Source organism: Xenopus tropicalis, chromosome 4 (assembly GCF_000004195.4).
Source record: "Xenopus tropicalis strain Nigerian chromosome 4, UCB_Xtro_10.0, whole genome shotgun sequence".
Lineage (NCBI taxonomy): Eukaryota > Metazoa > Chordata > Amphibia > Anura > Pipidae > Xenopus > Xenopus tropicalis.
In genome coordinates, this window is record NC_030680.2 from 113,758,950 (window position 1) to 113,903,128 (window position 144,179).

The 144,179-nt window shown below is 39.3% G+C and overlaps 5 protein-coding genes across 6 annotated transcripts; 2 read left to right on the forward strand and 3 right to left on the reverse strand.

Moving 5' to 3' along the window:
• Positions 1 to 1,847: 1,847 nt before the first annotated feature.
• rnf2 (ring finger protein 2) lies at positions 1,848 to 9,018 on the reverse strand. The gene is given in 7 exon segments (NM_213707.2): positions 1,848 to 2,561; positions 3,300 to 3,471; positions 4,064 to 4,336; positions 4,685 to 4,900; positions 5,835 to 5,995; positions 6,080 to 6,168; positions 8,714 to 9,018. Coding segments are annotated over 6 exon segments (1,011 nt in total). The 5' UTR covers positions 6,167 to 6,168; positions 8,714 to 9,018; the 3' UTR covers positions 1,848 to 2,459.
• Positions 9,019 to 12,898: 3,880 nt separating this feature from the next.
• edem3 (ER degradation enhancer, mannosidase alpha-like 3) lies at positions 12,899 to 37,926 on the forward strand. 2 transcript variants are annotated; one of them, XM_018093640.2, is made up of 21 exons: positions 12,899 to 13,269; positions 17,888 to 17,933; positions 18,795 to 18,895; positions 20,523 to 20,562; positions 22,153 to 22,265; positions 22,557 to 22,710; positions 23,458 to 23,592; positions 23,694 to 23,799; positions 24,100 to 24,197; positions 24,642 to 24,767; positions 25,411 to 25,494; positions 26,188 to 26,271; positions 26,889 to 27,013; positions 27,720 to 27,885; positions 28,015 to 28,169; positions 28,815 to 28,968; positions 30,067 to 30,261; positions 31,271 to 31,436; positions 31,837 to 32,022; positions 33,349 to 33,363; positions 36,894 to 37,926. In XM_018093640.2, the coding sequence occupies exons 1-21, from the start codon at positions 13,154 to 13,156 to the stop codon at positions 37,283 to 37,285; spliced, it is 2,757 nt and encodes a 918-aa protein (XP_017949129.2). In that variant the 5' UTR covers positions 12,899 to 13,153; the 3' UTR covers positions 37,286 to 37,926. The 2 variants fall into 2 exon arrangements, with proteins under 2 accessions (XP_017949129.2, XP_002932190.3); XM_002932144.5 differs by lacking the exon at positions 33,349 to 33,363 and having other exon boundaries at positions 12,900 to 13,269.
• A 4,733-nt stretch (positions 37,927 to 42,659) lies between these two features.
• Positions 42,660 to 90,576, reverse strand: mei1 (meiotic double-stranded break formation protein 1). The gene is made up of 30 exons (XM_031901340.1): positions 89,243 to 90,576; positions 86,423 to 86,473; positions 84,747 to 84,820; positions 83,107 to 83,212; positions 81,355 to 81,558; positions 80,494 to 80,624; positions 80,289 to 80,403; positions 78,720 to 78,836; positions 78,497 to 78,596; positions 76,553 to 76,687; positions 74,339 to 74,447; positions 71,883 to 71,974; positions 69,963 to 70,104; positions 69,539 to 69,650; positions 68,997 to 69,057; positions 66,367 to 66,566; positions 64,918 to 65,086; positions 63,494 to 63,641; positions 61,441 to 61,731; positions 60,097 to 60,262; positions 59,581 to 59,682; positions 58,015 to 58,125; positions 55,820 to 55,986; positions 55,538 to 55,622; positions 55,272 to 55,435; positions 50,801 to 50,882; positions 45,852 to 45,958; positions 44,660 to 44,791; positions 44,470 to 44,576; positions 42,660 to 43,211 (listed from the first exon to the last, which is right to left on the reverse strand). The coding sequence occupies exons 1-30, from the start codon at positions 89,325 to 89,327 to the stop codon at positions 43,166 to 43,168; spliced, it is 3,711 nt and encodes a 1,236-aa protein (XP_031757200.1). The 5' UTR covers positions 89,328 to 90,576; the 3' UTR covers positions 42,660 to 43,165.
• Positions 90,577 to 105,308: 14,732 nt separating this feature from the next.
• On the reverse strand, positions 105,309 to 106,963 carry LOC116410443. Its single transcript, XM_031901054.1, has 3 exons — positions 106,281 to 106,963; positions 105,850 to 106,179; positions 105,309 to 105,745 (listed from the first exon to the last, which is right to left on the reverse strand). The coding sequence occupies exons 1-3, from the start codon at positions 106,660 to 106,662 to the stop codon at positions 105,507 to 105,509; spliced, it is 951 nt and encodes a 316-aa protein (XP_031756914.1). The 5' UTR covers positions 106,663 to 106,963; the 3' UTR covers positions 105,309 to 105,506.
• Positions 106,789 to 109,780, forward strand: LOC116410442. The gene is made up of 3 exons (XM_031901053.1): positions 106,789 to 106,856; positions 106,953 to 107,441; positions 108,448 to 109,780. The coding sequence occupies exons 2-3, from the start codon at positions 106,959 to 106,961 to the stop codon at positions 108,970 to 108,972; spliced, it is 1,008 nt and encodes a 335-aa protein (XP_031756913.1). The 5' UTR covers positions 106,789 to 106,856; positions 106,953 to 106,958; the 3' UTR covers positions 108,973 to 109,780.
• Positions 109,781 to 144,179: the final 34,399 nt, after the last annotated feature.

Sequence of the window (144,179 nt, forward strand, 5' to 3'; positions counted from 1 at the left end):
CTTTGAGGCCGCTGGGAGCAACATTGAAGGGGGTTGGTGAGCAACATGTTATTCTCGAGCCACTGGTTGGGGATTCATAGAACCTAGGCTACATTATATGGGCCTTCTACCCTGCAGCAGTTCCTGGGTGGAGTTTCCCTTGCTTCATTTTCTCACTATCAGTCAGTGCATGTCTCCACATCTATTCAGAATAATACATTTTAAAAGCTTTAAAAAAATTTTTAAAAACAAAACGTTTAAGGTATGACTATTCCCCTTTATTTAACCAGTGTTGATATGCATCACTTTACACTGAATGTTTCACTGCCTGTAACTCATGCCCCAGTGGAAGTGTGTATTTTTCCTGCCACAGTCACACACGTGCGCACACACTCTAGAGCCGAATAGCCTACCGACATGTGAGAGTAAACTAGAGCACCCCACAAGCACCTGGAAGTGTCAGAAGAGTGTGTTCATGCATAGGAATATGTGCCTGTTTCTCAAACTAATATTTGCCCAATTTGACTAATCACGTGGTTGGAAAAAACATGTCAGGCTTATTTTATTGTTAAGCCCTCTCAGCTTTTGCAGAGTTTTATGTATTTGGGCAATCTACCAATAGATGTCTCAGTCTGCCCAACTGATAATCAGAATCAATCTCTTATTGATCAGAGCATCATTATAGACTGAGTGGCCAAACCAGTGTCTGCCCATGTATAGGGCAAACTTTTGCAAATACATCTAAAGTGCTCCATATAGGATTTTTTTTGAATAACAAGAACTTAAACAAAAACCAGTCACAAAGCGTAGATTTGTAAACCGAAAATAGTTTATTTACAACAAAGAAGTCTCCCGTAGCATAAGGATTATTCACGCAGGTCAACTAGTTTGCCTTTGCTGCCAACTAGAAGCAGAAATATAGACACAAACATTTACATGCCTACAGGAAATTGAAGTATAAATACATGTTGCACTGTACAGATTTTAATGTAGCAAGCTTACACTCCCTGTTTCAACCAGATTCAACAACATTCAATATTCTTGGTTAATTCTAATGACTCTTGCATGGAAGCGAGAGTGGTCTATCAAAGAATGAATAAAAGACAGCAGTGTTAGCCATCAGAACCTGGGCTCCAGGCCACCCACCCGATCACCCACAGTGGATGCATTTCAGTTTATAATTATACAACTAGTAGGAGTATATAATGTAGTTACTAAAATTACTTCAAATGAAAATAACAAAAACATAACACTGAATTGGCAATGAGCTAAAAATGTTACTTTGTACACAATTCCTTTCATAAACCTGAAGATTTCTGAAATAACATGGAATGGAATCTTTCAAGGATGCGCACACACTAGGGTAAAGGTCCCAAAAGATTAAAGGAGAGCTAAACTTTAAAAATACCATACTGTACTTTCTGCACCAGCCTAAAGGTTCAGCATCTTTATAGCAGCAATGATCCAGGTCTTTACAGTTGTCACAGGAGCTCCCCCGTCTTGGAAAGTGTCTGTGACACTGACATGCTCAGTGAGCTCTGGGCAGCTGTTGAGAAGCTAAGCTTAGGGGTGGCCACAAATCACAAAGCAGAAAAGAGCTTTAACTGTCATATAAGCTGATGCTACATGTGTGATTATTACATTCTGATGCTAATTGCATTGGTTTCCGAGCTGCCATGTAGTAGATATATGTATTAATTACTAATCAGCCTTATATTGTGACATTTATATTCTGTATATACAGAATATTGTGTGTTGGTCCCTAAGCTCAGTAAGTGACAGCAGCACAGAGCATGTGCAGGGAATGGGGAGCTACTGGGGCATCCTTGGGGGCACAGATCTTTCCTGCTAAGGGGCTGTGGTTGCCTTGGGCTGGTACAGAAGCACATACAACATTTCTACCCTACTTCTTTAGTAAGGATTTAGTTCTCCTGTAACATGGGACACAGTGAATCCTGCATTCGACAACTGGTAATTTGTTGAATGCACCATGTTTATTAATATATATATAATTATATCATATACACACAGAATAATGTGTGGTGTGCACTTTCCCAGGTTTCGCCTTCTGCTTGGGGTCTTTTACAAGGATGAACCATGGAAAATCAAGGATAGTAACATGCACACTGCATTAATTATAGGTATTTATTGTTTTAGTGCAGCTTCCAGGTAATATATATCTAGATATATATGTACCTTGATTGGGTCAGTTTGCTACTAATCACCATTCTTTCTTTAAACCACACAACATTCCCTTTATTACAGATTTGACACACCTCTAATTCGTACTGGTTGCTGCTGAAAGCTTACCTTAAAGCACTGTTTAAAGGAAAACTGCAAAAAAGAGTGTGTACGCAGTGGTAGAAATCTCGAGTAATATCCAAGGGTCAAACTGGTTACACTTGGTTTTAAAAAGTGCGTTATTTGCAAGTGAGTTCTGAATATAACAAAACTGCTTATAAAAAGAAAGGTCCAACTCGTTATTTGTGCTCCTTGGTGGGTGCATAGTATAATTCCATTGGTTTGTTTACTTTCCAGTATTTCTCACTGACCAGTTCCAAGGAGAATGAACCATTCAGCACCTGAAGAAGAAAATATACAGGATCTGTTAACAGAACACTAGTGCTATTTCACGTCAATGTTATATCTTTGCTTTCCTGGTCTGCTTCTCAGGTTACTAGCACATACTGCACAAGTGATTTATATACAGGTTATACCTACCTGTATAAACCCCAATCTAAAAGTGCAGAGCAGAACAGCTGCGCACCTGGCCGACAAATTCCCTTCAAGCGAACATTCTTCAGGTCTCACCGCCGACACGGACCCTGCTTGCGCATGCGCAGTTCAAGCTGATTTCCTGCTAGCCCCAACTGCACAAGTGCAAGCAGGGTCCGTGTCGGCGGCGAGACCTGAAAAATGTTCGCTTGAAGGGATGATGTCAGCCAGGTAAGCATAAGAAACCTTATAACAACTCTCTTTCCTAACCAGAAGAACATTAGAACAACCCTCTTTCTTTCTCCTGACAATTTCCTTGACTACATCACGGCTGAAAATAAACTGTTGTAATAAAAAATTCATTCATATTGGCAGTACACAATCCCCTAATATCTTGGAATCGTGAAAAAAAATAATGAATGTAAATTGCAAAAGTGCATTCTCAATTGTATATTCACTTGCTTCAAAATGTTTACTTATCCTTTAAAGTCTTTATACTTATAAAGATATATTCCCCTCTTCAGTCACCTAAAAATGTAGCCAGACTTTCATTCCCACATTTAGTTATGGCAGTAGGGTTTAACTGGGGACAGTTAAATACTTACAGTAAATTGTCCATTTGCTGTAGCAATGTATATAGTATACTGTTTCTCACTCGCAGCATTGAGGCTCATCTGATTGTTCTCTCCTTTGCTTCGAAATTCTTCTAGGGCCAACCTCACAGCCAAATATTTTGATAAGTGATCCACTGTGGCATTGCCTGAAGTCTTTATGTATCTGTAAAGTTATAAATTATGTTTTACTAAACATATTCAAAGTAGCCATGCATCTATATCAAATCTTAACTGATCACAAGAGATGGTCGTTACAATTCCTTTTATTTTTATGTAGTACTTGTCTAACTCAATTTATACTTGCATTATTTTGCTTTATTTCTCTGGCTTGCATATGGGAACTCTGCTACCAATTTCAGCCTTGCATATAACTTCATTGTGCTCTATCCTACAGCAAACTCAACCCCTACCATAATTCAACCCTCCCATAATAATGTAATTCTTTCAGAAAAACCCACAGGGGGCCTTGGGCTGGCAATCAGATCTAAAATAATGGGAGGTCTGAAGGCTAGATCCAGAAAGATATATCCAGTAAGACTAAAAATTCAATGAGCAACTGCAAAATCCAAATGCCTGTGTACTACATTTCTTATTTAAGGAAGCCCATTTGGCAGTTAGCATAGATAGCAGATTGTAAATTGGATTTTCATAAACATTCAATTGCTGGTCAATACTTAGAGGCCTGTTTATAAATAGTGGAAATTCTTGACATTTGACAAATCATTTTGGCTTTTAGATTAACACAAAGCACTTACCGAGTCTGTGCACTGTCATCTTTTTCCATTAGTGTTGGGTGAGGTCTGAAGACCAACTCAATCTCGCTGGCTCCATCCAAAACAGAATCCATTGATGCAGTCTCATTGTTTGTGTCCAGCTCTAGCCCTGAATCATCTGATGTTTTGGTCCTCTTGTTACTGGGCCCTGCTTCCTGGTTACTATGAACAGACGCATTACTGCAATGGGAACTGTCCGCGTTATCTTCGGCTCCACTCCCGTTTTCTACCTGTGGTTTCTTACCTCTTGGTAACCTGTGGGAAAAAAATTATTAACAGGGCCCTAGGTGGTGCTTCTCAGTGAGGTTACAAATTATCTGATTATTGGAATGAAGAATGAATTGTTACTGACCACTGAAAACTCACAGTTGCCTGGAAAGTTTCCCTTTAAAAACTATCTTACCTATGTTGGGCACTAACATGCAGGGGAACTTTAGAGGGATTTAATGTGTTTTCCCGTACTACTAAAGTTGGGTGGGTGGTTAAGAAAAGACCCAAAATTAGGACATTTAATGGTGCTCCAATCTATTGAACCTTTATTCTACTCCAGCAGTGTACTGTTATGGGCTGCACATAGTCCATATCAGCCCACAGGCTTTGTACCTGTTCAAGGCTTGTATCTTCAATCCTTCCTCAATACTGTGACTAAGTGCCTGCTGGTTGTTATGCTTATTAATCCGGGCTAATACTCTCTCCTGGTGAGCTTCATACTCATCACGACTTGGGTAGATTTTGCTTATCAGAGCATCGAAGTTGGGATCTGGCCGTAGTGATCTTTTGGAAACAAGCTTCTTCCTACAGGTAGGGCACTCTTTGTTTCTGTGAAAAAAAATAATGGAACACTACATTTTAATGTAACATGTAGGGGCTTATTTATTCAGTGATGCTAAACAAGCCCAGTGTGGCAACCAGGGGATTCGGGCAAATGCCAAAGGAGCTGCTGTAAGGTGCCATGAACAGACACTATCTAGGGTCTCTATGTAGCTGTATTGCCAGGCCTATTTTGAATTCCAAATGCTAAATGACAGGAGACAGGTATAATGGTATCTTTATTTACATAATAACACAGAAACGTAAGTATAGGATCACTGAACCAGATATCTGAAAACTTGTTATCCAGAAAGCTCAGAATTATGGGAAGACTCCATTTTAAGCAAATAATTCAACAGTTCAAACATTATTCCCTTTTTCTCTAATAGTGCTTTGTATTTGATCCTTATTGAAAGCAAAACAATAAGATTTAAGGTATGAAGATCTAAAAAAGATCTACAGAAAGGTCCCTTATATGAAAACCCTTAGCATATGGACCTGAGCATTCTAAAAATTATATATATAGAAAAATAATGTTAAGGCTGCAGTGCCTTAAAGCAGGGTGCCCAGAATCAGAAAATATCACCCCCTCCCCACCACAACAAAAAAAAAAGAAACCAAAATGTACATGTACAGAAGAAAAAATATGCATTGCCATTTTTCTTCTGTACATGCTTTTCCTGCAATTAGCACCCAGGCAATTTAACCTGTAATGAGAATGCAACTATCATTATATAATATATATAACGTATTATTCCATTAGGCTGGATTAGTTAGCAATAATGCTGTCCTGTCTATGGCTGCCTTGACTACATGGCCACCTTGTGAAATTGATTGCCAGACTATGTAATGTCACACGCTGTAGCAGTGAGCAAGTTGCAGGTGGATAAGACTTTACGGATTCATCTGCTTCACATCACTCATTGTCTTATCATTTACTCACCCACTCCTGAGGGCTGTTATGATGCAGTCGGCACAAAATCGGTGCAAGCACTCCTTGGTTGTCATGGTGTTCTTCAGCATGTCCAGGCAAATGGGACACATCAGCTCACTGTGCAGACTTCGGGGGGACACCACAATTTCTAGCCCATCAGTTATTGCTTCCTAGTTATAATGGCAAACAATAGATTTTAATTACAGCTAACAGACCTTAAACAGAACAGCAGAACACAATCTGTGCGGATTTACCTGTGGCGTCCTCTGCAGTTCGTACAGACTTAGCTCCCATGTCTTGCTCAGGGGCTGGGCACCGTTGGTTTGCACTGCCTGCGACATTTCTAAAAGAATTTATAGAAATTTGAAGACAAAATAAGCTTCTGTTTGCAATTAAATGACCCAGTCTAATGCCTCTGCTGATGAATGGTGCACAACTGCACTTATTGATTCAGAGGATCCCCAGGCCTGGTGGTTGCACCAAGGTTCCCACAGCAGGTTGAGCCAGTAGGGCACTAGTCTTGCACCCAGTAAATAGCATTCTGGAAGTGAAACAAACACCACTCTGATAATGCTAGACATACCTTGCACCTGATTTGTGTCAAGGCACAAGTGCAGTTGTGTCTGTTTTGATGCATCAGGTGCAGTCTAGGCAAATGCAACTCAGAATCGCCACAGTTATAATGGAAAAAAAAACTGCATTTGTAGAGAAAAAACAGTCCACAGGTGCACTTTGCATATAGCATTTGTAAATGTGCCCAATAACGCACTATGGAGAATGTAATGTTTGCTCGATTTCTAGCAGCCCCTAACAACCAATCAGCAGCTGTCATCCCCTTGTGAGCTTTTTGAAAGCAAACTTAAAGGAACAGTAACACTAAAAAATAAAAATGTTTTAAAATAATTAAAATATAATGTACTGTTGCCCTGCACTGGTAAAAGTTGTGTGTTTGCTTCAGAAAGACTACTGTAGTTAACAGAAATAGCTGTTGTGTTGCCATGGGGGCAGCCATTTAAATTGAAAAAAGGAGAAGAAGAAGATAACAGATAACTGTGTAGAATACAATGGGAATCTATGTTACTTATCTGTTATCTGCTTAGTAACCTGTGCCTTTTCTCCTTTTTTCAATTTAAATGGCTGCCCCCATGGCTACACAGCTGGGTATTTATATAAACTGTAGTAGTGTTTATGAAGCAAACTCACAACTTTTACCAGTGCAGAGCAATAGTACATTATATATTAATTATTTTTATACACTTTCATTTTTTGGTGTTACTGTTCCTTTAAAATTGTTATTTATGGGAGCAAATTTTTCACCTGTTTTAACAGTGTCCTATATTGATCATGGAGTTGAGCCTTTGGCTCTGTAGCTGGTACCCAACACCAATATCACAAGCATGTGTGGCAAGCAACAATGACAAACCACTGACTGACTGTCACCTCCCAGGTGGCAGTAGAGGTAGCTCCAGGGCTCCCACTGCCATCAGTCAAAAAGTCCAGTTAAAAAGCACCTTAAGAATAGGGTTCAGATGGTATTTTGACACCATGTGAGAAAAATCAATGCATCTGAAAATTTTTCACCACAATTGCAACCAATTTTTCTCAAAGTGCAAGCACAAAGCACACTTGTGAGCGTTTGAATGTGTCAGACCCTACTGAGCCTTGCAACACCCCCAGGCTTTTGCAATTACACTGGAATTAAGAGCAAAAACTCTGCATTGTAGGTAAAAAAAAATGTGCAGGTAACAGACTGCACTTGGGTAAGTAAACAAGCCCCCCAGGAGCACAGCCCAACCGTGATTATTTTTGTAGGGGTACGGTATTATTTGTGCAGGGGTACGGGATTATTTGTGCAGGGGTACGGGATTATTTGTGCAGGGGTAAGGGATTATGTGTGCAGGGGTAAGGGATTATTTGTGTAGGGGTACGGGATTATTTGTGTAGGGGTACGGGATTATTTGTGCAGGGGTACGGGATTATTTGTGCAGGGGTAAGGGATTATTTGTGTAGGGGTACGGGATTATTTGTGCAGGGGTACGGGATTATTTGTGCAGGGGTACGGGATTATTTGTGCAGGGGTACGGGATTATTTGTGCAGGGGTAAGGGATTATTTGTGTAGGGGTACGGGATTATTTGTGTAGGGGTAAGGGATTATTTGTGTAGGGGTACGGGATTATTTGTGTAGGGGTAAGGGATTATTTGTGTAGGGGTAAGGGATTATTTGTGTAGGGGTAAGGGATTATTTGTGTAGGGGTACAGGATTATTTGTGCAGGGGTACGGGATTATTTGTGTAGGGGTACGGGATTATTTGTGTAGGGGTAAGGGATTATTTGTGTAGGGGTAAGGGATTATTTGTGTAGGGGTACGGGATTATTTGTGTAGGGGTACGGGATTATTTGTGTAGGGGTACGGGATTATTTGTGTAGAGGTAAGGGATTATTTGTGTAGGGGTACAGACCAAGGGGGCTGTCAAGTGACATTATTCAGATAATGCCTTTGCATCTCGGACTGCCACAAATCTCCAGATCTGACCCCAATACGATGTGGCTGCTGTGTATTTCCCAATGACTACAGTAATGGCCCCTGTGTCCCCCCCCCAGGGCCCCGGCTGGTGTAGCTGAATGCACAGCTGGAGCCCCGCAGCCCCGCAGCCCACACTGAATGCAATTGTTCCGTTTTATTGTTTCACCTGGTTCTTTTCGGTGTCAGTGTAACGGAAGCCTTTCCGGCAGGTTAAAGGGCAGTAACAGTGAGAGAGAGAATTACAGCGAGTGTGGCTGTGCGCGTCCCCCATTGTGCTCCTGCCTGTGTGGGGAAGGTGTAGCACTAGCGGAGAGCAGGTATCCCCTACCCACTCCCCCATACCGGCCCCGCAGCTGCACTTACCGTCTCGCCGTACCCTGTGCCCGGCCTGCTCCGACCGCCCGATGCTTGCAATAAAGAGCCTCTATTTTCTACTCTTCTGCTCGGGCTGCCCAATATGGCGCAGGCCCAACAACCTCCGCAATGGAGCTCGGGAAGGTACTGCGCCGTGTGAGGGAGGGGAGAGGGAAGGTACTGCGCCGTGAGAGGGATGGGGTGCGAGGGAAGGGGGGTGGCGGGGAGAAGGAGGGGGCAGCGGAAAGGGAAAGTGAAACGGTACGAGGGTGAGAAGCACCAGAGAGAGGAAGGATAAACACTGCACATTCAAGTGATTCTGGGGAGAGAAATGGAGGAGGAAATGATGGAGAGACAAGACGGGTTAGGAGGGGGCAGGAATTGGGGGAGCAGGGAAGATAGGAGTTAAAGGGGAGGCTTCGTCATTGCTAAAGAGGTGGATTCAAACCACCATTATTATTATTATTAGTTAGTGACACTTATGTTTACTAGCAGACTGAAGCATCTCCACATAAGAGGCAGCATTACTGTAAAGCTCCATGTAATGCTTAAAGGGGTGGTTCACCATAAACTTATAGAACTGCCTATTCTAAGCAACCATTTCGTTTTCATTATTTATGTCTTATAGTTTTTTTTATCTACTTGCCTTTTTGCAGCTTTCAAACAGGGGTCACTGACCCCAGCTTTATGAGGCTACAGTTTTATTTGTATTGTTACATTGTAGAACTTTTCTGTTCAGGTCCTCTCATTCAAACTGCTCCCTGGTTGCTAAGGTAATTTGGACCCTAGCAACCAGATAGGTGCCAAAACTCCAAACTGCAGAGCTGCTGAACAAAAATAAAATAACTAAAAAAAAACGACAAATAAACAATGAAGATATGCTGAAGATTATTTGAGAATATTAAGCCCGCCATACATGCACCGATAATATTGTACGAAACCTCGTTTCTGCCATATTCGGTACGTGTATGGCAGCTCGACGCCTCACCCATCTGTTCCACTTCCTGCTGGCTCATTTCCCAGGCTGTGCAGCGGGGCCACCGGCACTCAGCACACTGCACTGCAGGATAGGAACCAATCAGCAGCTAGGCTTACCTGATAGGGAACTGATCTGTTCAGATCTATAGGGAGTTCCAATAAAGGGGATAATTTTACAGATAGTATTAATTTTTATACCAAAGTGAAACCAGCACCATATATTATTCATGCCGACAAGATTAGAGGTTTTTTTTTTGTTTATCCCATATGTCTCCTTTAATACAAATAAAGAAAGAATGAAAAGGAGATGCAGAATGTGTCCATTTCCATTCCAACTTTAGACATGATGCATGCATAAATTATATTAGTTGGGAGTGTGAGCAGGGAACTGGCCTGGGATGTAATTGGGTATGGCCAAAATGCTCCCAAAAAAGGGTCTGCTGAGTTGATAGATAGCTGAGATACAGTCAAGGGATATCCAACCAGTTGACCAATGTATAAGTGCAGTTTGACCAAATTGCACTGACCTGACTGAGGGAAAATTGGTTATGTTATTCAGTGACAATGCATATCTATGCCAAGGGCTTAGCACATGTAGCCTATCATGTTGTCACATGTGCCAATAACTCATATTGGCCAACCATCTTGAGGTTGATCAGAAAAATCAATAATTTTGTGGGTTGTCATCTGCACACAATCAATCGGTTCTGTCAAAGATTGAGTTAACTGCAAAACTACTCAGTAGTGCCAATTTAGTAGGAGAGGGAAATCCTCCCATTCATGCTCCTTGCTGGATTTTGTTGCTATGTCCAGCACTGGGCTCCGATTTTTTTATTGGAATTTTGGCTTTTCTACTGCAGAGAGCGCTATTGCACTCTCTGCATTAGCAATGTGCCCCCTTCTGACATGAAAAAGCTAAGCATGAGGGGAGCAAAGGGGGTGGCATCAACTTGGCTAGGACCCCTGAGGTGGCACTGCCTGGGTAGAAGATCTCCCCGTGGGACATTAACCTAAAAAGAAAGACTTATTTCTACATAGGCAACTGTGGTTTGCCCCCATGAAACTGCCCTTGGATGCCTGGTAAACAATATAGCAATGTGAATGGGTTGTGTTGACAGGCTTGGTAAAATGGGAGTGGAAGTATTCTACATTAGCACAAAGCAGGGCTGGAACTAAGGGAAGGCAGGGTAGGCCTAGCGTGCAACAGGATGGGGTCACAGATTGGAGGCGGTAGTAAGTTAGTCTTGGGCACAGAGGGGACATAATCAAGTTATAAGATGCCATTGCCAAAGGAAGAGCAGTGGATTGCGAGCATATAGCTGTACTGGTGGGGCTTGCAAGCAACTGGCAGAGAGGGGGTGGCAGAATTGTAGAGCACTAGACCTTGGGCACTAATAAAGCTTGGCGTGGCACTGCCACAAAGCCCTGTCCAACCTCAACCAAACAGAACATGGGATGTACTGGAGTGTTGATTGCAAGCAGGGGCGAATAAATACTGGTATCAGCCAAGGGCTGTCCCACCTCAGCCCTCCCCCCACCTGTCTTTTTTCCACTATGTTGGGTCCTTTGGGAATAATAGGCCAGGTTCACCCTTATGGTAACCTGCAAATCAGAGGCATTTTGACATAAGGTGACCTAGTCAATTTAAAAATTGGAATTTACAGGAGTAGCTTTTTGCTGGCCCTTTTACCTCAAGGGGCACTGCCACCTAAGGCAAGTTTCTTAACTCACCTCATAGCAGCAGCTCCCCTGCTTCCAATGACTGTGAACCAGGCCTTATCATTAATGCCCTGTTTCACTAATGCTCTTTTGGCTGGATTGTAGCAAATGTTCCAACATCTAGTTCTTTGTCAGCTTAGTTCAAGCCACTTTTGTGCAGTAGGTCCAGTCTTTGTTTGGGGGCCCTGTGGGTTATACATAAAAGATCATTATTGAATTGGCATTAGTGGCTAAACATCTAGGTAAGCAAATTGTTCACCCCCAAGTACACCCTAAATTACATTCTAGCTTGGCGTTTGGGTATGTATTAGAGCAGGGGTCTCAAACTCGCGGCCCATTTGCGGCCCTCGGTACAGTATTTTGTGGCCCGCACCAACGCCTTCTCAAAAGCAATGCGATTCAAGGGATAATGCAAGGCACGGCGGGCGGGAGCTGCTTATTGCGGAAATGACGTTATGCCATCATAACAGTTATTATGGGAAGACGTTCTGTGTGCACAATTAGCTGCTAAGGAGCTAATTGTGCACACAGAATGTCTTCCCATAATAACTGTTATGATGGCATAACGTCATTTCCGCAATCAGCAGCTCCCGCCCGCCGTGCCTTGCATTATCCCTTGAAAACCAATTTTTTGTGAAATCCCTTATGCGGCCCAGCCTCATCCTGACTTTGCCTCCTGCGGCCCCCAGGTAAATTGAGTTTGAGCCCCCTGTATTAGAGCAAATAGACACCTTCCCCACATCCCACCCTAACTGTTCCAGAGACATCAACTCTTTCAGATGCTCCTTTGCTACACCTTGGTGACTCCCCTGATCATGCTCCAAACTCTGTTCAATGCAACCTGTTTCCCGAACTAATTCGGTTGTATTACAGTGGTTATGTGGAATGTGAGTGCAAATTACAAGGAGAAGGTGACTGGGCTGCTGACCATGTGGGAGCAAAACAGGGTGACTCCTATAGAACTGTGTGAGCTGAACTGTCTGTTGGCACCAGGGCCCTCAGTTCCATCCCTATAGCCTGCCAACCCCTAACCAAGTACCGTGCCACCCAGAAGCGCACAGGCTATGAGAGCGGCAGAGGGAACACTAGTATATGAATTCCCTGGGTTTTACTGAGAAATATTGCACTGGCACCTCTGTAGTTCTGTGCAGCCTATCCAGTAGCACTGCATTGAGTCATAGAAAATTGTAACTACACCGAGGATTTCTGGTGGGAACATAACGGGGAAACACAAAAACATAGCAGATAGATTGTAAGCTCTTTTGGGCAGGGTTCTCTCTTCACCTCTTGTATTGGTTATTGATTGCTTTATATGTTACTCTGTATGTCCAATGTATGTAACCCACTTATTGTACAGCGCTGCGGAATATGTTGGCACTTTATAAATAAATGTTAATGTAATGTAATGTAAATGAAAGCCAGCTGCTATGCCCTGCTAGAGTTCCCAGCCTATTGCCTAGCCCTGCCCCCCGGATCTCCGGTACACGTCACTTGTTTGACATCACGCCCGGAGTGCAGCAGTGATTGGTTAATGCGTGTCCATGCCAGCGCGTCATCCTGTAGCAGAAAGCCGGAACAAGCTTAGTGCCAGCTGAGGTCTCTGCCTACGGAGCAGTCCCGGGGGTTATCCGCTGCCGGCGCAGTAAAGGAGTTGGCAGGCCTTGGCATCGCTTTCGTATTGTGGCTTTCTAGGATGTATTTACCCAGGGCCTAGCGTCTGTAGGAGGCTTCTTTAGTCCTCCCGGGCTTGGTATGGGCTGCCCAGTAATAGAGCCCCGCCGCTGGGGTGACATGTGGCTAGTGCTGGCCTTCTGTCTGCTGGGACAGGGACGCGCTGCTGTGACCAAGGAGGAGAAGGCTCAGTTAAGGTAATATACCCTCACACCCCGGATATATATTTATATATAGATACATGTCATTTGTCACCCCATCTGCTGCCCAGCTGTTACTCCTATCAAACCACTCCCACCTGGTAAAGTTGTGGAGATGATGTTGGGAGTTGTAGTTGTGCGAGTGCTGGGGTGCTGTATATTGCATTCTATAGTGGGATTTATTTGTGTGGAGCAGAAAGCTACTGCTTGCAGCTGTTGCAGTGATACAGTCCCTTCAGCTGAGAGTAGTAGAACAATAGATGCAGTGACAAAGCCCCGTCTGTCTTATGCTCATGATAGCTCCTGCTGTCAGTATGCATCAAGCTACTTGTCGCTGCATGTGTGTGCTTCTCTCCTGACAACATGGAACTTTACTCTGAGCCACATACACACCAGTTACCAGGGTTATGTCCCTTGTGGCTGAATTATTTTACAGTATTAGTCCCTACAACATCTATTGGGAGGCTGTTCCATGTATTTATCATCTTTTCATCTATGTATTCTTGGGTGACACTTCAGTTTTTCTCTTTCTTCTTCTCCAAATTCTATCTGATTCGATCTCTGACTGCCATAAGGTTCTTTCAGCTAGGATTCCTTCTCTCTATGTATCTGGATGTTTCTATCATGTGATTTCTCTATTTTTTGCTATTTAACTGTGGAAGGTATTCTCCAAAACAATGATCTAACCCCAGTAATTTGTATGTATATTTTTTATATAACAGCACTTAGGCACACAGCACTGTACAGCAGAACAATACGTTAATAGAACAAACAGGTGCCATTACATATAATAATACAAATTGTATTGCATGTTCTTTAACTAGAACCTCTGTGGCCCTTGCTTTCTTTCTTCCTTTTTTTCTCACAAGACTTTTGTCACCACTCGATCCTTGTCACCAATTTCCATAAATCATTAAACATTTGACCTGTAGGTGCAGGCAGTATAAACAGGTCTTGTGTAAGACGTGTAACTGCCTGCACTGTTTCCTGCCAAGCATGCAGCACTTCTTGTTGGTCTGTTTCTGATATTTATTGATTAGTTTGTGCCAGTTTGGGAGAAATGATACATAAGATATATGTATGAAAGCTGAATAGAGGAGGAGATCATGAGTGAGAAAAAATAACTGTTGCTATTACTTTCAATTTACAAAGCCACATTTTCTTGCAAATTTCTGCTTTCTGCCTATCAAAGTGAACCCAGACACTATCTTTTTAATAAATAAGGCACAGTGCAGTGACATAGGCAATTAAGGGCATTTTGACCACTGATGTTCTTCAGCAGTCTGGTCCAATGCCACACATGCTGTTCGCTGCTACATTGTTTGAGTGGAACATGTAGGACCAGCAATGCAGAGCATAGACTGGGATGTGTAACTGTGTCTTGAGTGGCAGAAATTATTTTAATACATTCTATAACACTTATTTAACTGTGACTGACAAGTCTGCTGAGGCCCTAATATGATCGATTGTTGGCATAGGGGCCGATTGAACAGTTCATCCCTATTTGGCAAAGGAATATTATTCCACAATACATTTCATTCTCTTTAACTGAAGCCTTGCTTCTGGTTCTTTTTTTCCCCAAATATCTCTTAATTTTAAGGGCAAGATTACATGATTTGGTTTGATGGCTCAGTTTCTTTCTAAACACACAGAATGAAATCACCCCAGAATAGTTTCATACATGTTTTCTGTTATCCAACAAAATCCAGTAGCCTTCTATACAGTATTTTCTGTGTACTAGAGATACCAAAATTCATCATGTCTAGCCATGGAACAAGCCCAGCCCTTTAAAGGTAAATATTACCCCTCCCCACACTCACGTATTTAAATGTACAGTACAGTAGACCACTGGAGTTGTGCTTGGGTATATAACTATTTTTCAGCATTGGCTGGGTGCAAGGTAAAGGTTTTCTTTGACTTCACATGTAGGTTCTGTATGTTTAAGTGTTTTTGGGGGGATAAATAACATTGGTAAGAGTGCTTACTCTCCTGCTGCCACATGACTTTAATGTTCTTACTGTTTTGGTAAGCATTGCAAAGGGTGCAGTAGTAAGGTTTCACTTAATTAAGTTTTATGTTTGAACCTAATCATGATCTTCACTGGCTGCTGCATATCTAGGCCTAAACCTTACACTCGTGCAGTAACGCTTTGTATCGGATACTTGTACACAACTGCCCATTGTCCCTTATAAATAAGCCCCCATGTTGTGTACTTTATACTTGATTCTAAGTTGAACATATTTTAGCCAAAACACACAAAACCACATGCATATTCATGTTTGTATAAATGGTGTGTTATTGGGCAAAACTAGAAAAGCAAATGATTGTAACTGAGAACCCATGGGTTAATTAGACATGCTTTGTGCAGGATATTTATTCAGGCAAAGATGAAATTAAACAAGTAATGTTAGTTATAGGATGGCATTGCAAATACTGTAAAATGATGTACAAATTATTCTCTTAAGCAGAGATTTTTAATTTGGGCCGTAAATTACTTAGTCCTGGCAGGCGCCAGGTGTTTTTTAAACATTACATTTTGTGGAAAGACATGAAAGCAAACATTAATTTTAGTGGTTAATGGTGCCTGCCTGCTTTTCGAAGCAGCTTTTTGCTGCCTCCTGTTGACGAGTTAGTTGCAATGGCTCTTGAGTAGTTGCAATGGCTCATTTGAGTCCCATATTGGCTCTTTGTGATTAGCTTTTAGAAATATGAGTAGCAAGCAGATAATGTCTGGATTCTTAGTGAGTATCTCTGGCACTACTTTACTGGTAACTCATTCACTAAGGGGCCTGTTGAGCAAGTGTGGTGCAATTTTCTCAGTCATTCATATAGATTGTACATGGCCTGTTTCTATTCAAAAGGGTTGCTTCTAACATAGAGGTTGGAGGCCTCCAGAACCTGGAATTTTTGCTATCATAATACAAGAATATGTGGTTTTAAGAAATGATCATCCATGAAGGGGGACTTGCAGCACTGCCCATTCAAAAACAAACTACAGCTGATATTAGAAGTGTAATTGCCCCAACGGAAATGTCTGTGTCCCAGAGACCTTAAAGATAAACTAAGGTGGAAATGAAATCTAACATAAGCTTCATCTCATGGAAAAAAAAAAAAGTTTAACATTCTGTACCATTTCTGAAATAATTTTCTTCAGTGCCCCTCTCTTAGCAGTCTGTCTCTCTGTTCATGCAGCATTATGTCACAGTCACTTATTCCAATAGACTGAGTCTGGGAAATGGGAAGACATGCTGGTGTATTTGGCCTTGCTCTCAGTCAAAATCTGACTCCGACTCCAGCAAGAAGAGAGGCAGACTGCTGGAAGAGGGATAGTAAAGAGTAACTTGATTAATACAGGTATGGGATCTCTTATCCAGAATACTCGGGCTCTGGGGTCTTCCGGATAAGGAATCTTTCCGTAGTTTGGATCTCCATGCTTTAAGTTTACTAAAAAAATCATTTAAACATTAAATAAACCCAATAGGATTGTTTTGCATCCAATAAGGATTAATTATATCTTAGTTGGGATCAAGTACAAGGTACTGTTTTATTATTACAGAGAAAAAGGAAATCATTTCTAAAAATTAGAATTATTTGTTTAAAATGGAGTTTATGGGAGATGGCCTTTCCGTAATTCAGAACTTTCTGGATAATGGGTTTCCGGATAACAGATCCTATACCTGTATACAAACAGTACAGACATTATATTTAAAAAATGTCTCCACAATATGAAGGTTATGTTACATTTTCATAGTAATTCCATGACAGGTCTAAACTAATAAAGTCCTTGTACACAACTCAGAATACTGAACTAACATCTGAAGGCATACCTGTAAGTTTCCTACAGCAATATTTCGATTTCTGATATGCCTAATTTGCATTTTATTTACACTTCCTTTTACTTTTACTTAAACTCTTCCCTTTACACAGTTGTTGAGCTGTCGGACAAGTTTTCTCCCTTTCAGCAACAGATGACTTTCATTTGCATACTGCTTACTTCATTATATTAGTAGCTGTGTCACTGCATCCAGGGCTCCTTTCCGGCCTATGTAATAATGAGTTTGTGCTGCTAGCTGTGTTAGGGCCGTGGTAGGGGTGAGATTAGTCGCCCGAGACAAATCTCCCTTGTTGTGGGCGACTAATCTCCCCGATATGCCATCCCACTGGCTTGAATGTAAATCGCCGGTGGGATGGCATACGCGGTGCCGCGATTTCCTGAAATGGCGGAAGTTGCCTTGACAGAAATCTGCTTTGTGTGCCTGCACAAAAAAAAAAATACATAAATTCAAACCATTTGTCGAAAGCATGATATTTGTTTTAGAAAACACTCGTAGTTTACCTGCTAAGGCTTCTGGTTACAGTTTATGAATATGTAATGCGAAACACAGACCTGGAAGAGAACTGACTTCTGCTAAATAGTTTCAACATTTCATTTTAATATTTAAAAACGTATTTTGTTTTGGGTGGAGTTGCCTTTAAGCACCAGTATTTACTTTTCTTTTTTTCCATGATTCCAATAATCAGCAGCAGCAGGTTGGGGCTACCTGTTTTAATGGGGTGTAATTCTTGATGTTAATAAAATGTGTTTTTTGATAAATATACCACTTTCTTTTTGTAGGAGTCAAGTTCTGGAGATGTTTGATCATGCATATGGAAGTTATATGGTATGTTAATGTACTGTCTGTTTGTGGGGTAGGAATATTTGCACGTGTTTATTTTTAATACCTAATACCCCCTTGCAGCTACTTCAGGTTGAATTACCCCAAATATCTCCCTCTGTAAGAGTTCTCCTATATCTTTCCTTCCCTTCCATTGCTGTATCACAAGTGTTGTTTCTTATAACCCTGCAGTGTTTAAAGGAGAAAGAAAGGTAAAGACTAAGTAAGCTTTATCAGAAAGGTCTTCTCTGTCAAAAGATTAGTTGTGTCTGTAATTCCTGTGCCAGAGACACACAGCTCTCTGCTCTCTCCTGCTCCCCTCTCCCTCAAGAATGCTAAGCACTCACTCCACCCCCCCCCCCTTAGGAATGTGGATCTGAGCTAATCAGCAGGAAGCTGACTCAGTCTAACTAACTGAGCATGTACACCGGTCTTGCTTTTGGTGCAGGAGTGGGGCATTGTGGGAACTTTCTTTACAGCTCAGCATTTTTTTCTTCCTGTTTGGCTTCTGATCATCTGAACAGGAGAAATATGGGGAGACTTAAGGGCACTATTGAGACAACTGAAGGCATGCCTGCAGCTTGAGATTAACTCTTTACTAGCCTTTCCTTCTCATTTAATAAGCCTGAATATGAATGTGCATGCTTGTCTGCCCTACATTTTCTACCCACATAGGCATTTGAGCAAATACAAATTTTTGGTGGTCCAGGTAAAGTAACCTTGTAGCTGCATAAAGTAACCTTTTGATGGATGTGTAACCATGGGGCTCTTTACCATTGCTTGCTGTATGGGTTATACTGCTTTGTGTAGCTTGCTAACCTACACAGGGGGCATATTGTCATGTAACATGCTATGTCTCCCAATTAGCAACATGCTTATCCAGCTGATGAACTCATGCCCTTAACCTGCCGTGGAAGAATACGTGGCCAAGAACCAAGCAGAGGGGATGTTGATGATGCTTTGGGAAAGTAAGCTGTTAAATCTGTTTGTAGAGTTTCATCATATGTTTACAGAAGTAAAAGATCTTCTCTTTATCCTTTCTGGTCTTTTGATATAATGGAAAGTTCAGCACTGGCTGTGTCTTCCACATAATTCTGTATACATTTCCACTGCTCTGTAATTGTTGAGCTTTAACTCCTTTTTCTGTGCTGGAGGTGCACAGAAAGATTGCTTTATTATTAAAAGTATACATGTTCCTGTTATAGGAACAGTAAAACCATAAAATTCAATTGTATCAAAGTAATTAAAATTATAATGTATTTTTGCCCTGCACTTGTAAAATAGCACAGGTTACTTACCCGAAAACAAATAAGTTCTGTAAAACACCATTGTATTCTGCAGAGCCTATCTATTATCTGCTATGTAACCTGTTCCTTTTCTCTACCTTGGCTGCACAACAGCTTATTTATATAAACTATAGTAGTGTTTCTGTAGCAAACACACAACTTTGGCCACTGAGAGCAACACTACATTATATTTTACTTACTTTAAAACACTAAGAAGCTTTTGCACAAATTACAATGAGCCAGTTTTTAGATTGCATCATCCCTGAGTACAATGCTAATACTTGTTTTGATTCCTTTTCTGTGTAGTAAGGATGTATCCACAATTACAGTTTCCTCAATAGAGAAAAGCACTTATTTAGTGTAAAAAAAATCATGTTGAAATAAAATGTAACTTTAAGAAACTTTCTAATACATGTTTTCAGTGGTTTTAAAGTTGTAGGTGAATGTATTGAAAGCAGTAGTTAGCCAAGACTCTCATTCCCATAATGCCTTTCAAGTTAAACCCAGTGGAGTAGAAGAAACATAGAAATGTGCAAGGCATTGTGGAAACCGCCTGTAAAACATGAAGCAAGCATTTTTGGGTGGACCTGCACTCTGCTCCACTCTGTGTGCCTGCACTGAGGCGGATACTGTAGTTTTCAGTGCAGAAACACTGGCAGTGTAGGGAAGACCGCAGGGCATTACAGTTTACATTACATGTGTTTTAATGTACATTGAAAAGTAACTTAAAGGAACAGTAACATCAAAAAATGAAAGTGTTTTAAAGTAATTAAAATATAATGTGCTGTTGCTCTGCAAAAGAATTGTATTTTTGCTACAGAAAAGCTACTATATAAATAAGCTACTGTGTAGCCATGGGGGCAGCCATTCAAGCTGGAAAAAAGGAGAAAAGGCACAGGTTACATAGCAGATAACTAGTAAATAAGCCCCATATAATGGGGGTTTATCTGTTATCTGTTAAGTAACCTGTGCCTTTTCTCCCATTTTCCAGCTTGAATGGCTGCCCCCGGGGCTACACAGCAGATTACTTATATAAACTATAGTAGTCTTTCTGAGGCAAACACACCAGTTGTAGCAATGCAGGGCAACAGTACATTATATTGTAATTACTTTTATACACCTTCATTTTTTGGTGTTACTGTTCCTTTAAAATGTTGTAGGCTGAACTGTGCTTTGAAGTGTTACATAGTGCTGACTGTAATATAATATAAGACAATGGGTAACCTTCAGGCTGCTAAACGCTATAACCATATTTGTGTTCCTTGGCTTAGGTTACAGTCTGAGTTCTCTGAATGTTTCTATTTTCCAGATTTTCACTAACATTAATCGACACACTGGACACACTTGTGGTACGTATGTTTGCATTCCGTCATAGGAATCTCTTAAACTGCAATGCCATGATATCATTATGATATTAAATTCTTACTTTATTTCCCCTTTGTCCACAAGCCGGCCTGCTGTGCTGTGTCAGTCATGACAAGCCTATCCATTTCTTAGGCCGAGGTATCCTATTCATTCATATGGATCTATACAAATATCAGTGCAGCCCACTAGTGTGTGGTAGAAGATAAGGAAAGTCTTGAGCTTTTACAGCTTTAGGGCTGTGGCACACAGGGGAGAGTAGCTGCCGGCAACAAATCTCCCTTGTTGTGGGCGACTAATCTCCCCGAAATACCATCCCACCAGCGAGAATGTAAATCGCCAGTGGGATACCATAGGTGGCGCCGCGATTTTCCGAAATCGCAGAAGTTGCCTCGATTTCGGCGCCACGTATGTCATCCCACCGGTGATTTACATTCTCGCCAATAGGATGGTATTTCGGCTTTTGCAGCTCGTCAGTTTGGAATTTTACATGCTAACTGGTTGATCTCTATTTTGGGTAAGGGCCGTGGCAGATGGGGAGATAAGTCGCCCGGCGACAAATCTCCCTTGTCGCGGGCGACTTATCTCCCCGTCTGCCACGGCCCTTACCCAAAATAGAGATCAACCAGTTAGCATGTAAAATTCCAAACTGACGAGCTGCAGATAACCGAAAACAAACACAGATATATAAAGATAGAATGTGCTGTCAGCTGCAAATAGGCAATGCTATGCCAACTTGTAACTGGATTTCAAGGTAAATTTCCTTTTAATGCCCATTGTTTGTGTCTTTACAGCAGACTCCTAGCTATATATTTTTGTTGATTCATGTGAATCAACAAGAATATGTATCTAGGGCACTCACTATGCAACAAGGGAGAAATAATCTATTTTCCTCCGATGGGGCCTCCTCTAGTAACTGGCCATATACATTAAGGCAGGGATCCCCAACCAGTGGCTCGGGGGCAACATGTTGCTCCCCAACCCCTTGGATGTTGCTTTCAGTGCCCCCAAACCAGGGAGTTATTTTTGAATTCCTGACTTGGGGGCAAGTTTTGGTTGAATAAAAACAAGATTTGCTACCAAATAAAGCCCTGTAAGATGATAGTGTGCATAGAGGCTGCCTAATAGCCAATCACAGCCCTTATTTGGCACCTCCATGAACTTTTATGGTGCTTGTGTTGCTCCCCAAGTCTTTTTACATTTGATTGTGGCTCGTTAGTAAGAAAGGTTGGGGACCCCTGCATTAAGGTCTCAAAATAAATGCTGCAGGGTTTAGAACTTAAGGTATAAGATTCATCAACCAGAATTAGACAGCCTCATTCATTTAAATAATCAGTTATTGTTGTTCTTATTGCTTATTTACAACCTCTACTGTTTATCTTCCTTCTTAAAGTGTGCATCCTGGTTGTTAATGTGATGGACTCACATCTCAATGTGCTAGCTTCAGAACAAAAATGTAAATAATTGGTACAAGATAGGCGAAGTATTCAAAATGTTCCAATATATGGCCAGCTTAAAAATCTTAACAGTTTGAGCAAATGCAAATTTAAGTAATAAAAATGTAAATTTTTTTTTAGGTGTTAAACAAAACCAATGAGTTTGAAGATGCAGTCCGAAAAGTGATTACTGATGTCAATTTAGACAATGATATAGTGGTGTCTGTCTTTGAGACAAATATCAGAGTCTTGGGGTAAGTTGTTAGATACAAACATTTTTAAACTCAAAATTCTGAATTAGGGAGTGTAGAGTAATTAATCCCAGTTCTAGTTTTTGAGCAGCCATATGGGTATAAACTGGATGCAGTAATGCAGTCTGCTTAAACAGTTTAAGACAAGTTTGCTTCTATTAAATTTTTTTATATACATTTTGAACAAATATTAAATACAAGTAGGGTTTTATCTATTGTTATTTATATTTGAAGTGTTTGCTTTATGCTTTACTATTTCTAGTAAAAAAACAATTTTACTGTGCTTGATTGCAGTGGCCTCCTAGGCGGACACTCACTTGCCATCATGCTGAAAGAAAACAGCGATCGAATGCAGTGGTACAATGATGAACTCTTGCACATGGCTAAGGAGCTTGGCTATAAGCTCCTTCCTGCGTTTAACACCACCAGTGGCCTTCCCTACCCCAGAGTATGTCAGAGAATATCCTATTCTTTTGTTGCCTGCTACACACATGATATTCTGACATTTGATTGCCTGGTACACTCATGTTATTTCCTACTTTTCCAACATCTTGCGGGGCTAGAATGCTCAAAAAGAAGTTTTCTTTGCTATTATGCATTGAAAAATAGACAAGTTCTATAAGCTTCTTTAAGAAATGCTAACATTTTGACAAATGGGATACCCTTTAAAGAACAAGGTTACATCATTTTTGACCATATATTAATTTCAACTTTCTCAAAGGACCAGTTACACTATACAGTGAAAAAAAAAAATATTTATATACTGTGTATATATATATATATATATATATATTTTTTTTTTTTTTTCCCTGTTTATCGAACACAAGGTTAACTTGAAAGAAATGTCCTATTTTTTATGAGTTAGCTTTTTATCTTATAGTTCTGTAAAGATCCACAAATGGCATTTGAAACCGTTATTTTATTTGACATAACAGGAAGAGAGCAGGAGGGGTGGCCGATGTAGGGCCATGGGTGGGGGATCTTGTTTGTTTGTGTGTATGTGTGTGTAGTGGGGGGGGGGGGGCGGTATAATCATTCTCATTGCTCCCCTTATTTATGCTACTATTTTGCATACTTGGCCAAACATGAATGCTTGAATGAATGACCCAGCCTAGAGTGTTCCTAGTATGTGCCTGTTATTCCAAAGGTTGGTGCATGACTTTTATACTGATTACTTACATATTGTTTCTTTAAGATTAATTTGAAATTTGGCATCAGAAGTCCAGAGGCTCGGACGGGGACAGAGACCGATACATGCACAGCTTGTGCAGGGACAATGATCTTGGAATTCGCTGCACTGAGCCGCTTTACTGGAATAGCCGTATTTGAGGTCAGTTTGCAGCACAGTTGGTGTACGTGGGGATGCACAATAAGCTTTCAGGCAAATGACTTCAGTTTCCCTGTAACTAAAATATTATTGTCTCTCAACAGGAACATGCCAGGAAAGCCCTCGATTTTCTCTGGGAGAAAAGGCAGCGCAGTAGCAACTTGGTCGGTGTGACCATTAATATCCATACAGGGGACTGGGTACGCAAAGGTAAGCATGGCTTTATTTCATTTCAGTGCAGATCTGTGAAGGACTGGTTTATTACTAACTCCTTGGCTCACCTGCCGCAATCCTTACATTTATTTAGTATTTAAAAGCAACTTATACAACATCTCTCTTCTGTGACATATGGAAAGCTGACTGGCCCTGTGCTCCAGTGTATAAAGCAAATCCCTGCAGCTCCTCATACGTGTTGGATTCAGAATATGAATATGCATTGCTTTTTTTCTACTGGAGAGTTATCTTGCACAGTTGCCTCCTGTGTGTAATTGTTTTTTTTCCCTCTTAAAGACAGTGGTGTGGGAGCTGGAATAGATTCTTACTATGAATATTTACTGAAGGCCTACGTTCTCCTGGGTGATGACAGCTATCTTGAAAGATTTAATACAGTAGGTGGATGGCAAACTTTATTCGTAATGGTTCACAACAGTTTCCAAAAAGTTGGTGTCTGATATTATAAATAAATATAAATATTTATTTTTTTTGCTTGATGTGAACTTTGCCCAATAGTTACTTTATATAATATTCTCCTGTGTTACATCTTGAGTGAAATAAGTAAATCTATTAAGATTTTCTATTGAGTTTTTCATCTGCTGACAGTTTTTCATCTGCTTGGATTATTCAAAAAATGCAGCTCCAAAACACCAAAAACCGTCCCAATAGACTTTCATGTGAATTGCCTGCAATCGTTTATACCTAATACTTGTAGACATTTTACAAGCTAGTCAAAGGGAGCAGATCTAGGTGCTTTCCCTGACTGTAGATCACTTGCTGCCTTTAAATTAAATAATCTTTTGTCCAACATTAAACAAGCAATTGTGTAAATTTTGTAGCACTATGATGCCATTATGCGATATATAAGCCAGCCTCCGCTTCTGCTTGATGTACATATCCACAAACCAATGCTGACAGCACGAACATGGATGGATTCACTGCTTGCATTTTTTCCTGGTCTCCAGGTAAGGCCCTTATAGTAATGAACATTCCATAACAGATTAGCTAAACTGCAGTGATTTATTATATATTGCCAAAAATTAAGACCAACATTTTTATCACAATATGGATCTTCTGCAAGTAAAGTTCAGTTTAGTAAACTAATATAGAAAAATAAACTTCCTTGTTGAGTACACATCACATTAATGATTAATTTTAGGATTGATGATTTAGGTTTGAAAACATTTTCCTTTTTCTTGATGGGTTTATGAGAAATCCATACCACTTGAAAATAGAAATTATTTCCAGCCCAGTTTAGTTTTGATTGGTATACTGTGTGTTCCTGGTTATGCGGAGGTTATCAGCTGAAGACACTCATTGCATTGGTTTTGCCAAGTTTTTCATATTTTTTTTCCTCAGATCTATGATCAGAAGTAGGTTAGTTTGGGTTTTATTGGGTAACATTTTCTCTCAATATTGCCTACCTAAGAACTAGAAGCTATGTGTCTCACCTTTCTGAGGTTTTCCTGGATGCAGACATATTTTATCTGACTTTCCCATGGGATACTTTTTGTTTGGTGTATACGCCCATCTATTGTGCTACTTAATTGGTGCTTTATAGATATGTGCTAATAATAATGACTGTGGACATATTGCTGCTTATACTAGGTTTTGAAGGGGGACATCAGACCTGCAATTGAGACTCATGAAATGCTTTACCAGGTGATAAAAAAGCACAATTTCCTGCCAGAGGTAAGTTATTTCATTAATGCGTACTCTGTACATGGAAAGAAGTTGTCTTTTTACTACCAAGTGTTTCCATACTTAGCCCTGTCCTCATATCGGTCAGGGGTTGTTTTGGCCACACATAATAAGCTGCCAACCGACAGCATTGAATCTGTCGGAAGGTTTGCGAATGCTTTACTGCAGTCATGTCAATTTGATAAAATGACACAATTTTGGTCATCGTTATCCCCACACCAAACATTATCTGTGAAGATAGCAAGAGCCAAGTAAAGTATTGACTGTGCTTGTTTTTTTTATATAACATGCATTTCTGTGTATTGTTGAGGGTATGTTTGTTTGTATTGTATCATCATCTGTGGCTTCATCTATACAATGGTGTTTTGTGTCTTAAAAAAATTACATAACTTTGGAAGATGAAAAATTGAACCATACAGTAACGTCTATCAGAGTTATTGGGTATCTATTAGAGTTATTGTGTCCTCTCTCTTTTTACATCAGAAGAGAGGATGTTATCCTACTGTCGCGTATGTCTATGTAATTTGATATCAGGCCAGAGGCAGCAAGTAATTATTAGAGTAACCCGAATTTTTGTAAAATGCCTAAATGTGTATATACATATAATGAGTGGTCTTTTACAATATAGCATGTAACCGTATACATATTATATTCATTTTGACTGTCTGATTTTATTTTTTTTAGGCCTTTACAACGGATTTCAGGGTTCACTGGGCACAGCACCCTTTAAGACCAGAATTTGCTGAAAGTACTTATTTCCTTTATAAAGTAAGAACAATATTAGTTGCAGCTTACCGTAATATAAATTTAAAGATGTGTCTCGCACATAGCTTTAGTTGTAATAACTAGACATATTTTATGTATTTGTTAGCCATTCCGAAAGTTGCGCAAAATCTGGCGATTTTTTCGTAGCGTTAAAACTTGTGCGAAAAGTCGCAATTTTTTCGTAGAGTTAAAACTTGCGCGAAACGTTGCACCTTTTAAGTTTTAACGCTACGGAAAAGGCGCGACTTTTCGCGCAAGTTTTACCGCTACGAAAAAATCGCCAGATTTTGCGCAACTTTCGGAATGGCTACGAAAAACTCGTGTTTTTTCGCGCAAGTCGTAATGGCTACGAAAAACTCGCGTTTTTTCGCGCAAATTGTATTGGTAACGAAAAAGTCGCGATAATTTCTGTAAAGTCGTAAAGGCGCCGAAAAAGCAAAATGTTCGTTTTCCAATCGGAATTTTTCCAATTCGGATTCGAATTCGTGTCTTAGTAAAGACACGAATTTAGAGTATGTTTCTGTGCCATACTGCAGCTTTGCAATTCATGACATAAATATATCAGGCTCTGGGTTTCTGTACTAAAAATGTATTATTAAGCATATGTACCTTTGTTTCAGGCCACTGGTGATCCTTACTACCTCGAAGTGGGAAGAACTCTAATAGATAATCTGAATAAATATGCACGGGTGCCATGTGGATTTGCTGCTGTTAAAGATGTGAGAACTGGTAGCCATGAAGACCGGTATGTCTGACTATAATTTTTTTTTACATTTACCTTTAAAATGTACATTTTTGTTACACTATAGTAAATGCAGAAATATTGCAACAAAAATAAAGTGAGGTTCCACTATATAATGTATTTGCTTTCTTGAGTTGATAAGACTAGACCATTATGCATGCATGTTCGTAAATTAGCCACTGTGTGGCAAGAGGCAAAAAGACCAATAGTATTAAAAGGTAAAATTATTATCCTTGTTTTAAAAAATGAAATAGTTTCTTCCTTTTATTTATGAACGTACCTTCCTATACATACTAGGGGTTATGTAATAAAAGACATTAAGTTCATCCAGGAGCAGTAACCCATAGCAGCCAATGATTTGGAAGCATTTACTGGTCACCTGTTTAAAAGCAAACATCTTATTGGTTGCTCTTGGTTACTGTTTCTGGGCAAACGTAATATCTTTTATTACATATGGAGACTAGAATTATATTCTGTTATACAAGTAAACTGACCTAGACCATCAGGATTTAAGACATTTAAAAGTGATTGCTAGTTATATTAATATAATATGTGTAATTTAAACTAATAGGGCCATTCCTGCTTCATAAAGCAGCCTGGGCACATTGCTCTGGTTTTTATGTTAATATAGCGCTAGAATTTTATAGCTTTAATTTGGCTTCTTAAAACATTAACCTCACTGACTTTTTCCCTTTCTCTCCTCTTTTAGAATGGACTCCTTTTTCCTGGCAGAAATGTTTAAGTACCTCTATTTGCTCTTCTCAGAAAGGGAAGACCTTATATTTGATATAGAAAGTTATATATTTACTACAGAAGCCCATCTCCTACCTCTCTCTCTTTCCACTGCAAGTCAGACCAGCACAAAAAAAAACACAGTAAGTCCTTTCTCTTCCTTCATTAACACTATAAAGTTTTCACTTATTTAGATGAGTTGTGTTGTAAATTTAGGTTTACAGATCTTTTGTTTAGCATGGCCATAACCTTACTTCATTTGTGTGTTGCAGACTTCTCAATACACCGAACTAGATGATAGTAACTTTGATTGGTCTTGCCCAAACACCCAGATCCTCTTCCGAAATGACCCAATGTATGCACAGAATATTCGGGAACCTGTAAAAAATGTTGTTGATAAGAATTGCCCCCGGAGTCCTTCTCGTCTGTAAGATGTGTTTTTTCTACATGACACTTTCCTTACGTGGTTTACTAGTTTTGCGGCCCTTTACTTAAAGGAAGTTTAGGACATTCTGTGTACATACATAGATAATTGTCATAATTCCAATTACGAAGAAGATATAGGAAGGGTAACAGATGGTCACAGAACTGCCACAGGACATCTAGCTTCACAACACTGCATTTATATTGTATCTGTGGGGGAAAAAAAGGGTTCATTATATTTATATAAATTCTTAGTTACCCTTAATAATTAAGGCAAGTATTCAGCATTTTACCACCATTGGTGTAACTATTTGAATTATTCTCAGTGTTAATTACTTCAATCTTCCCACTCTTGTATACAACAAAGTTTTGTACATGGAAGAATTATGTAAAGCCAGTGTCCTCTCATTGCTGAGTATGTGACTTAAATCCCGAGAATAATTATTGTTGATAGCAAGTACGGGCATGCTTTTGCTAACGTTTATAGTTATAATAGGAAATAAACTTCATTGCGATGTTTAAAAGTCTGATTAATTCTCCTTTTGCTTTTTTCTTATCAACAGAAAAAAGTGAAACCTGACTGTTACTGATTATGCTAGCAAACTGCACAACTTAATTTTGCTGTTTTTTTTTATTGCACCCCTTGCAGAGATGAGGTTTCTGGCAGTGGAAATAAGCCACCGCTGCGGGCTCGAGATTTCATGGCCACTAATTCAGAACATTTAGAGATTCTGAAGAAGATGGGCGTGAGTCTGATTCACCTCAAGGATGGCCGTGTTCAGTTGGTCCAGCATGCCAACCAAGTAAGAATGATAATCCACTTTGTTTTACACTTTTCTTTCTCCTTTTACATATAATGGTTACTCTCAGTACCTGGCCAAATAGTATTTGTACCTTAGGCAATGCTATTTGGTCCCGGCGCCCTCTCACTCATCTGCACCCCCAGGCAGGTCTCCTTCTCCTCCTTGAAAATTGCACCCCCTCTTCTTATGAAATTTAGGCAGCTGCCTCTGCTTCCAGCCCTGGTTACTCTCCAGGGGTTAATAAGTTTTAACATTACCATTAGCAAGTCTAAATCAAGCAGCTTATTTTCTCATATATCTCTATACCCTCAGAAAAGGGTGTGCTGGATAAAGAGTATCCAGATACTTTAACTGCACAAGAAGCCCGACAAGCCAAAATAACAGCAGCAAAATTAAAAACTCTGATAGACAAAGAGACTTGTAATTTACTTGGTGGTCTTACTGTGATTTCTGTAGGTCAGACATAATAACAGTGAACTGGAAGCTTTGGACTCCTGAACTACTCAAGGAGTATTGCATTATACCAGCTGCACCACTCAGCTCACATTTAAAACTGCATTTTATCTTATCTGAGGCTTTTAAAGCTGCCTATAAACTATATTGGACTCCTTTACAAGTAATATAATATCATTACATCTCAGTACCTGTATTACCAATAGATATTTCAGCCCCCAGATGATTTCTTTAAATTGTTGAGCAACATATTTCCTCTAATTATTTAAATATTAAAAACTGTGCACCTGCCATTATACTAACCCTTTAGAAAGATTGCTATGGTTGCCATGGATTCCTGCTAGTGCTTTAAACTTCTGGCTCGGTAGAGTAATGCGGTTTCTGTAGGCAGAGCTGGAGCCACCTGTAATAGAGACAAGGCAAAGCCCTGCATTTAGAATATATCATTTTATATTTATTGCTTTTCTTTCTCTCCCACTTGTACCTTTTTCTTGTTTGGCAGTAAGTCATTGTTATTGTACTATATGCCAAAAGCTGATTCCCCAACATGGCCTAAAGATGTGGAGTATATTAAGCAGAATGCACCCATCATGGGTGCAGAAGATTCTTTGAACAAATAAATGAAATGAAACTATCCCTTTGCAGGCTGCAAGCTCAATTGATGCTGAGGATGGGCTTCGATTTATGCAAGAAATGATTGAGCTTTCTAGCCAGCAGCAGAAAGAGCAGCAGCTGCCTCCCCGTGCCGTACAGATTGTGTCGCACCCATTTTATGGGAGAGTTGTACTAACTGCGGGACCAGCTCAGTTTGGAATGGACCTTTCTAAACATTTAGCAGGGGTATGTAGCCGTTTCTTGTCTTGACAAAAGAACATTTGCTTTAACTAGGATTTTTTTGCAGTATATTATATCATAAATTAAAGTGACGGTTTTATCCTCCTGTTGTACTATTTTGCAGCTGCTTTGTGCTGTTTCTCAAAATACGGCTAAAGAGTAATAGCACACAGGGCAGTTATGGATAAAGTGGGTTCCTCTTTTTGATAAATATAAGGATTCCCATTCTGTTTCTATCCTGGACTGTAGATATTTAACCCTTTTAGTTCTGCCAGCTTTAAAATCTACAGTATTAGCATAAAAGTACCATGGTGACAACCAGAGCTGGTCTTATAAATGGCAGGGCCCAGTTGGGACCATTTTGCAGGGGTCCCCTACACAAGGTGTTGCCAGCTGGCACAGGGTTCCAGGGTTGGGTGGGCAAATATTCCCTGTCTCTCACTCTCCCCATGTGACTGATGATGTAACCCTGTCTTATCACCTCTTTTTCTCTTGTTCCATTGGCCCCCAACATTTCATGGCACAATGTTGCCCCCCAAGCACTGGGCACTGACACCAAGCATACTGTATACAGCGTGAGACAGTGATTATTGGCCCTCTTAAGCACACTAGAAACAGTGAAAGACTGTGCATACGCTGGGATAGCAGTATGAATGTAGTGCCCATTTTGTGGGCATAGAAGTATTATCAGGTAGTCATTGTTGGGGGAGGGCTGGACAGCTTTATGTGCTTATTCCTGCTGGTGGGTGTGGGGCCCTATTGGATCCAATTAGCCTAACACCGGCCCTGTAAAACAGTTCTGGGATTCTCAGGGTCTGTGGCATACTATTTGTTTACTGGCAAGGCTTGATGAGACCAGAGTTCAGTATTAGTAAAAGTGCAGTTGTTTGTGTGCAGATTGTGTGTGTTTGTTATTGTGACTAAGTTGGAGATCTTAGCTCTGTGGTGCAAGTAGTGTTTTCTCATGAAATTGCAGTGGGGGTGAGTGTGATGTTTTGGTTTCTACTTATCGCAGGCACGAGGCTTGGTAGCAAGAGCTGAGCCATACAGCGGGTGCTCTGATATCACCAATGGAGCAGCAATACAAGGCAAGATTGCACTGATGCAGAGAGGACAATGTATGTTTGCTGAGAAGGCTCGCAATGTTCAGAAAGCTGGGGCCATTGGAGGTATTGTTATAGGTAAGTACATGCAGGGTTCTAATTGGGGTAGTTAATGCCTGAAAAGTCAGTGATGCTAAGAAAGTTTAAGGGCACTGCCAGATGGGGCGGATTGTCAGCCTGCTGATAAATACAGGCCAAGAATCTGCCCCTACTCTTTACAAATCTTCTGATGTGCCTGAGCCCTGGTGTTGGTCCGGTGCTGGCACATGGAGTGGATTTCAGTGCGTAACTGCATACTCTAGCACTTTTGAGTGGCCATCTACTCCAGGTACATTAATAAGAATTTTAGAACACATGCATGCAGGCTGTGGCCTAAAGGAGAACTTTGACTCAGTTGTGCACCCAGCTCAAGCTTTCATTATCTCCACTGCCAGATTCTTGTGTTTTTTCTCTTTAAGTGTGCCCTATGTTTTTGTAGATGACAACGAAGGTAGTAGCAGTGACACTGCACCTCTCTTCCAAATGGCTGGAGATGGGAAGAATACGGATGACATTACCATCCCCATGTTATTTCTCTTCAGCAAGGAAGGAAATATCATTCTTGATGCAATTCGTGAATACCAGCAGGTGGAGGTTCTACTCTCCGATAAAGCCAAAGACCGAGGTAAGTAATTGCTTTTAATGGGCTTCCTCCTTTACCATAAGTAAGTGAGTCTATGAAGTCTTCCATCAACTTGGAGCATCCTCCATTAAAGGAAGTGCTAGCACCTTCTAAGCAACCGTATCTTCAGCTTAGCCCAGCTAATAGCCATGACCAACTAAGGTATGGTTTCATAAGCTTTTGAACTACAGTGAAGGCAGTTTCTACAGCTCTTTATGACTCTCAAGGGTTTCAAGCATTTGTTGTTATTAGCAGACAAGCAGACATGCAGATAAATAAAATAAGCTGGGAATTATAGGTTTAAAGCCAAAACGTTTGGGATTTATCTGGCTCTGTTTTAGCAGTCCACTCTGTCAGGCAAATGATAAGTTATTATGGAAATTACCCTTCATACTGCAGTTATTGGGAAATCATACGTGGCCTTTGCTGAATATAATATAATTTGCTTAAGATAACATCATTTTTGGCTAAGAGGCAGCTTTTATACATGCTGCCCCCATATCCACCTCTATAGAAATGCATATAGTGAATAATGTGCCTTGGGCTTCCCCGACCACATGAAGGCATGAGGCCTCCTTTTTTTACAGGGCATGAAACTTTGAGGTGACTTCTTATACCCTCATATTTTACAGCAGGTGGCACTTTATTTATAATACTCAAGTGCAGTGAGTCATGTGACATTGATGTAATTTCTGAGCACCGATTATAACAAGCACCATTTATAAGGATATGATTTACAGGATATCCAAGGCTCTTGTGTATCTTATATCTGACACATATATAGACCATGACCACAGAAAGCTGCTAATTGAGAGCTGAGAGGAGAACAGTAATACGCCTACTGCAGCTGACTGGAAGCAGAATGTGTAGTACAGCAATGCTTGCCCAGGCCTACTTGCAGTGCCTCTCGTTGGTGTTAAAGTAGCCACCTGACATGGTGATAATGCTTTGCAGGCAGTGCCATGGGTTGTTATCCATGCCTCTCTGCAGTTATCACAGTGACTTTCCTCTTTCAAAGTTTCAGGAGAAGCACCAATCAGTTGTGCATCATTCCCTTTGCCTATCTCTTATGCCTCTTGGCTGCCTTTGTCCAGTAGCTGAGGTTTGTGGTGCTGCCCATGCAAGGCAAGATGTAACTAGTAGACTCGTGCTACCTTTTATACATTGCAGTGTAACCCCGAATTCTAACTGATTCTTTAATATTTACTTTTATGTTCTTGTTCCATAAGAGTATTTCAAGTAAATGAAACTATAAGTGACTGGTGTAAATGTTATTATATACTCACGCTTTATTTTCCTTTTTCATTTGTGCTTTCTGTGGAATTTCAGCAACCATTTTTAAAGGTAAAATAGTCCCAAACTACATTTTTGATAGCAGTAAGTATTTTCTCCAAGCAAAATAAAGTTGGCTGCACAGCCAAGAGTAAACAGCCAGTTATCTGTGTTAGCTTTGGATAGAAAGTCTCATCCTTTTTCTACTGATTTAATTCTGCCTTTATGTGCCGTAAATTGTATGTATGGTACAGCCATTCAAGTTACAGAGCTCCAGCGCTGCAGATTCTTCTTTTTCAGCTTTCTGTTTATTCATTGCCAAACAACCAAAGGATTAAACACTAAAATATATGTCCAGATACTGCAATGTATATATGTATGTATGTGTGTGTGTGTGTATATATATATATATATATATATATATATATATATATAATTTAATTTATATACATACCTATAGAAAGGACCAGCACACCAAGTCACATCAATATCTTCTTTTTATTCACCATGCGATCCAACATTTCGTTCCCTCCTGGAAACATTGGATCACATGGTGAATAAAAAGAAGATATTAATGTGACTTGCTGTGCTGGTCCTTTCTATAGGTGTTTACATGTTTTGACCTAGCACCTACTTATTGCACCAGTTTAGAGTGCAGGCACACAATTTGACAATTTACACTAACTGCTATAATGCCTATGGTGTACAGCAGTGCTGTCCAACTTCTGTGGTACCAAGGGCTGGAATTTTTTTGGCCTACATGGTGGAGAGCCGATAATGGAAGCCAGTTTTGACCGCACCCACTTCAAACCACACCCATGTTATCACATACCCACATTAATGGTTGTAGCACAGCAAAAACCCAAATGGTCCGGTGTAGGGATATCACCCTTCATTCATATGTGAAAGAATTATATTATGTCATATTAAGACACACCCTTAACTCCATATGCCTCATCCTCCCCTGTGGATAGCACAGCAACCCCCAGCACATAATGACACCTTAGGGGCCATATAATCTCCAAATGCTAACAAACTTCCAGAACAAATCCCTGCCAGGTTCACTTCCCACAGGCAGCATAGGGCAGGCAGAGTATGGCACACACAGGCAGCATAGGGCAGGCAGAGTATGGCACACACAGGCAGCATAGGGCAGGCAGAGTATGGCACACACAGGCAGCATAGGGCAGGCAGAGTATGGCACACACAGGCAGCATAGGTCAGGCAGAGTATGGCACACACAGGCAGCATAGGTCAGGCAGAGTATGGCACACACAGGCAGCATAGGGCAGGCAGAGTATGGCACACACAGGCAGCATAGGGCAGGCAGAGTATGGCACACACAGGCAGCACAGGTCAGGCAGAGTATGGCACACACAGGCAGCATAGGGCAGGCAGAGTATGGCACACACAGGCAGCATAGGTCAGGCAGAGTATGGCACACACAGGCAGCATAGGGCAGGCAGAGTATGGCACACAGAGGCAGCATAGGTCAGGCAGAGTATGGCACACAGAGGCAGCATAGGTCAGGCAGAGTATGGCACACACAGGCAGCATAGGTCAGACAGAGTATGGCACACACAGGCAGCATAGGTCAGGCAGAGTATGGCACACACAGGCAGCATACAGTGACACAATGCTGGCACTGCTTCTACAGTCTGTCTGAGGTGGGAACAGGAGAACAGTTGCAGTTGGTTTTTGTCTCCTTTCATCGCCGATTAGTTCTTTCTACACAACATTAATACAGTTCCTTAAAGGCAAGGGCATGTGGAGCATAGATCTGCTTCTCTCAGCCCTGCATTTTTCTGTCAGGCTGAGAGAAACAGATCCGTTTCCCTACGCTGCTCTGTGTGCCTGAACTGAAACCTACAGTATTTGCCTCAGTGCAGGGACACTCAGTGGACTGGAGCATAGGTCCACCCAGAAATTGAAAAGCAGGCGTTTTTGGGCACACCTACGCTCTGCCGCGCGTGGCTGCACTGAGGTGGATACAGTAGATTTCACTGCAGGTATATGGAGCATTGAAGGGAAGCTGGTCTGTTTCTCTCAGCTTGATGGAAAACACAGGGCTGAGAGAAGCAGTTGGGCAGCATTGCAGATCTTAGGGCAATGGCACACTCGTTAGTTTCATTGCCTCTACAGATTGCTTTTCATTGACTTGCAGGTACAGGAAACTGACCAGTTTAGGGGGATTGGCAGCCATGCTTTTCAGGAGGGGGCACTGTATTATTAACAGCCATTTGTTTTAAAGGAGAAGGAAAGTCTAAGTCACAGCCCAGTGACTTTAATCGCTTACCTTTTACCCAGGGCTGTTGCCCCTGTTAGAAGAAAACCGCACCAGCCGGGAGTACCTGCAGCGTGTGTCTCCTCTTCCTTCTGCCGTCTTTGCGCAGTAGAGTGAAAAGCTAAACTTTAACAAAAAAGTCACTGTACTGGGCATGTGCTGGCCCAGGGATTCCAAGACAGAAGAAATAAGGAAGAGGAAACACTCGCTACAGGTACCCCGGGCTGGTGCTGTTTTCTCCTAACAGGGGCTCCAGCCTGGGGTACAAGGTAAGCGATTAAAGTCACTGGGAGGTACCTAACATTTTGGCACCCCCAAGTGACTTCCTTCTCCTTTAACCAAAGTGAGTCTTTGCTTGCCTGGTGTTTCACTCACATGCTGTTTCCTGCATTACTTTGCCTGGATTGGAACCCTGATGTGATGACGACAACCATGTAGATTTATGTAGGATTTTCCACATGGTCTTTAAATTTTAATTTTTAAGCCACAGGATGCAGGGGGATAAAACCCCAAGCAGCTGGAAGCGCACTGCTGCCCCTTAGAACAGTATCTTCCATTAGCTCTTAATTATATATTCTTCAAATCTGGACACAGATTTTTTTCTGGAAATAAGATCTTGAAAATTAAGATTTTTTTGTTTATCATATGGAAAATCATTTACAATTATTTCTGAAACAATAAGAGAGCAGATCTTCCATTCAGCAATTTAACAATCATTTTTGAGTGGAGATTCTGATAAAAGGTTGGAAAGCCACAAATTCTTCTGCAGGCTGTTATGGTCTACTCCACCCGAGAGTTTTAGGCAAAAATGCTTTATAATTAGAATATCAGCCCAAACTCAGCTTTTTCCAAAATAGTTAAACTGTGTACTCTGCATATGTGTATAAGTGAAGAGTGCTTTTTTTGTTTTTTTGTGGGGTTTCTTGATGATGAAATAGGGTTTTACCCAGCAGTGTAGCAGTTCTCTCCCTCTCCTCAGAGCTATATGTAATAACAGCAAATCATGTTCTTGCCTTTTGGCTCTGGTTGTTTGTTTCCAAGCCCTGGCGATAAGGTCCTACTGTATAAAGCAGGGATCCACAACTGTTTTTGCTTGTGAGCCACACTCAAATGTTAAATATGTTGAGGAGCCACACAAGCATAAAAACGTTCTTTGGGGGATGCCAAATAGGAACTGTGATTGGCTATTTGGTAGCAGGGGGCTCTGCTTGGAGTAAAACTGTGTATCTATGCTATTTTATTGCTAGAAATCCAAATGTACCATGATGATAGGGCCAGAAGAGCATGTATTGAGCTGTGTGTTCTTTCCTTCATACAGATTTAGAAAACGAAGGTGGAGAACAGAAGCCAGTAGAAAATGATTCCCAGAAACAGGCTTTAGACGATATGTTTATGACCCCAGAAGAAATTGAAGAGCTTTCTCTAGTGCCTCTGGAAGAATCGCCTGTTTCTCAGCTAGAGGTGCCAAGTTCTGACTCTCCATCTGGTGGGGGCAGCACTTTAGAAAGTGACATTACAGCAGAAAGTAAAGACCATAAGACTGAAGAAACTGCACACAGCTCTAAAGACAATTTCCAGACCCCACCAGAAACCTCTGAAGACTCCACAGAGGAAAAATGGGACAACAAAGTTCGGCCAATGGAGTCAATATTGGCAGACTGGAAAGAGGACATTGAGGCCTTTGAAATGATGGAGAAGGATGAACTATGACCAAACGTATTTTTGTTTAAAGACTCCATCTGTTCTTCGCTACCATGTAAAGGCATCTGGCCCTTTACGAAAGGTTTACACACTTCATGAACAGCATTTGTGAAGGAAAATATTTAACAACGTTTGCTGTACATTTTCAGCGGGTCCACAATACCCAAGGCATGTCTGTTTCCTGATGTTTTGTTGGATCCTGTGTCAAATGTTAGTAGAAAATAGGAGCAAATACCAATTCTATTTTTATGAGCCTCTATGAAGAACTTCTTAAGGTTAGGAAGGTGAATGGCCTATACATTCTCCATATTTATCACATTAAAACTCTAAAAAATAGGGAAACTAGTTTATTTATTGAATCAGTTTAAAATGATTTTTAGTTAAAAGAAGATCTTTATAGATCATCCTCAAACTTCTTGGTCATGGTCCAAAAAATGTTTGTTTCATTCTTTAGTCAGTGTTTCCACATTTCCAATTTTTTTTTTAACTCTGTCCGGAATGTATAGAAATGTATATTTTGGCCAAATCTATTTCTTTTACAAAACTTAGTGCAAGCCTTTGCAACAAACAGCCAGATTACTGCCGAGCGTATCCTAATGGCAAATGCAGGATCAATCTCTCACTGCCATTCACAGTTCTTCTTCCTTTGCTTTGCCAAGCCATATTTCCTATGCTCGAGTACCTGAGCTGACGATGTGTAACCTAAACCAGGGACTTTGCAAGTTTTTATATCAGGGCTGACTTTATGGAATGTTCTATTTTGCCTCGAGGATGGGAGGAAGAAGCAAATTTTCAGGTTTTATCGTCATTAATCAAGATGATGTTTCAAGTAACCCACATAAAAGAGTATTGTTTTTTTGTATTCTAGGCCGTGGCACTCAAACACTTGGATTAGCAGCCTTTGGGGATGTATAAATGTATGGTTGTAACAAGACTCCCTCCTAAAAGGCAAAGCAGCAACTTGTTGAATTTGATTATTACAATTTGCCAGTGTCAGTGGTATTTACATTACCTTGCTTTGTTTTAATCATATTTATTTTCCCTGCACCCCCCAAGCCCAGCTCCTTCTGAAGCTTCTAGGATTTGCAGCAGAAAGGATACCGGGCACTGACTGCTGTAGATTTGCTTCAGACAAACACTGCCTGGTCCTGCCAGCTGCTAGCAAAATGCTTTGGCAAAGGGTTGTTCAGCTTAAAATTAACTTTTAGTATGATGTAGAGAGTGCTTTTCTGTGACAATTAGTATTTAGTCTTCATTTTTTATTATTTGTGTTTTTTTAAATTATTTAGCTTCTTGGTCAACTTTCTAGTTTGCAATTTCAGCACCTATTTGGTTGCTAGGGTCTAAATTCCCTTAGCAACCAGGGAGTGGTTTGTATGAGATAATGGAATATAAAAGGGAGAGGGGCTGAACTGAAAGATAAATAATAAAAAGTAACAATAACAATAGTTTCTGGCTGCAGGGTCAGTGGCCCCTGTTGAAAGAGTCAGAAGAACAAGGCAAATAATTTTAAAAAATGAAATAAAAAATGAATTGAAAGGTTGTTAGGAATTGCCCTTTCTATAACATACTAAACGTTAACCTGCAAGTCAACCACCCCTAACGTTGAAAAGAATTTTACTTATGATTATTTTTTATTCTTTTTTTTTTTTTTTATCATAATGACCTTGAGCGGAGAGGTGTATAGTGAACTCTTATTCATTATTCTGTTTTATATTCTCAATTCACTTTAACTTACTCGCTGCACTAAATGATCTTTAGAGCAATCTCCTACAGAAGCGCTAATTGTGTAGAAGAGATTACCCCAAACTGTCAAAAAAAGGGGAATATTAGAGATGTAATGGGGATTTTTATTTGAATTACAGGAAATACTTTGTCACTGCTGTTTCATTTTTGATGGGACAAAACATTTGTATTTGATTGATTTAACAGCCAAGTTCAGAGAAAGATGATTACAGACTAGAGGTTTATTTCTATACGCTCATGTACATCAGCCTGGAACTGTACAATACTTGTGTGACCAATCAGCTGCTGCCGAACCATTTGTTCCTTTCTCCCTGGTTATTCTCACATCTCTCATGCAGTGGGACCGGCTGAAAGACAAAATGACATTGAAGCTAGGATTGTGCAAGTCTCCCAATGTCGATTTAATGAAATCCCTACAGTGGCTGTGGGGGTAGTGGGTGCTACAGGTTGGTACCTGGTTAAACCCAGAGCAGCACCCTATATGCAGAAAGGTCCCCTGACAACTTGCACGCTGTGTATTATTGTCACTAGAAGCATATTGTTTTATTTACTAGGGTCTATTACTGTGAATTGAAGTTTATTGCTGGTCTCAATACTACCTCTATAACTTGTAATGTGTTTTTATAAAACAAGTCAGGCTGTGAGTGGGAATCTTGGCAAATGCACATTTTTTGCTTGTCCTAAAATTGTCCCATATTTGGTTTCAAAGGAAAATAAACAATAAGTCTGATATTTTAACCCTTCTGCCATTCTTTGTATACAGTCCTGGGACATGCCATGTTTTAGATCACACAACTTCTTCTACCCAGTAAGCCTAATTTAAAAACACTTGGTTTTTGCACTTCACTGTGTAATGGTACCGTTGGGTTTTATTGTGGAAAGATACATTATGTCTAAGCATTGCCATGTCACATTTTTGCCAGCAAGGTATGGCATAAAGTACTTCCTGCTGATCAAACCAAGGGGAAGAAAAACAACAATACAGACTGCTTTGTCGCGTTTTTACCTCTCACTTCTAAGACAAAAGTCAGATACTGGTATTGAAGCATACACCAGAAATATTAGATTTCTCATTATCATTGGTTTTGAAAATATGGTATTCTAAGGGTGAAGAGAGTTACTTGTCAAAGCTACAAAAATAGACAATTTACTGATAACAGTCTCTACGTGTGTTTTAGCAGAGGCAGTTATCAGCATTGTGTAGAGCAGGGTGTTTTCTGACGTTTTGTAGCCTTGACAAGTAGCTGCTACTAAGTATCTTTGTTTGTCTTCACCCTAACTGGGAAACTAAGGCTACTCCATGTTTGGTCCTTGCAAGGTAAATAAGTAGATTACAAGCGTACAACCCCCTCCCTTCTAGCTTTTTTGTGTTTTGTTTTTTTTTTTTTTTTGCAGTGTCCATTATGCAAGATTTTCTGTGCTCTGGTAATTAAATTATCTACCTCTAAATGACCAAACATGGAGTAGCTTCAGTTTTTCTGTTCAAGAAATAATAAAAATGCTCCAGTGATTAAAACAATGGGCTAAAGGTACGTTCTGCACAAGTCCTATTCTTTGCCCTCATACTAAACAAGGGATGTATACTGCCTGCTCAATTCCCCTTTAGGTTGTAATGCTAACGCTTGCAATATAATTATTAAGCATTGTTCATTAAACCTATGCCCATATAAATGCAGCATATAGGTAATTATATACAAATGAAACTGTTTTGTGTGCTATTTTAGCTTTTTATTTGCCTGGTGCTAGTATTGATTGCTTGGTTCTAGTTTTCAAAAGTTTCTTTCCCCAGACGGTCACATTTTCAGCTTGCATAGTTTTCTCTCCGTTGCTGTACTAGTAGTGCTTCTATGGTGCAGTTATCCCATGTTATACACTCAGACGTACCAATGCATTAGTCCCAGCACAGGATAAAAGTTCTCTAATATAGTGGTGTTTGTTATCATTCTCTCCATGTTTTTGAAACATTGTTGGAAATTTATTTCCATGGAATTGAGGCACAACTCACATCTGGCTAACTCATTGGCAGGCTGTTTTAGCTATGTTGGTAGAATGTGATAGGATTGGCCTTTGATCTGTAATAGGCCAATCTCTCTTTCCATATTACTATGTGTATGGCCAGCCCTCACTGAATTCTATAGAATAATTGATCTTTACTGACCCACTGGAATGGCCCATCCCACATCAGATCACAGACAAGGCACAGTGGCACCTACTCTTTCATAATCAACTTGGTAACAAAACATAAACTTGTCCCAAAGTATACTGTATGAGATTTGTGGTAATTAAGACAAGAATGTTAAAAAATGAGTGGAGCAGTAAGTGGCCTGAAACCTTGTGCTTCACTCACATACCAAGTGTCAGATAATCATTATTAAGCACTAGGGATGGGGGCAGTTTTCTCTCAATTATTGGTGACCTTTATTTTGAAAAAGTCGAAGGCTGCTTGCATGTAAATAACTGAACAATGTGTTTCTGTTAAACCATAAATTGCCATTGTGTCCCTCTTATCAGTTACTATGCTTTATATCACAGAGCCTATGGTTGTAGTTATTAGTGACTAGCACCATATGAAAGAAAGTAGCCCAAGCAGGTGCATTGGTTTTCATTGACTCCACTCAATTCCACGCACAGCGTTGCTCATTGCCATCCTTGGTCCTGGCAGGGTTTATTTTTTATTGTTTGGTACAAACTCGCCACACAATATCATGTACTGTAATGGCCTGGGTGTGTATATAACATTTGTGTATATATAATTGTGTATTTGACATGATTGTAAAGATTTAATAAAGGTCTGTAAATATTTTTTGACTGATTTGGATTCTCCTAAACTCATTTACAGTTGCAGCACTGTTCCAGATTAAAAGATGAACAGATATTCAGTTTCAGAACTATGCTATAGCAGACACGTTGCAGAAGCAAATCTATTTGCAGAGCTCTAACTCTTTACAGTAAAGTGTTTTATAAAGGTGATACAAAAAATAGAGGCAAAGGCCACAGAACATGAATCAGCGTGAATCTAAATCTCAGCTGTGTATCCTGGCAAAGCATTTATATGGTATAAGATAAGAGCACTAGGGAAACAGCCAGATATATTATTTGTAAGGGATATAGCTACAAACATACATTTGTCCTACTGTATGCACATATAATACCTTTTGACTGGTTATACATTGAAAGATCTGCTCATTTGGCAAGTTTGTTAACCAAGCGCATCTTTCCTCAGTATGCCCACCTTGATGCTCATTGGGTTGATTTGCTTGTGATTCTTTGGCACTAGCAATACTTGTTTTGTGCAATTAGGAACAAGTTAACCTGAGACTTAGTTAGAATCAGTACTAGAACCCCAGCTGTACAGCATTGCTTGTGTTAATGTACTACATAGATATTTGCCCCGCTGTAAAGCCACTTGAGCTTTGGCGTGAACTTTTTTTTCTGTCCTAATACTCTTGCAACTAAAGCACAATGTAACCTTTGGTAAAAGTTTCTGACCAAATGTTTGTCCAAAAGGGGGTCTTGAACCCCTGGTGCTTTAAAACCAAACATTTATTGGCTTTGGGAACATCATTTTTGATAGTTTCAGCGCAAATATATTGCAAAGACACATGGTTATATGTATAACAAAAAAACCCCCCACAAATTTTACTCTAGCAGTCACCACAGTGCCATTTATTAACCAGAAAGATAAAGAGCAGATAATGAGGCTGAAATAATGATGCAAAACAATAAGGGGTGTCCAACAACTCCCACACAGGAGGAGAGGCTCAGGTGCAGGAGCCTTAAGCTAGGGGAGCGGATATCACAAAACAGCCACTCAATGCGTTTTGTGCTCAGAGACACTTAATCATAGGTGTATGGTTAAATGTCTCTAAACATGAAAGGGCGTAAGGGGATTATGGTACTTTAATCAAACCATTTTTAATAGAAGAATTCAGTCTGGAGAATTTTCTCAGAGAATACAATAACGTAGAACAATGCCTCAGCAAAGCTAATTGTGTTATAGGTGAGGCTGGCACAGACTTCCAGACTTGACAGCAAGTTGTGTATCTATATCGTCTCTCTGAAACACAATCAGTTTATAACATTTTGAGTCAAATATTTCAGCCCAGCACTGAACAGAAGGTCTTGCCAGGTTTCCGCTGCTTTTCAGCCTGTCACATGGGACAGTGACACTACTATTCCACTGACACATCTACCATGGCAATGCTAAGGAAATTAAGAGAAGCAGTTGTACAAGATCTATATGCAAGTGTTGGACAATAATTGTAGTTAAGTTTTGTATCAATTACGTTTTAAAGACAGAGAAGCCACATTATGTAAGGAAACCACTTTAGATTTTTGTCTAAAAAAAATCTCTGGAATGTCTTGAAAGTTACCAGTAGTTTTCATTCTCTCCTAATATTTTGCCTGGGTGAATTGTTTTACTGGTGTATATTTCCAGAAATATATTTATATGAAAATATGCATTGTTTTACTGATATTACCAATTTGTATTGAGCAAAAACTCAACAATGAAATTAGTTGCCTGGGGATGGCAATAAGGATAACCCTCATGAAAGACGAGGACAACACAAGAAAATCATGTAATGAGAAGAGCAGATGGAGGGAAAAGATGAAAATAACTATAGAGGAGAGATGGAGTAAACATAGTGGAGATAAGAGACAGAAGAGGGAGGGGGATAATACAAAATGCTCAATAGAGAGAAGAACAAGGAGATGAAGAATAGGTGGAAAGTGTGAGAAGTTCATAATGGCAGCAGAAAAGAAAAGAATAAATTAGAATGTTGATGGAAAGCCAACACAACATCCACACCAGCCAGTGAAAAGGAGAAACTACTTAAGAGCATTTACAGTTTCGTCTATGACTTTCAATGCAGACACATGAATGAAGGCAGATTGTGAATGAAATTCTCATGGAAAGGAGGTTTACCCCAGCTCTACAATATAAAAACCAGAAGCCACATATATAAATGTACACATCACACCACTCTAAAAGATATTATTTTTTTTATACCCCAGTCAATCATGTGAATCTAGTGGCATTGCCCCCACACTGGGAATAACTGCTTGCATTATTTAGAGTTGCAGGTATGGGATACATTATCCGGAAACCCGTTATTCAGAAAGTTCCAGATTACAGAAAGGCCATCTCCCATAGACTCCATTACAAGCAAATTATTCTAATTTTTAAAAATGATTCCTGTTTTCTCTGTAATAATAAAACAGAACCCTGTACTTGATCCCAACTAAGATATAATTAATCCTTATTGGAGGCAAAACAATCCTATTGGGTTCATATAATATTTAAATTATTTTTAGCAGACTTCAGTTAAGGAGATCTAAATTACGGAAAGATCCCTTATCCAGAAAACCCCAGGTCCCGAGCATTCTGGATAACAGATCTGGTACTTGTACTAGAATACGCAGTAATGAATATGTATAAAGGATACAACAAGTCTTCTGTGACAGGTGGCTCCTGAATGCAGTCGACTTTTTCAAGAAGTTCATTTATGGTTTCTCGTTGTGCATCTCCGATGGCGCCGTTTGTTTCCTGTAGCTACAGAATACAGAATGTGACAGCGACATGATACACATTGTGCAGCAGCTTTAGCACAGCAGGGATATAAGTCGAGTGCTTACCTGCAGCAAGAAGTTCTTTAATTCTACAGCCACAGGAAAGGGAATGTCTGGAATCTGAATTTTTGCTGCATTCTCAAGCACTTGCTTCATCTCCGAGAGAGTATGAGTATCGGTGCAGCCGTACTTAAGAAGCTTTATAGAAAGCAACACATTCAGATTAGTGGCACTTGTGTGAATAAGACAAACATGGGCTGTATATATCTGCGTAAACTATAATAATTATAGCTAAGGATCAACAAGTAGAGGCATATTTTATATTGTTTATGTGAAAATACAGATGGAGCATGAGCTACTGCAATCTCTCTAAACCAAAATTCCCTTTGTTAGTCCCTTTCTTACCAGAAAAAACGTAAACCACCGAATGAACTTTATCGAGATGCTCTTGAGTCTGCCCAGCTGCACAAAGCAAATGTCCTTAACATAAACATCACCACCACTCAGACACTCTCCTTTAAACGCTTCTTTGTGCAAAAAACTTACATCATTTTATTTCTTAAATAGAGATCCAGCAGATGTTCCGGGGACACAGCCCCTTTATCAAGTGATCATAACAACCAAGCACACCAATAGCAGACATGTGTCATACAGGAAGGGGTCAATTATCCATAAACCCATTATCCAGAAAGCTCCAAATTAAAGGGAGGCCATCTCCAATAGACTCCATTTTAATTAAATGATTCACATTTTTAAGGATGAATTCTTTTTTCTCTGTAATAATAAAACAGTATGAAAACTTGTACTTAATCCCAACTAAGATATAATTAATAACTATTAGAGGCAAAACAATCCTATCCTGTACATCAGCTCAACAGCAAGCCTCTGCCTGGACCCCACATTTGGTTGTTGGAGATTTAAAAACCTGTGCTGGGCTAAATGGAAGCAGCAAAAATCCAAAGGGGAAACCAAACTGTATCGCAAACTGCATATTCTGTTGGCAGTTCTGAAGCACATCTGCCTGCTGAAACCTAGATATTAGCAGTATAAAACTGCAATGAAAGTGAATCATAGAAAGACACTCTGAGCAAGTTTTATTTTGGGAGGGAACTTTAGATTCCCTTTAATTTGGACATAAGATGGAACCAATCAAAATTCAGAGTGATTGCAAATGACCTGCCTCATTACAGTGTGCAGTACCCTGCTAAATTATCTTTTATACATTTACATATCCATTAGTAAATCTCTTCCTCCTCACCATACTCATAAAGCGAAGAATGCCACGCTGAAGGAAAACACTCTGTGCACCGTTTAGACAGGTTAACAATACAAAATGATTTGAAGGTTGTGAAGCCATATGGAATACTAAAGAGAAAGAAACATAAGAGTAAACATTAGTACATGCTGGAACACATGCAGGAAAATTGGTTCTTTATTGGTTTTTATGGCTGAAAACAGTCTTTTTTTCCCTATAATTTTAAATATAATGGAATTTGATTCTATTGTGATTTTTATTAGGTTTTCAAAAATCCAACAAAAGTTGCAGTTGCCAGTTTAATTGGTAAGAAAAACAAATGAGCATAGCCCAGTCTGTAACATATTATTCACCTATAAGCAATGGGGAAAAAGAAACTAAACAAATACAATAAACAGCCTCTGTGTGATTGTGTTGAGGTTTTAATATATTTTGATAACATTTGGAAGTAGAAAAAACCTGAAAATTATAAATTACCTTTGGTGAAGGTACAATGGAAAATATTTCATTAAATTGTTCTCTGTGCCAAATACAAAAAGTTGTATGAACAGTGACTCACTTATTATGTCTGTATGAAAAAACCCCATCTGAAGCCTCTCAAATTTGCCTTTGAAAAAATTCCTTCCTGACTCCAAGATGGCAATCGGACCAGTCCCTGGATCGACTTGTACTAAGAGCTATCTCCCATACCCCTGTATTCCCTCACTTGTACTGAGAGCTATCCCCTACCCCTGTATTCCCTCACTTGTACTGAGAGCTATCTCCCATACCCCTGTATTCCCTCACTTGTACTGAGAGCTATCCCCCATACCCCTGTATTCCCTCACTTGTACTGAGAGCTATCTCCCATACCCCTGTATTCCCTCACTTGTACTGAGAGCTATCCCCCATACCCCTGTATTCCCTCACTTGTACTGAGAGCTATCCCCCATACCCCTGTATTCCCTCACTTGTACTGAGAGCTATCTCCCATACCCCTGTATTCCCTCACTTGTACTGAGAGCTATCTCCCATACCCCTGTATTCCCTCACTTGTACTGAGAGCTATCTCCCATACCCCTGTATTCCCTCACTTGAACTGAGAGCTATCTCCCCTACCCCTGTATTCCCTCACTTGTACTAAGAGCTATCTCCCCTACCCCTGTATTCCCTCACTTGTACTGAGAGCTATCTCCCCTACCCCTGTATTCCCTCACTTGTACTGAGAGCTATCTCCCATACCCCTGTATTCCCTCACTTGTACTAAGAGCTATCTCCCCATCCCCTGTATTCCCTCACTTGTACTGAGAGCTATCTCCCATACCCCTGTATTCCCTCACTTGTACTGAGAGCTATCTCCCATAACCCTGTATTCCCTCACTTGTACTGAGAGCTATCCCCCCTACCCCTGTATTCCCTCACTTGTACTGAGAGCTATCTCCCATAACCATGTATTCCCTCACTTGTACTGAGAGCTATCTCCCATACCCCTGTATTCCCTCACTTGTACCGAGAGCTATCTCCCATAACCCTGTATTCCCTCACTTGTACCGAGAGCTATCCCCCCTACCCCTGTATTCCCTCACTTGTACTGAGAGCTATCCCCCGTACCCCTGTATTCCCTCACTTGTACTGAGAGCTATCCCCCATAACCCTGTATTCCCTCACTTGTACTAAGAGCTATCTCCCATACCCCTGTATTCCCTCACTTGTACTGAGAGCTATCTCCCCTACCCCTGTATTCCCTCACTTGTACTGAGAGCTATCCCCCCTACCCCTGTATTCCCTCACTTGTACTAAGAGCTATCTCCCAAACCCCTGTGTTCCCTCACTTGTACTGAGAGCTATCCCCCATACCCCTGTATTCCCTCACTTGTACTGAGAGCTATCCCCCCTACCCCTGTATTCCCTCACTTGTACTGAGAGCTATCTCCCATACCCCTGTATTCCCTCACTTGTACTGAGAGCTATCTCCCATACCCCTGTATTCCCTCACTTGTACTGAGAGCTATCTCCCATACCCCTGTATTGCCTCACTTGTACTGAGAGCTATCTCCCATAACCCTGTATTCCCTCACTTGTACTGAGAGCTATCTCCCATAACCCTGTATTCCCTCACTTGTACTGAGAGCTATCTCCCATAACCATGTATTCCCTCACTTGACTGAGAGCTATCTCCCATACCCCTGTATTCCCTCACTTGTACTGAGAGCTATCCCCCATAACCCTGTATTCCCTCACTTGTACTGAGAGCTATCCCCCCTACCCCTGTATTCCCTCACTTGTACTGAGAGCTATCCCCCATACCCCTGTATTCCCTCACTAGTACTGAGAGCTATCCCCCGTACCCCTGTATTCCCTCACTTGTACTGAGAGCTATCCCCCATAACCCTGTATTCCCTCACTTGTACTGAGAGCTATCTCCCATACCCCTGTATTCCCTCACTTGTACTGAGAGCTATCTCCCCTACCCCTGTATTCCCTGACTTGTACTGAGGGCTATCTCCCCTACCCCTGTATTTCCTCACTTGTACTGAGAGCTATCTCCCATAACCCTGTATTCCCTCACTTGTACCGAGAGCTATCCCCCCTACCCCTGTATTCCCTCACTTGTACTGAGAGCTATCCACCGTACCCCTGTATTCCCTCACTTGTACTGAGAGCTATCCCCCATAACCCTGTATTCCCTCACTTGTACTAAGAGCTATCTCCCATACCCCTGTATTCCCCCACTTGTACTGAGAGCTATCTCCCATACCCCTGTATTCCCTCACTTGTACTGAGAGCTATCCCCCATAACCCTGTATTCCCTCACTTGTACTAAGAGCTATCTCCCATACCCCTGTATTCCCCCACTTGTACTGAGAGCTATCTCCCCTACCCCTGTATTCCCTCACTTGTACTGAGAGCTATCTCCCATACCCCTGTATTGCCCCACTTGTACTGAGAGCTATCTCCCATAACCCTGTATTCCCTCACTTGTACTGAGAGCTATCTCCCATAACCCTGTATTCCCTCACTTGTACTGAGAGCTATCTCCCATAACCCTGTATTCCCTCACTTGTACTGAGAGCTATCTCCCCTACCCCTGTATTCCCTCACTTGTACTGAGAGCTATCTCCCATACCCCTGTATTCCCTCACTTGTACTAAGAGCTATCTCCCATACCCCTGTATTCCCTCACTTGTACTAAGAGCTATCTCCCATAATCCTGTATTCCCTCACTTGTACTGAGAGCTATCTCCCATAATCCTGTATTCCCTCACTTGTACTAAGAGCTATCTCCCATAACCCTGTATTCCCTCACTTGTACTGAGAGCTATCTCCCATAACCATGTATTCCCTCACTTGTACTGAGAGCTATCTCCCATACCCCTGTATTCCCTCACTTGTACTGAGAGCTATCCCCCATAACCCTGTATTCCCTCACTTGTACTGAGAGCTATCCCCCCTACCCCTGTATTCCCTCACTTGTACTGAGAGCTATCCCCCATACCCCTGTATTCCCTCACTGGTACTGAGAGCTATCCCCCGTACCCCTGTATTCCCTCACTTGTACTGAGAGCTATCCCCCATAACCCTGTATTCCCTCACTTGTACTGAGAGCTATCTCCCATACCCCTGTATTCCCTCACTTGTACTGAGAGCTATCTCCCCTACCCCTGTATTCCCTCACTTGTACTGAGGGCTATCTCCCCTACCCCTGTATTTCCTCACTTGTACTGAGAGCTATCTCCCATAACCCTGTATTCCCTCACTTGTACCGAGAGCTATCCCCCCTACCCCTGTATTCCCTCACTTGTACTAAGAGCTATCCCCCCTACCCCTGTATTCCCTCACTTGTACTGAGAGCTATCCCCCGTACCCCTGTATTCCCTCACTTGTATTGAGAGCTATCCCCCATAACCCTGTATTCCCTCACTTGTACTAAGAGCTATCTCCCATACCCCTGTATTCCCCCACTTGTACTGAGAGCTATCTCCCATACCCCTGTATTCCCTCACTTGTACTGAGAGCTATCCCCCATAACCCTGTATTCCCTCACTTGTACTAAGAGCTATCTCCCATACCCCTGTATTCCCTCACTTGTACTGAGAGCTATCTCCCATACCCCTGTATTCCCCCACTTGTACTGAGAGCTATCTCCCCTACCCCTGTATTCCCTCACTTGTACTAAGAGCTATCTCCCATACCCCTGTATTCCCTCACTTGTACTAAGAGCTATCTCCCATAACCCTGTATTCCCTCACTTGTACTGAGAGCTATCTCCCATAACCCTGTATTCCCTCACTTGTACTGAGAGCTATCTCCCATAACCCTGTATTCCCTCACTTGTACTGAGAGCTATCTCCCCTACCCCTGTATTCCCTCACTTGTACTAAGAGCTATCTCCCATACCCCTGTATTCCCTCACTTGTACTAAGAGCTATCTCCCATAACCCTATATTCCCTCACTTGTACTGAGAGCTATCTCCCATACCCCTGTATTCCCTCACTTGTACTAAGAGCTATCTCCCATACCCCTGTATTCCCTCACTTGTACTAAGAGCTATCTCCCATAATCCTGTATTCCCTCAATTGTACTGAGAGCTATCTCCCATAATCCTGTATTCCCTCACTTGTACTAAGAGCTATCTCCCATAACCCTGTATTCCCTCACTTGTACTGAGAGCTATCTCCCATACCCCTGTATTCCCTCACTTGTACTAAGAGCTATCTCCCATACCCCTGTATTCCCTCACTTGTACTAAGAGCTATCTCCCATAATCCTGTATTCCCTCAATTGTACTGAGAGCTATCTCCCATAATCCTGTATTCCCTCACTTGTACTAAGAGCTATCTCCCATAACCCTGTATTCCCTCACTTGATAGCCATCTAACTCCTTTTTGAATCTATCCAATTGACATACATATACATAAATATATAACACCCATTAACAGTTGTAGATATATGTAGAATAATAAAGCTTTACCAACATCCTTGTTTTTGATAAACAGAAAATCTAAAAGAGATTCGAGGCAGCCAATGGATGCTTGCACAAGCAGAAGGTGCTTCTGTAGAAGAGCAAAATGGAATAAAATTAAAACTTAAATAGGTTCTACTTTCTTACAAATGTAAACATAACAAGTCACTTCTAGTGTCTCATATTTTGTAACATAAAGCCCCTTTAACACATAGGGGCAGATTTATCAAAATGTGAGATTAGGATGATACCACACAAGGCTGATTCTCTTTCCGCAGGCCAACAATCAGCCCCTCCCACTGTCATCAGTCTCCTACCTTGCCTGCACCTGGAACCAATGTGTCGGCCAGGTACATGTGCGGATATCAGCTCAAAATGTAAACTCTCGTGAATTTTGTGTCGATTTCTGCTGGCAGATAGGCATGGTAGGAGGCTGATGCCAGTGGAGGGGCTGATCAGCCCTGTGTGGCATTAGACTTAGAGCTTACCACAGAAAAATTCACCCACTTGCTATGAATTCCTAGGGGATTTTTTGAAAGTTCACCATTTGATAAATACACTACCAGAAATCACATAGGAATAAATAGAACACGATTTTTTTATTTGGTGAGCTTTTATCACACATAATAATCTGCCCCATATTGTTTCTCTGTCAGCATTTTTCCGTCAGTAGAGAACATGCTGATTTTATGCAGATTTTACATAAGTGAGATCCGTTTGTTACTATGCACGCAAGGAGGATTACTTACAGAAAATGAACACCCTATGGGGCACATTCATTAAAGTACGAATCCGAATCACGAAATCCGATAATGTCTGATGATTGCAAAAGTCACGAAAATTCGGTTCGTTTGAATACGAAGATTTCGTACTAACGATCTGAAAGGTCCGAAATTTTTGTATTGAAACGATAATTTACGAAAGGCAATCCGATTTTTGTATCCGAACAATCGTAAACCTTCAGTGCATGATTTTGGAAGCCTCCCATAGGACTCAATGGCACTCTGCAGCTCCAACCTGGCCCAAGGAAAGTCTCCCATAGGGCTCAATGGCACTCTGCAGCTCCAACCTGGCCCAAGGAAAGTCTCCCATAGGGCTCAATGGCGCTCTGCAGCTCCAACCCGGCCCAAGGAAAGTCTCCCATAGGGCTCAATGGCATTCTGCAGCTCCAACCTGGCCCAAGGAAAGTCTCCCATAGGGCTCAATGGCACTCTGCAGCTCCAACCTGGCCCAAGGAAAGTCTCCCATAGGGCTCAATGGCACTCTGCAGCTCCAACCCGGCCCAAGGAAAGTCTCCCATAGGGCTCAATGGCACTCTGCAGCTCCAACCCGACCCAAGGAAAGTCTCCCATAGGGCTCAATGGCACTCTGCAGCTCCAACCCGGCCCAAGGAAAGTCTCCCATAGGGCTCAATGGCACTCTGCAGCTCCAACCCGGCCCAAGGAAAGTCTCCCATAGGGCTCAATGGCACTCTGCAGCTCCAACCTGGCCCAAGGAAAGTCTCCCATAGGGCTCAATGGCACTCTGCAGCTCCAACCCGGCCCAAGGAAAGTCTCCCATAGGACTCAATGGCACTCTGCAGCTCCAACCTGGCCCAAGGAAAGCCACCCATAGGGCTCAATGGCACTCTGCAGCTCCAACCCGGCCCAAGGAAAGTCTCCCATAGGACTCAATGGCACTCTGCAGCTCCAACCCGGCCCAAGGAAAGTCTCCCATAGGACTCAATGGCACTCTGCAGCTCCAACCTGGCCCAAGGAAAGTCTCCCATAGGGCTCAATGGCACTCTGCAGCTCCAACCTGGCCCAAGGAAAGTCTCCCATAGGACTCAATGGCACTCTGCAGCTCCAACCTGGCCCAAGGAAAGTCTTCCATAGGGCTCAATGGTACTCTGCAGCTCCAACCTGGCCCAAGGAAAGTCTCCCATAGGGCTCAATGGCACTCTGCAGCTCCAACCTGGCCCAAGGAAAGTCACGATACCGAAGCTTGAATGAATTCCAAAACTTTTGTACTTGTTGCGACAAATATGATTTTGTCGCACAAATTGTCACCCAAACTGTTGCAAAGTACGAAAAAGTTGTGCAAATTAGCGAAAATATTGCAGAAAATACGCAAAAGTTGTAAACTTTAGAAAAATTATCAATTTTTTGTAATCAGACGTGTCGTACTTTAATGAATGTGCCCCTAAGGGGCTGATTTACTAAGACACGATTTCGAATCCGAATTGGAAAAATTCCGATTGGAAACGAACATTTTGCGACTTTTTCGTATTTTTTGCGATTTTTTCGGCGTCTTTACGATTTTTGCGTAAAAACGCGAGTTTTTCGGCGTCTTTACGATTTTTGGGTAAAAACGCGAGTTTTTCGGCGTCTTTACAATTTTTGCGTAAAAACTCGAGTTTTTCGTAGCCATTACGAAAGTTGCGCAAAGCCGCGATTTTTTCGTAGCGTTAACACTTAAAAGGCGCGACGTTTCGTGCAAGTTTTTTACGCAAAAATCGTAAATACGCCGAAAAACTCGCGTTTTTACGCAAAAATCGTAAAGACGCCGAAAAAAATCGCAAAATTAACGATCATTACGAAAAAAACGCAATCGGACGCATTCGGCCCATTCGTGGGTTAGTAAATGTGCCCCTAAGTGTAGCAAGCAACAGATGGATTCCTCCCCTGTCAATATGCAAAAAAAAATCCGACAATGGCGAAAAGCGGAAATTCGCAGCAAATCCATGCCTTACTAGTAGCAAGCAGTAGTTAGCCAGATCAGTGTTTTCTTAACTGGTGTTATTCAATCAGTGGAGAAAACAGCCGCTGTGACACTTGAAACATTACTATAGGCATACAAAGGGTTACTGTCATCAAAACATTATATTTGTTTTTCTGAATTTGGTCATTAAAGAGAAACATTGCACAAACACCCCTGCCAAATTTTATTGGCTGAGTTCAGATTTTTTGGAATAAGATGTAGAAATACATATTAAAATATATCCTACAGGGAAAAGAATCCAATCAGTCCTATTTGCAGAAAGAGAAGTCAGTAAGTAGAAAAATGGCAATTTATTCCATTTAACTATTTATTTTTTTACATGGAGCAAACAGCACCATAAGGCAATCAAATGGATTACAAATTCCTATTCCTAGAAGCATGTAGCTTTCACAGGTGTTCAGATTTAAAAGCCTGTAACACTGTTCCCGGTAGGCGAGTTCAACCCTGTTTATCTATTTCATTAGCACCATGTTCCTGCCCTGCAGCCTTCAAAATGCTAAATGTGATCTGAGCAGCTGTGGAAAAGCTAACATAAGGTACATTCAACGCACAGGATCGTGATCTAAAACCTGTTAAATACGTCTAACTTTTAACCCAAAGAAGCAAGAATCCACAGCACAACTATTCAGAAGCAAAAACAGCAGACCTCCAGTATAAAAGTCTTATAGGGCAGCAGTGATTCCTTTCCATGCAACACTTCTGCTGAATAGATTCTCTTTTAAGATTTATTCATTAAAACAATTCTGTAATATGCCACTTTTCAAGCTATTTATCTTGTGTTCTTTTCTGCCCGTTCAGATTCTGCTCTGCATTTCTAGCACTTTGTCCCACTTTCCAGCGTGCCATTTACACCTTCTAATCTTCAGCCTTTTCTTTCTTCCTTGTCCATTTGCTTCTTCTTTCTCCTTTTAGTCACTACAAGTCACTTAAAGGAGAAGGAAAGGCAAAGTCACTTGGGGGTGCCAAAATGTTAGGTACCCCCAAGTGACTTTAATCGCTTACCTTGTACCCCGGGCTGGTGCCCCTGTTAGGAGGAAACAGCACCAGCCCGGGGTACCTGGGGCGATCGCTTCCTCCTTCCTGCTTTGTTTAGCTGTGACTATGCGGTAGGCGCATGCGCAGTAGAGTGAAAAGCCGACTTCTCTGTTAAAGTTCAGCTTTTTCACTCTACTGAGCATGCGCGCGACTGAAGGAGGAAGCGCTGGCAGCTACCCCGGGCTGGTGCTGTTCTCTCTGTAAAAGGTAAGCGATTAAAGTCACTTGGGGGTGCCTAACATTTTGGCACCCCCAAGTGACTTTGCCTTTCCATGTCCTTTAAGCTGTACAAAAAAAAATGATTTGGGGGTGCAAATATGTTAAGCACCTCTGCGTAAATCCAATCATGAACAAAAAAATAAAGTTTTTTCCCTGAGCCAATCTATTTTAAGATGCAAAAACCATAATCCACAGGAAAAAAGTAGCACAGCATCACATGCCATTTTTACCCCTCTCAGGCGCCCCTAGTGCAAAAAAAAAATCCAAAAACCCCTAGTCTAAGCTTAGTAAGATGGCAATGTGGCACTGAAATATTTCCCCCCCCCCAAGGGTCAGTGCATTTTTTCCAAAAAGGAAAAATACTTGACAACTGGATTCACTGGGGGTCCTAACATATTGTTACTCTCCATTGAATTGGCATTTGTTGTCCTATATGAAACAAATGCTAACATCACAACTAAGATACCTGTATAAGAAAGTTCTGCAAAGCTGAAAAAAGATAGAGAGCACTTTCTGTATTCAGAGGCTGGATACTTGATTCTTCCACAGGCTGAGTTGACAGCTTTGTTCTGAGAAGAGCTGAGGAAAATATTTGCTTCAGTAGTGTTTTTAGTAGCTGAATAATGCTAACTGGAAGAAACAATGGAGGAATGTAAGGGTGGTTACAAAGATACTACAAAACAGACAGGAAATTGCAGATATTTAAACAGAATCCCCCAGTCCAAACTCTACCTAACAGCAAGGGTGATTTTCCTTTACTTCTGAAAGAAATAAGCTGTAGAAGCGTATCCAAATCCACATGCAGGGTTCTGTGGACCTGTCACAACAGATGTTTTTATTAATATAATAAAATATAATGAAATCACAGACCATTTAGCAAGAAATTAAGAGATTTGTGGTATTATATACACTTTCTTCTTTCCAAAATTATTTGTACATTTCAATTCATGCCATATAAAAAAAAAAAAAAACGATACTTATGCACTTAAAAAAAAAAGCATTGCAACTGCTAACCTCCAAATTGTAACAGTGCTGGAAATACACCAAAGACGATGCAATCAACCACGAAGAGCAACACAGAGCCTGGCATGATTCACTAGAAGAGGAGGAAGCCCATGTAAGTGCTAAAAGTTGCTCCATCAGTTCAATCAGGCTGCAGTTGGACAGCAACATAGCGGCCCCTGAAATCAAAAGTGAAATACATTGATTATCATATAATTGGAAGTTTTTATTTTTTTCATGCAAGATAATAAAAATACAGTTCAAAGTAATTCAAGTATTGCAGATCTGAGAAGAATCCATCCAGACATGAAAGACAAGATCGGATTGATTTTCCTATAAATATCAACATGTGCACAGATATGGGATCTGTTATCTAAAAATCCTGTTATTCAGAAAGCTTAGAATTATGGGAATTATTTCCCATAGACTCCATTTCAATCAAATAATTCATTTTTTTCTCTCTAACAATAAAACAGTGCCTTGTATTTGATAGTAACTACGCTGCACTAATCCATATTGATGGAAAAACAACCCTATTGGGTTAATTTAATGTTTTTAATTAAATTATTTTTAGCAGACAAAGTGATCCAAATTACAGGAAGACCCCATTAAAACCCCAGGTCCCAGTCATTCTAGATAACATGTCCCATACACGCCCTAATATGCCTCTTTGGGCAAGAGAGCAGTGTTTTGTGAGTGAGGCTACATGCTCCTGAACACCCACACTGATGCAACTTGGACAGTGAGACAGTTCTGCACCAGGATAGACACACCAGGCACAGGTCGTTGTGCAAGCAGATTTTGTGGCGAGTTCAATTATTCTAGAATTCTGAGGAAGAATGTTGTAGTGGGTAAAAAAATATGATAAATTGTGCAGATATTTCCAGAGGGGAAGTGATTGTTGAACAATGCTAATCATGGAGAACTTTTTTTTTTAATTGATTATATATAGCTCTCAAAACATAAATTTTATGGTATAGCTAAAATATGAAAGAACAAACGTATTAACTACATAATAATATTTTATATAATTTACCTTTACAAAAAAACAAATTCAGTGCCCATACAGATCTTCACGATACCTTTGTGCCAATGAGTGTGTTCTGGGGCCCTCAAAAAAGGAAGAGTTCAAATGTTTCATTTACACACATTTCCCTGAATCTCAGTTATGTATGTATGGGCCAGTTGTCAAAGACCTAGAGGAAAGGATTCCTGCTCCCATACATTTAGGGCTTTGTAGATATGCTTTGTGCACATTTTCCAGAGACATTTCCCAAAACTATCTTGATGAGTGGTGTTATTAATCTGAGGTGCAATTTAAACCTATCTTCCAGAAAGAAGGACATCTAGCAATTTGCCCATTTACTTAAGGAATTCCACACTTGTAAGTGGCTGTAGCCTCAGAAAGTAATCGTTTTTTGGCCGATGGGGTCATTGAGCCCCAAATAAAAGAGGAAGGCAAATAAAGAAAAAACTATAAAAAATGAAGATCAATTGAAAAGTTAAAAGAAATGGCTAATCTATAACATACTAAAAGTTAACTTAAAGGTGAACCACCCCTTTAATTCTTATTAGAGGCAAACCATCTTTTTGGATTCATTTAATGTTTAAATGGTATTTTAGCAGAAAAAGTATAGTGATCCAAATTACAGAAAGATCCTTTATGTATGTATGTAAATCTTTATTTATAAAGTGCTACTTATGTACGCAGCGATGTACAGTAGAATACATTAATACAAACAGGGGGTTAAAGATAATAATAGATAAATACAAAGTATAACAATAAATACAAGATAAATTTCCTTTATCTGGAAAACCCCAGTTCTCAAGCATTCTGGGTAACATGTCCCATACCAATATTGCCTTCCTCGTCACAGACACAGAAGTGGGGCAGGCAGTTTCTTTCTTTTTTTTATTTTGCACATTCTAGATGCCACTGTACTCCTCTCATTCCCCTTCCTTCCTTCTTGTCTAGAATTGTATGTCCTATGCATGGGCAGTCCCCCATTCTGGCACATAAACATTTTAGGATTGCAGCTTGTAATAGCAGTATCCAAAATGCTGCCTGCCTACTGTGATTGTGAAGTTTAAAATTTATATAGTGTACAGGTAAGTAAAGTTTATTTTGCCTGACTGTCACAATAGAAAAGAATTTGGAATTATTTCTTAGGGTCATAGTAAGGTAATAGTTGTTGAGATACCTTTACCTCTTATTGTACAGCTGGTACTTGACTGGTGTAGGATGCAGTAAATGAAGTTGAAGCAAGGCTGCAAGATGTTCGTATTGTTGACATTACATTTCTTAGATAAACTGCTTACTGCAATTCAGAAAGAAAGTGGGCCTTGATCAAGTTCAGTAGTAACAAACTACATGTTGTTGTAGTTATCAGTACCTCACAAAATAAACAGATGAACCCAAGCACCAGGAGCTAGTTTGCATGACAAAAAGTAAGATTAATAGACAAACAGAAAACAGACCCCAAACAGAAATATAATCAACAAAAGATTTGGATTTACTACATGATTTCCCAGCAATGTATAATAAATTCCAGCAGCCACATAACCAATTCTGGTGCAATCGATCCTTATTAGACTACAGTTTATATAAACCTTGCCCACTTTGTTGAGTATTGTGCTTTGGCCTTAGAGCCGAGTTCCTGTTCCTAATATTTTGTTTCTTGTAATCCCATATAAGCAAACCCAACTGCAATCTGTCAGGCTTTCAGATAAATAGGAACTCATTAAACAAAGGGACTGGTAAGATGATTAACTACATTCTTCCGCTAACTGGAAGAACCTCAGGAAGATAGAAAGTGAATCTGCTTTTAATTTCCAACTTTGGCCTGTTCAGTGCAAAAAAATAACACAAAAAACATAATGAGCAATAAGTATGTTCAACACATTCCTTGTTCACTGAACAGGAGTTCAACTAGGGTGAATACTGCCCATGTAAAAACTCATTTTTTACTCCAGCCATGAGGTAACCCCTGATGGGCAGTAAGATCTGTCTGACAGGCCTGGACGGAGATTTAAAGGAACAGTAACACCAAAAAATGAAAGTGTATAAAAGTAACTAAAATATAATGTGCTGCTGCCCTGCACTGGTAAAAGTTTTGTGTTTGCTTCAGAAAGTCTACTATAATTTATATAAATAAGCTGCTATGTAGCCATGGGGGCAGCCATTCAAAGGAGAAAAGGCACAGGCACATAGCAGATAACAGATAAAACACTATTGTATTCTACAGAGCTTATCCATTATCTGCTATGTAACCTGTGCCTTTTCTCCTCTTTTCCAGCTTGAATGGCTGCCCCCGTGGCTACACAGCAGCTTATTATATAAATTATAGTAGTGTTACTGTAGCAAACACCCCAGTTTTACCAGTGCAGGGCAACAGTGCATTATATTTTTATTACTTTAAAGCTCTTTCATTTTTTGGTGTTACTGTTCCTTTAAAATAGGCCCGAATATTCCAAGTACACAGAGGCCCAAACAGCCCCACTCCAGCCCAATAAATATTGTATATGGCATCTTACAGCAGCCCCTCTGGCATTTGCCAGAATCCACAGATTACCAGTCTGGGCTTGTGCCTGAGTTACTGTTTGGTTCAGGCGACTGTTTGGTTCAGGCAGGTTTACAAGAAACTTTCATTTTTCTTCTTCCAGCCGCCTTTCCATTTAAGAAGAATGGATAGCTGGAACTGCTTTTACTCCAAATAATGTTCTTAATTATTTCAGACCAATAAAGCAAATATTCCATAATCCCTTCTACTAACCGTGATGAAGAAGTTTAAAGTCAGTGCTGTCCATCGTTCTGTCTGAGTGGCTTTTTAGCTTCACAAGATAAAGCAGCCTAAGGATCAAAGGCAAGTTTTTTTCTGCAAGGAATTGAAACAAGTCACTGACAGACTTTGTGTTTTCTATCTAACAAAGTGTAGCACAACATATGAACATGAAGGAGAGAGTGACATTAGAAAACCAGTTGATTTAGTAAAGTTCAAAGAGTAAAACATAAAATGCCATCAGAAAATTAAGTGATAACGTACAAGTAAACAAACATCACTGTGTGAAGAAACAAATATACAGTGAAATTATTATACGTTTTGTACTTTTTTTTTAAAAAAATTATTGTACAATCAATTAACATCTGGTTAACATTTTAATGAAAACAAATCTACATCCAAGTTTTTTTTATCAGAATATTTAGTTTCCCTGATTTAAAGGTAAAGGCATAATAAAGCTACTTTTTCACATTTATCAGTAATGTAACATGGCACAGCTATGCAATATACCTTTTAATCCTGCAGAAGTATACTCTATTAGGATTTTCTGTAACACTTGCAAGATCCTGCTACACAGCACTGCAGATATATGACCACTGTCATTTCCATTTAAGAAAACTGTTAATATGATAAGCACTTTGTTAGCCAATTCTTCTGAGCCGCTGACAATTATATCCTGGGAAAGAAGGGCAATACTGTATTGTGTTGTGTTCATAAAGCTTGGGTTTGGCATACAAAAAAAAATTCCTACTGTTAAACACACACTTCATGCTCGCTTTATCATATCTATATACGTGTGAAGTTTCAGCACATGTCCACAGTTAGAACATTTCCACTGCAGTTGAGAAGTTAATTTCATAATACAGAGCATGTTGGGCCAAGTTGGTGTATTCTATATGCATATATTAATGACAAGTAATGCCCCAACAAAAAATTGTTTCATTTTTAGGATTAAGGCATAGAATTGTTTAACAGACACTGGGGTACTCTCAGAATCTTGATGGAATTATGAATCAGGTAAGTGCTATTTCTTATCACTACACTGTGAAGGCATGCTTCCCAACATCCCAAAATGTAAATATGGACAAAAAGAAATGCAGCAGCAAAAATTTTGTGACCACACCCCCTAAATACCATTCCCATTTAACAAAACTTGGCAAGTTATTCAATGTTTGAACCTGTTTAGCTTATTAGTTACAATTGTATCTAACTGCAGGGGTTGAGTATTCTTGCCTCTCTGCCAAAAGCCTGTTTATCTAATTAAGTTTGAGAAACTTTGTACAGGTATCGGACCCCTTATCTGGAAACCCATTATCCAGAAAGTTTCGAATTACGTAAAGGCCATCTCCCATAGACTCCATTTTAATGAAATAATTCACATTTGTAAAAATGGTTTCCTTTTTCTCTGCAACAATAAAACTACCTCGTACTTGATCCCAACTAAGATATAATTAATCCTTATTGGAGCCAAAACAATCCTAGTTGGTTTAATTACTGTTTAAATAATTTTTTAGCAAACTTAAGGTAGGAGATCCGAATTACGGAAAAACCCCTTATCCAGAAAACCCCAGGTCCCGAGCATTCTGGATAATGGGTCCCATACCTGTATCTTTTTTAGCATTCAGTGCAGGAGATCAAAGGGAAATGAGGGACTTTTCAATAAGAATTTGGGACTGCGGGCTGAGCTGTTAAAATCAGGACTGTCCTGCAAAAATTGGGACATTTGGGAGGTATGGGGAAGGGTTGGCAGGTGTAAAATTAACATATCAGTATGTAGTTCTGATCAAGTTTGGTTCCATACAGCTTTTCAGAATTTTCCTCAAATTAGATCCACTGCAGCCTATCAATACATACCATAAATATGATCAATGCTTCAGGATTGCTTCCAAGGATTTTAATCAGTGGCAACAAACTACATACGTTACAGGCCTTGTTGTTGGTGCTACTGCAAACTTGATGGTTGTTTAGCTCACTGATCTGACTGCAGTCTTGCATAGAAATATAGAGTTCTGCTATTCTTTGGCCAAGCATTTCCATCAGTTGAGGATAGCAGAAGAAAAATTTGAAAAACAGGGGATGGTGGAAGTACATGAGCTGCAGGTTACCAACTCTCTCAAGCATTCTACAAATGCCATTTACTGATGCCTGTGAAGGGAATAAACCAGTTTAGACTTTGACATTTCCAAAACATTAACATCTGATAATAAATACTGTGACAGCAAACTTTTTACTACTATTTAGACTCTTGTTGTGTTCACATTTAACAATAAAACCACACTCAACCATATTAGAACATATTTAGTGGACATCCAGATGTCCATTTAATGGACATCTGTGCAGGCCCAGACTGGCAATCTGTGGATTCTGGCAAATACCAGAGGGGCTGCTGTAAGATGCCACTATTTATTGGGCTGCTGTGGGACTGTTTGGGCTTCTGTGTACTTGAAATTCCAGGGCCTATTTTGAATTCCAGTCCGAGCCTGCATCTGTGGTAATCTAATTATCTACATTGCAAGATCCAAACAAGATGGCTGGGGCTTGGTGCCAATATGTTAGGTAACCCCCCAGATAATTCAAATCACCTGGAGTAAAAGATGGTAACACATTCTTATACTACAAAAGGAGTCCCTGAGTACACTTGGATTTATGTACAGCAAACATTTTTTGATTTAACTTCATATGCCCTAGTTTAAAGGAATACTGTTATGGGTAAACATGTTTTTTTTTCAAAATGCATCAGTTAATTGAGCTTCCCCAGCAGAATCCTGCATTGACATCTGTGTTTCAGATTTTTTTATGTTTAATTTTAACATTTCACGTGGGGCTAGCCATATTCTTCATTTCCCAGGGCACCACAACCATGTGACCTGTGCTCTGAAAAACTTCAGTCACACTTTACTGCTGCTCTGCAAGTTGAAGTGATATCACCCCCCTTCCAGCAGCCGATCAGCAGAACAATGGGAAGGGAGTAAGATAACAGCTCCCAATAGGTATCAGAATAGCACTCAATAGTAAAAATCCAAGTCCGGCTTGGGACTCCTCCAGTTACATGGGAGTAGGAGAAACAATAGGTTACCTGAAAGCAGTTCTAATGTGTAGCACTGGCTCCTTCTGAAAGCTCAGACTCAGGCACAATGCACTGAGATGGCGCCTACACACCAATTTTACAACTAAAAAAAATAAATTAGTTGGTTCAAGAATAAAATGTTAAATGGTAGAGTGAATGATTTGCTATGTAAACAGTGTAATTTAGAAATAGATTAGATGTATACCATAAAAATCATGATAGTATCCCTTTAAGGCTGTACTAGGCATACCATACAAAGGCATGTAAGATGGGGGCATGACACTTTTTCAATATACAGTCCCTCTGAAACCTGTCAGGCTTTCTACCTACCCTGTTGCCTTGTCCATACCATCCTGCAAAACCTTACAGCTATTCTCCAGTTAGGGCACCTAGCATACAGGGCATCTCTGTCCACCCTGTTACCAATCCTTATACTAACAGATTACAATAGCAAGCACATGGAGCAGTGCCAACCTGAACTTGAAGAAGAAACACATCTTCCATTTTCCCAAAAACTAGTCTCACTTTTTATACAACAACTCCTATTAGACTTTGTAGCCAAGTGTTCTGCTTCTGCCAGTTTAGGTTTTAATGTTTTTCACTGTCTACCTTTATCTACCTACAGCTTTATAGCATTCACTTTAACATGTAACTTTTATGTTACACTGGGTCTAATGTAACAAGTCTGTTGCTCCGATTCTCCTTTATTACTACATGAGGCTTGCCCAGTTGACTAATTTACAAAAAGCTTACAAACAATGTTTTTTATTGGATTTATAATTTTGTTGTTAATGCAATACCATTAAAAAAACACAAAGAATAAATGTTGGATATGTTTACCTCACTCATTGCTTGACCCTTTTCTTGACAAACTGCCAGAAGGTAAATAACAGCTTTCATAACATATGGAGAAGGTATGTCCCCTAGGCTTTGCATGGAATTCAGAAATCCTAAAACGGCCCAGAATAAATCAGTCTCTGGTACCAGCCTATTAAAAATACAAATGAGTCTTAAGATACTGATACATATCAAGGTGTCCTAGATATACCATCTAACAAACAGAAACTTGACTTGAGTATGTCATATATACAGTATAAGACCAAACCCAGGACACAAAAAATAGCAGATAACGAAAAGATGTGGGTCAAAGTACATTATCTGTGCTATGGTATTTCACTAACAGCAAGCACAACATTGCCCCATTTACAACCTCAAGTAGCATCCAAAGTTGTTACATTCCGTGTTTGTCCACGCAAAAATCCCACATAATTGTAAACGTAAGATTCATGAAAAGGGTCAGATTTCCATATCAACAGGAGGTTGTCTATGTACAGTACCATACTATATGGTCACGATAGGGGTTCCCCTAACCAAAGACACTGGATGAAAGGTTGCCCAAGGTGGTGTCACACCTTTATAGGTAGAAACCTCCATCAAAGAAAATAATTGTGTGTTAACATAAAGTCCAAACAAACCACCAAGAAAATGTTGTTGATCTCTAAAATAACATGAAAAATGTGTGATGAAATATCTTACTGACTCCAGTGATATCCATCCAAATAAAGTCATCCCTCTGCACATTATTCTTAAATCTATTTAAAAATTGTGTTTCCTAAGACAGGAATCCAATCTTAATACAATTGGTTGAAGACATTTACCCATCCCTCAATGGTAAAAAACTAGAATATTGCTACCCAGTATGTGTATTACAGACATGGAATTGTAATAAGAATTAGAATAATATTTGGCTGTCCAATTAAATGTACTTTGCACAAAATATGTGAAGGATAAACTAGCGGGATATGAGCAGAAACCGCGAAATAAGTAAGAACATAAAAAACTGTAACTTTCCCTTTTTTTTTTACATTCAGTTAATGTGTTCTCAGTCCACTGCAACACAGGTGGTCTTCATATATAACAATAATATGTAAGTAGCATGATTCAAACCTTAAGCCTTAATGCTCAACAAGTTATTGAAACTCACAAAAAACTTTATTTGACTCAAATTCTTTTGTTCACTGATTTTTGTTGAGCTGCCGACTCTGTGGGCTGAGGCAATATATATAAAAAATGTTATTCACACAACAGTCACAGCAGCTTGTAATAGTACAAGAAGGCCTAAAAATGTCCTTGGGTAGTTCCCCGTAAGGGTGGCACCTTTATTACAGAAATATAATTATTGTTATTACAGCAATGTTAACAGTGGACTGCAATGCATCAAAAAATAATATTGAATGTTTTAGCACACACCATTTTCAAATTACCTGTCTTCCCAAATATATGAAATGAAAAAAATAATGATCAGTGTATACTGTTGACTCCTTAATGATTTGTTTGTAGTGCAGCAGTCTGGCGATTCCAGCAGTATATGAAGATATTCCGATATAGTGCCATTTAGGTGAATGATGTGCCTTTGCAAAAGGTCTGCTACCTCTGTTAAACATAAAATACATACATTTCCTGTGAATTACCTGTTCCTTAATGATTACATATTATTGATACCTATTAATTCAAAATCAGTGTTAATTTAAACAAACTGCAAATAAAAAAATCTGCAGTTCAAAATACAGATGTGCACGCCATAAAAATGATTTCAGCAAACTTAAGAGATTCTCTCATGGTTTTTATGGCATATTTTATATTTCTAAATTACACTGTTTAAATAGTGATGAATTCACTCTACCATTTAAAATTTTATTCTTGAACCAACAAATGTATTTTTTTTTTTCGATATAATATTGGTGCGTAGGCGCCATCTTAGTGCATTGTGCCTGATTCTGAGCTTTCAGAAGGAGCCAGCGCTACACATTAGAACTGCTTTCAGGCAACCTATTGTTTCTCCTACTCCCATGTAACTGGAGGAGTCCCAATCTGGACTTAACTTACTATTGAGTGCTATTCTGATATCTACTGGGAGCTGCTATCTTGCTCCCTTCCCATTGTTCTGCTGATCATCTGCTGGGAGGGGGGTGATATCATTTCAACTTGCAGCTCAGCAGTAAAGTGTGACTTAAGTTTAGCAGGGCACAGGTCACATGGCTGTGGCACCCTGGGAAATGAAGATTATGGCTAGCCCCATCTGATATTTCAAAATTAAATATAAAAAAATCTGTTGCCTGTCAATGCAGCTACACATAGGAGCATATAGTAGCAAATCTGCTTTTCTCTACCTGCCTACAAAACACAGCTAGAGAGAAGGGGACTGTACTCCCAGTGTGTCCTCACCCTTACATTTACCTGGCTATAGTGAGAACACAATAATGTTGAGTGGGGTTATGATGCCTGGCAGGTCTGGATGGGGATTCAAAAAAAGCCCTGGCATGTCAAGTAAACAGAGGCCCAAACAGCCCCCCCACTGGCCCAATAAATAGTGACTGTCTATGGCATCTTACCGCAGCCCCTCTGGTATTTGCCAGAATCCACACCTGCCAGTCTGGGCCTGTCGCCAGGGTGGGAGATGGCCTTTCTGTACCTCATAGCTTTCAGGATATTGGGTTTCCAGATAAAACATCCCAGGCCAGTAATAAAGTAAGTGATCACTTCTGTTAGTTCCCAATGCAAACCATATGAGGGGATTAATAATTCGGAGAAAAATTTCCACACTGGAATAAATTGTTCCATTTTGGAAAACAAGATGTTAAATAAGTATGCTTCATTATTTTTTGTACATGTGGTACACAAGGCAGATAATTGTAAATAAGCCCATTAATTTATTCCTTCTGTACTGCTGTCTCCTATATTTGCTGTATTAAAAAAAAAAATCACAATGTCATGATGAATAAAATGTAAAGCACACCTATATTTGCTAAAGATCTTACCATTTAGAGAACTATGACCCCCAGCTTTCAGTGTCCACAGTATGCAGCACAAATTATACAGAAAGTCTGAACAAGCTTGGTTTAAATTAGGATACCTTGAACAAAGAAAAAAATGTGTAACTAAAGAATACTAAAGTGAAAATTCAGAAATTATGTTATGCATTCACTAAGGACATAATAAATAAATGCCTTTTCTGTGGGACTAATTTTTGTTTCCAGTGGTGCTTCATCTTTGCTAGAATGGGCTATACTGGGAGATCTTTCAGCTTGCCGTTTTCCTTTTAGAGTTTTAAAATCCTGTAATGTAGGGTTTGAATTTGCTCCACTAAACACTAAGGATGCCCATGTGGGGATATGGTTGTATACTTGTGCGTATGTGAGCCTTAGGGGCTGATTTACTAACCCACGAATCCGACCCGAATTGGAAAAGTTCCGCCTTGAAAACGAACATTTTGCGACTTTTTCGTATGTTTTGCGATTTTTTCGGATTCTGTACGAATTTTTCGTTACCAATACGATTTTTGCGTAAAAACGCGAGTTTTTCGTATCCATTACGAAAGTTGCGTAAAAAGTTGCGCATTTTTCGTAGCGTTAAAACTTCCGCGAAAAATGCGCAACTTTTCGCGTAAGTTTTAACGCTACGCAAAATGCGCAACTTTTTACGCAACTTTCGTAATGGATAGGAAAACTCGCGTTTTTACGCAAAAATCGTATTGGATCCGAAAAATTCGTAAAGAATCCGAAAAAATCGCAAAACATACGAAAAAATCGCAAAGTATCGATCATTACGAAAAAAACGCAATCGGACTCCATTCGACCCGTTCGTGGGTAAGTAAATCAGCCCCTTAGTGTTGCCAACTTTTCCGCTGGCTAAATTCAAACACAGGGGGCAGGGTAGCATTAGGAGTGTGGCACTGAAGTTAGGGGTGGGCATGAAGACTTCAGCGGCAGGCACGAAGATGTTGTGTGGGGTTATGGCACTAGGCAAAGTTATTGCATCACTTAGACCAAATTGGCTGAATTTCTGTTTTTTTAATGTTTTAAAGTTTTGAACTGAACAGTCCTAGGATGTTGAGTTTAAAATCGGATGAATGGAAACCCTAGTTCTCTCTATATTCTGCTTGAGAAGCAAGTCCAATTCTTTTAATAAAAGTATGAGATATGATACAGAAACCAGTTAGCCAGAAAGTTCAGAAATTTGCTTTTTTTCCAGTATTAATAAGAAATTAACTGTACTTGATGAAAACTATCAACCATGTTATTAGAAAAAAGCCACAGTGAATATTTTAATATTTAAAGGTTTTTATTTATTGGCTATATATTTGTGGGGTTTTACATGGCTAAAAACCGAACAGACAGTTAAGGCCTGAACCAAACTGTTTGGGTCAAAACCAAACAAGGGTCAAATCTAGTTACCCTGTGTGTGGTAGTCAGGTGTAACCTATTGATTTAGTAGCAAGTTGGCTCTGGGGCATTGGCAGAAAGAAACTACAGTCATTGTGAGGTATTTGTAGCGTGTTACAGTATAGTAGCCAAGATTCAGGCTGACTACCTGGTCAGAACACTATGGTGTGCTCTTTTTTCTGTGCAAAAGCAGGCAAATCCTACAGAGATATTTACCCATTTTAAACAGAAAAGCTGTCTCGGATTTATTCTTTAAACCAGTAACAGGTGTGGTAAATTATTTCAGCATAGTTTTATATATGTATTTTACTTTTTACTTCCTCTGAACTTCTCAGTATCTGCAGATGGCAATTTCCAACTTGCTTCATTATTTATGTTTAGCACCAGTTTTCTAAACATGGCACCCAGAGGCCGTCCCTGTCCCAGCCTCCTCCCTCCCCAGGATCACATCCTTTTAGCTCACACATGGAGGACTGGAGATAGGATGAGCAGAAAACCTCAGCGTGCCTGACACATACATGTCTTCCGTATTTGAACAAAGTCCAGGTGCGGCTGGGTGGCATGCCTCCCCTACATTGAACGCCCACCCTGCTTTAATGAATAATGTACAAGCTCTAATGAGCTTTTTACAAGGCTTTTAGGGCCGTGACAGGCGGGGAGATTAGTCGCCCACGACAAATCTCCCTTGTCGAGGGCGACTAATTTCCCCAAAATGCCATCCCACCGGTGAGAATGTAAATCGCTGGTGGGATCCCATACACGGTACCAAAATCGCAGAAGTTTCCTCTCAAGGCAACTTCGGCGGTCGGGGCGCCACGTATACCATCCCACCGCAGATTTACATTCTCGCTGGTGGGATGGCATATCGGGGAGATTACTCGCCCACGACAAGGGAGATTTGTCGCGGGCAACTAAACTCCCCGTGTGCCACAGCCCTTATGCTACAATTCTGGGAAAAACAGCTGCAACTGTTTGCCTCTAAAATTTGCAATTTAAGTGGGATTCACTTGAGTAAATAAGCCTTCAGGTACCAAACACACCAGTTAAGGAATGTCATACATGCAGTACTTCAGACTTTGTTGACACACCTTTTCCCTTATAAGAAAAATGATATAACTCACCTCTGCTCAAAATGATAAGTTGTCTTCATTTTAAAAGCTAGTCTAATAAATGAAACAGAAGCTGTAAAGAGAGATGGGATAACAGTAATTCAATCAATGGGTGAACACTAACTTTCATCCAGTGATAAATACATTTCTAAAAATCCCATAGGAATGAATAGAACATGGGTGAGTTTTTCTGTAGTGAGCTCTAATGTCACATTTTGATAAATCTGCCCCTTGGACTGATTTATTAATGTTTAGCATTTTTGCTTGGGGTCTTTTTCTGCAATAGCGTTTTTTTCACACTTTTTTTTAACAAAATAATAACATTACAATGTAAAACCTGCTTAAATTTTCTGCTAAATGCTAAATTCCCAACTCTAAAAATGAATCTGCCTCATACCCCCAAAATGTAATAAAATGCATTAAGTTTTCAAATATACAAATTTTTGCAGAAATACATGGGTATTCATTTGGTTTGACATAATGTACTGTTATATCTTAAATCTCAAATATACAAACAAGAAAGAATCTAGATGGGGACAGCTCACTGTACATACCTAGTTTCTCAGAAAATGCTTCCTTCATGGTAGGTGCAATTACAAATAAATCACTAAGTATACGGAAAAATGTCTCCATAGATTCTGAAATAAAAGCTCTTTCATAATACTTCTGCAAATGAACAGACAGAAAATAAAGTTTAGATTTGAATTACAGATGCAAACATAGTTAAAAATGATCAACTGGAAATGTTTTTCCTTATTTTGAGCAATAGCAGCTTTTTCTGTCACTTTTGCATTTTATTCCCATTGCATCAAAGACACAAGCACTTATTTCTAAATCACTGCTGTGTCCACTATGTAGAATACTGGGTGTAAGTCTGGTAAACATGACATAACTCCTGTGGTACATAATATAACATTTAGCATGCCAGCACTGTTGCAACTAATATAAGGTAAAATACTAACAATGAGTGTCACATACCAAGACAGTTGGGATGCACAGCTGATCACAAATCTTTAAAAGAAAGCAGGAAAATGTATCTAAAGTCTCTTCACTCTGAGAAGTTGGTGCTGTGAATGCATTTTCCTGAGTCAGTGGGTCACTTTGACAATCAAAAGCCAACCTTGGAAAAACAATGCATGCAGTTGTATATTTTTTACCTAGCAGCATATATAAAAGTTAGCAGCATGTCATAAAACAAGGTACAATACATTTTTGAAATCTATGGTGTAAAGAGCTGCTATGAAAAGAGGAACAAGTTTACCAGTACTGGATGATTATATGAAAAGCCATCCTTTCTTAACACCATCTTTTTTTCTTAGATTTGTTACACATTTTTTCTTAGTTTTGGTACACAAAGGGCTTATTTTACCAAGAGCAGACAAGGTGTTAATCCTTTTCAAACAATGCACCTGTTTGTAAATCTCATGCAAGTTGCATTAAAAGGTTGTGGGTATTTCCTACTAACAATATACATTGCAGTACAAATTGAGGGTGTGTAGACATCCAGTGCAAAGGGAGCCCTGAACATTATAGGATTCCCATTCATCCATAGCACTGCACAGCTTACACCTACACCACAAATAATAAGCACAAAAACTTATACAGGTAATTATACAGGTATGGGATCCATTATCCAGAAACCCGTTATCCAGATAGTTCTGAATTACAGAAAGGCCATATCCCATAGACTCCATTATAAGCAAATATTCCTAATTTTTTAAAATTATTTCCCTTTTCTCTGTACTTGTAAAACAGTGCATTGTACCTGATCCTAACTAGGATATAATAAATCCTTATTAGAGGCAAAAAAATCCTATTGGCTTTATTCAATATTTACAAGATTTTTTTAGCCGACAAAGTATGGGTCTAAATTACAGAAAGATCCCTTATCCAGAAAACCACATGTCCTGAGTATTCTGGATAACAGGTCCCATACCTGTATATGGAGTTTTTTCTTAATGCTAGCTCTACATTCACCCTTTGTAAATGAGACCAAAAATCTATTTTCAACTGCTTATAAAAATGTCAATTAAAAAGAAAGTAAACTCATCTATGATCCATGTGGGAATATGAAATGGCATTTTGTAATACTATGGGGACAACATATTTAGAAACACTCGGGTGTCTAGTTCACAAGGCTCAATGTGAACTACACCCACACAATCAGCTGTTAGTTAGAAGAAGAAATTATCACAGAAACAAATATTTTCAAGCCATTTATTTTTCAAAAATATGTCAAAATGCTAGAAAAAAATCTTGCAAACATTTTGCATTACCCAGACAACATAGTTCTGTATTAATATAGATAAAAATGGTGAAAAGATATAATGAGGTAACTTTATTTCTCTCAGCCATTAGTAGCAAAGTTTAAGCTCTACTGAACTGTAGCAGTACAAGGGTTAGGGCAAGGGCACACAAGGAAGATTGTTAGCCTGCAGATATGAGCAGACTGACAATCTGCCTGTACACTTATAAAATCTTTGTTGGCATGCAGAGAAATCTGAAATTTAATTAAGAGATATGTTTTTCTCCTCACTGAATTTAATTTGTCCCAAGTTGCCCAATATGAAACCAGCTTCAGTCTATTTTAAGTGATAATTGGTGCTTTTACAAGCAGAAGATTTCTGGCTGTACCTACAACTGCACTTATTTTATTGCACCTGATTTTAAAACTATACAAAATCACTCTGCATCCGAACTTAGCAAAAATAACCACACAGAATTGTGAAAAGCATGTGCTGGATTGGTTCCTGGGGTTACAAACTGACCTCTGGACTATCCACTGAGCTCAAAAAAAGGAAATGGTTTCTCATGCCAAAGCAGTACCTGGAAGTATCTGTGTGGACAGGGATAACTAAGTGCTATATTAAAAATTACAATTTCTTTAGTGTTTCTTACCTACAAGCATTGTGAAAACTCTGCAAACCAGTAGTCAGAAGGCGCCCGTGCTGTGTATTGATTCTAGTCTGATCCCTATTAGTTGGTTGACCCTAAATATAAAACAGAAAGATAAGGAAACTGTCAATCAGTCACAGTAACATTTCAAAACAGAGGATTTATTATGTTAGCCAGTAAAACTGTAGGAATGGTTTGTATCAGAAAAATATAAATTGGTATAAAACAGTAATCATGTTTATATTGTAAATGGAATGTGAGCAACTGTGGGTATCTTATGCAGAAAACTTACTGAAGGGGAACCTAAATCTAAAAGTCCATTTTGCACATTTAATTTTAAGAGTTAATGTTAATATCTCCATGTACCTAGAGGCCCAGTTTCATAGCACATCTAAATTACTGTCAGGCTAGAATGGCAGGGAACAGACCTAGTGGGACCCTAAGGTAAGCATGAGGCAGCATAACATAGTTATATAGGGCTGTAGCAAGTGGGTAACTGCATATAAAATAAATAGGCAAACTAAGATGATGTCCATGGCTTTAGTTATGTTAAAGGATAATACTATAAAATAATTCATGTGTATTAACTCAAACATTTTTACACCTCCTGCAAACATTTTGAAGAGGCAGATATAAAAATTTGAAAAGTAGTGATTTCAGGTTTTCTCAGAAAATCGCCAGAAGACACACAAACCAAGCCAACACAGCCAAGAAGTGCCACACTTTTTCTGTAATTTCAGTTTTGTAGTGGAGAAAAACTATAATTACTAGCACTGACTTCACTGAATGCTTTCATGGAAAGCTGTAAAGTTGTGGTCTGTGTTGAGATCCTAGCATGCAAATAATTTTGCCACAAGAATTTTTCTTCCGTAAATGTATACATGTCTGGGTCAAGATGGGAAGGCAGAAAAAATATTTCATTTGCAATTCAGATTGTAACATGTAATATGTTATTTTTAAGCACAGTGCTTTATTTTGATGCACCAATTTATTAAGGAATATTTATTTTGTTCTTGGAAAAATGTTGCTGCTGAAACACTTTTCCTTGGTAATCCTTATCTCTGTGATTGATTGAATGCAGTTTGTCTGGTGATCTTATTATTGCACTATTAACACCTAAAATGTTTATGTATAAATGTAAAATTTATGAACTGAAGAAAATACAGGTTGTTTGGCCATTTTTCAAAACCATGCAAAAACCAATTATTACGGGGCAGGTTTATAAAAATGTGAGTTTATAACTTAATACATAAAAACTCACCCACTTTCTATTCATTCATATGGGATTTTTAGAAGTGTATTTATCAAGGGGTGAAAGTTAGAACTCACCATTTAATAAATACACTTCTAAAAATACCATACGAATGAACAGAAAGTGGGTGAGTTTTTATGTATTAAGCTCTAAACTCACATTTTGATAAATTTGTCCCTAAGTGTTCTAATTTTGTTTTCAGCATGTTGGTCAGTAAAGAAGTGAAAGGAAAGGTGTATCATGCTGTACTCTTTGTGCTTTGCCTGTTTTGCTGATGGGGACATCTTTAGTTACTTCTGAGATGGTCATATTAATTTCCTTAACATGCATTGGAGCAGGCAGTTAAAAGACAGAGTGGGAAGGCAGGCTAAGCATCAATGTTACTGTCATAATAAAAATTTAAGCAAACACCAGTTTCCAAAATAATCCACATGCTGGTTTCTAGAACATAACATAGATCAAAAATTATGACAAGTTCTATTACATTGTTTCCTTATATATGCGGTATAACTTTAGATAATTCCTTTTAAAATGCTGCCCATTCAGCCTCCATTTCCCTGTGTGCTAGTTGCTGCATAATTTGGAGAACTATGGCTTATGTTGCCATGGAAACCAAAATCTTAGGTGTATATCACGCTGTGTAAAAAGCAGAGTAAAACATTACTGGTGATTTTGCTCATAGCTACTTGCTGATTGGTTGCCCTGAGCAACATCACTGGTAATGCTTCACTCCACTTTTTACACAGCATGATCGATATACCCCTAAGTCTCCATTGGTTAGTTTGATTAGGAAGGGGAAAGGAGCTAGCAAAATGTGAGAATCAGCATACATCTGCTTGGTTTTATAGCAAAAAAGGGAGTGGTTGCATGAAAACTGTGAAGCAGAGAAAAGCTCTATGACACAGAAACTATTTGTAACATAGGACCCTATATGCAATGCAATGGCCAAAATGCTGTTTTTTTTTTCTTGACTTTCCTTGTCCTTTAATCAACATGAGATTGCAACTTTATATTTTTAATTTTGTGGTCTTTTTTGTCATGACTCTATTAATATGCATGCTGTAGCAAAAAGTGGACTCCTTAAAATGGCCTGTTTGGGTCTGGCTCTTTAGACCATCTATATGCCATTTACTCAGTAAAAATAGTAAGTTTGACAGCTCTGCTCAAATGTATACACTTTTTCAGTCAACATTAAAACTCCACTTACTAATTTCTTCTTAACCATAGGAAGAGGCAGATCAGCACAACGGTGAAGGATCTTACTGACCAAGTTTTGCAATTCCCCATACTGCACTGGGATGCTTAAGTGATCCTTTCTTTAGATGTAAAGACGAAAAACAATTAACTATTTAGGCATTTTCTTGTCTTAGGTATACTGTACTATACTGAAATTTAAGTTGAGTGTAGACATTTGTTCTTACCCATTGGCCAATTGTTGTTTATAACTGTCCCCGATTTTAGTATGTAGAATATATGTGTGCAAATAACACATGTCTTTCCCTATATTCCCTTACATATTACATTTGCAAATAATCTAAAATAATCTATAATGGTAATGGTTAATGGTATGAATATGTTTACCAGCACCCAGGCAAAATGGCATGTTTGATCAGTGATATGCAATGGTGCTTGAACATTTTTGAACCCTTTATTTTTAAAATTTTCTATATTTTTATCATCTAATTATCAAACAAGTCCTAAAAGTAGATGATGATAACCTAGCAAAATGAATAAACAAAAATTATTATATTGGTCATATATTTATGAAAAAATATGGTCCACTAACATATCTGTGTGTGGCAAAAGCAAGTGAATCATATTATTATCATAGTATTTGGTGACCCGCTTGTGCAGCAATAACTGCAACTTAATGTTTGTGGTAACTGTTGATCAGTCTTGCACATCAACTAGCAGGAAATTTAGCCCATACCTCTAGACAGACCGGCAGCAGCTCAGCTCTTGGATGTTGGTGGGTTTTCTCACATGAACTGCTTTAGGTCTTTTCACAACATTTTAATTGGACCTTGTATTGGACATTCCAGAACAGTCATCTAATTCTTCTTAGCAGATTCTTTGGTAGAACGGTTGAATGACTTGTGGGTTTAGGTCTTGCTGCAAGACCACTGTCTCTTGAGATCCAGTTCATGGACAGATGTCTTGACATTTTTCTTTAAAATTATTGTTCCATCAGTGATGGCAACCATCCAGGCTCAGATGCAGCAAAAAAGGCCCAAACCAGAAGAATCTCACCACATTTCACAGATGGGATAAGGTTTTTTTTTTTAGTGTTTTTCTTTCTCCAAATGTTATTTAAGATTTCATCCATCCACAAAACCCTCTTCCAATATCCTTCTGGTTTGTCCACATGATCTTTAGCAAACGGTCAGCAATATTTTTGGGGGAGAGCAGTGGCTTTCTCCTTGCATCACTGCTGTTCAGTGTTCTCCTGATAGAGGACTCCTGAATATCAACATTTGCTAAATTGAGACTGGCTGTCAGTCTGAAGTTACCCTGGGTTCATTTGCAACCTCTCACAGTCTTTAATTTCCTCCATTTCTACACAATCTCTCTGAATGTTGATTGATGGAGTCAAAACTCTTTAGATATACCTTTTCCAGCTTTATGGGCATCGACCACACTTTTTCTGAGGTCTATAGACACCTCCTTTGTTTGAGCCACAATACACATCCACAAATGTGTTGTATGTGTGATGGGGCTTTGCTGGATCCCCCTTCTTTAAGGGAGAAAGAAAAGCATTTTGGCATATTACTGCGAATAGATTAGCCACATTAGTGCCACCTAGAATGCTATATTTACCATACCAGAGTAGACAGCCCTAAAAACTCCCTCTGTTTTTTTAAGATAGCAGCTGCCATTTTGGCTTGGTCTCCTTAGCATCCTGCTGCAGTTCAAGCCGTTGGTAACTCAGATCACACATTCTGATGGGATAGGGGGGAGCAGGAGAAGGAGGGTGAAGAGGAAGGGAGGAGAGAGCTGCGCAGACTTGTGCCCCAAACCTGAAGAAGTCCTAAAAAAGAGGAAGTCTGATACTGAAGAACATTTACATAAAAGAAGGCAAGAAATCCTGTGTTTCTCTTGATAGTGCTGCATTTCTGTGAGAGCTTATGGCTGTATTTACATAGACCTTTCTGATAAAATTTACTTAGTTTTAACCTTCACTTGTCCTTTAAATAAAACAGGGTTTCTCACTCACACCTGATTGTCACCTTCAAATTATATGATAATCCTAAGGATTCACTTACTTTTGCGACACACATATGTTATTGGATGATATTTTTTCAATAAATACATGACCAAATATAATCATTCTTGTTTATGTGTTTAACTAGGTCTTACTAGTACTTTTGAGAACCACTGTATCTGTATGTATATTTGTTTGTATCTGTTGTACACCATTAACCTGAGAAACGCAGATGCTGATCTGTTGGCTTTTATTGCAACCTCAAGAACGGGGCAATTCACTGCCTCTTGGAGCACATCTGTGGTTAATCTGAAAATCCCTGGATTAGTAAAAAGGTTGATTTGCACTGGCTGCCTGTAATAGATGCAAAGGAATATTTTTTTTTTACCTTTACTGTTTTAAGTTGCTGAATGATTCTTCTGTGCTGTAATGTCCTATGAACAATTACTCAGAAATGCTGCTAATATGCCCATACTGTATTGTGTATGTATGTATAACTTTATTTATAAAGCGCCACTTATGTACACAGCGCTGTACAGTAGAATACATTAATATAAACAGGGGTATTAAAATAGATAAATACAGGTATAGGACCTGTTATCCAGAATGCTCGGGACCAAGGGTATTCCGGATAAGGGGTCTTTCTGTAATTTGGATCTCCATACCTTAAGTCTACTAAAAAATCAATAAAACATTAATTAAACCCAATAGGATTGTTTTGCATCCAATAAGGATCATTTATATATTTGTTTGGATCAATTACAAGATACTGTTTTATTATTACAGAGAAAAAGGAAATCAGTTTTAAAATTCTGAATTATTTGGTTAAAATGGAGTCTATGGGAGACGGCCTTTCCGTAATTCGGAGCTTTCTGGATAACAGGTTTCCGGATAAGGGGTCCGATACCTGTACAAAGTATTACAATAAGCACAAATAAATACAAGATACAGTTGCAATAAGTTAAGAGTCAAAGACACAAGAGGATGGAGGTCCCTGCCCCGTAGAGCTTACAATCTATATGGGAGGGTAACTTACAGACACAAATAGGCAAATATAAGTGCTGTAGGTCACAGTGGGTGACATTACAATATTAGTGTTAGTTCCCTGGTCAGGTGCTGGGCGAGTGTTCCAAAAGGTAGTCTTTTAGTTTAGTTTTAAAAAGACTGAGGGAGGATTCTCTCCAGAGGAAATCAGGGAGGGCATTCCAAATGTAAGGGGCAGCAAGGCCATACTGCCATTTATTCTGTACATTTCCCAGGCAGAACAAAGGTACACATTTTAATATTTAGCTGGAGATTTACAGAAGCCACCTTTCCATTGTCCAGCCTGAATCCTTAAGCTGACCATATACAGGCTGATACAAGTTCCATACCAAGTCAGCAGCTTATTAGCCTGTGTATGGGCCCATCAACCATTTGCTCAATATATAAAAGTAGGGAATTTTAGAAAATCCCACTGGGGCTAAGACCATAGCTGTTGTTGATGCAGCCCTCTTCCAACATGCCTACTTTAGCCCATATTGTAATCAAATATTTGGCCTGAAGAACAAATAATCTGATTCACCCAGTTTGGCCCTGCACGTGAGTGGCAAAGATCAGCTTGTGTGGCAAAGATCAGCTTGTGTGGCAATCTCACTACTCAGCAGGCCTGGACTGGGATTCAAAATAGGCCCTGGCATTTCACATACAGAGGCCCAAACAGCCCCCCACCAGATAAATAAATATTGACGGTCTATAGTACCTTGCAGCAGCCCCTCTGGCATTTGTCAGAATCCACAGATTACCAATCTAACCCACTACTCTGCATTCTTAACATGTACAAATAGAATAGATAAAAAATGGCAAAATTAATTAGAGAGTGGCTGTACTTCATGGACTCCTATTACTTCTGCAGTTTCAAAGAACTTCCCATAGTGCTCCATTCAAACTACACTAGATGTGCAGAGAGGTGCTCATAAAATCAATCATTTATATAAAATCTGAAGTACCGCACATACACAGGCATGAGCAGTAACCCTCAAGGGCAGATAGATCAGATATAGTAAGTTGATATATACTAGATATGTATATTATTATCTGAAATAAAGCAAGGTTAACACAGTGTAATTAGACAAATAACAATATAGTGTTTCCTCATAAGTCAATATAAAAAGTTTATCATACCTAGAAAGTATTTCTGTAAGCAATAACAATCCCTGTTTCTGTAGTTCAATATTGTTAGTCTGAAGAATGTTTTTTAAACTTCTCACTACAGATTCGATACCTAAAGAAACATGTATTTTAAAATATATGATTTGTCAAAAATCAGCAACAGCTGACCATGATACATTTACACAAGCAGTAATAACTTGAATGAAGATTATGTAATCAGGCATGTTATACTTACCATAAACTGAGTAACATTTAGAGAAGAATATCCTTTCTTCTGTCATTAGCAATAGGCAGCTATATAGTGACCAGATTAAGACCTCATTTGTGCTTAAAAGATTCTCAAACAAAAACTCTGAAACAAAATTAATCATACTTTATAATGTCTACCTTCACATAAGGAAAGATTCCAGTTTCTAATATTCACTAGGAATATAATAAATTAAAACAATATTATCACAAAGGAATTGCTTTAGTACATGTAGTGGATCCAGACATTTTTGGAAAAAAAATATTTTTTATGCTTCATAGAAAATAATTCTTCTCTATATAACCAACCCTGCCTGTTTACAGATTACTACTAAACTAGTCACAGTTTTGTCAGTTTTATAATCCCTTCATATTAATATTCCACACATAGTACAAGGAGTACAAGCTATGGACAGCCAACATCCATTATGAATGTTATATTGACACAGTTACATGTATGTGTAAATACATTATACATGGAAATTACTTTTGAGAATGGTTTCTGTTTTCAGATGCAAGATAATATGACAGATTCACATTTGTATAGAACATTATAAATAAGCAAAATAGTAGATATATTTTCTATATTATTAAATTTGTTCTCTTCATTGATTCTTGCAGAGACCTGAAGACACATTCATTTACTAAATAATTTCAAGAGTATTATAATGTTTATAGCATTATGGAGCAACAAATCTACCTTCAGTAAAATTACCTTCATATTTTTCATCTGAACATGAGTGACTCAGTTGTTAAACAGATGGAAAGAGGAATCCCTTTTGCGGAGGACTCCTCAGTTTGCAACGGACAGAATTTCACATACTCTATGATGATTTAATCATTGAGCCATAGGCCTAAGCACTCATTTATGAGAGCAAATGCAGTGTGAAAAATACAATTTGGGGTGTAAGTCAAGGTGCTTTTTTACCCAAAAAGGACATTTTTTTCAACGATTCCAACATAATTGTGGGCATAAGGCATTGATGCAGCTGGCACAATCTGAGGAATTTAACTTAGCTTAAATGCATGTGCTTTTCAACACAGATCGCATTAAATTGTGCTAAACACATTCAGTGTTAGGATGTTGTTAATATCAGCACTTAGTGTCAAAATGACCTCTGCGCACAAAAATACACTACATCTATTGATGATGGTCACTGTGCGCACCCTGGTGACAGTAGCTCTAGAGTTCCTCTGCATCAATAGTTGCACTTAATGCCTGGCAGGGCTTGCCAAAATGCACAACGACAAGGAGCGCTATTTGACTTCAGCAAAAGTTATGTCATTGCAACTGCAGTTGCCCTTAATAAATTAGTCCTCTAATGTTCATTTCACCCCAAATTGTCTTACCACCTAGGTTCCATATCTGGTAATTATATGACCAGTTTTATAAAACAATTAATTGTGAAACCTGGCCAGTGACAGGTGTAATACCACACAACATATACAGGAAGAATCATTTTATATTGCAAATCCATGTATAATAAAATAATCCTTTGCAGTTTCCTGTAACCACAATTTGTATGTTGTTGCTTTGTTTTTAATAATGAAGAATTACCTGGGATATCAGCATAAATAAATGCTGGTGCATATTTTGTCGGTGAATGCACAAGGATGGCAGCAATGCATTGTGTACTAGCTATCTGTAATAGTTCTTCTCCAGACAAAAGAACCTAGAAAATGAAGCATGTTTGTAGGTAAATTAAATTCTCCAATTTCTATGTTGAATTATGTTAGCTACAGTTTGTACTCGGCATAATTACTTTTTTTAAAACTATAGGAAGTGGGTTTTGAGCCTCCAGTGTAGATGTGCTTTCTGAATCACCAGGACATTCAGATTCATTCATAATCATTAATACAAAATGGTCATACTTTAACAACTGCTTAAGTAATCCTGCAAATTAATAACAGAAGTAGTTTAATAATAATTATTTATAGTTGTACGAAAGTTCCTAAATATTTAAACCTTTTATCTGACAATGAAGCAAAAAAGAAGCAAAGAAGTAAAGTAATGCATGAAAAAGAACAAAGATGTTTTAACTGTTCACCTTCACAAAGAATATCTTTTTGAGTAGTACATGACAATAACTTTCTAAGTTGATTGTTATTTACTATTTTTTATTTTTCCAGTTGTTTAAATACAGTTGTTCAAATTTTATCACAATTATGAACTATTTTTAATTGTTTTAATAAAGCAAAAGAACATTCTGCTATGATCATTGTGTCATTTTAGCAGTTGAAATCCATTCTGTGCTATGGGGCTTTGCAGCAGTGCTGAGCCCCAGGCGGGTGTGGGTTTATAAATACCAAGACTAGCCAGGTTTGGGTTGGGTGAGGATAGGACACTGGCAGGTAAGGGTTGGGTGTGTGTCAATTTTTTTTATTGGCCTGCACATCACTATTGTACAGCAACTGCAGCTACAGTCCCTTCTAAGCATGTTGCCTGAGCTAGTCTATCAAGGAGCAACGGTTACTTAAATGTTACAAGAGGTGCTGCCATTTCTCTGATACTGCTAAGAAATGTGTTAGCTGCAGGCCACAAAATGTGGAATCAATAATCTTTTGACTTGACTCAAACTCTATGTATCAAGTAGGTATAAATAAAATGTATATAAGCGGCTTACCCATACAATTTATTTGTAGCTCCTTTGTTTGTGCATTTTCTAAGGTGCCCAGAAAAAGGTCACAGAGTTTGTCAGTAAAGTGATTAGTGAGTTTCTCTGCAGCACTGGGTAAGGAATAAAGTTGCCCATACAAGTAGCATATGGCAGCCTTCACAAATTCATTAGGATACAGCATTCCCTGTGACAAGTATTCCACAAGTTCATCTCGGAAAAGGAAATAGAGGAATGATGAAAACATGTTATGTGAACTGAATTAATAAATGTTATGTGACTTATTGTTATAGGTACTTATGCCCATGGTATGCATAGTTGCTCTATATGCCAATGCACCTGCTCAGCTTACTCAATTGAAAAGTGCACAATATTGCTCACTGATGCTATGAATTTCTGCTAACCTGGAATTCAAGAAAAAGCTGAAGAAACCTGTGGGGAAAAACATGGTTGAGTCTGAAAACTACACTTTGCCGTGTTGGTAAATGTGCCTTTAAGGCTCTGTTACTTTAGGATAGTATTTTCTTCCTCACAAGGGCCAACATAAATGCATGTAACCTCCTGATTGACTCTTTTCTGTTAGCCTCATCCTAGTGGCTCAGAGAACTGGGAGCAGATATGGGTGCAAGTACAATGTCATAGGACAGTATAGAATGGCTGGGATATTCCACCAGGTGACAGAAAGACCCTGTAAAAGTCAAAATATTTAAACTGCTCATTTATGATCACAAGTGGATGGATATTTGCTTGGATTTTCCAGGCAATAATTTTAAAAAAGAATTAATCAAGACATGACAGTACCGAAGCTTCAGGAAAGTATTTTGGGACATGGGCCATTAGAAAACAAATATGTTTCAGGCCTGTTTTGCCCTTTATTTTTTTAGTTCATAAAAATGTTGATGTACAAAATGTTAAAGGGCTCAGCTGAGTCAGATCTGGCATACCAAAATCAAAATTCTTTTTAACAAAAAAGACTTAAAGGAACAGTACCACCAAAAAATAAAAGTGTATAAAAAAAATGAATATATTATGTATTATTGCCTCGCAATCACAATAGTTGTGTGTTTGTTTTAGAAACCCTATCATATAAACAAAGCTGCTGTGTAGCCATGGGGGGTAGCTATTCAAACTGAAAAATGGAGAAAATGCACAAATACAGCCATAAACACTCACAGAAAAGCTGCACTGAGTCCTCTATCAAAAGAAACACAGGATTTCTTGTTTTCTTTTTTGTGAACATGTACTTCGGTATCAGACTTCCTCTCTTTTAGGGCTCCTCCAGGTTTGGGGCTCGAGTCTTCTCAGTTCTCCCCCTCCCATAAAAAAGCATAAGAACTCACTTCCCCATCCCTTAGGAATGTGTGATCTGAGCTTCCAACGGCTATAACTGCAGCAGGAAGCTACCAAGACCAAGCTAAAATGGCAGCTGCTATCACAGGGAGCTTCTACGGCTCTTTACTCAGGTATAGTAAAGCTTTCTGCTGAATAAATATAGTATTCTAGGTGGCACTAATGTGGCGAATCTATTGGCAGTAAAATCCCACAAATGACGTTCCTTCTCCTTTAATTTTTTGGTGTTAATGTTCTTTTATGTTAAAAAAAAAGTGTTAACGTTTCATATTTTGATCTAAATATTTGTATTAACTTCTAAGATTAAAAACTGCACATTTACAGTGCACAATTTAAAATCAATTTTAAGCTAGAAACAGTTGACAAACATTCTGATATAATGAATGTATTGGCTGTTAGGGAAAAACTCACAATGAGTAGCTGCAATAAAATCAGCAAGATCTGGAATGGCATCTACCAACTTTCCCATGAAGCTCAAAAGTGGCAAGCTCAAGGTCATATTGCTAACTTCACATAACTAGAATGAGGAAATATTTATCAGGGACACAAGAAAAAAATCAAATATGAAAAGATGCCAGTATTTTATGAACTAAATGCCCTTACAATATATTTATAAAATATTTTATAAATATATTTTTCAAATATAGTTTTAAATGCTTCTCACAAGTAACTATTATTTGTATTACGTATGTAGCTATTTATATATTGAATTGAGGCACATCATATTTCAGAATAAAGTCAACAATAAATGTAAAATCTTGACATGGAGTTCCCAACAAACTGATAATTCTGTGGCAAATTACATTTCAGTTCACAAGGAAGACCTTCCTAATACATTTGCTTTCCATGCAATTTTGCTTATACTAAGAAATAATGTATGCTGAAAATCAATAGCTTGTGTGTTTGAGGGCCCAGGAGAAATGAAAACTCTTGCTCTGTGAGTTTCAGTGTAAAACTCTTGCTCTGTGAGTTTCAGCAGAAATGAAAACACTTGTGGTCTTAACTGTAATACAAACAATAATGTACTTTATTCTAAAATTTAAGGATATTATATGTCACCAAGGAGTTCCATGACAATAAAAAAGAACGAGGCCACATGTCATGGAACTCCAAAGTTCTTTACAAAAGGACTCCCGATGGGCGCAATTTTTATGGCGTTTGTGAGTTTAAACTTTTAATATGTTTTAGAATATAGTTTTAGGATTTTACACATGTCCGTTGTATATTTGTCCAGCAGCAGGAGAAAGTGGAAAAAGAGAAGCTGGGAGTTATAGTTCAACCACGAGGGAATTTTTTACAAGCTCCAAGACCACAGTGTTGGTCTGTAAGTATATGCACAATTGGCTAAGGATAAAAAGAAGTCAGAAGAGTGTGAAATACGGAAATTCACTTATTTAAATAGACACAAACTTTAAACATTTTGCGGTGGATTGTATTTATGTGTTTTCACCGAAAAGTGAAGTAAATTTAGTAGCGGTGTTCACTAGATTTGTTTTAGATATAAACACGTTTTAGAGGGGTGATTATTAATATCTCATTACTGTATTACACTATTTTTTTATTTATTTATTTTATTTTACCCCATAAGACCTCATCTGAGAAGTCTGGACAGAGGAGGGCGCTCCAGAGTTAAGTATTTTTTTTTTGTTTAAACCGAAGCACAAGGTATCTGGAGTGGGTTATACATTTCATTCACACTGAAAAATTGTTTTGTTTCATGGAACTCCAAAGTGACTTATAATATTCTTATATTTTACAACACAGGTACTTTATTTATTATATGTAGCTTTTCAGTGAATCATGTAATACAAATTGCATTTCGAAGCACCGATTTTAAGACATGATATCTGTAAGCACCATTTGAAAGGATGCAGTTTACAAAATATTCATAGCTGTTGTTTGTTACAGTTTAATAATGACATAGTTAGGAGGTGGAGAATATAACAACTGAAGGTAAAATAACTTCTACTTATTATCTTTACTGGCAAAAAAAACAAGGTGAAGGCAGAGGCAAGACTAGAGATTCCTCTAAAAAGCAAGAAAAAAATTACCCCTTTCTGACACCCATCCAGCACACAGTGTAAAACCTGCTTTAGGCGAAGTTCAGTTATTAGCTGTACCAAACCTAAATGGTAAAAAAAGAAATGTATACATAATAGTGAACATTTTATTAAACAAATATATAGAACAAATATTTTGATACTGACGTTCTTGTTCCTGTGGGCTTACACTGCTAGTAAAGCCATAAAGTGGCTTTTTTATATAGGTGAGAATTTACACAGGAGAAAAAAAATGTATAAAAATATTGCATATTTAATTTTCCCATTGTTTAATTGACAATATGTAAAAACAAAACAATAAAATACATGATTTTCCTCCTAACCAGCTTTTCTATACCTAAAATTCATGCTGCCTCAAGTTAGCCTAGATGTATTCTTTTCAGTGGGAAATATGTGTGTTTTTCTCTCCTTGGTTCTGCCCTAGATCCTCTTTACCCGTGGAATGCCATCTCTGGAGAAAATCTTCCTTCAGTCTCTTCAAACTAAACTCAAAGACCCCTATATTACTTATTCTTTTATTAGCCTCCTTACATTAGAAGCTCTATGTGGCAGAGACCTCTTTAACAGCTATTATTCTCACGTCACCTTAACAAACACACTTTTTACTTGGATGATAACACATAATGCATCTGGTCTATTTCACTGGGGGGTGCCTAACATTTTGGCACCCCTAGTGAAACAGACCTTACATGTACATTAATACCTTTCAAACAACATCCTTTATGATAAAGAGGCTGTTACATTAAATTAACTTTTAGTATAATAAAGACATTGATATTCTGAAATAATTTGCAGTTGAAGAGAACAAGTCAAAACTCTTAAAAATGAATAATGAAGTAGCAAAGTTGCTAGGAATAGGACATGCTATAACATAATAAGGTTGGCCTTTACTGAAAATACTTATTACTGTATGCCAGATCTGTTTGGAATTTGGTGCTTTGTGCTGTGTAATAGATAAACCTTATTAAAAAAAAAATCTATAGCGTGAAAAAGCCTTGATTCACATGGATGCAAAAAAAAAAAAAAAGACTTGCTTTATAAAGTGCTATATAAAATGCTTCCATAAAGAATATTTTCATTTGAGACATATTAAAGGCGACATATTGGATAAATGGGAAAAACCCTACTTTTGTAGGCAATTCTGAATAATATGCGGTGCTGGTTTCACTTTGTGCTAAAAATTAATCCTATCTGTAACAATGGCCCTTTATTGGAGCTCCCTATAAATCCTCTCACTTCTCTGTCAAGAGTTTGAAATGAAGAGTGGGTGTGTCCTAGTGGTCCCTGCCAGACGCACACTAGGAGGGGGAGAGCCAATCACAGCCCTGCAGTCACACAAGCACAGACAGGCTTCAGTTCCCTATCAGGTCAGCCTAGCTGCTGATTGGTTCCTATCCTACAGTGCAGTGTACTGAGAGCCGCCGGCTCCCCAGCTCATCCAGAGAATTCAGCCAGCAGAAAGTGAAATGGATGGGCGGGGCAAGTGGGGTTTTGGGCGAATTTCTCAATAAATCAGTCCGAAACACAACTTTTTTAGCACAATCCTTCTATATCTAGAGGAGTACAATTCCCTTGTACATTGTTAATTTTTATAGGATATATCTCCTTTAATCTTAGTAATACCACAACATAAAAATATTCACTTGAGACTTAAAACTTTATCTTACTTTCAGTAACTAGGTCTAAAACAGCTGAATCTTCAACATTCTGTAGCATACCTTTAAAAACAAAAAATATAATTTAATAATAACACTTAATAGACAAAATAAAAAGTATAAAAACGAGATAACCTATTAAAGGAGGCAAATACATCTTTCCAAACCAATAACACAATCAGGTTACCTAGAGCTTGCCAAAAGCAAAGCTTCAGGGACCCTGTTGGACAGCAATTAACATTTTCCCTGATTGGTGTTTGCTTTCTAAGAATGAAACAATTTGGGACATTTTTCCAAACAGGTAGAGGATGAGTTAGTTTAAAAAACAATTAAACATTAAAAAGAGAATTCTTTATAAAACAATATATATATATATATATATATATATATATATATACACACCAACAGAAGAAAGCACATTAGGTGGTACCTGTTAAGGTTACAACATACCTATTGCAAGAAAGGTCAGGTGCCAGTTAAAGGAGAAGGAAAAGCATTTTGGCATTTTACCTCCAAAGGATTAGCCACATTAGTGCTAGCTACAATGTTATATTTATTCTACAAAAATTTTCAACATACCTGAGTAAAACCTCCCTGTTTGTTTAAGATAGCAGCTGCCATTTTAGATTGGTCTCAGTATCTTCTAGCTGCTGGTAGCTCAGATTACACAGAGTTGGGAGGGGGAACAGAACAAGGAAGGGGGAGAGGGAGAGAGGGGCAAACTGAGCAGACTTAAGCCTGTGCCCTCAAGAATTTTTCTGAGAGAAAGTCTGACACTGAAGACCATCAGTACACAATAGGAAGAAATCCTGTGTTTCTTTTGATAGATGACTCGGTGCAGCATTTCTGCGAGTGCTGTATTTACATAGAATTTTCTGATAAAGCTTAAAGTTTTTACCTTTCCTTTTCCATTAACTTTTTATTTCCCACCTGGGGTGTGTGTTTGCTTCCATTGGTATCTATCAAGCAGCACAGGGAGTCAGATTGAATATAGCTAAAAGCAACTGCCTGTCCATATGAAGTTAATTCTTTAACAACCACAACCTTTCTGTGAAGGCTTTCCAATAAATAAAGACATGTTGTTGAAATTTGCTTCCATTCAGCAACAAGAGGATTAGTGAGGTTGGCCAAAGGCATTGTAAATCAGACCTGGCTTGCTGTCACAGCATTCCAATTCACTTCCATCTAAGCATTCAAACTCTGTACAGAATTCTCTATGTGCATGGGTGCATTATTGCATGGAAAGAGCCTGCCCAAAACTGTTAAATCAAAGTAGGCAGTGGGAACTGTGAAGAATGTTGTACACTGCATTCTTAAAATTTGTTTTCAATAGAAGACATTAGGCTGATGCCACACTTAGGGGTAGATTTATCAAAATGTGAGTTTACCGCTTAATACATAAAAACTCACTAATGTTCTATTCATTCCTATGGGATTTTTAGAATTGTATTTATCAAATGGCGAGTTCTAACTTACGCCCAATGATAAATACACCTTTAAAAATCCCATAGGAATGAATAGAACATGGGTGAGTGTTTATGTATTAAGCTCTAAACCCATATTTTGATAAATCTGCCCCTTAGTGTATGGCGTATATTTTCGGCAAGCCGAAAATCGCACCATACGCTCCTACGTGTGCCTGCATCTGAATGAATGAGATACGCTCGGGTGCAGGCACATGTAGCCGATATCCGTTTTTTGTGTATTTCATTCATTCTGGTGCAGGCACAAGGTAGGGTAAATCTACAGTAGGGGTGCATATTCTCGGTAAGCGTTTTTTGGCTTGCTGAGAATATGCCCATGTGGCATCAGCCTTATGCATTCAGGGTGCCAGAATTGTGATTATTAACCCACTCACTCCAGCTGATGGCCCTCTGATCACCAATTAAAAACCCCATGCTTCCTACAAACAGTTCTTGTGCTAATAGTGCTTCAAGGTATAGTTTGAATCTGTGAAGTGAATGTTCCAACTGAACACGTCATTTAAAACAATACATTTGGCCATATTGTAAATGTGTGTTAAATGTAAGTTGACTCTCTGAACTCTAATTAAAAAAGACAATTGCATAACATTAGGCTTATAGCACACATACACAAATACCTGTGATTCAATGACATCCACCTGCAACTGCACACAATGGATTTTGGGCAAAAAAACCAAAATATATAAAATCACTGGTGGAAAGCTTTTCACATTGCTTCGTTTTTGACTGAACTGCTCTGTGGGTTCTTAACCTTAGGGCTAAACTACAGGGGAGATTTTGATCACATTTTGTGGGACAGACTTTAGGGACCCCCAACATTTTTTTCATACAACAGAGCAGAGATCTATCATGGGCGACTGAACTGCTCCGTGGGCTCTTGCCCTAAAGAGCCATATAGTAAACAATTGCTTTCCTTTATCTGACTGACCAGCCCAAAAAAATTCTTGATCCACACAGGTTGTAACTCCTGTTCACATCTGCATCTGCCCGATGCACTGGCTGACACTGTACATCAGCAGATGAAATTAGCCAACTTGCCTAATAAACAAAACATCTAATACCCATGGTACATAAAAACCATTCAGGATTCATTTTATTGGTATGTGTACTGCCTGTTTTAGAAAAGGGGTAAGTAAGGGGCCTTTTTTAACCTGGGAATTATTACAGGAGCCCTATACCTTAAACCTAAATATTATCCTAGACGTAGGAAATTTATAATCTAACTGCTACACTAGCGAAATATTACCTTCAAATCTATGTTACAGTACCCAAATGCATTCTGATGAAACATATCAAGAGCTGGTATGTTATTAGATATTCATTATCAAACAAGTAACAGATTATTTACCCAGAAATGTTCCTATAAACTGAGTACAAACTCTGTCATCACTGGTCAGTAATTCAATGATGCTAGATGCATTATTTTGCAGCATAGTCTGAAAACTGGACAGTACATGCTTCTTACGTATAATCTAAATAAAAAGCAAAAACAGGTGTAAATTATTTCCACAGTGATTTTTATTTTTGGAATTGCAGTTGTAGTGACAGTGACAATTATCATACACTGGAAATACATTAAATACTTACACCTGGGAGAATTTAGTACAGAATTCTAGTACAACCCATTAGCAAGCAACTGGGATCAATCCCATGAATGAAACCAGCGAATCAACCAAGGACCGCAGACCTTGATTGGTTGTCAATAGTTACTGCACTGACTCAGTGTTGCTCCTACTTTATTTTGTGTGTCCGTCTAATAATAATATTAAGAATAATGATAACGACATTTTGTATTAAAGGCGTTACATAGAAAAGAGAAATAACAACTGCAGTTCTGGTGACATTAACAGATACTGCAACTATAACTCTTTTCCATTTAATAAATGGGGAAAAGGGGTATTTGCCTAAAGCTCAGCAGGACAGGGGGTCCCACCATCAATCATGTTATCTGAAATAGGTTTTTGATAGAAACATCATTGGAGAATGGAAATTGGGATTTGGAAAGTTGTTCAGCATTTGGCCATATTTTTTTGTTAAACAAATGTACTTTTTAATTTGGCATTGATTATTGGAACTCTTTCTACTTTGCTTCACGTTGTTTTAAAAAACTCACACATCAAACTGCTAAGTGGAAAACGGTACAAACTCAAACTATAATCCTTTTTCCCACTGCTCAGGGGTTTTAGGTTTGTGCACTTTACACCAAATTATGCAACCTTTTGCCTTGACTCAAAAAGTTCTGTATGTAAGTACTGCCATAGTTATTTTGTCTATCCACTGTGGGTTTATAAAGAACTGTATAGGCGCAGAGATAAGGCTCTTTCACCTGTTTGGTTTGTTCCTACTTACTAGAATTGCATTAGGGGTGTGTGTGTGCAACAGGCTATGGGTACTGTAAAAGTAACACAAGGCAATCTTAGACACAGCCTAATGTGTCATCAGCCTCACGTTCATACATCAGCCTTAAACACAGCACAAGCTGCTGATATTTTACACAAAAAAAACTGAGGAAAACAGATTTTCGTGTGATAAAATATTTGTTATTCTTCCTAAATTTCTCACCGAAACTGTCCCGTCCGCCATCATTTCTATTAGGCCCGGGAGCCAAGTAACCCCATCCCCATCCCCAGCTTCCTCACAGGCCGAAACCAGCCTGAAATCTAAACCCCACTCCGCCATTAGCGCACCGCCCCACAAGCCAGCTATCCCCCACACAGTGCCGCAGCGTCTCATCTCGCGATACTATGACGTCACGCGAAAGCATATAAGCGCCCCAGGTTCCCGCACATACAGAATAGACGGGATGTGGGGTTGGTGGGATGAGGGAATGTTATACTGGGGAGAGCTGGAAGAAGTTAAGGGGAAGCTGGGGAGGATGCTGGGGGGAGCTGGGGAAAGCTGGAAGAAGTTAATGGGGATGCTGGGATGGAGCTGGAAGAAGTTAAGGGGGAGCTGGAGGGTACTGGGGAGGGAGGTGGAGGATGCTGTAGTGGGGAGCAGTGCATAGTATGGGGACATTGGGGGAGGACAAGCAGTGTTTTAGGGGGCCCTTGGCTGGCACCAATTCAAAATGTAACACCTGGTTACCAAGGTTTTAGGGGGCTTTAGAGATGCTGAGGGTCAATATGTAGCATGGGATGCTTGTGATACACTGAGTCTGTCATGATATACAGGTGCCACAGTGCGTCATGAAATCTTTAGGGCCACAAAATGTCATAAAATGATTGGGGCCACTGTGTCCGTCTTCTGGTGCACGTTGTGCATGTTATGCTTTTCAGGTGTGGTTTTGTTAAATGGGCCTGTTTTTGAGGTGTGGGCATGGCCTGAAAAATTTCTGAGATATTCTTGTCCCTCCTACTTTTGAAATGTTGGGAGGTATGGCGAAAGGGGCTCCCCTAGCCTTGCGGCGAAGGGAGTCTGAAGACCCTTGCCTCTTCTGTGCAGTTAGGCCAGTGAGGTCGGGGATAAAGGGGCTCACCCTAGCTCTGGGGCGAAGGGGAGTCCGAAGACTTCATTTCTGTGCCTTTTGGCTGGTGTTCCGAGGTTTTATTTTTGGGGACTTTTTAAGACTAAGTCTAACTCACCGTCCTACACTTGTGTGTGACACTTTGCGCTGGGTGAACTGAAGCACGCTCCGGCTTCAATAAAAGTATGTGTACATGGGTAAATGGAGCCCACTCCATTTTCAGTTACATTTTAAAAAAACATACAGCATTAGAGCACCCTCATATTACAGCATATACTACCTAAAAACGTAACACTGCGCTACTGTTTATGTACAGTGCTTCCCCTGGATTTTTTCTCTCAGGTGCCATCTTTCAAAGTCTCAGAAAGGAGTTGCAGTCCCCACCCACTGCTAGACGTCATCTAGGAAGCAGGGGTGTAGAGCTTTACCCTCAGTTCAGGCACACAAAGCAGTGTAGGCAAGCGGATGCTGCAGTGGGGAGCGGCCCATAGTATGGGGACATTGGGTGAGGACCAGCAATGTTTTAGGGGGCCCTGGGCTGACACCAATGCAAAACATAACACCTGGCTACCAATGTTTTAGGGGGCCTTGCCCTGGCACCAATGCGAAACGTAACACCTGGCTACGAATGTCTGTGTGTCCTTTGTACTGATGGGACTTCATACAGTTTTGGTGATTTTCTGAGTTTTGAATTGTATAGGAATGGGTATTAGAGATGCTAAGGGTCAATATGTAGCATGGAATGCTTGTGCTACACTGAGTCTGTCATGATATACAGGTGCCACAGTGCGTCATGAAATCCTTAGGGCCACAATATGTCATAAAATGATTGGGGCCACCTTGTCTGTCTTCTGGTGCACTTTGTGCATGTTATGCTTTTCAGGTGTGGTTTTGTAAAATGGGCCTGTTTTTGAAGTGTGGCCATAAAGTGGGCATGGCATAAAAAAATTCAGAGATATTCTTGTCCCTCCTTCTACTTTTCCAATGTTGGGAGGTATGGAGAAAGGGGCTCCCCTAGCCTTGCGGCGAAGGGAGTCTGAATACCCTTGCCTCCTCTGTGCCATTAGGTTGAGGATAAAGGGGCTCACCCTAGCTCTAGGGCGAAGGGGAGTCCAAAGACTTAGTTTCTATGCCTTTTGGCTGGTGTTCCAGGGTTTTATTTTTGGGGACTTTTTTAAGACTAAGTCCAAATCACCATCCTACACTTGTGACACTGCGCTGGGTGAACTGAAGCACGCTCCGGCTTCAATAAAAGTATGGGTAAATGGAGCCCACTCAATTTACAGTTACATTTAAAAAAAAACCTATACAGAATTAGAGCACCCTCGTATTACAGTACATACTAGCTAAAAACGTAACGGTGCTACTGTTTATGTACAGTGCTTCCCCTGGATTTTTTCTCTCACAGGTGCCATCTTTCAAAGTTTCCAGAAGGAGCTGCAGTCCCCACCCACTGCTAGACGTCATCTAGGAAGCAGGGGTGTAGAGCTTTACCCTCAGTTCAGGCACACAAAGCAGTGTAGGCAAGCAGATGCTGCAGTGGGGAGCGGCCCATAGTATGGGGACACCGGGGGAGGCAGGGCTGAGAGAAACTGACAAACCACTCCGTGTGCCTATGCTCTTGGCTCATAACAAAGTTGTATGCATATTACAGACGTTGACATTTTAGTATATGTAACCTGTTTTTGGCTGTAATTCCAGACAAGACCAGCTAGATCTAGGTTAGAGCATGGGATACACTGGACTAACAAACAGGATGGGCCTTCGCTATGTGGAAGAAATTTTATGGAGGGTGTTGATAAACTACATCTTCCACTGGCAGATGTAATAAAGTAAAATAAGGGTGCCAGAAGCTCTTTATGCAGCAAAACAGAACTGAACGGAGTTTATTGTCCCAAGACATTGATCCACATCCACAATACAGGTGTCATGGATTAGGCAGGTTCAGTGCAGAGCAAGCAGAAAGGTATAGTGTCCAATGGTTTATCCCAACTCAGCAGAGTATGGGCAGGATAAAGACAGCTAGACAGCAAGGCAACACCGTGGAGAGTAGTCTGGATAGGATCCTTAGGATTTTTACCTTAATGGACCGGATCCCAAATAGCAGACATGGATCAGGGAGAAGACTATGCCTGCTACCCTTGTCAGTACTGCGGTCCTTTATTAAGGCAGCAGAGCCTGTAAAGGAGAATACTCCCAGCTATCTCCTGGTTGGTGCCAGAAAGCTGCTGCTTCTACCTAAAGCTGACTCTTTCACTTTCCTAGAAAGTTCTATACAATATCTATCCTGCACTAATCCTCATTCATAGGTACCTGCTTTTGACACTAGAGTTAGATGGCATCTCTAGGGCAGATTGCTTTACTGGGGCCTTGTTGATCCCAGGCTCATTTGAACTTCCACCTGATTCAACAGATGCAGGCCAAAGAGGAAGATACACCCATTTGCTAACACTATGTCAGAGTGTGAAAGGGATTGCTCCAACTATGGGCCAATAATGCACAACATGCTAATAGCAAAATTGATACATGGGCCTATTCCCACTAACAAGGAATATGGAAATAGTAGGGTTTAAAGGTCCTTTTAGGGTTTAAAGGACTAAAGGTAACAGGAAGTATGATTACAACCCCAGGACTGCCCCAAATATCTTTGTACCCCATCCAAAACTACACTGATACTGACTGAAAAAGCACTAATTAAAGGACAACTATACCCTCAAACAAATGTAGCTTTCTATAAAAATGTACTGCATAAACCATCTCATATGTTGTAAAAATATTCTTTATTTAAATAAGTATTTTAATTTCGCAGAAACTTGCGCAAAACAGCGTATAGGTGTTTTACGGTCTTTGCCCATGGATACCCAGAAGCTGGCATTAAAAGACCGCTACCTGCACGTGCAGTAAATGCAATCTGACAGTTGTATCCTGAACCACCAAGGCTTTAACCGCTGTTACTGTACACACATCTATACACACTACACCCATTCAACGAAACTTATTTTAGTAACTATTCACAACAGTATATGACAAATAAGGAGACAAAAAAAGATGTTGGTTTTTTCAATTCATTTTTGGACTGTACAGAATTGGATTGAATACCAGATATATGCAGGAAACTTTTCAGTTATGTTACTTGTTAAATCTTAACAAGTGCTTTTTCATATATTGGTTTGGCAACCCATGTCTTCTTCCATTTTGGGCACACATACGAAAACCTTTTTTGTCCAAAATCAAGTGTTGACCTTCTCCTGTCTTTGATGGTTGCCTGTTTTCGATTGACATTTCTATTGTAGGACAAAGCTGCAAATTTTGTTCCTGCCTCCATGGTATCCATTTTAAAATGTAACCTTGTTGGATGAAATTTAGCTTTGCTGTGGAACACCTCTATCGCCACAGTATGAAAAAAATGTTGCAGGTGTCCCATATTGTTGTCAAAGTGAGGGCCATTGAATATTGTGAGCTGGCTCTCATAAGCTGGATCTGATTTGTTAATCCACTGGATTTCATTTTTGGCTTCCTCTGTTAAAGGGTTGTGTGCCCAGCCACACAGTCCATCTTCCCATTCACGAATACCTTGGATGTAGTGGTGAACAGAATTCCATTTTTCTTTCAGGACATCAATGTCACCACCACATGTCTGCGCAGACCACCAAAAGGATTCATAAGTGGATGTATCCAGTCTGACAGTGGTTTGCTTAGTCTTCTTTTGCTAGTAGCAAGTTTTTTTCTGAGACTTTTTGTTAAGTGCCGGGTAGTACTGATGAATTATAGTATTAACGTCATCTTCCATTGCTTTTTTTAATGCCGCTGTGCCTGTCTGTTGCCACTATCTGCACATCAAATCCATCCTTCGGGAGTTTTGTCAGACAAATGGCCTCTTTTTCCGGTTTGCCTGATGTTTTGCTTTTAAAAATTTTTTGAAGAATTTTTTCAGAAAGGACATCCATCATCAAAATAAATGCAATATTTAGCACAGTGTCTAGGCTGTCAGATTGACCATCATCAGCAACACAAAGTGCCTTGTCAGACAGTTGGGTGTGCAAAAACTTCTGTTCTAATTGCCATTGTAGCTGGAAACAAACTTTCACATTGAAATTTGTAGTAGGTTGTTTTTGCAATTTGTAGTAATCCTAAAATATTCAACATGTTGTCCACTTTAAGAAATGTAGATTCACTACATAGTATTGCACAACATAAGAGGACATTTTCAGCAGAAACATTTCTAACTCTTGGTTGGCTCTGCCACAGCTGAAACTCATGCCCACTAATGCAGGTCACTGTAACTGTGAGGGAAGATCCGATTTTTTTTTTTTTTTTTTTAAGTTCTATAGGTGAGGTACATTCAATACGGAAGCCACATCTTACTTTGAATAAGAGATTGTCCATCCAAGATTTGAAGACCAAAAATGTGTTCCTTTATCAAATCTTTTACTTCTTCTCTAATTGCTTCACATTGCTGTAGGCTGCCAGCACCATATCTCAGAGAAGCAAGCAGGGATCTGGGAATTTAGATATGCAGTAAGTACTTAAAAAGAATGCCATTAGACTTACTTTTAATTTATGTTAACCTTTCATTGTCCTTTAAAATTAGAAAGGATGGTTACAAATTAACATTGTATAAAGAATTAAAGGGATACTGGCATGAGTTTGGCTCTCTTTTTTTTTTTTTTTTTGGCAGTAATATGGGTGTGCAGGCGCCATCTCAGTGCATTGTGCCTGAGCTTTCAGAAGGAGCCGGGGCTACACACTAGAACTGCTTTTTTTTTTGGGGGGGGGGCAGTAATGTGGGTGTACAGGCTACACATTAGAACTGCTTTCAGCTAACCTATGGTTTCTCCTAACTCCCATGTAACGGGAGGAGTCCCAAGCCGGACTTGGATTTCATACTATTGAGTGCTATTGTGATACCTACTGGGAGCTGCTATCTTGCGCTCCCACCCCATTGTTCTGCTGATCGGCTGCTGGGGGTGAGGGGGGGGATATCACTCCAACTTGCAGCGCAGCAGGAAAGTGTGACTGAAGTTTATCATAGCACATGGCTGTGGCACCCTGGGAAAAGAAGAATCTGGCTAACTTGGAAGATTTTAAAATATAGTTCTCAGTATGAATGTGCATTGTTTTATACACAAGTAAAAAAAATGAAGGGGGGGGAACAGCTCCTTCTTTTGCAGTTTGAGGAGGGGGGCATTTAGCTGTTTTTATTACTTTGTTTAAAAACTGGGTATTACATATACAGCTATTATTGTGTTTTCTTTAATACTAAAAACTTGCTTGATGGAAGTTATTCTGTGATGAATGCTGCTGGTTTTAACTTAGAATACTGACAAAGAAAACTGACAAGAAACGATATTTTTAAAGAAACAAATTTTCTACAACACGACTGTTATGTTACGAAATTTCTACATGGTTAAAATAAATCTTCGTTAAGCGAACGACTTTGTGAGGAAATCTTTACCACGACATTTTGAACAATATGTCGTTTTAAACGAACGACTTTAAAAGTGTTTTTCTAAAACACTATAATAAGCATCTAGGTTAATACGAAAAAACTACAGAGCTAAAAATTCTTTACACAACTTTTTCTACAATATGTCGTATGAAACGAACGACTTAACAATTGAATTTCAAAAACACTTTAATAATCATCTAAGTTAAAAACATGAACTACAAAGAGCTGCTTTTCAAATGCTAATTGTGATTAATGTGTTCCATTTTAAAAGTTGACCGTACCAACCTTGCACAATGTTAATACTAAAAGATTAAGCTAACATTATTTGTGCAGGATTAAAAAACATAACTTTTTTTTTGAGCTTGGTTAAGCATGCCTTGCCCTTTTTAAAAGAAAAACAAGAAATATCAGTTTAAAATAACCGCGTATGGATATTAATTTTAGGTTTAAAAAAATCCTTTGCTTATTTCCTTTCTGATTTCTCACACGTAGGCAATTCTTTTCATTATTCTTCTTTTATAAAAGGGTGGCATTTTTTCTAAATATTCTTTATCATCATAATGGTATCTTTCTATAAGCCTCACCATCACTATCATCTCTTCTCTTGTCATGGCAGAAGCTCTGGTTTTGGTGGTGTTGCTTTCATCAATAGACTGATGGGATCTTTTGGCCCTCTTTTTTGCTGGAGCTTGTTCCTCTGGAGCAATCTGGTCAGAATCTGCAGAAAGCTGTTCCTAGGACTGCGGATTGCTGGCAGCCTCCCCTGTGTTCTCCTCAACCTCCAAACTGCCTGGCTCCCCTGTGTTCTCCTCAACCTCCAACATAACCGCCACACCTCCGTTCTCATCAAGCTCTAAAATGATCTGCGCACTTCCCTCCAGCTCCATCCTCTTTAACGCGCTCGTATGACCGGAAGTGACGTCTAGCTTTTGGCGCGCAGTTAACGATCGCTCTTGTCGTTGGTGCGAATTTAAAGTGCGTTGTGACGACTTTATTTGTACCGCTTGTCGTGACTATATTCATTTAAACGACTTTCATAAATTAAACAGGTAATATAGGTATTAAAATCTAAAATTACTTTTCATAGACAACCTAACCATAGTTATTTGTACATTTCAATTAATTTCAAAAACACATTACACAAATATGGTTATATGGTCAGGTGTACATATTGACAATAATACTAAAAAGTGAGAAATCTCATATGGCTTTGCTTGTTTGTGTAATTGAACCTTTTTGAAATAAATTAGTGTTTTTTTAGACAGCCACATATGAAAAAAAGAGTGAACATTGTGGTAAAATCGGCATGGACTCCAGAATACTCACAAACTTCTATCGATGCATCACCTGGTATGGCAGCTGTAATGCCTTGGACCGCAAAGCTCTGCAGAGGGTGGTGAGATCAGCAGAGCGCATCACCAGGACTGAACTGCCGGCCATGCAGGACCTGTACAGACAGCGCTGTAGGAGGAAGATGCAGCGGATCCTCTCTGACCCCGGCCACCCCAGCCACAGACTTTTCACGCTACTACCATCAGGCAGGCGGTACAGGAGCATCCAGACCCGCACCAGCAGATACAGAGACAGTTTCTACCCACAAGCCATCAGGCTTCTGAACTGCTGACATTCTACCCAAACCAACACACACTCCCCATAACTACTGGACTCTTCCCAGTGTCACTTTAAGCAAAGCCACTTTAAATCCTCACTGCACAATTTCAAATATTGCATTTTATTATTGTAAATACTTGTACCTTTATTGTACACTTTTATTATATTTAATATTTGTTTTTTTTTTTTTGTTTGTCTATGTAAAGTTGGGAGGAACACGGGTCAAAAAAATTTCATTACAGTAATGATGCTTCATTGTTATTTGTATATGACAATAAACTTGAACTTTAAATGCAATTTTGCATGCTAAGGGGTTCTGTTAGGTAAGGTGTCTAGGGTGTCAGTGGCCCAAAATACAGCATAAATGGGGTTTGTAAGAGAATGGTGTTTATGTGTTAACATCACACAAAATGACTTCATTGCTAAGAATCTGTATACATTATCTTTATTATGAAAAATAATTTAAATGCATTACCATAGTAATAGATGAACACTAACCTTTATCATCATTAATAAAGCTATTTAGCTACAATTGACAATGTTTAACGCTTTATATAGCAAACCCTGATTAAATTTTTTTTCAATAGTACAGAATGCAGATTAATATAGAGGAGGGAGAATTAGAAATGTGGAAACAATTTCGCCAACAGCAAAGGCAAAATACTACACATTCTGCAAAACGGTAGCAAAAAGTATTCTGGTTCGGAAAACATATTTTCAAAATATGGGGAGGATTTAGTCACACTAAATATGGATGATCTAACACCATGGCAAAGTGGAGATTCACAAAGTAAAAGTAATGACACCCCATTAGAAAAAAAGAAAAACCATGGCTCAACATCCAAATCAACAACCAGACCTACTGAAACAAGTGTGGATGGTAACTTATGTGATAAAAATGACTGTACTTTTCATGAAGAGCAAGCAACTACATCCCAACAACAAACAAACAAGGATATCAATATAGCGTCTAGTAAAAGCAAACAGAAGCAATTTGCTTTTGAAGAACTTGTTATTCTTACAGAAGAGGTAAACAATACTTTTATATTTTTACAATTACACTAAACTTTTGGAAACACTCTCAAACATCCAGTTAGACCATGACTGTACACAGAGTTGGCAATAGATAGCACATAAGCCTCCCCTTCATGCAACAACCCAAATGCAATATTTTTTGCCTTTTGGTAAGAGCGATACACACTTTAATTTTATATAATTGAAACAGTGTTTTTATTATAACTTGCATAATTTGCACACTTGAGTGTGTTTGTTTTTGGTGTCCTTCTACTGTTTTGTAAAAATCAGGGCACATTTACTAAGCCTTTACTAAGCCATTATGAGATAAGGTTGTCTTTTTTAAAAAAACATAACTTAACAGGTTTGATCAGTTGAGTACCATTCGCTTAGAATAGCAGCGAAATAAAATAGTCACGGCCTGCCTGTCCTTAAAGGACAAGTTAATCCTCACATTGTTTTCTGTTAGACCCATTTTCAACTAGAATTTTAACACATTATTGTTTTACAAGAATGAGTGCCAATGCTCCTTAAATGGCTGCTGGAGCAATTTCTTGATAGGAAAAATGAAAAGGATTCCTGGAAACAAATGTCAGCTTAAAATACAATTGTTTCCAGTGTCAACTCTTAAAACCCACTTAAAACCACACCGGTGTTATCACATGAGCATACCCATATTAATGGTGGTAGTACAGTAAAAACCTGCCATTTTCTGCCCTACCTATGCTGCCTGAGTATGCCATACTCTGCCTGTCCAGATGGTAATGCTCATACAGTCAGCACAATAACTATATATTTTTAAAATTTTGTAATGCAGTACCATCTCAGTATATTCTTAAATATGTTTTTTTTTTATAGTGTGCAGGGTTTATTAGTGGGTTTCTACTGCTCCTACACTCTTTTGGTGAACAATGTGGGTGATTACAGCCTGAGGTGTGTGAACAATGCAGTGGATGAACAATGCAGAGATTATAAAGTGTTAACAACACAGGGGAATTTATGTTTAAACAATACAGGGGGTTTTAAACCTTAAATCTGAGGTGTGAAACATGCAGGGGGCCAGTTATTTTCTGTTATTATACCATTTTCAGTTTTCACAAAGGTAAACCATCAAAGCAGCCAGACAGGTGGGGGCCAAACAGAGGGGGGTCACACACCACATGTGGCCTGCGGGCCGCCAGTTGGACAGCACTGTTTTAACAGGGTTTTTTTTGTTATTTTTTTAAATACAGTGTTCAAAGCCCCCTAAAAATCCAATTCTAGTAAATGTGGCCTATAGGTTTCCAGGAAATAATTCAAGTCTGCAAGATAATTGCCCATTTCTACAAGTAATATCCTTGTTTATTGTAAAATAATAGGGAAAATGTTTTTTTTTTTTATTCATGCTAATGTAAACATGGTTTCCAGCTTTATGAATTAAGGTATTCTATTTCATTTTGTTTTAATATTAGGTGAAAAAAAATTACAAACAGCTTTTTGGCCCAAGCTCCAAAAAAACATCGCTGAGTGTTAAAACTAATATCTGGCGAAACATTAAAAAAAAAGTAAATGCAGTAGGAATTGCACAACGCACTTTAAAAGAACTTAAAAAGCGTTGGTACGATGTAAGAAGAAATACAAAGTCCAAACTTGACACAATTCCAGATGTAAATAAAGAGAACGAAAAACAACAAAACAAAGAACTAAACAGATATGAACAAGTGGTCCGTGATCCATTTCACCCACACATGATTAGTGTGATTGTTGCCATTGATAGCAGCAAGCCAAAATCGAAAGGTAAGTGTATTGGTATTAAAAACTAACAATGTTAAAATGTTTAAGAGAATTAATTAAAAAATGTATTACAATAAGTTGAAATAAGTTACCAACTTGACCATGACCATTTATAAAAGCTTAAGTGCTGATTCACAAAAGGCGACAAAAAGTGATTCATGGCATGCTTTTAAATTATTATCATTGCTTACATTTAAAAAAATAACGATCGATTCTCAAAAAGCCCACTTGTCTGTTGTAAGAAGCGATTATATTGTCGTTAGTTCACGTGGGCTGCCACATTTTAAGCAAAATTATATATATGTTTATGCATTAGTTTACACAGGTAACCATAACTTACTGGAAAATGCAGTTTGGAAAAAGACAGTCTCACTAAAAACTCAAGGATGCATCACTCTTGGACAATCATATACTTGATTCTTTTGTACACATTCAAGATCAAATCATACTGCAAACTTCACCTTATCAACACAATCACAAACTGCAATGTTGTTAAGTAACGCCCACTCCTAGGAGAGCAGCATAACTTTAGAGGTGGCATGCCGCCCAGCCGCACAGAGGTTTTAATCCAATACAGAGCAATGAGGACCTCTCCCCACTGCTCCGTATGAGTTACAATCGTAGTCTATGCAAAAGCACTTGCATGCGCTCTTGGGGGGGGAGTGATTCATACACGCACATGTGCGGGGGGGGAGTGAAGTGGGTTGGCCTAGGGACCCATGGATCTGAAATATGGCAATGAAGGCCATGGTAGATGTAAGCAAGACTAGCTTAGAAACAAACTTCATCAAAATTAGGTGGGGCCTGTGGGTGAATGTGCACATAGAAATTTTAGTCTTTATCAATGTTAAAAAATTAAATGATAATTATATTATTTGCTTTTCAGCTACTTGTAAAATAAATATGTCACATTCATAATTGGATGAGAATTTGCTGGATGCAAATCTCCCCTCACCTGACTTAAATGACTGCAGCAATCTCCCACCCACTGTCCAGCTCTGAGAGTGAGGATGAAGAAGAGGACACTACTAACATGCAAGCTGAAGGTGGATATCTAGCTGAAGCAGAGCAGGATTATTTAAAGTTCATCCGAGATTTTCAAAAAACATATTTCCCATTTACAATGAATTTAAGTAACAATTTAGTTAGCACAGTCTCTAATTTATCAAATTCCGTTTTGTTATTAAACAAAACCATTGACACAAGGCTGGGCAATTTAGAGCAAATTTTTCAAAAAATGGTAGAAAAAGACCAACATTGTACATGCTGTGCTAAAAGGCAGCTAGATACAAGCACAAACCCCAATATTTCACCAGATTTAGTTGACTTGACCATTGAGAGCAGCAGTACTAATACTAGTACTACTGCACTGAGTCAAAAGTCAAAATTTCAACCACCATCTAAAATTTTGCGTACTTCTACTAATCCTCATGAAAATCTTCAATCACAACCAATTGAGCAAGTAGAAACACAATCCAAAAGAATAAAGTTAACAACACACAACAGTGCTGACTTAAATATGCACAGTATGAAGCCCATGGCATTCTTTCCAAAACAACTTTTGGACATTAAAAAATAATTTTTAGTGGACATATAAAGGAGAAAGAGAGTTATTTTGGCTTTTTACTGCCAATAGATATTAACTAAGTTTTTACTTGAATAGTTAAATATGCTGTAGTATTGTGGAAATGTGTTTTTTTGTTTTTTTTTTTGCAGTTAAATTTGCTAAAATACGTTATTTTCAAACATAATTAAAGTAAATGTTAATCCATTACCAGTTATGCATAGGTGTTGTTTCTTTGACTGTATCTGTGTTACTAATTTAACCTATCTAAAATACTCAAACTGAGTTTGTGACTGCAGATTTCACTTGGCATAATAAAAAAAAAAACAATTTTATTGCATTTCTCATTGTTGTTTGTTTCTTGTCTTTGCCCATAGACATTTTGTCTGCAATATATTAATTTGGGTGCCCCTGTACACCACATATTTTGGTGAATTGATGCATGTTGGCCATCAAACTGTTTAGTGGACCCCTGTCTTTCATGTTTTTTTCTAGGAAAATAATGTTATGTGGGAGATCTGGTGCTTGAAAGTGTTTTTTAAGAGGAATTATTAGATTATTAATATATATTCTGTTAAATTCAAGAAAACAATGCTGTTTGGTACTTAGGAGAAGAAAGTTATGCTTACCCATTTCTGACTCAGCAGAATGAGTCCCTTTCAAACATATATGGTTTCCTTGGGTAAACCTATTGTTCCAGGATTCTTGCCTTTAGAAACTAAAGTATGCCGTATTCTACTGTAATGCTTTTGTAACTTTGGTAATTAAAATCAGGGAGTGACCTTTGTGACCTTTCTGGTAAAGCTTACCTAGTTCTTACGTTTTTAGTTAAGCTAAAGCAGAAATCCACATACTACTATACATATTGGGTATTAGCACGTTTGGAAGACCTGAAGCTTTTCCAATCTGTTTTATTTTTTGGGGTTCAATAAATTTTTTTGGCCAATATAAATCACTATATCATGTACATTAAAAATGTGTTGTTTTAATTTACAAACTCAAAATCTATTCAAGAACTGGAAATACAGCAAAATTCATCCAGATTTGGTAAGCTCACATTATCCAGATTAAAAAAAATGTTGTTCTACTTATACCAAACCTCCATCCAGTAAAAGTAAGTAAGAGAGCAAAATATAAGAGAGCACAGAATGTTTACAAAATGTCTGGCACTAGGGGGAACTGAAGTCTGAAAATCTACTGTCGTTGAAAAGGGCTAAGGGCTGTGACAGACTGGGAGATTAGTTGCCCGTGACAAAACTCCCTATTTGCAGACAGCAAATCTCCCCGAAATGCCATCCCACTAGCGAACATGTAAATTGCCGTTCGGATGGCATACGCAGCGCTGTGATTTTGCCAAAATTGTGGAAGTTTCCTTTCAAGGCAACTTCCGCAATTTCGGGGAAATCACGGCGCTGCATATGCTAACCTAACGGCGATTTACATTCTCACCGGTGGGATGGCATTTCGGGGAGATTACTCGCCTGCAAATAGGGAGATTTGTCACAGGCGACTAATATCCCTGTGCACCAGAGCCTAAAAAATGAGTAAAAAACATGTGATAACAAGTGTAAATAATGCAAGGACTTAAGGTGGCCATACACGGACCGATTTTTTACTTACAAACGACCGATTCCCGAACGATCCGATGCTATCGTTAAGTTATCGTATAGTTGGTGGTGTACGAACGATCGTCGTCCCACTAAACGAGCCGACATTATCGTCCCCAAAATCGATCGGCCAGGTTTAAAAATTTTGGTCGTTTAACGATAAAATCTGCCAGTTGGTGTGAGTGTCAGACATTTGTCTTTCAACGATTGTTCTCTGCGCATGTCACGATTGCCAGCAGCGGAAGTCAACGAAACGAAGATAAACGTCACAACACGAACGTCCAAGAACGTTCGTTCTTTGCAGAACCTAATCGCTCGTATACGAAAACTTTATGATTTTTTTTTTATATTGAAATAAAACATAAATAAAAATAAAACAGCATTGTATTCCAAAACATGCTGCCAACACTGGTAGAGTATGGTGTGACACAGATAGAGCCTACAGCAGACAATGGTGTGGCTACAGGCTGCTTTATGTGGATGCTGCAATGTAGGGGGATCACAGGGACTTTAGGTGTGAATATTGCAGGGGCTCCAGCCAAAACCTGTTGTGTGGACAATACAGGCACCATTAATCTCATAATCTCTTCACTGAAACTGAATATAATAGTGAATATGAAACACTTATAATCTCTTTACTACAATACTTTACTGATGGTATTTGTAATATGGTAATTAAAGTAGACAGGCTGTATAGACAATACAGGTGAGGGGTAAAACACCTGTGAGGGCCGCTAGTTGTGGAGCAGTGTAGACATGTAGACATATGTTCATGATGTTATTATGTGGTGATTAGAAATGAAAATAAATGACAAGAAGACCAATTTGTTTTGAAATATATATATTTCAAATATTTATTTGAGATAGTATTGTATTTAAGAAAAACATAAAATTGGAATAGAACGCAATCGCGTTTTGAAAACATCTGAAAATACTAGCAACACTTGTCTTTGAAGAAGAGGCACAAGAAGAACAATACTATTCACCAGTATTGCAAACCTATTGGCATATCTATCAGATAGTAACTGCAATTTGAGTGTTGTATTTAAGAAAAACATTTAAAATTGGAAAACATCTGAAAATACTAGCAACGCTTGTCTTTGAAGAAGAGGCACAAGAAGAACAATACTATTCACCAGTATTGCAAACCTTTTGGCATATGCTTTCAAGTGTTGTTTCTATTACTTTGACAGATTGTTTTATGGTTGCCAACAGTATTTTGCATTTTTGTATATCTTCCACAACATTGGGATTGTTCGGATCTGGCCCTTGGTTGATTTCTGTATTGGAAATCTCCTTTGGAGTCTCAAGGTCTGGCTGTTCCGCAATACAAAGGTACAACACATTTTGCGCTGCCATACTTTCTTCTGTGAAATAATGTGACAAATAGTATTATAATGTGAAAAATAGTATTGGTTATTTTTGGCTAGCCTGCTTGGTAGTAATCAAATGCAAAGTATGGTCAACCTACCTGTACTGCTAACTAGGATGCACGGGCTGCTAGGTGCAGTGTCACAGAATGTTTCCTCATGGATTTCTTTAACGTCTGAGGTATCGCTGGATTGTGGCTCGATATCTGGCTCATTGCTTTCTATTTCCTGCCTTTCTATTCCCGTGCTTTCTATTTCCTGGCTCTTATGACCATGCTCATCAGACTCATTATGGTCCGTCTCTACATCATCATCCTTCTCACTGGCACCAGGCACCGGAATCTGAGGCTTCCGCATAGAAGAAGATGCAGAAGAAGAGGCACACCGTCTATGATTGCGATGGGTTTGCAGCAATTTTTTACGCTTGTCTTCTGCAAAAACAAATTGATTTGAACATCACCATAATTCAACATACTGTTGTGGTACATGTTGCAGAGAAAATAATAATGTATAATACTAATGTATTACTCACTTTTTTTAATGATCCGCCTAATGGTTTCCAGTTGGTCTCTTTCTCTCAGTTTTAAATCTGACCACCTTTTGCGGAGCTGATCTTTCGATCTGCTAACGCCAAACTTCCTCTCAAGCCCGTGGATTACTATATCCAGGATATGATTTTTCCTTGTATTGGGCCTGGAATACTCTCCACTTTTACAATCGTAATCTTTTTTTTCCATAATGGATACCATGTGCACCATCTCCTGTTTGGACATAGCTGTAGCCTTTCTCCTGCCACCGTCATCCTCAGCAGTAGGCCTTCTGTCCCCCCCATCTTTCACACCTGCATCTCTCCTTTCATCAGTATTTTGCATTCTCTTAGCTGTTGACTTGCTTTTCTCACCTCGCACCTTCATGTCTCCACAATACTGTGCCCGTCTGTCTGACGTCGCAAACGGAAGTAGGCGGAGCCTGTTAGAAAAAACTACGATAAATACGACCGTTCGTTCCAGTGTTCCCTAGCAACGAACGGACGTGTAACAGTCGTGGAAACCTGGAAGAATCTATTCGTTTCATCACGAATTTTCGGCCACAAAGTACTCATCACTTGGTAAGCAGTACTACTTTACTACAACCAAATGCAATATTTATGTTGGTATTTATTGCTTATTTGTTTTTTGACTCATGCTCCCCCTGTTTCCCACAGGTAACAATGGAAAAATTTTCAAACCCCGAGTTCCTGAGGGAATTTATTGAGTTGTACCAGTCTTTTCCATGTTTGTGGAAAGTAAAATCGGGGGACTACATGAACAGGATCAAACGTGACAAGGCATATGCAGAATTGATAAGCCTCTGCAAATCTGTTTGCTCGTCGGCCGATCTTCAATATGTAAAGACGAAGATAGCAAATTTAAGGACTGTTTTTAAAAAAGAAATGAACAAAGTACAGGCCTCAAAAAAATCAGGTGCCTCTGCGGATGACATCTATGTGCCAAGATTGTGGTACTATGATCTGCTAGTGTTCACAGTGGATCAAGAGGTGGCAAGGGACTCCAGGTCCAACTTTTCAAATCAGGGCCTTGAAAAACAACAATCGACTGAGGCTAGCCCAGCAGAGGATGTGACAGATGTGACAGCACAGAGTAGCAGAGCTGCAGATATAGAAGTTGAGGACCAAACAGAACATCTGGCCCAGGTAAGCAACCATAAAATACACACTGAATACATATTAAAAGTTCAAACCGTTTATTTTCAAATTATTTAAAATGCTCATACAATCAGTTGCACATTGACTGCGAAAGCATTGACAGGCCATACATTACTACATGTTTTACACCATGGCTGATTGCCAGTCTACTGCACCAGAGCCATTGAAGTACGCTACATAATTATCTCTGTTGACCTTGGCCTCTGCAGTAGCGTTGCGTGATACAGCACCTTGCAGTCCCAGCAGTGCAGTTGGCTCACCTCGCCACTCAGCTGCGACCATAGTGTGTTGTTCAATGTCCTCTCTATCCACCATATTAACTGGCATATAAGAAGCACTGCTTGTGCGGCGTAAAAAGTTATGTAGCACACAGCAGGCCAAAACAACACAATCGATTTTATTTGGTGATAATTGTATGGCAGTATGGAAAATCCTAAATCGGTTAGCGAGTATGCCGAAGGCGTTTTCTACAACCCTTCTAGCACGGGAGAGTCTATAATTGAAAATCCTTCTTTCCATTGTCAGATGTTTTTGTGGGAAGGGTTTTAAAATATGTTTATGTAATGCAAATGCTTCATCTGCCACAAAAGCGTAATTCAATCCTTCCCTTGAGTCAGAATTTGAAGGTACGTGTAACTGGTCATTTTGTAGCTGCTGGTAAAAAAAAGTTTGTTCCATGGCTCCACCATCCGATACTCTTCCATTTTTCCCCACATCTACCATCAAAAATTCATATTTGGCATTAACTATTGCCAAAAGCACAATGCTGAAATAGCCCTTGTAGTTAAAATAATAGGAACCGGAACGTGTGGGTGGCTGGATCCTCACATGCTTTCCATCGATTGCTCCAAGACAGTTTGGGAAATTCCAGTAATCTTCAAACTGTTTCGCTACAGATTTCCACTCCACTTCAGTTGAGGGGAACTGCAATAAAAGAAAGAAAATATGAGAACCATTGTAAGTAACAGTAATTTATGTTTTCCTTGTTTTACAGATTCCACAGAGCAGTACTTTGATAGAAGAAGGTAGTCAACATGAAATGGCAGGTGCAAAGGGTTCACAGGGTAGAAACAGAAAAAGAAAAAACAATCCCTCCACACAACAGCTGTTACACGATGCAGAAACCTTACTGAACACAAAGTCTGATGAGTTTGACGCCATTGGTTTTACAGTTGCGTCCAAACTCAGGAGGATGGACGAAGAGCAGCGGCAATTTGCCGAATATATCATTAATGAAGCGCTGCATAGAGGGTTTAGGAAAACACTTCGTGAAAGCACAAGACTCACAGACTACACCACTACTGATTACAGGAATTACAACAGTTTTCCGCAAGCACCATTACAACAGTATCCCCCAAATGCAAACATGCACCAGATATGTACACCGCCTTCCGCTTCTCCATACGAGCAGCAAACTACATGGACATCCATGCTGTCACCTATACCCCCAAACAATGGACACAACAACATGTCTAGCTGCGAGACGGAGAAGCAACATTTGCATTATTCACATCTGTGAACCAGCTATTGTGGACCTGGACTTATTATTGTGGACCTGGGCTTTGTGCACTTTCTCATTTTGGTTTTTTGTATAATAGCTCTTATATTGTAAAACTGTTGCGTTATAGTTGTTTTTGAATTCCCAATAAATGTTTTTTTACTACTCACTCATTCAATGGTATGGTAATATTATTGTTAATGAAAAAAAAAAACATTTACCTTTAAATATTCCGCTTTCAGTGATTCAATGATGGCATGACACGTTTCTGGAATTATGCGCCCCAAAGCCTGTGCAGAAATTCCTGTTGTGAACTTTAAATCTTCAAATGACCTCCCTGTTGCTAGATATCGAAGTGTTGCAATTAGTCTCTGCTCTGCAGGTATTGATTGCCTCATACATGTGTCTTGTTTGGAAATCATTGGTGCCACTGCTTGTAATAGAGACGTAAAACTGCTCTCTGACATCCGTAGGTAATTGTGGAAATCATCAGGGTTTCTTTCTCGCAGCTCTTTCAAAAGACCCATGTGGGAAAGCTTCTCACGGTTTAAAAGCCACCGTTTACTCCACAATGATCGCTTCTTTTTTTTCTTTTCTGCTGCTGCGTTTAATAAGATGATTGCTAGCGCAGCTCTCTGCTTGTGATCCATAAACGAAGCCATTGCACACATCGTTTGTTGTTCGTCTCACACGAACGAACTTTCGGAAACAAATGCCCAGCGACGAAGAATGTCACGTCACTTCCTGTTTCCTGTAAATACCGCTTCCGTCACGACCACGACATTCGATCGTACGTAGATGTACGATCGTACATATTTTACGATAATGATGCGACAAAATCTTTCCCGAATTATCGTTGCTCGTGGATGGCATATCGTATGGGAACTCGATCGCCATACGATCGTTTGTCGATATAATCGTTCATCGCACAACGTGTGTATGGCCACCTTTACAGTCTCAAACAAAGGAGTGAACAAAGCATGGGGCCAGCTAATCTAGGATCACAGAACTGTATTTATACAATTAAAATAATGAAACAACACAGCAGCCAAACAGGTGGGAGGCCACGAAGGTGAAAGGGCCGTTAGTCTAAATGCAGCCCTAGGCTGCCAATGGTACATTTTTTTTTTTTATTTCAGTTTACTTAAAAAAAGCCAAAACAACATGGAACTTAATGCAATGGTGTCTGTCAGTACCTAAACCCATGAAGAAAGACACGAAACAATCTGTTTATTGAATCAATAAATTTAATACATTCAATAGTATAATTTATGACAATATGTACAGAATACAAAGTCATGCAAGAGTAAATCAATATAGAAAACTAAAGCAGCAAAAACAGTACCAGTAAACATAAACAAACTTTTTAATCACAAAGTAAATGCAATTACTTTACCACCCCTCAAGAAAAAGACAAGAAATTAAACTTTTAGAAATAATTAGTAATAATTGATTGGCGACGTGCGCGTTTCCTCCAGCATTGTCAGGTTCATGAACATACTCAGGTTCCTGCTCATTAGAATTTATACCTTCAAAAGATTCATTCTGGCAGCGCTTTATTATTATGTTGTGAAGCACAACGCAAGCAACAACTATTTTACAAACATTTTCAGGAGAATACAATAATGAGCCACCAGTTATATCTAAGCATCTAAATTTGCTTTTAAGAATACCAAAAGCACGCTCAATAATTGATCATGTAGCTGAATGAGCCCTGTTGAATTTCTTCTCTTGTGAAGTTTTAGGATTCCATACTGGTGTCATTAGCCATGATTTCAGGGGGTAACCACAATCACCTAAAGTTAAAAGCAAACATTACAAGTTAGTTAACGAACATATTTTAAAAATGTAAATAAATTGCAACTGCTCAATACAGTGCACAAGCTCAGTGGGCTCTGGCTCGGTGTTGATAATCTAAACTTTGTGGTTGTAGCAAATTATTAAAAAGTAATTGAGGTTTGTTTGTCATATAAAGTTATTTAAAAGGGATGATTATTGCATTTTGATGCTAATTACACTTCCATTTACTACAATTATTTTGTAAGCAGCCTTATATTGTTACATATATATTTTATATATATATATAAAGTATATTGTGCATCTTTGCCTAAGCTCAAGTAAGTTACAGCAGGCCAGAGCATGTGGCCATGTTTTTGAGAAAACATCTTCCCTACTAAAGGCCTGTGGTTGCCTTGGCCTGGTACAGAAGTCCTTAAAATAATGTACAATATTACTAGCCTATTAATTTAGTTAAACTTTAATTCTCCTTTAACATCTACCATTTTGCCCTATGTTTTAAAGTTTTTTTGGTAAATTATACCGTTTACTAAAATATTAATACTTTAATTGCATTATTTAATCAATGTATAACTGGTTTTCTCCAACCAAACATTCCATCTTTTATTGCTAGTCAGTGTAACAAATTATATTCTAGATCAGACACCTATGCTAAAAAAAAATTTATGAACAAAACTAACAGAATTAAAAGGAATTGTGAAAATACTATGAAAATATTAGACCTGATTAAGGATTGCCTCCAAGCTCATGCAATCACTTACCAAAAGCACACAGGAGTTTGCTCACTACTTTAGGGTTTTATTATCCCATAACCACAGGGATAATATATAAATAAAAAAAAATTTTCACTAACAGGGTTTGTAAAAACTGATGTGAAGGTGAAATGCACTGATCATCATATTAATGAGAACCCAAAAAACCCACTCCTGTAAAATGGTTTGTGAAACTATCGTTATTTTTGTAAACAATTAATCAAGGCCACAGACTCAACCATAATTCGTCCCCATGACACCTCTAAAACCTTACATCAATTAAAAAAATTATTAACAAAACTGTTAAAGCATGTGTTTAAAAAAGATTTTTAAAACAATATCTAATACATATTATTCATTTAACTGCCAATAATGTATGGGAAACGTCGTGGCCCAAAAAGGGTTTAACTGCCAACGATGAGTCTCATACGCTGTTGTCAGATAAAGGATTTGTAGCGATGACAGCCTAGGCATCGCGTCTGCTTCTTTTTCCTGCTTCCTCCTTTCCCCGCCAGCGCGGGCCCACTGACTTCCTGGTCCAGGATTGCAGCATGGAGGACAGAACAGTGATATGATCTTCAGGACAGGTAAGGCATTTTTTTTCCCACTTACACACTTTCATACACAATTACATACATTTACACACACTTACAACACACAATTTAGCAGTTTTAACTTTTTGTTTTTTTTCTTTTTTTAAGACTTATATACACTCATATATACACTTACACACTGTCACACAACCTTAACACATGTATACACAAACAATTTGGGTTTTTTGTTTTTTTTTTCAATTTTGTTTATAGTATCTTTTACTTAAAAACTTTTTATTTTGATAACGTGACTATTGGATCAGATATTCTGACCAATAATTACACTCTCATGTTTTTTTTTTTGTGTTTTTAAAGCCTAATTAATCCCAGTATTAGTGATCCTGATCTGTTTTTAGCATAGCTTTGCCATGTGCAACTTTGGTGTTGAAAAATTACTTCACTATCTTGAATTTATCAGAATGTGTACTTTACTAAACTATATGGTTTTCTGTGGGTCTCTGTAGAGTGTGTGGGTGTTACGGCACATAATACACTGACAAGGGGGCTCTGTATGCAAAAGATGAGATGGCAGGTGAGAAATCCTTATGCGCTATTTTCATTTTGGGGTTAGTACATACCACAGACTTTGGTATATCTATGCATATTGGCCATCAAACTGTTCAATAGACCTCTGGTGTTCCTATTTGGGTTGATTTGCATTTTACGCAAGAAATTGAGTGAGATAAATGCGGCAAATTGCAACATTTTTAGGCAAATTACTAAAATGTCATAAAAACCAATACCTTTAGGAAAGCTTTGCTACTTGATAGTTTTGATTAGGCAGACAATTGTGCCTATTCTGGATTCCCCTGAATCTGTTCTTCTTAAAAATGTACAATTTACTCTGAAAAACCTTGTATTAGTGGAATTTTTGCCCTTGAAATCTAAAGTATGCAGCTATCAGAAGCAGTGATTTGGTAATTTGCTAGGGTACTGCTGGTGAGATTTTGAACTGTACAAGTGAGAATTCTAAATAAAATAAATATATATAGTATTGGCACATTCTGGAGACATGGGACTTTCCAAATCAGTTGTATTTTTGTGCATAAAATAATTTTTTTTTCTAGTATGTGTGTTTATATTATTGTAAATTTGTATAACTTCCATTTTTACACAGTTAAAAGCCTATATCTTGTAAAACAATTTGAATAACACATTAATTCTACCTTATTTTGTAAGCTTAGGTTGTCCCCCTGAGGAAAGGCCCCTAAAGTGAAACAGTGCAAAATGTTTAAAAACTGTCTGGCAATACAAGTTCCACTTTGACCAAAACAGCTGCCAGTGAAAGGGTTAAAGAAAAACCCAACATGTCACTTACCTAAATGACAAGATTCTCCAAATTCGCCTGACTCAAAACGTTGATTTAGGCCAGATTTAAACAGAATGAATGAATCATGTGATGATCATAACTACACACAAGCTGTACATTTATACTGTGCGAGTTCTTCCGGTTTCTATAAATATGCTCTGTTTTCGAAGGAGGGCATAAGCAAACATGACTACAGTCTATAATGCCAATGATATTAGGAATTCCAGCTAGGTCATAAAATTGCTCCTTCACATTCTGCAAATAACTTATATCTGATGGGAAAAAAATGTATTTTTCAAAATTAGCAGAAAAAAAATTCAGCACTATATGCAGAGCTCTACTGCACGAACTTTGGGAAATACCACCCATAATTGCAACACAGCCTTGGAAATCCCCCTTGGCAAAAAAATTCAAAGTAACCAAAAGTTTGACGATCCCTGGTATTGCATTTGCTCGCTTGGTTGGTGTTACCAACCAGTCCTTCATCTCACTGTACAGCTGAACTATCTCTCTAGAATTTAAGCGGTATCGATCTTTCAGCTCCTCTTCGCTTAAATCACTCAGAGTGACTCTTTGGCGAAAACATTTTGCCTTCCTCTGTCTGGTTTTTCTTTGAGGTTTTCCTTGTTGCCTCTTACTTAATTCGAATTTTTTAAGCCTCAAAAAACGTGTAAAAAGCAGTGTTGGAAAAACAATTTCCATCCTCTAAAAAAGAAGAAAATTATTTGATTATATTACTGGATTTATTAAAAAAAAACAATTTAACACTAATTTGCAGTGTATTACACACTAGCCAGGGCCCCCCCAAAACAATTGGCAGCCAGAGGTTACATTTTGCATTTGTAGCAGAGCAGGGACCCCTCTAAAACATTGCTGGTCCTCATAGCCCGCTCCCCCCTACGTTCTCCACCTGACCCCAGCATCCTCCAGCTCCCCCCAGCCTCTCCTGCTTTCCGTGGGTCCCCCCAGTGTCCTCCTGCTTCCTGCTCCTTCTCACCAGCACCCTCCTGCTTCCCCTCCATCCTCTGGGTGGGTCCTCTTGCTATGTGCCCCAGTTTCCTGCTGCATACACAATTTTATAAAGGTTGTGCCCTGTGCATACTGATGTCGCACGTACACACAGGGCACAACCAAAAGAATTACCTGCTGACCACCAATGACAACACCCATAATTCTTAAAAAGGGGGCTGAGCTTTAAAAAATGTATCACGACCAGGCCCCCTTTAAATCAAGAATCATCCAGCACCAGGACAACTGTCCCCCCCTGAGTGTGGCCCTGCCTGGGGTGAAAAATAAGGATTGTTAATTGCTATTTGATAAACCCTATGTGGACTAGCAGCCTATAGGAAGGTCTGTTTAGAGAAGTTTATTTTAAATTGAAAATGTTTCACAATAATCATATTCAAAAATTACATCAAAACAAAAAACAGCAGAAATTCCTCTATAATTAAATTTACAAAAAAAACCAAAAACCTTTTATTTTAGTCATGAAATAAAAAATAAGTTTCTTATTTAAAAAAAAAAAAACTACCTGAAAATATAAGAATCCTCAATCAGGACTTCAACGCAATGAAGGTCTGTTCTCCACCTGGCTATATAACAAAAGATGTTCTTGTTTACTGAGAGTCAATGTTGTCACAGTGTGGTAGCTACGACAAATTACAAATTATGTTGGTCTTGCAACTGATACAGAGATAGGAACCACCTATTTCCTGAATTTGACAGATTTCCGACATTTCAAAAAGTAGCGCACTGCACTTACGCAAAAATAACATTATCCGAGTCTTTTGTGAATTCCCCCCATAGCAATGAAGTCATTTTGTGTGATGTTAACACATAAACACCATTATCTTACAATAATTCTGTCACAGAATTGTATTTTGGGCCACCGACACCCTAGTCACCTTTCGTAGCTGCACCCCTTAGCATGCAAAATGGCATTATAAGAGACCTATATATTCGAGTGTGTATGCCCTTAGCCATAGCATAGCAATGAATTTGCAAATACATTTGAACAGTCACTTAGAAGCTAGAAATGAGAAGTCAAGATCTGCATGGTTGCTGTGGACAACATCACCAGTAAGGTAAAAGGACACACACAAATCAATATGCCCCTTATTGTAACCATACCTCCCAACTGTCCTGCTTTATGTGGGACAGTCCTGATTTTTAATTTTTTAAAATTCTGAATGTACCGCGTTGCCTGAACCCTGCTCTCTGCTCCTTTCCACCTTGATGTCACACTCGTCTCTCGAAAGAAAGCACCATAGTTTCTGCGCCGCTCAGTACCATTCTAACATTTAGGTGAATGCGATACAGAAGCTGCGGTGCTCTTGAGAGACGAGAGTGTGACGTCACGGTGCAGAGAGCCAAGAGTGGGGAAATTTATTGTGAGCGCTCGTCTTTGGTCAGGCTCAATTCTCCTGCTCCAGCTATTGCTTTTTAGTGTTTATGCCTCATGATGTAAATCTTTCTTCAATCACTGCTAATTTATTATGTTGAACAACATGATTTTTAAAGCTCATGGAGGAGGATGTGGGTGGAACAAAGCCAAGATTGATAGAATGCTAAAGAAGCCTAATGAAGGTGCTTAAAGAAAGAATTAAACAACTGAAAGTGGAGGGAGGAGGCATAAATGGAATGGCAGGACTCAGACAGAGGATTGACCCTAGAGGGGGTTATCCAAAACACTAAGGGGGGAGTGCATAGGGAAAAGCAGACAGGTGCTTAAGCTGTGTGAGCAAATGTAAGTACGTATTGTTGTTTGGGCCGTGGACATAAAGTGGGCGTTGACTTTGAAAATTATTGCACACTATGCAAGGCATATATTTTTGACCCTCTTTCTGCTCTTCCAAAGTTGGGGAGGTATGGTGTAACTACTGTACAGCATGCACCTAGGAACCACTCACACCCCAGCTATTATATAAGCACCCAAGGGCCAAGCCCCTTAAAGCTGCTACCCAAGGCACAGGTTCTTTGAAGATTACGGTATATACAAACAAGGGCAAACAAGGCCATGACTTTACTAAGTAAGATCCAAAGGAAATAGAAAGGGAAGTTTGACACCAAATTTCATGTTGTGTAGAAAAATATGTAGTCAGTGATTTGTTGTGGCCTCCAACCTTTTTTGGCCATTCAACCATTGTTATATTTTCATTTACAAAAAAGTTCAATTACACCATGCAATACCATATGAGTTATCTCAATTAAAGTTTTTTTGTCAATATGACAATATAGAAATTTTGATTTATTGCCTTTTTAAACCAGCTGATAACTTCAGTGTTTTTGCTTATTTTTAAACTTGTACACGTGACCGTATAACCTTTAATTCATATTTGTGTAATGTATATTTTTTATAATTTATTGAAATGTAAAAGTAACTATGGTTAGGTTGTCTATGAAAATTAATTTTAGATTTTAATACCTATATTACCTGTTTAATCGAAGAAAGTCGTTTAAACGAATATAGTCACGACAAGTGGTAAAAATAAAGTCGTCACAACGCACTTTAAATTCGCACCAACGACAAGAGCGGTCGTTAACTGCGCGCCAAAAGCTTAGTCGTCACTTCCGGTTAGACGAGCGCGTTAAAGAGGATGGAGCTAGAAGAACGTGTGCAGATCATTTTGGATTTGGAGGAGATCGGAGGTGTGGAGCGGATCTTGGAGCTGGAGAATATCGGAGGTGTGGCTGATATATTGAAGGTTGTGGAGAACACAGGGGAGCGAGGCAGTTTGGAGGTTGTGGAGAACACAGGGGAGCGAGGCAGTTTGGAGGTTGAGGAGAACACAGGGGAGCGAGGCAGTTTGGAGGTTGAGGAGAACACAGGGGAGCCAGGCAGTTTGGAGGTTGAGGAGAACACAGGGGAGCCTGGCAGTTTTCAGGTTGAGGAGAACACAGGGGAGGCTGCCAGCAATCCGCAGTCCCAGGAACAGCTTTCTGCAGATTCTGACCAGATTGCTCCAGAGGAACAAGCTCCAGCAAAAAAGAGGGCCAAAAGATCTCATCAGTCTATTGATGAAAGCAACACCACCAAAACCAGAGCTTCTGCCATGACAAGAGAAGAGATGATAGTGATGGTGAGGCTTATAGAAAGATACCATTATAATGATAAAGTATATTTAGAAAAAATGCCACCCTTTTTATAAAAGAAGAATAATTAAAAGAATTGCCTACTTTCTGAATTTAAAGTTTGGGATACAAAGAGAAGTCAGACAACTTCAGAAAAGATGGTCTGACCTGAAATGCAGGGGAAAAAAAAAACTGCGAGAAATCAGAAAAGAAATAAGCAAAGGTATTGATTTTTCCTAAAATTTATATACATAGGCGGTTATTTTAAACTAGTCCTGATATTTCTTGTTTTTCTTTTAAAAAGGGCAAAGCATGCTTAAGAGGCCATTAACCAGGCTCAAAAAAAAAGATTTGTGTTTTTTTTAATCCTGCACAAATAATGTTAGCTTAATCTTTTAGTATTAACATTGTGCAAGGTTGGTCCGGTCAACTTTTAAAATGGAACACATTAATCACAATTAGCATTTGAAAAGCAGCTCTTTGTAGTTCATGTTTTTAACTTAGATGATTATTAAAGTGTTTTTGAAATTCAATTGTTAAGTCGTTCGTTTCATACGACATATTGTAGAAAAAGTCTTGCTAAAGAATTTTTAGCTCTGTAGTTTTTTCGTATTAACCTAGATGCTTATTATAGTGTTTTAGAAAAACACTTTTAAAGTCGTTCGTTTAAAACGACATATTGTTCAAAATGTCGTGGTAAAGATTTCCTCACAAAGTCGTTCGCTTAACGAAGATTTATTTTAACCATGTAGAAATTTCGTAACATAACAGTCGTGTTGTAGAAAATTCGTTTCTTTAAAAAAAATCTTTCTTGTCAGTTTTCTTTGTCAGTATTCTAAGTTAAAACCAGCAGCATTCATCACAGAATAACTTCCATCAAGCAAGTTTTTAGTATTAAAGAAAACACAATAATAGCTGTATATGTAATACCCAGTTTTTAAACAAAGTAATAAAAACAGCTAAATGCCCCCCTCCTCAAACTGCAAAAGAAGGAGCTGTTCCCCCCCCTTCATTTTTTTTTTTACTTGTGTATAAAACAATGCACATTCATACTGAGAACTATATTTTAAAATCTTCCAAGTTAGCCAGATTCTTCTTTTCCCAGGGTGCCACAGCCATGTGCTTTCACACTTTCCTGCTGCGCTGCAAGTTGGAGTGATATCCCCCCCCTCACCCACAGCAGCCGATCAGCAGAACAATGGGGTGGGAGCGCAAGATAGCAGCTACCAGTAGGTATCACAATAGCACTCAATAGTATGAAATCCAAGTCCGGCTTGGGACTCCTCCCGTTACATGGGAGTTAGGAGAAACCATAGGTTAGCTGAAAGCCGTTCTAATGTGTAGCCCCAGCTCCTTCTGAAAGCTCAGGCACAATGCACTGAGATGGCGCCTGCACACCCATATTACTGCCCCCCCCCCCAAAAAAAGAGCCAAACTCATGCCAGTATCTCTTTAATTCTTTATACAATGTAAATTTGTAACCATCCTTTCTAATTTTAAAGGTTCTTCAAATCTTCAAACCACTTCAGATACAGCTTCAAAATCTTCTTCGTCATCTTTTAATGCCCCATCATCATCTGGTAAGATTTAAGTTGTCAAGAGACTTTAAAACCAACTTGTTATCCTTTCCTCAATTCTCTGCCCCTTTTCCCTCCCCCTCTCTGTCCTCTCACTGTCTCCTCCTTTTCACTCTTCCACTTATCTACATTAGTGAATGTTTCATCATTATTTAAACTTAAGTGATAACTAAATGTAACCCCCCCCTCACCCCCAGCCCCAGCAGCCGATCAGCAGAACAATGGGGTGGGAGCGCAAGATAGCAGTTTCCAGTAGGTATCACAATAGCACTCATTAGTATGAAATCCAAGTCCGGCTTGGGACTCCACCCGTTACATGGGAGTTAGGAGAAACCATAGGTTAGCTGAAAGCAGTTCTAATGTGTAGCCCCGGCTCCTTCTGAAAGCTCAGGCACAATGCACTGAGATGGCGCCTGCACACCCATATTACTGCCCTAAAAAAAAAAAAAGAGCCAAACTCATGCCAGTATCCCTTTAATTCTTTATACAATGTTAATTTGTAACCATCCTTTCCTCAATTCTCTGCCCCTTTTCCCTCCCCCTCTCTGTCCTCTCAGTGTCTCCTCCTTTTCACTCTTCCACTTATCTACATGTTTCATCAGTATTTAAACTTAAGTGATAAATGTAACATTATATATATATATTTTTTTTTTTCTTTCAAAAACCCATCCGTTAATATAGCTTCTCCTGCAAAAATCAATATTATACTCTGATTTTCCCCATTGGGCTAGCCATATTCTAAAGTTAAAATAAAATAGTTACAGGGGATGAAGAGGAAGGACCCATGTAGCGCTATGCATATCTGAAAAAATAAACTCAGGAGTTGCACTTGCACTGCTCTCCTGGGGGATTTATTTTATTATGTATTATCTACTTTTTTACCTATACAATTATTAAAGTATTTTGGAATGTCATATTGAACTTAATTTTTTTCCGGTTTTCCCTAGCCCATGCCATTCCAGAACATGTCACGGAATCTGTGAAGAGACAAGACTGCCGTACAACACTCCAAGCTGTGGCACAAGATGTTGTCAACATTAAAGAAAATGTTAATTTTGTCAAAGGGCTTGCCTTAAAAATACTAAATTTTCTCTAGGACACCAAAAACAAACAACCCCCAAGCAATTTGTTTCCGAATTTGAAAAATGAATGATCATTGAATGATCATTCAAACATTTGCTAACAATGTAAATAGTATTTTCTAATTCATAATGTAAGGTGTTGCATTTTGATGGGCCAAGTCCAAACCAAAGATTTCCTTTACAAAAACAAAAATAATGTACCTCATCATTGAACCCTTGTTGTAAAGATGGACAAGGTATTTTGGTTACATGAAACCCAAGTTTTCACATGTGTGCCGACAATGTAACGTGAATTTTCTAAAGCATTATGTTGCTACAGGTTGTACTTGGCCCGACAAAGGGCAACACAAGTTTGTTTTTTTGTAAAAATTCTAATTTACCTCATTATTGAACCCTTGTTGTAAAGATGGACAAGGTATTTTCACACGTGTGCCGACAAAGTTACATTTTCTTTTTTTTTTTTAAATATATACACAATCATAATGTAAGTGGTAGGCAACACTTGTCTTTAAAAATGTTTTGCAGCAGAAATCATAATTGAACCCCTGAACAGCGTGTAGGGTCATATAGCTGTTCAATTACACTTCTTAAAGTAAATTTTACAAATGTTTATGTCTGTTGCTCGACGATTGGTAACAGATACGGAACCATACGGGTAATTTTTATTGACACAGTTCTGAATAAAACTTTTTTTATCCAAAACAAGTCTTGTTTAGTTTATCCAAAAAAAAAAAACAGTGAGAGAATTTCATTTCCATTTTGCATGTAGATATTGGCCCCAGAGCACACTTGTGGCAACATTTAGGAGTGCCAAAGTCTATTGGCTGAAGCAGTAATATATACATAATACACAAGCACTGAATATCTTGAAAACTATGGCCACATATATATATATATTTTTTTTTATATAATGAGCATAGTAATAATTGTGTTATCACTCTGAAAATTGTATATTATATCAAATAAAGTATTACCTGTAGTAAAATATGTGGATATCCTGTCACCTTAGAATCCCATGACCTGTATAACCGCACTCGGCCTTTGGCCTTCTACCTTTTCATATGGTCATGGAACTCATCAGTGACTGGAATTATCCCCAGATTTGAGCACAGGGGAAAACATAGTAACTGTTATTAAACGCAGATAAAGGCAACCTCTGTTGGCTTAATGTGTCAGAAAACGTAAATTCTATGGTTGTGCTGCACTTTGGGTTTGTGAATGGAGGAGCAGATGCTCCTTCGCTCCCCCACTCATTCCCCAGCCCATATGGCAGTGAAGCGGGTAATATGCCATAGGAAATTAACACAAGGTTACCATGTGACTGATGTTTCCTGGTCATCTTCCTCCTCTTCCCTCCCCCCCTACTGCACCGGCCACACACCAGATTTGCAGAAGAGACGCCTCCTCCAGGACCATCCAGCTGCCTGCCAAACCCCAGGTAGGTGTGGGCAAATACAAAAACACCACACACATACATCTTGGGGGGGGTTGACACATTAACAGGAACACACATACATCTTGGGGGGGGGGTTGACACATTAACAGGACACACATGCACACTACACGCTTTTATTTATTATTTTTTTCATTTTTCCAGACATTTTTAAAATTGCTCATGGGAATAGTGTTTATGCTACTGTAGCAAAAGGGATTTCCGGGATAATTTGTATGCACAAACTTCCTTATGGGTATCTCTACATTCCAGACAGATAGTTTGATGCCCATTGTGTATAACAACCCCAAACTGTTCAGGGGACCCCTGGCATTCATATTTAGAATTTTTTTTTTTTAATAGAAATAATGTTATGTGGCAGATATGATGCAGAAAGTGAAAGCTTCAAGGCAATTTTTCAAAGAAATTTCACATTTTTTTTTAAAAAAAACTTCCACATTTAAAAAAGCAATGCTGTTTGGTACTTAGGAGTAGAAAGACATACTTACCCATTTCGGATTAAGCAGAATGTGTACTTTTCAAACACATATGGGTTCCAGGGGTGAACCTATTGTTCCTGGATATTTGCAATAAAAAGTATGCTATATTGTGCTGTAATGCCAGGAAATTTTGGTAATTTACTGCTGGGAGTTTGTGATCTATTACATAGTAACATAGTAAGTTGGGTTGAAAAAAGACTTACATCCATCAAGTTCAACCATAACCTGCCTAACTACGAGTTGATCCAGAGGAAGGCAAAAAAAAAAAAACATCTGAAGCCTCTCTAATTTGCCGCAGAGAGGAAAAAATTCCTTCCTGACTCCAAGATGGCAATCGGACCAGTCCCTGGATCAACTTGTACTAAGAGCTATCTCCCCTACCCCTGTATTCCCTCACTTGTACTGAAAGCTATCTCCCATAATCCTGTATTCCCTCACTTGTACTGAGAGCTATCTCCCATAACCCTGTATTCCCTCACTTGTACTGAGAGCTATCTCCCTCTACCCCTGTATTCCCTCACTTGTACTGAGAGCTATCTCTCATACCCCTGTATTCCCTCACTTGTACTGAGAGCTATCTCCCCATACCCCTGTATTCCCTCACTTGTACTGAGAGCTATCTCCCCTACCCCTGTATTCCCTCACTTGTACTGAGAGCTATCTCCCATAATCCTGTATTCCCTCACTTGTACTGAGAGCTATCTCCCATACCCCTGTATTCCCTCACTTGTACTGAGAGCTATCTCCCATATCCCTGTATTCCCTCACTTGTACTGAGAGCTATCTCCCCTACCCCTGTATTCCCTCACTTGTACTGAGAGCTATCCCCCCTACCCCTGTATTCCCTCACTTGTACTGAGAGCTATCTCCCATACCCCTGTATTCCCTCACTTGTACTGAGAGCTATCCCCCCTACCCCTGTATTCCCTCACTTGTACTGAGAGCTATCTCCCATACCCCTGTATTCCCTCACTTGTACTGAGAGCTATCTCCCATACCCCTGTATTCCCTCACTTGTACTGAGAGCTATCTCCCATACCCCTGTATTCCCTCACTTGTACTGAGAGCTATCTCCCATACCCCTGTATTCCCTCCCTTGTACTGAGAGCTATCTCCCCTACCCCTGTATTCCCTCACTTGTACTGAGAGCTATCTCCCATACCCCTGTATTCCCTCACTTGTACTGAGAGCTATCCCCCCTACCCCTGTATTCCCTCACTTGTACTGAGAGCTATCTCCCATACCCCTGTATTCCCTCACTTGTACTGAGAGCTATCCCCCCTACCCCTGTATTCCCTCACTTGTACTGAGAGCTATCTCCCATACCCCTGTATTCCCTCACTTGTACTGAGAGCTATCTCCCATACCCCTGTATTCCCTCACTTGTACTGAGAGCTATCTCCCATACCCCTGTATTCCCTCACTTGTACTGAGAGCTATCTCCCATACCCCTGTATTCCCTCAATTGTACTGAGAGCTTTTCCCCCTACCCCTGTATTGTCCCACTTGTACTGAGAGCTATCTCCCCTACCCCTGTATTCCCTCACTTGTACTGAGAGCTATCTCCCCTACCCCTGTATTCCCTCACTTGTACTGAGAGCTATCTCCCATACCCCTGTATTCCCTCACTTGTACTGAGAGCTATCTCCCATACCCCTGTATTCCCTCACTTGTACTGAGAGCTATCTCCCATACCCCTGTATTCCCTCACTTGTACTGAGAGCTATCTCCCATAACCCTGTATTCCCTCACTTGTACTGAGAGCTATCTCCCATAACCCTGTATTCCCTCACTTGTACTGAGAGCTATCTCCCATAACCCTGTATTCCCTCACTTGTACTGAGAGCTATCTCCCATACCCCTGTATTCCCTCACTTGTACTGAAAGCTATCTCCCATACCCCTGTATTCCCTCACTTGTACTGAGAGCTTTCCCCCCTACCCCTGTATTGTCCCACTTGTACTGAGAGCTATCTCCCCTACCCCTGTATTCCCTCACTTGTACTGAGAGCTATCTCCCATACCCCTGTATTCCCTCACTTGTACTGAGAGCTATCTCCCCTACCCCTGTATTCCCTCACTTGTACTGAGAGCTATCCCCCATAACCCTGTATTCCCTCACTTGTACTGAAAGGTATCTCCCCTACCCCTGTATTCCCTCACTTGTACTGAGAGCTATCTCCCATACCCCTGTATTCCCTCACTTGTACTGAGAGTGAAGGCTGCACCAACTCTGTGTCCTAATAATGGCACTGCACTATGGTGCAATATAGAGAATGCAGAGTTGATTGTTGAATACCCAAATAACCTCCTTAATTGAACAAACTATGTATTCATGTGACCATTTCACATGACTACTTTAAAACCACATACAGAATAGTATTATCATTTTATGCAGGCCTTTGCTATTAGTGAGATATGTACACAATCCCATCTTCAACTCTAGCATATTGGTGACATAAATTGTTAACACTGTTCTGCTTTTATAACTTTCATGAAACAAAAAACAAAAGATTAGAGATCAAACATTGTGCTTTTGGCAGCTTTTAAAAGTTGTCGTTGGGAAAATGACAATTTACCGCCAGAATCATTTTGTCGGCAAAAGAAGTGTCGTAGTAACGGCAAATTACAAATTATGTCGGTCTTCCGACTGATTCAGAGACGGGAACCGCCTGTCTCCTGAATTTGACGGATTCCCAACATTTCCAAAAGTGGCACACGACACTTTCGCTAAAATGACATTATCCAAAACTTTTGTGAATTCCCCCCTATGTGTCTGTTCTGTCCTCCCTACGTATTAACCTGGGGCAGTGTGTAGTTTGACATACAGGTAAACTCCTCCCTCCATCAATTCACTGAGACAGGTTGGTAGGCTTCAGTTTATTAACAAAGGGGAAGGTGTGAAACTGGGGAAACAGAAAATATGGCAGCATTTACTATACAGCATAATAAAGTACAGTAAACAAACATTGTGATTCATATAATGTACAAACATATATGAAGCAAAAGAGGCATCTGAGTAGGAGGCCTAGATGCCTGGGCAAGAACAGGTGTGCCATGAGGTAACTGCACATAAACCAGATTTAAGGTATATACCAGGAAAATATCCGCTTGTATTAATGATCTAGGGGCTAGGGATGGATAATACCTACCATCGATGCTTCCACAGGGCTGGATGGGATAGGATTTATGCAGGATTGCTATTGCACTGTTAACACTGCTAAGATGGCAGCTATTATGAACCTTTTCCTGTATTACCCATGGTCACATGGTAAAGTATGGTAGGCTGAAAAGGACATTTTTTTAAGCAATCACAACCTATACCTTAAGAAACCACAAGGTGGTGCAATAAAACAGTTAAACAATGCTGGAGGCATAACAGTGTCAGTTTTGTTCTGGCTATTTCTCATGATGGTTAACTTCTTTCTAAAATATGCGGATCCCTCAACTACATAGTCTTCTGTTCTAAGTCTTTTTGATGGTGGACATATGCTCCACTGAGGTGACAACCTCTTCAAAGTCTGTAGGGAATGCACCTTTCTTCAGAAATGTCCTTGTTTTTCTTATCTTGTAGCAGTCTGAATGTAAAGTGCAAAGACCAGATCCAGTAGAGGTCATTTTTTCCCTTCAAGAACTTTTTTTGCAAATTCATCAATGTTTCCAAAATTCTGCTTTGTCAGAAGGAGCCAGGTTTTTATTAGTTGTACATCATTAGGAAATCCATGAAGAATTATGCCTTCTGAGCCTTTTTTTCCAGTCAAGTAAGGACAGTATTTACAATGCACTTTAGCATTTTTTTTAATCTAAAAAAAAATATATAAATATATAGGGGCAGATTTACTAATCCACGAATCCGAATCCCGAATGGGAAAAAATCGTATTGGAAACGAACATTTTGTGACTTTTTCATATTTTTTGTGATTTTTGTCGTCGCCGTCACGACTTTTTCGTAGCCATTACGACTTTCGCAAATTGTCACGACTTTTTCGTATTGAGCGCTTTCATACTCGGCGCGACTACGTTTTTTTCGCAACGGCGGCGAAAAAGTTGCGACAATTCGCGAAAAAGTCATGACGGCGACGAAAAAGTTGCAACAATTCACGAAGAAATCCCAGAATACCAATCATTACAAAAAAAAACGCATTCGGACACTTTTGGTCCATTCGTGGATTAGTAAATCTGCCCCATAATGTTATCAGCAATATGGATAATACATTTCTATAATTGTATATTTAAAAAAAAATTTAATTCATTTTTTTGACTATAATAATGGGATTATTTAAAAGCAGTTAACAAATTTAACAAACACTATCTAATAGTTTTGTTGGTAATAGCTTAAAAAAAAAAATTTAGTACAGGTAAAGGAATCCCTTATCCGGAAACCCGATATCCAGAAAGCTCCGAATCATGCAAAGCCTGTCTCCCATTGGCTCCATTTTAATCAAATAATTCAGATTTTTAAAATGATTTCCTATTTCTCTGTAAAAATAAAACAGTGCTTTGTATTTGATCCCAACTAACAAATAATTAATCCTTATTGGGGGCAAAACAGTCCTATTGGGTTTAATTAATGTTATATTGATGTTTTAGTAGAATTAAAGTATGGAAATCCAAAATATGGAAAGACCCCTTATCCGGCATACCCTTGGTCCCGAGCCTTCTGGATAACAGGTCCTATACCTGTATATACAATGTGTCTGAGGACATCAATAATTGCCATATATTATAAAAGTGTTCACTCATATTTTTTAGTAGTCATACTTATCAAGCTTCAGTCTGCGAGCACTACAGGAACTCAACCTGATATCAGCTGCTGAAAAGTGACCAATGACAACTGAACAGTGGATAAGCGAAAGTATCTTATTCATGCTGAAATGCAAAGAGCAGATCCTGTAGAGATCATTTTTTTCCCTTCAAGAACTTTTTTTTGCAAATTCAATGTTTCTTTGTCTGAAGGAGCCAGGTTTTAGTTGTACGTCATTAGGAAATCCATGTAGAATGACACCTTCTATTGTAAAGCCTTTTTTTCCAGTCCAGCGAGGACATCTTTTTACAATGCATCATGGCGTTTTTTTTATCTAAAAAAAATGTATATATATAATGTTTTCAGCAATATGTATAATACATTTCTATAATTGTATATTTTTAAAAATTCATATTTAATACATTTTTTGTGACTATAATAATGGGATTACTTACAAGCTGTTGTGGCAGTCAACAAATTTAACAAACTATTTAACAGTTTTGTTGGTAATAGCTAAAAAAAAAATGAGTATATACAATGTGTCTGAGGGATATCAATAATTCCCATATATTATTGGTGTTCACTCATATTTTTTAGTAGTCATACTTACCAAGCGTCAGTCAGGGAGCACTAAAGGAACTCAACCTGATATCAGCTGCTGAAAAATGACCAATGACAACTGTAGGATAAAAAAAATACTTATATTTATTGGTGAATAAAAAACTGACAAAAATCAAATTGTCAACCTAAATAAGGAAAATACCAAAATAAAACAAAACATCAAAATACTGTAATAGTGGTAAGATACAATGGGGTTGATTCACTAAAGGGCGATAAAACGAGCGATATTTATACCATGCGTTAAAAATTTTATCGCTTCTTATTGTTTGCGACCTAACGCTCGATTCACTAAAAGGACAGGCGTCATAATTAAGATGCAATGCTCTTTGTGTTATTTAACTTGCGATGAGCGGTTTTCTTGCGTTAACTCCCGCCACGTGTGTTATTTCCTGCTGCGCGCAATATATTCCGCCGCTTGCTATATTAGCGCACGATTTTAAGCACGTAACCATTTTTGAGGATGCATCACTCTAGGGCCAACACATACTTGAAAAAATCCCACTGCAAAGTCCATGTTGTGTTGCCAAAAGCTCACGAACCACAATTTTCTTTAAAGGACAAGGAAAGGTTAATATAAATGAAAAGTAAGTCTAAAGGCATTCTTTTTAAGTACTTACTGCATATCTAAATTCCCAGATCCCTGCTTGCTTCTCTGAGATATGGTGCTGGCAGCCTACAGCAGTGTGAAGACTACAGTGACATCACTGAAATCTCTCTCCCCTTCCTGTAGGGCGTTTAACGCTTCATATGTGTTTGTGAATCATGCGTTAGTACTGTTTTCGCAGTGCGAATTAACGCAATGCGAGGTAAGTAACGCATTGCGATAATGTGGTTTTTTTGCACATGCTATATGCTTCTTAACGCATGTGAAATGACTTTGATGAATCAGGACGTAATTATTGCATGCTTTTTAGCACAAAAAAGCATGCGATAAGCGTTATCGACCTTAAGTGAATCGGCCCCAATATTTCATAAGCACCATGACACTAATACCAACCAATGAAAATAACTTGAGGAAACTAATTAATAACGCCGTTTTTAACCAACCTATAAATGAAAACAATAACTTGAACAAAAGGAAGTGACATCATAGTAGGGCCACCATTTTAGCTATGGCTGATTTTTTGGTTGTGGCTGCAGAGACTATAGTCTCAGCAACAACTGTCCTGCTGCAGAGGAGGAGGCCCCAGCAGGATGTGGAAGGGGATGTTGCAGAGCCTGAGAATATGCATCAGGAAGTTCAGGTCCCTGCTAGGATCAGACAGCCCCGCATTTTCAGAAGACGTCAGTATCTTCTGGAGGAGCTGTGATAATGATGTGCAGAGGGTGTATCAGCTGAACCGTGGAGCGATTCAGGATCTTTATGCCCTTGTGGCAGAGGATCTTGAACTGCTCACGGGAAGGTCCAATGCATTTCCTGGGATGTGCAAACTGCTTGCAGCCAACTTTTTCCAGAATCCTTACTCCAGTGCTGAAGGCGATTCTCAAGCACTCACGAAGGCACATTTCCTTCCCATCAACCATGAAAGAGTGGCACAGTGTCAAACAGGATTTTTTCCTGTTGGTGGGATTACCCAACTGCCATGGGGCCATTGATTGTACCCGTATTTTGTTCGCACCACCTAAACAGAGGGAGGAGCAATTCCGTAACCGGAAGCACTCTCACTCCCTCAATGTCCAGGTGGTGTGTGATTCCCATCTGCGGATTATGAGTATTTGGTCAGGGTTCCCTGGAAGTTGCCATGACTCCTATATCTTACGCCAGTCAGCTCTCTACCGCAAGTTCACTGACGGAGGGTTGGCTTGTGGGTAAGTATTTTCTGTACTTACACCTGTGTTGGTAAAAATAAACTTCATGTTGGTTTGAAAAACATATCTTTGATTTGAAATATGATTCATTGTTGCTGTTGGCTTCACCCAGTTTTTCCTAACCTTGGTCCACAGTCATATAGTACTAAAACCTGGGCAAGATTTGGGGACCCTGGTTTTAATAGTGTCAGAATGGGAGTAATTTAAGTTTCCCCTCTGAAAGTCAATGTGTGATATCTGATTGGTGGTTGGTGGCTCTGTCTACCATGAACCACAGTTGCCCAGTGACTAACTCAGTTTGGGGACCCTGTGAAAATGGAAGCAGCTTACATTAAGACCAATTAAGTTCAGTTAGTGAAATCTGATTGGTTGTTGGTTGCTCCACCCACTTTCTCTGATCTTAAATATTATTCACCCAGTGACGAATTTTACAAAGATTTGAAACCCAGGTGTAAAGAAGTGTGAAAATTGCAGCTTTTTATATTGAATACAATAAAATTCAATGGATGAAATCTGTTTGGCTTTTGGTTACTTTACATATATTTGCTAATCTTGACCTACAGTTCACCAGTGGGGATCCTGGTGTTAAATGTGTGAGAAATGCAGCAGCTTAAGTTAAAACCGATGAATTTTAATGGGCAAAATCTGTTTCGTCCCCCAGTGACCCACTTTGTAAAATTTGGGGGCACTGGTGTTAAATGCGTGAGAATGGCAGCAGTTTCTGCCACATTCATTTCCACATTAAAGTCAACTGGTGAAATTGGATTGGCTGTTGTTGGCGTCTCCCATTTTGGGTAGGCCAAAAAGTTTTGCTGTTTTATTCGTGTTTACCCCATGATTATGTTAAGTTTGGGGAGTGAAGCTACAAAGCTGGGAGAGTGTCAGCAGTTTGAGAATGTTCCCATTCAAAGTCAATGGAGAAATTGGGGTGTATGGAGCAGTGCTACAAAAACATCTCCTAAAAGTACAAGCAAGCTGCTCTGATATAGGATAAAGTAGTGTGTCTAAAAACTGAAGGAGTTTAGAAACTGGGGGGCGCTAAGAATAACAAAAAGAAGCAGCGGAAAAATAAGCTGTAGTAAAAAACCAGGATGTTTGTTTTGCAAACCAACATAATAAAGCCCTTTATAGTAATTTACACATCTGCTTTGCCCATCGTCTAATAATTGTAACAACCTCTATTCAAATGTAATGCACTCAGCTAAAATGGATTGAGGGTCACATGGCTCTCACTATCACACATAAGGGTCTAGTTGAAATATTTGAGATGTGGTAAAAAGTATGGTAAGACAATGAGTGAAAGCCACAAAAGTTGTGAGAGCCCTTTTTCGAATTAAAAATAGTGGTAAAACTGGTGTTATTCACTTTCTCCATATTCACAGAATGATATCCACCTAAATTCCGACTCAACCGCCACCTTTCAGTTTTTGGTTAAAGAAAGACTTTTTACAGACACTTTTGTGAATTAGTCTTAAAAATTACATTTTAATTAAATTTTTTCCTGATATTGTTTCTGACATTTTCAAAATGGAGTAAAGCTCAGTTTAACTCTCAGTCAGATCAATTGTAAGCTTCTTTGTTTTGCTTTGTTTCACCCAGGCTTCAAGTCACACCTCTGGTAGGAGCCCCATTGGGAGATAGTTAGCATATTAATGAGGATTAGCAGACTAATGGCAGGTGACAAATTATACTTGAACCAAAGAACAAAAAAGCCTCATTTACTTTTTTTTTAAAAAAATCATACAAAGGAATATGTAAGCTTTCCAGGCAAATCCTTAGTTTAAGCACAGTAGTGCCCCCTCTTTAAACACTTCACTGACACTTGCCCCAACTTATCTGTGCCCCCCAACTTTAGCTGTGTCCCGTCAGTTCCCAGCAGCTATCTTGGTGACCAGCAAGCAGCCCATGCACACTGGCACTGGCAAGTTTACCTGTGCAGATGAAAAGGTGGAATAAAAGCTATAAAATGCACCATCTCTCCCTAGTACATCTGCTAACCCACAGTCACAGTCCCTTCCCAATGGCTAATATCCCCCCCACTGCTACTAAAGGGACCATCTCTCATTACTACAAATGCTATCCCACAGCCATAGTCCTTTCCCCGGGGTTACTATCCCCACTGCTACTATAGGCACCATCTCTCCCTAGTACATCTGCTAACCGACGGTCACAGTCCCTTCCCAAGGGCTAATATCCCCCCCACTGCTACTAGAGGCACCATCTCTCATTACTACAAATGCTATCCCACAGCCATAGTCCTTTCCCAGGGGTTACTATCCCCACTGCTACTATAGGCACCATCTCTCCATACTATACCCGCTATCCCACAGCCGCTGTCCCTTCCCAGAGGCTACTATCCCCCCACTGCTACTATAGGCACCATCCCTCCCTACTATACCTGCTATCCCACAGCCATAGGCCCTTCCCAGAGGCTATTATCCCACCACTGCTACTATAGGCACATATCTCCCTACTATACCTGCTATCCCACAGCCACAGTCCCTTCCCAGAGGCTATTATCCCACCACTGCTACTATAGGCACATCTCTCCCTACTATACCTGCTATCCCACAGCCACAGTCCCTTCCCAGAGGCTACTATCCCCCCACTGCTATTATAGGCACCATCTCTCCCTACTATACCTTCTATCCCACAGCCACAGTCCCTTTCCAGAGGCTATTATCCCCCCACTGCTATTATAGGCACCATCTCTCTCTACTATACCAGCTATCCCACAGCCACAGTCCCTTCCCAGAGACTATTATCCCCCCACTGCTACTATAGGCACCATCTCTCCCTACTATACCAGCTATCCCACATAAACTCAATTAGAATAAATGAAAAGTATTTTAAATATATAGTCAATTTATTGACTAATATAAAGTGTCAATTTAGGGGTATATTGATCATGCTGTGTAAAAAGTGCAGTGAAGCATTACCAGTAATGTTTTACTCCACTTCTTACACAACATGATAAATTTACCCCTTTGGTGTACAAAAATCCAACCATTTGGTAACAATACCTAAATAGTATATTGGCCAGGGTGTATGAACCCCGGGCCCACCATCTGTGTATCCACAGGCAAAATACAAAATTCCTGTTGTGTTCCATAGGTGCTTTGTGTTCAAGTTCAGAACTCTTCAATTTGAGTTTGTTAAAGGCACTTAAGAGGACAATGCAATGCAATCTGTAAAACAAGTCTTCACGTTTTTTAAAGTAAGTTTGTTTTTTAAAAAAAATTTCATAAAAATTTTTTTTTTAACCTTTTTAAAAAAAATATATATACCTATTGTTAGGTTCTAAAGAAACCTTTAAGGGCACCAATAACTCTTAAATTGCTTCCCCCACTAGAGGTGTGGGCTAAAAGAACTCACACTCCGGATGGGGGGAAACAAAAGACCTTTTTTAAAAATTTAGTAAAAAACATGCAATGCTAGACTGGCTACAACGAGAGGGAGCTCACAGTGGGCAGCCATAACTACTCACTTGTTATGCACATGTGTGTGATGTGTGTGGTTTAGACACATCTGCTGAAATTTCATCCCAGTGTGGTTGGTGTTGCGCCTGTTTTTTTTAAATATTATAAATGTTAACTCCAACAGGAGCGCAGGCTCTATTAGCCTTCTCCACTTGTGGAGTGAACAATTTTATGTGATAGTTGATTCACTAACAACTAAAGATTCATAACTGTATGATGATTATATAATTAATATTATTAAAAAAATTATATATATATATTCATAATCAGAAATATGGAAGGAAAATGAAATCATTTAAATTTAATAAAGTTTTATGTATTTTTTTAACTAGGATAGTATATTGTAATAAATAACAAACAATATAATGTATTTGAAGAATAAGTAAACCTTTTTTTTCCTATGAGTAAAATTACTCTAAAGCCTCCAGAATTACTTACCTTTGTCCCAGCATTCTCTCTGACCTTTTTCCTCAGTCAGAAGGTATAATTTTTCTTTGCTTCCTTGTGCAGAGCGAAGCCTGGCTAAAACCTGGCTATTGCACAGACTGGCTCCTGCTGCCTCCAGGCATGCGCAGAAGGCTCTCCACTCCAACAACCTTGTGGAATTGAAGACAGAACTTTAATAAATCAGCCACAGAAAAAGTAACAGCAAAATGCAACGTAACAGTCAAATTTCACTCAGCATTATTGCTAATTTTTGAAACAATGTTGCGCATGATACGATTTTGCTCCTCAAGGAGCTCATTTCGTCTTTGCTGACATTGTAATATTGTTTCCTGATTAAGGATCATTTTTTTATTGTCCTCATGAATTTGTAGCATGACATTATGTACTTCTCCAATTGTCCTGAACATCTTTTTATTATGGTCTCTACTACTTCTCTGCTGTTGATAGAGCAGCCTAGTTGTTTGTTTAAGCTCTCCGATCACGTCCACATTTTCTACATCAGCCTCCGCAGTTGTCTGGCCAACGAGGGTGGATGGCCCTGGCCTAGGGGATGGCACCGGAGGAGTAGACTCATTCACCAACTCGTCTTCAAAACTGAGTTGGAGGTTAAAATGTTGGGTCCCATCTACTGTCAACTCTGTGTCATGTTGATCTAATTTTTAAAAAGAAATATATAAGTTAAGCATAACATGTATGCAATAGGAATTATTATACTAATTTTTAACAAAAAAAAATTAAGATTTTAAGAGAGAATGGTATTTAAACAAGGTAATCAAATTAATCTGGAATTGATGGGAAGATGCACTATTTTAATTGAACACTGAGTGAAATGAATTAAGAGCTTTTTTCTAAACTGCATAACATAGCTATTACCGTATATACTGGAGTATAAGCCGATCCGAATATAAGCCAAGGTACCTAATTTTACCTAAGAAAACTGGAAAAACGTATTGACTCGAGTATAAGCCTAGGGTGGGAAATGCAGCCGCTACTGCTAAGTTTCAATAATCAAAATAAATACCAATAATAAAATTACATTAATTGAGGCATCAGTTGGGTATATGTTTTTAAATATTTATTTCAACTAGCTCTGTAAGTGGAGAAGAGCATCAACAATGATAACTTAAGAGTACTACCCCCTTAGCTCAGCAACCAAGCTAAAACACAAAGAGTTAAAATCCTTCAAAACAGGAATCCTCTTCATCATCTGTATGTCCAAACAGAGCTTCAGCTGGTGTGGGGTTATCAGCATAGACATTGTCATCACTGAGTTTGCAGTCATCACCATCACTGCTGTCATTCTCATACAAAGCGCTGTCTTCACTGCCATCCATAACATTACTAATGCCACATTTCTTGAAGGCACGCTGCACCATGTCCTCTGGAATGTCTTCCCATGCATCTCAAACCCACTTTGCTATTAATTCTATGTCGGGATTCATTAGATTTCCAACTTTTGTCAGTTGGGCTTGACCAGATGACATCCATTTATGCCACTTCTTTCGCACACGGTCTTTGAAAGGTTTATTTAAAGACACATCCAGGGGCTGCAATACAGATGTAAGCCCACCTGGAATAACGGGCAAAGTAACTTGAGAAGAATTTGCCAATTTTTTTAATATCATCACACGTGTGGGCTCTGAACACATCCCAAACTAGCAATGATGGTTTCTTCTTTAAGGCTGCTCTTGGTCGTCCGTTCCAAATTTCTTCCAGCCATTTTTTTGTTCCATCTTCATCCATCCAGCCTTTAACATGGACGCACTGTAATTCGTGGTGGGAATTTGACCTTTTTTGGCAAGGTCTTTCTTTTAAAAATAATGACAGGTGTTGAGACACTCACTTATGACGGGTAAGTTCTGTATAAAGGGACACATAAAATCCCCCAGTGTCCCCTATAAAGACAACCCAAGGCAGGTGAGATAGGAGATAAAGGTATAAAATACTATATATGAAAGGTATAAAATAGAATCTAAAAGCTTAGTGTACCATCTTATAAAATAACAAGGGCCAGACATGATAGTGCTGACTAGCTAAGCCCCTCCGTGCACTTTGCTATTTCCACAGCTGGAACCACAGAGCACACAGAAAGTTGTAAAAGGGGTATCATATACTTTTTAGATAAGGTATGTCATCCTCTATAAAAGACCAAGACTTTCAGGGTCTCATTGGAAGCTGTTAGTGACACATTTCAGTTACTGTTCTGTGTTGCTGATAGCTTCCACAAGACTCTGTGTTTGATTAATAAAGAAATACTTTGATATACTGAGAACCTTGTCTCAGGGTCTTGTTGTATAATAAGGTTCTGGTTGGTTAAAATTACCAACACAGGCCGCAGCTTAGTTCCGTTAGCCAAACATGACAGAACAACTGTGAAGTGGTTTTTTTCATTTCCTGTGGTTCTGAGGAAAATATTTTTGTCTCCCAAACTTGCCACAGTTCTGTTGCTTGGAAGATCAAAAGTCATAGGCGTTTCATCCATATTCCCAATATCTCCCAGGTCATAATTATGAATCCTTCTTTGTTTTATGATGAATGATTGGAATGACATCACTTTTTCTTCAAGGTCTCGAGGCAACTTCTGTGAAATCTTTGTTCTTTGTCACAAACATAGGTCAAACCTATTCATAGTTACATAGTTACATAGGGTTGAAAAAAGACCAGTGTCCATCAAGTTCAACCCATCCAAGTAAACCCAGCACACCTAACCCACACCTACCAATCTATACACTCACATACATAAACTATAAATACAACCACTAGTACTAACTGTAGATATTAGTATCACAATAGCCTTGGATATTTTGATTCAAGAACTCATCTAGGCCCCTCTTAAAGGCATTAACAGAATCTGCCATTACCACATCTCTAGGAAGGGCATTCCCCAACCTCACTGCCCTCACCGTGAAAAACCACCTACGCTGCTTCAAATGGAAGCTCCGTTCCTCTAATCTAAAGGGGTGACCTCTGGTGCGTTGATTGTTTTTATGGGAAAAAAGAACATCCCCCATCTGCCTATAATCCCCTCTAATGTACTTGTACAGAGTAATCATGTCCCCTCGCAAGCGCCTCTTTTCCACAGAAAACAACCTCAACCTCGACAGTCTCACCTCATAGTTTTAATCTTCCATCCCCTTAACCAGTTTAGTTGCACGTCTCTGCACTCTCTCCAGCTCATTAATATCCTTCTTAAGGACTGGTGCCCAAAACTGCACTGCATACTCAAGGTGAGGCCTTACCAGGGACCTATAAAGGGGTAAAATTATGGTCTCATCCCTTGAGCCAATGCCCTTTTTTATACAAGACAGCACTTTATTTGCTTTAGTAGCCACAGAATGACACTGCCTGGAATTAGACAACTTGTTATCAACAAAAACCCCCAGATCCTTCTCCATTAAGGAAACCCCCAACACACTACCATTCAGTAGATAGTTTGCGTTTATATTATTTCTACCAAAATGCATAACTTTGCACTTATCAACATTGAACCTCATTTGCCAGTTTGCTGCCCAGTTTCCCAATTTTGTCAAATCGCTCTGCAAAGCGGCAGCATCCTGCATGGAACTTATAGTTTTGCACAATTTTGTGTCATCAGAAAAATAGAAACAGTACTGTCTATGCCCACCTCCAGGTCATTAATAAACAAGTTAAAAAGCAAAGGACCAAGGACTGACCCCTGCGGTACTCCACTAACCACACTGGTCCAATTAGAAAATGTTCCATTTACCCCCACTCTTTGTACTCTATCCTTCAGCCAGTTCTCTATCCAATTACAAATATTATGTTCTAGGCCAATATTCCTTAATTTGATCATTAACCTTCTGTGAGGTACTGTATCAAACGCTTTAGCAAAGTCCAAGTAGATGACATCAACTGCCATTCCAGCATCGAGGTTCCTACTCACCTCCTCATAAAAGGCGACTAAATTAGTCTGGCAAGATCTGTTAGGCATAAAACCATGCTGGCACAAACTAATAGTATTGTGAACTGCAATGTATTCAAGTACTGTATCCCTTATTACCCCTTCCAAAAGTTTTCCTACTACTGATGTCAGACTAACAGGCCTATAGTTTTCAGGCTGACGGGATCCCTTTTTAAATAACGGCACCACATTAGCAATCCGCCAGTCTCTCGGCACCATGCCAGACCTCAATGAATCCTGAAAAATTAAGTGAAGAGGTTTGGCAATCACAGCACTCAGCTCATTTATTACCCTGGGATGAATCCCATCCGGCCCTGGACCTTTGTTTACCTTTACATGTTCAAGTCTCTTTTGAATTTCCTCCCTAGTGACCCATGCATCAGTAGCTAAATTACTAGAACTGGGCATATTAAAAGGGAAGCCTTCATTATCTGGCTCCTCAGATTCATGAAGCGGCTACACCATCCTGCTGACGCAGCAAATTTTTCAATGCCTGGTGCTTTATATTTGTCATCCTTAGCCATTTGAAGGACACATAAGCGAATTCCCATGCGTGTTACGCAGTAACCATTTTGACGACACGCCAGAACCCATTCATGCAATTCAGTCTCTAGAGCCCCATAAGAAGTCATTAAACCACGCCGAGCTTTTTTAGTCTTTGGAATCTTTTCCAAGCCAGCCTTCATTTTCCGCCACTCCCTCACTTGTTTTTCGTCAACACAAAATTCCCTACTTGAAATACTGTTATTGCTCTCTTCTGCTCTTTACACAACCTTGAGTTTAAAACCAGCTTTGTATGACCTGCGTTTTTGTTTTGGTCCAGGATTAGTGGTACTGGTATCCATTTCTAACTGGATAAAAAAAGAAGACTTTGAATACAGCCAGATATAGAGCCAGATATATACCAGTACTGTATGTGCACTGTAACTTTAAATTACACTATTCGCCTGTATTAGCAATACTGATCACATGATATGGATATACCTGATCAGCATTGCTAAAAATAGAGCGGAGGAGGGCACAGAGCGGAGGGGGGCACAGAGCAGAGGGGGGCACAGAGCAAGGAGCACAGAGCGGGGGGCACAGAGTGGAAATAATTGGAAATACTGTAATTAGGTACTAATTATAGGTAATTATTGATTGATTAAATAATTTTTTTTTTAAAAATGAAAATGAGTGCTGCAGTCAAAGAGTAATTAATTTCAGGAAAGACAAGCACTGCTTTGTTGCATCTAACTTTTTAGGATTTTATTTGGCCACTCCATTTATTAATTATTTAAACCTATTTTGTTATAAGAAAACTTACCATCAGCATATTCAAATAATGCTGTAAATGCTTGATGTTCATTGCTATTATTGATCAGTTCCGTCTCTAAAATTAAAAGAAAAGTCTTTAAAATGTAAGGTTTTTTTAAATGTCTTTTTCTCTAACATTTTAATTTAAATACACAATAATAAAAATACCTTCAAAAAGAACCGGAGAAAATTCAGAGTCAAATTCAAATGTTAAACAGGCTGCAGCTTCAGACGTCTGTTGTTGCTGCTGCTCCTTCTGACTTTCTGAAAATAGATTATAAATTTTAATTATATTTTTAGTTTTTTGTTTTTTTTAAAGTTTAATTTTATTTTATCTTTAAAAAAAATTAAAAAAATCATAACAATTTAACGGGAAGTATGGATTAACCACAAATGCTGGCTATTACTGTAAAAAGAGAAAATAACTAATTGTAAGGAACACCTACAAGCACAATGCTACAAGAAGGGTGTAAGCACTTTGGAAGTACTGATGCCCTCCTGTGAGTGTGTTCATTATGCCCATGCATGTGCCTTATAAAGTAACTATGTATATTAAAGGGATACAGTCATGATTTAATATATTTTTTGTTTTTGTAAGACACTGTTTACAGAGTTACTACAGTATATCACTCTACCATTAAATAATTCTTTTGGTTTTTTTTTGTAAATTCTTTTATTTTTGTTTTTTAAATTTGGGAGTATAGGCGCCATCTCAGTGCATGAGTCTGAGCTTTCAGAAGAAGCCTATTGTTTCTCATACTCCCATGTAACTGGAGGAGTCCCAAGACCGACTTGGTTTTCTTACTATTGAGTGCTATTCTGATACCTGCTGAGAGCTGCTATCTTGCTCCCTTCCCATCGATCGGCTGCTGGGGGGGGGCGAGGAGATATCACTCCAACTTGCAGCTCAGTAGTAAAGTATGACTGTCCTGAATAAGAGCTACATTTGTTGTGTACTTTGGAAATAATGTTATACTATGGCTATCTATTTGATATTTTTTATAAGCCTTTTTTATAAATAAAAAAATTAATTTAATTCACTCACCAGTTGCATCAGTATCATAATGTTGACCTTCAATACCGGTAATAATTATGTCATCAATGACTTCCAACATCTCTTCTTCGAAACCTAGTAAATTTAGCTGCATGTTTATATGAGACAGTAAGATTTAAAGATGTGGGAGCTCCTGATCCATATTAGTTCTGGGGTTAATTGTCCCCTGAATGTGGCATTGGAGCCAGAGAGATATTTGATGGATGAAATAAACTGCAGTAAGATACTGTCCATTTCACGAGCTGTTCAATTTGCTATATGTGATACATGTCACAGGGCACTTAGTATATTGCATGCACAGGCATTTATCTTGTGATTTATTGTATTTACCAAATATATTCACTAAATTTTATGGGTTAAATGGAAGTGAATATGGGGTTAATTGTCCCCTTAATTCGGCATTGGAGCCAGAAAGATATTTGAGGGATGAAATACACTGCAGTGGGATGCTGTCCATTTCAAGATTTGTTTAATTTGTTATATATGTTATATGTGATACATGCCACAGGGCACTTCTTATATTGTATACATAGGCACTTAGTTTGCATTTCATTGTGTGCACTAAATATATTCACAGAATATTATGGGTTAAATGGAGGTGAATATGGACTGATCCTCCTCTTCCTGTGGGTATTTAAACACTTGTTTGTATTTGTACTAATAGGCTTGATAAAGGGCTGGAGTGAAGCCCGAAACGTTGCCTTTGGCACTTAGTAAAGATTCACATTTTTCAAAACAACCGGAGTGCTGCTGTTTTCTTCATTCTTGAATTTATCTGCCCGGGCAGTGGGTACAGCGTGCACCTGGGGCTGCAAGAAGCTATTTTCACTGTGTAAGCACGTTAACCGATTCTATTTAGCTGCATCGGTGGTCCACCTCCAGTGCCCCGTGCATATTTAGATCTAATTCTTCTCTTTATGTCAGAGACCCTGCGGGCGCACGGCTGCTTGTTTCGCACAGTACAACTGACAGAATTGACTGCCGAAACAATTTCTCGCCAGATACTTTTTTTCTGCAGCATAGAGGTCTGTTGTACTCTGGCACCATAAATATAGGGCCAGTATTTTTTGACATTTCGGACTGCCATGTTTTCTTCAAACGAAAACATGGCATTTCACCCTTTGGTGGCACATTTCTCCACACCAGCTTGGTGGACCATCTCCTCCTCCTCCCACATGCTGTCCTCAATGTACTGCTCAAAAGAAAATGTACTTTCTCCCATGGGTGTCCACAGAAGGGGGCAAGAGGGGGCACTTGCCCCCCCCTGGAAAAGTGGCAAAAAAAACCTCAGTCGGACTTCTGACTTGCCACCTGATAGCAGCGCCACCTACGGCTGGCAGACAGTCCAGCGGCAGCTGTCTGAGGAGCAACACTCTCATCGCACGCTAGAGGCGAGTGGGACGGGTGGCCAAGTAAGTCCGCAACTCAGTTACACAAAGTCGTTGGAACCGGGGGGGGGGTTGGTTGTTGCGGGTGGGACGGTTCAATGGTGATTCAACATCAAACAAATATTTCGAATTTTTTTCCAGGCCCCCTGGCCACGAATCCACCCCAGTGGTAAAAAAAATTGTGTGATTGCACCCCCCCGTGTATGGTGGTGTCCGAGACCGGGAAATAAGAGGACAGTGCGGGTGCGCCGCTTTGCGTGGCGGTTCGCGCAACTGTTAGATCTTCTTCCTGTCGTCTGTCCTGTTTTGTCCCCTGCCCTGCTGTCATCTTACATTATTACAGGTACAGCTTTTTTTTTCACTCTGGGTTGTAATTTGCTCTAGGGCTATATTGCAAGGGCACTACTATTACCATCAGTGGTAAGTGGTTACTTACTACATGTGCAACTACACATTTCTACAGTATTTGATCTAGTGCTCTTACAGACATGACTATGTGTAGTGTAGATCAATAACTTGAAAAAAGGCAGTGCTTGGGCTTCAGCCTTCAGATGTGATTTGTTGTTTGTCTGAGCCATAGTACATATAACTTAAGGAACACTGGTGAGCTGGAACTCCCCAGCGATCTGCTGTGCCCCAACATCCTGCATATGCGTAGGGGGTTGCTCACATGATCAAGCGCGGCTGCAGGGGGCCTGGGTTGGAACGCGAGCCAGCGCAGGAGTTCGGTTGAGGGGGTGATGCTGGTGTGCTCGCATTGGCCTAGGGGCACCACAAAATGAAATCTGGGCCTGTTCGGATTTCCTAATTTGAAGATCTGAACAGGGCTTTGAAGTGAATGGTGCGGTGATCAGTCAACCATCAGTCCTGCCCTGGTGTTATCGGAAATGTAGCTTTTTATTTCAATACTTTACAACTAGGGGATTGTGGATGTCCTATTTGTGAGAGGGGCTTGTGCAAGGCTGTTGTAGGTTGTTGCTAGAGGGCCACAGGTTGGATGAACAACTCACGCAAATGTGGCTTGACTGGTCAGACTCAAGGCTCCATACTGTTAAATGACCCCAAGGAACTTTCAGTATTTTGTAAAGCAGATTAAAGTGATGTGCTGTGCTGTGAGTTCTGGGTATTTATATAAGGAATTGCCACTGTACCATCTTGCTGTGAGTTCTGGTTAATTATATAGGGAATTGCCACTGTACCATCTTGCTGTGAGTTCTGGTTAATTATATAGGGAATTGTCACTGTACCATCTTGCTGTGCGTTCTGGGTATTTATATAAGGAATTGTCACTGTACCATCTTGCTGTGTGTTCTGGGTATTTATATAAGGAATTGCCACTGTACCATCTTGCTGTGCGTTCTGGGTATTTATATAAGGAATTGTCACTGTACCATCTTGCTGTGCGTTCTGGGTATTTATATAAGGAATTGTCACTGTACCATCTTGCTGTGAGTTCTGGGTATTTATATAAGGAATTGTTACTGTACCATCTTGCTGGGAGTTCTTAATACCATGTTGTCCTAGGTTTTCAGACTAAGCAAATGCTGTCCCCACTAATATGGTTTGCTTTTCCTGAAAATTCATAGAAAGCATGTGATAAAGTCGGTGGAGTGGAGGTGTGACCAAAAAGTGGGCGTGCGCTAGTCCACCTCCCCCTGGCCCCCCCAGCCAAAAACATCTTCTGCTGCCTATGCACTGAGTGCGCAGTCTTGTTTTTTGGGCTCAGGTCGGGATAGGGGGCAGCAGCCGCAGGCAGGTTCTGGAGATCCGCATGTGGATGCTTCAGCAGGACAGTCACAGCGGACAGGTGTTGGCTGCCGCAGAGGCAGCAGGTTTATCCCTCCGCTCGTTTGTGGAGTGGGTGGGCTGAGCCTGAGCCTGTGGGGAGCCACTGATAGAGCAATGTGTCTCTATCCCCACAGCAAGGGCCAATGCATGAGCCTTCTCTCTCTCTCCTTACAACTCTCAGGCTAAAGTGATGTGAATATATTGTAATTGGGACTGATCCATTCTGCAAGATCTATATAGTCTGCCCCTCCAAAAGTCTGAGGGACCTTAAACTGGCCCCCTGTTTAAAAAGTTTGAGGACTCTTGCCTTTATGGGACAGTCTCTGAGCTGAGCAGTCTATGAACAGAACCCATTCCCTAGGAATCAATACATTTGCTAAAGATCTAGTTTTGTGCCCTGAATAATAAATAAAGGCCAGGATTGAAATGTATAGATGAAGTCGATTGGATTTGTCTGTTAAATGCGTCATGACTTGAGATAAACTGAATAAACTTCGTTATCTAAAGTCACCTAAACTCATTTAATGCATTTACCATTCCTATTAACAATACAATACTACCATTGTTCTCATGGGATGCCCTGACGCAATTGTCTATGTTAAATGGGATAAGTGAGTTGTCTGGGATTAGATATTCTGCGTTAAATGCACAATAAAGTGGCTTTATCTGTATTATAGGAGCTTGATCAGGGCATTACTAATCTGCCTTAGCATTTAAATGGGCTTGCCCATGTGACAGTTCGGTACCTATGGCTATTGCTTTATGCAACATGGATTCCTGCCCTATTACATCGCATCACATTACGCTGTTCAGAAAACCCCTTTCCTAAATACATTCTAATACTAATATAATACTAATACAATATACTGTATACACAGGGGTGTAACTACAGAGGAAGCAGACTCTGCAGCTGCAGGGGGGCCCAGGGGGTATAGGGGCCCCATGAGGGCCTAATTCATATAAATTTCAATAAATATTGGTAATACTGTTCAACCTTTGGACATTTTGGTGGCCTGAAAAATAATTTGCTGTGGTGCTCTATCTAGCTATGCCCCTGGATATACACATCCGAACATCCTTCCAGTCCAGGTATATCTGGAAAGCCACAGGTATAAACTCAACCTCCCTTTATACAGCCACTCTAGCCGCAGCCCAAATGCCAGAGTACAGCAATTTTGATCTCATGGCATATCATACATCTCTGTATTGGGTACAGATATAATATCAATAAAAACATTTTTCATCTTTTGAGGAATGGATATCCGACATTTCTTTAAAAAACAGAAGCTTCATGAATCAGAGGGAACTTCAGCAGCTTCATGTCAGGAAGCAGCAAAATGTTCATCTCAACAAAAAGCGGTGGCAATTGAAGTTCAGCAACAAGAATCGTTGGTACTTTCACTCCAACAACAAGCAGCAAATGTACTTCCCCTTGAACTACAAGCTGAAGTTCTTCAAGTTCCACAAACAAAAGAACTATTTCAACAAACAACTGGATCATGTCCACCTCAGTTTCCATCATCTTCACATGAGGAATCACCAAGGTCACTTGAAGGTTCAGATACCCA

Bases quoted from the DNA above. Each gene is read 5' to 3' on its own strand.
- mei1 (XM_031901340.1), bottom strand. From the start codon at position 89,327: ATGCTGCAAAATAATGCATCTAGCATCATTGAATTACTGACCAGTGAT. The intron at 80,625-81,354 runs GTAAGCCGCTTA...ATTAATTTGCAG, and splicing joins GCTACAAATAAATTGTATGG to GATTACTTAAGCAGTTGTTA. The intron at 55,436-55,537 runs GTAGAGTTTGGA...TGTTTCTTCCAG, and splicing joins AAAATCACCCTTGCTGTTAG to TTAGCATTATTCAGCTACTA.
- LOC116410443 (XM_031901054.1), bottom strand. From the start codon at position 106,662: ATGAAGGTGCGAGGTGAGAAAAGCAAGTCAACAGCTAAGAGAATGCAA. The intron at 106,180-106,280 runs GTGAGTAATACA...TTGTTTTTGCAG, and splicing joins TAGGCGGATCATTAAAAAAA to AAGACAAGCGTAAAAAATTG. The intron at 105,746-105,849 runs GTAGGTTGACCA...ATTATTTCACAG, and splicing joins CATCCTAGTTAGCAGTACAG to AAGAAAGTATGGCAGCGCAA.
- LOC116410442 (XM_031901053.1), top strand. From the start codon at position 106,959: ATGGAAAAATTTTCAAACCCCGAGTTCCTGAGGGAATTTATTGAGTTG. The intron at 107,442-108,447 runs GTAAGCAACCAT...CTTGTTTTACAG, and splicing joins AAACAGAACATCTGGCCCAG to ATTCCACAGAGCAGTACTTT.
- edem3 (XM_018093640.2), top strand. From the start codon at position 13,154: ATGGGCTGCCCAGTAATAGAGCCCCGCCGCTGGGGTGACATGTGGCTA. The intron at 22,711-23,457 runs GTATGTCAGAGA...TGTTTCTTTAAG, and splicing joins GTGGCCTTCCCTACCCCAGA to ATTAATTTGAAATTTGGCAT. The intron at 28,969-30,066 runs GTAAGAATGATA...ATCCCTTTGCAG, and splicing joins TGGTCCAGCATGCCAACCAA to GCTGCAAGCTCAATTGATGC.